We start from the raw sequence: 144,179 nt of genomic DNA, 5'->3' as shown, positions 1-144,179 counted from the left end.
CTTCTGGTTTCTTGTCTAACAGCACTGCATGAAAAACGTGAAACCCAAACAACCTTCTCCCCGTCAGTTTCCTTGACTTCGACCTCCCTCTTTTTTGCCCCAATCAAGCAGAAAATGTCCACAAACTTACTCTTCCAATTTTTTTTTTTAGTCTCTGTGAGACAAGTACAATTGATTTTCCAGGTTAGACAAAAAGGATTCTGATTACACAGTTTTTGTTGTAGTTGCTTTCTCTCCCTGCCTTTCCGGTTCTTTCTTGTAGAAATGAAGGCCCGTATTTATACTTTTTTTAGCGCCGCATTTGCGTCGTATTTTGACGCAAAAACGGCGCAAACTTGCAAAATACCATTGTATTTTGTAGGTTTGCGCCGTTAGCCGTCAAAAAGCGGCGCAAATGCGGCGCTAAAAAAAGTATAAATACGGGCCGAAGTCTCCTGGTCTGAGCGCCAGATGGGCCTACCTGGAGCGCTTTGTTACCTCTTTCCTGGCCACACCCTCCTTAGTCAAGTTGGGGGCATCAAGTGACAGTCGGACTCAAACTGGTGTTTGCTCAGTGCCTACAGGGACAGCGCGGCCTGTCCTTTAGGGCGGAGGGGCCACACCCTCCCACCTTTTGCCCCTCATGAAGAGAGCCTGTTAGGCTGAGCAAAGGTCAGCCTGACAGACACTCTTCATGTTCAGATCCGGCACCCAGGAGCAGACATACGTGATTTGCGCAGACTCCTGGCTGCATGAGCTGAACTTTGCTGGGCTGAAGAGGTCACAGCTCCTGTGGGCGTGACCTCCTCGGCTCAGCAAAGGTGCCTTGAGGCCGTTCCCCTTGACGAGGGGAAGCGTCACCCATTGACTCCGATCTGGGCGCTTCAGGTTTAAGCCCTGAAGCGCGCAGGGCGAGGGTCAATCAGTGACACCTTGTCACAGAGTGGGGAGGGGTCAGCAGTCTCACTGACCCCATCCCACTCTGTGACGAAATTGGGACTGCTGCCTTCCCTCATTGGCTGACCTAAGGTCAGCCAGCAGACCCAACCCTCCTGGGACCTCAGAGGCTGAAGGTAAGTGTGTGTGTGAAGTTAAGTATGTGTGTTTTTTAAATGAATGTTTGGTGTGTGTGTTTATGTTTGAATGTTGATGAGTATTGCGAATGGATGTGCGTGCGTGCGTGTGTGTGTGAATGCATGAGTGTGAGTGTGCTGCCCGCCCCCCCACCTAAAATTACTGGCCGCCACTGTACAGGGGTTATAGCTTTCAGGTGGCCAGGACCCAATTAGACACATGACAATACTCTGACTAATTGTAGTCTTGAGTTGTGAAGGTTTCAGCCAATTGTGTTAATAAATTGGCAGCTGTGTTCCACGCTGTAGACATGTTTACTGAAGACAATGACCTGCTACTCATGACCTGGATTATCGGGTGACCTCCGGACATTTCACTAATTTTATACCTCTGGCTCCCAATGTTGAGCTTGACTCAGTTGCCAGACTGGCTGAGTTAGTCAATCTGGATACATCCTTGCTGGCCTTGACGCTAAAGCCCCAGGGTGTGTAGAGATCGCCTATTAATTTACTGATTTTCTCCAATATTCTTGTTATGTGGCTTCCAGTAGTAGATGGCCAGCACAGAGAAAGATCCACTGCCAGGCTTACTGAGTTTCAGTCTCAGGCCCTGATGTTGGGAACTGGAAGGTTTATAGAACTGAGAGATGAGACATCTCAGACTAGTCTCATGTTCTGGTCCATGAACTATGCACTGTGATTTGAAGAAGATGCGATTCCAGTTTGGAAGCCAATGGAGAGCAGAGATAAATGTGCTTACAAGTGCGCATGGTGGAATATTAAGATGATGAACCACAGCACTGAGGGTCTGAAGGCTGAAGACATTAAGACAGGCTCATAAGGATGGCATTATTGTAGTCCAAGAGAGAAGATATAACAGTGTCGACCACCGTCCTTTTGCTCTCCAGTGAAAAATACATTAAAAAACCTGTTCATGGGACATGGAGCAAAGGAAATTGATACCCTCTGATTTACATTACAAATGATGAGCAGTAAACAATGACCTCTAAAAAGTTTATTTACCTTGGCCCAGAAGTAGGGTAGAAGACGACTACGCTGAGGACCAGATAGAGGGCTCATAGCCAAGCAGGGGGACCTTATCTTATAATTTATGATAATTGTTTATCTGTCCACAAGGCAATAGACTTCACACAGGCTTGAAAATGCAGATTGATTCTGGTGTTCTACCATCCAATATGATCAGAGGTTTATTGTCTATGTTATTGACGACGTCCGCAGGGAAAGATGATCAAGGCTGCCGGAGGAGCAGCAACTATTTTGAAGAAAGTTGTGCTCAAATGCAAATCTTCACGTACCCCAAACGTACAATGACTATTAGATGGCGAAGCTGTATCAACTCCGTGTAGGCACATGGGCACCGACTCACACCGAACAAAAACTTCCTGACGGGGAGAAGCTGGAGTATTATGTGCGCTAAACACTGATCTGAAAGGAATTAGGGAATGCCTGAAGCTTTTCTGCCAAAGAAGGATTTGAGCCAGTTAAGGGCTAGAAGTCTGATACCTAGGTCGCGGAGGCTTTAGTGAGAAACCCCCAGGGATCCATGGTGTGAAGGCCACTGAGGGATCCAGAGGGATCAAAGCAGAGTTGTCTTCTGGACAATTCTAACTAAGGTATTGATAAGGATGCAACTGCAGCCTGCACCATCCACTGTCCATGCCAGTGCAGCAAAATGACAGTGTGACTACAGGCCATTGGTACTAATATTACTATGTGTTAGTGCATATTGCAGTCATAAACTGAACTGCTCTGCCGAAAATAGGCAGACAGCGCCACCATGTGGTGGGCTGTCATAAAAAAGTACCAGTGTTAAGAATTGAGTGCAGGTGCTGGGCACAGGCAAACACTGGCTCAAATTAAGCACTGCTTTGGGATCAAAGATTGTTCTGACAAAATCTGATTTGAACTGGATCCAGGCTTGGAACCCTGCAGTACTAGGTCATCATCTCCCTACTGTTTTACTAGTGAGGGGAGAAAAATATTGTTTGGAAAAAAAAAAAAATACCTCATCAGAATGGAATGCATAACTTGAGTGGCAGGCAATTATCCCATAATAATGCCCCCTAGAATGGACATTACTGCTATACTCTATATCCTGCTTGCATGAGCTTCATAGTTTTCGTACACAAGATCTGGTTTAGGCAGATCAGAAGAGACTCCAAAGAGACTGCAGAAGTCGGGATCCATGCCCATCGGTCACAGGCCAGTTATAAACAAAAGACCACATTTGGACGCCTCTGACAAGAGACCGAAATTAGACAAACAAGCAGAGGCAGGAAAGTGAGCAAGCGTGGAAAATTGTACAATGACTTGGGCTTGATTTCTACGGAGTTGCGTTACTTGGCCACATGAATAGTGAATTCTTGGGGCATGACTATGCAGCGGAATAATCCCAATTTCCCATCAGAGGCGAATTCTTGTTGAAACTTTTTTTTTTTATACCGGTTGCAACTTCCTACCTCAGAAGAGAAGTCTCTAGAAGAAAAAAAAGAAAGATCCATTGTGCAAGAGGTGGGCGCCTTTACTAAAGCTGGTTGGGTATTTTTCAGTGGATAGCAGCGATACCGGAAGTGAGATTGAACCATTCCCAGCCCTACCGACACTTTCTAAGCACAAAGCACCTATAAATCCACCCATTTGCTGACTGGTCTTCCTGCTTGGCAGTTTTAGGTCTGGGGTTTGACAGGGCAGTGGGCAAACGCGTTGACAGCACAGCTGCCAACATTACCCACTGCTGGCAAGATACACAAGGCCCTGCCCCTTTAATCCACCAGCTGCAAGCTTCTACACAATAGACTTAGACTTGTTAGCTTAGCCAATGCTTGTTACACACTAGGGATGGAGAATTCATGTTTTTTTGTATTTGAACTGGCTATGGCTGAGCAGCCACTTTCCATATGTTAAATCATACATTAATTCATTTTAGCCATTATCAATTATTTCGTAAATGATTTCCATTTTCCGCTCATAATGAAGTACGCTGCATGTAAAAATAAAATGTGTTCAAAATTCACCAGATTTAATTGTCTTAAACAAAATCCACCCTGACCTTGCAGCCTCACCAGAGCCCACTACACGCAATATGAATCACCCAATCACCATGCACTTTTTTTGAGCAAGGAGAGATATTCCTGATGAGATCATCAACAGAAGATTCCAAAAACAATGAAATAAAAAATAAAAGTCACTGAAATGTTTTATGAGCTGAGATGTTCTAAGGATGTGGTCGTGCACAGGGTTGACTCTTCGACTATGCGCTGTTATGTGTAATGTTGTATTGCGTAACTTACTGTAAAGTGATTCCATTTATCTAGCGCTTCATATCCCATTGCGGGGGCAGCGAAGCACGATAGTGTATAGTATACAATGGCTTGTTTAAGTATCATTTGGGACCAGTTTCGCAGAGCTGTAATAAAAAGACAAAATGTTTTGGTTCACTATCCAACCCAACATGTACGTGCTGGCCCTCAAGCCGCTTTTTGTTTTTGTAACCCATCTCCTCTAATGGTATTGTCTTTCCTTTGTCCTGGTACATCCCTGCCTGCGTCTGTAAGTCTAACTACAGATAACTTTAGTTGTCAGCCATTTTGGTCCCAATTTTTTTTTTAAATGTTCATAGTGTGGGCTTTGGCTCCACCAAAAGGAGTATTTCTTCTTCACCGCATGCTACTGGCTGATTTGTATCATTCAGTCTCCTATGCAGTGCTTCCATTGCAATGTATGAGGAACTATTTTACATCCAAGAAGTACATTTACCCACCAGAACTTTTCTCACTTTCATCTCACACATGCAATGCCACTATCACCAATACCACCGCCACCACCAAAATAGTGCCACCAAATACTGATACCACATGACTAGCAACAACACCAACAATGCCACTATCACCAACAATTCCACCACCACCAAACTAGTACCACTAAGTACTGATACCGCATGACTAGGAACAATACCAACAATGCCAGTATCACCAACAATACCACCACCACCAAAATAGTGACCAACAATGCCACTATCACCAACAATACCACCACCACCAAAATAGTGCCACCAAATACTGATACCACATGACTAGCAACGACACCAACAATGCTACTATCACCAACAATACCACCACCACCAAAATAGTGATCAACAATGCCACTATCACCAACAATACCACCACCACCAAAATAGTGCCACCAAATACTGATACCACATGACAAGCAACAACACCAACAATGCCACTATCACCAACAATACCACCACCACCAAAATAGTACCACTAAGTACTGACACAACACCAACAATGCCACTATCACCAACAATACCACCACCACCAAAATAGTGCCACCACATATGACTAGCAACAACACCAACAATGCCACCACCACCAAAATAGTACCACTAAGTACTGATACCACATGACTAGGAACAAAACCAACAACGCCACTATCAGTAACACAGCTGATCAAACCATCACAATACCACCAGTGTCATCACCTAGCACGTCCAAGGCGGTAGGTCTGGCTTTAATTTGTTATCACACTGGAAATAGACGTCTCCATGCCATTGTTTGAACACGTTCTCATAATAAAACAAGACCTATGGCTTTGCCAATGCTTGTGTTTTAATAAGCACATTCAAGACAAAAGTATAATTTCAAATGAATGGTGCCGTAGATTATTCTCTTGCGTTTATGGCACACTAATTAATAAACAGTACCTCGTACTTATTCAATGTGTGTGTGTTTGTTTTTAAATATTGTGTTCTTTTTTAATCCCACTGATGGCGAAACAGGCTGGCCACGCATTTTCACATTATACTCCCACGATTACTGATCTAATAATCTACACAGGTTTTGTTTTAGGTACTATTTAGATTTCCCCAGGAAAAATGTGTAAATTAACACATGCATGAATTAGACTTTATTCAGACAGTTGTAGCTACAAGCCAATGTGTGCATGTGATTTCCTCATGTGTGCATCATATACACATGTGTACTCTGCATCCCAATCCGGGCCAGGGTTGACCAATTTATGAGGGCTGGGGTACAAGAGCAATCAGCGAGAGTTTACCCAAAGGGGGTGCACATGATCCCAGATGTAACTTAGGCCCATATTTATACTTTTTTAGTGCCGCATTTCCGTCATTTTTTTTACACAAAAACAGCGCAAACTTACAAAATGCTATTGTATTTTGTACGTTTGCGACAATTTTGCATAAAAAAATGACGTAAATGTGGCGCAAAAAAAGTATAAATATGGGCCTAAGTTTCCACTACCAAGTGCAACTGTAACACTCCCATGTTACAGTACGTGTAAGTTACAGCGGAGAAACACAGGTGCTAGTGAGTTGACTGTATGGCTGAGTTCACCAATGTCTGCCCCTGTTTAAAGGGGCGAGGGTAGGGGAGACACGTATGCAACGGAAAATAACCAGAATTGAAAAGAAAACCCATTAAAATAAGAAAAAAGTCACAATATCCTGAGAGTAAGCCAGTGACTTTTGTGTGCAGTTTGTAAAAATGTATCCATAGGTTTTGGAAATTAGTTTAAGTATTATTTATTCACTACGGCTACACATTTACTCCCATTTCCACAGACAGGAGTAAGTTATACCGGGTTGCGTAGGAAAGTTCCCTTGGCGACCCGGGAAGGTGAACAGTACACCAGGGTAATGAAATACAAAACTCCTGGAACATATAAGTTACACCTGTTTGCATAAATAGAACTAGGAGACGTCATGTCCAGACAGTTACGACCAGAATGACCGACAGTCGTACAGAGCGCGCCCCCCTCAGCAATTCCAAGGGGAACGTTTTTCCAGATGACCCACTTTCTTGGAAGTAATTTACCTGCTGCTTCTGCTGTACATCTTTGAGTGCACCATGTTTTATTTATATTCAAGTTAACTTAGAGTAGGAATATAAAAAAGGTAGCAGAGCGCTCTTAGTTGTAATCACACAAGTAACACAAAGAGTAATCCAGAGATATACAGATCAACAATATCATTAAAGATTTGTTTTTTCAATCAAAATAGCACATTTTACTTCATCTTAAGTCAAATCCTAATATAAGTCACAACACCTCAAGTTATATCCTTACTACAACAACAAAATATTATCATCCTTATAGTAATCAATTCTTATTGTGAGTCCAATAACGAAGAGTTTTTAATGTATTGATGATCTTGATCAGATGAGTTCAGCCGACACGTGTTTTGTCCCTAACTGGGAACTTTTTCAAGGCCTCATAGCATCTATACCGATTTGAATCACAAAATCTTCGATGGACAAAATGCCACTCATAGGTCCTTAACACCAACTCCATCTATGCTGGTGTGATCCAAAAAATTAGTATGAAAGAGTTCCTTAAACAGGTAGTTTCTTAATCCGTATGAGTATCCGTACAAGAAAAAAATATCCGTCCGGTATTCTGAATCAAGAAACCCAGATGTTGAGACTAATAATCAAGCGATGGTCATGGTCAAAATATAAATGGTCAAAGACTTTGATAAGTCTTCAGATGCACCATCTAAACTTTCTGCGTCTTATGTTCCCACCTGTATGAATCACCTTAACCATTTCCGTGATTCAGAGTAGGCCTTAGAAGGGACGGCATTTTACAATTATGAGCCCTATATATTATTCAATTTAGATTCAAATACTTATAGAATTTTGTAACTACACTGAGGCACTTCCTGTGCAAAATCAAATTAACAAGGTTAATATAACTAACAGGAGACAATCAGTAGTGTCACCTTGCAATACAACAACAAGCATTTGCAATGCAATAGGTCTCGCATTTTCTCAAGTTAGAGCTATTGGCATTGTAAATTCATGACTGGATTTTTCTAGCCACATAAATTAGTCAACCCTGCCTCATAATTTCACCTTTTCCTGTCATATAATTCCAGTGGCCCAGCATTTATCTGAAGCACTTCCATTTACCTTCTTCCTCTATCCTAAAACATATACAATTATCATATAAACCTTTATCAGAAATAAACTTTTGGCATTGGAGTGTAATGCTCAAAACACCATAACAAAAATATAATTTGAGATGGATTGGAGGGTGAAAGGAAAGAGGGAGTCGGGAGTAAAGATGGAGAGGACAAGTGACGCAGTAACGTGTCATGGGCCCTGGAGTTAGAAACAAAAATGTTGGTAGGAAAATAGAGCAGTAATTAGAGTTGAGTGATGTCCGTAGGTCTCTGGGCCCCGGTGCCACTGCACCTGTTGTTCCATTGATAACTAGGCCTCAGGAGAGCGGATGGGGCAGAAAAAGAAAAACTGAAAGGAATACAACAGACAAAAGGAGAAAGGGTTGCCACAAAATAAAAGAAAGACAGGAAAGAACGAGAAAATGAAAACACAACTAAGAGAAGAAATAGTGCAAATGTGTGAGAAAAGAAAAAGGGGAAGGAAGCTAGTGAACGAAAGATAAAGAAGAAAACAAAATGAAAGAAGTGTGATAAGAAAGAGAAAAATGGAGAGATGGTGAGAAAAACAAGCAGCAAAAGAATTAGGGCATATATGTACTTACATTTCCCACAGACATTGAATGGGAAAACTACTTTGACACAGACGGGAAAATTAGGGATTTACAGTAAAATGTGAATTGATAGATGAGGATAAGAAAACACCAGAGGAAGGAAGGAAGATTTTTAAAAAAAGCTAAAGGACGCGTACTGAGCCCAGGGAAATAGCAAACAAAAAGACAAAAAGAATTGAGGGAAGAGAAAAAAAAGAGTAAAAGAAGGAATACCTGGTGAAAAAAGGGAAGAACGAAACAAGGCAGCAAATAGCCAAGTTTTTGCAAATTTGATAGAGGAGAGAATATGAGGGAAATAAAAACAAGCATTTGCAATGCAGTAGGTCTCACATTTTCTTGAGTTAGAGCTATTGATTGTAAATTGATGACTGGACTTTTCTTGCCACATATTTGGTCAACCCTGCCTCATAATTTTGTCTTTTCCTGCCACATAATTCCAGTGGCCCAGAATTTAACTAAAGCACTTCCATTTACCTTCTTCCTCTATCTTGAAACATATACAATTATCATATAAACCTTTATAAGAAATAAACCTTTGGCATTAGAGTGTAATGCTCAGAACACCACAATAAAAATATCATTAGGGACGGATTGGAAGGTGAAAGGAAAGAGTGAGTTGGGAGTAAAGATGGGGAGGACAAGTGGCATAGTAACGGTGTCATGGGCCCTGGAGTAAGAAAGGAAAATGTTTGACTAATTTCAGAATGAAAATACAGCAGTAATTAGATTTCAGTGAGGTCAATAGGTCTCTGGGCCCCAGTGCCACTGCACCTGTTGCTCCATTGATAACTAGGCCTCAGGAGGGAAAGCGGATGGGGCAGACAAAGAGAAGCAAAAGGAATACAACAGACAAAAGGAAGAAAGAGAAGGGGTCGCAAGTAAATAAAAGTAAGGAAAGAAAGAACGAGAAAATGAAAACACAACTAAGAAGAAATAGAGCAAACATGTGAGAAAAAAGAAAAATGGGAAGTAAGCTAGCGAAAGATAAAGAGGAAAAAATAATGAAAGAAGTGTGAAAAGAAAGAGAAAACTCGCCATTAGAGAAAAAAGAGGGATGGTGAGAGAAACAAGCAGTGAAAGAATTAGGGCATGTATGTACAGATACATTTCCCACAGACACAGAATAGGAAAACCACTTTGACACTGAGTCCCAACAAGTAACTTGTGGCCACCACACACAGGCGAGAGAAAATGGATTTATAGTAAAACGTGAAATTACAGATAAAGATAAGAAAAACACCAGAGAAAGGAAGGAAGAAAGATGAAAAAAAACTGTGAAAGGATGCAAATAAAAAAGATCAAGAAAGAATGAAGTGAAGAAAATAAATAGTGAAAGAATGAACGCCTGATGAATTAAAAAGAGAGGAATGAAACAAGGAAAGTAATAACCAAGTTTTTGCGAGTTTAAAACAGGAGGTAGCAAGAGGGAAATAAAAAAAGGGAGAGGAGTAGAAATAAATAGTTGAAAGAAAGAGTGAAACTGTTAACGTGGATTTTAAGAGCTGGAAAGAGAAAAGTGGGGGAGAAAGAAAACATTTAATTGGCTCCCCCATGTCCTCAAACAGACGTCAGTGTGTGGAACAGCAGGGGGCACTGCAGAACAGCATGAGGTGCATTTACAGAGTTGTATGTGAACCCCAATACAGTAATATTGGGGCGCTTCAGATCAGGATTGGGGGTATAGACAGAGCTGTCTCAGCCCAGTGCTGGAATAACAGAAAGACAAATACAAGGGTGGTGTTTTTTTAGGGGAATTGGTGCTCACCAATACCCAAACCTCCAAGTCTCTCTTGATTCTAATCTCCAAAAGGTGGTGCACTTAAAGGGGGGAAAAAACACACCGCAACCCCCAAATTTGAACAATGAAAGACTGACATAAACAAGCAATCTACATTTAGAGCACACGCCTATAAGGAACTCCAAGACATTATTCACTCATATTGCGGATAGTCCATATATAAAGGAATGTTCATTCATCAGATGGCACTCAAAGCTTCAAATCCAAACTCCAATTGGCTTGATTCGATTTGTCCTGCCACAAATTAAAACTCCAGTCCTGCAGTGTAGTTCAGCCAGTTTTAATCGGTTTCAAATCAGCCTCAGATCAGCAAACACATGTTTGATCCTGAAAAATATCCCACCGGCTTCGCAAGGGCTGAAAATATCATTAAAACAACCTCCTCAGGAATATGATCAAACAAATTTATCATCCCATCACCAATCATCGTGAGCGTGAAAACCAAACACAATTCAGTTCTCCAAAAGCTCCCTTATCTAAAACAAATAAATGCATGCATCCATGCGCACTGTTTTAATCTGAAATCAATTAATACATATAAAAACTAATTGTGACCACCATGGTGACTGGTGAGTAACATTGTGTGCTACCACATAATACCAACTGATAAAAGACTGTGATGCAATATCAGACAAATCCTGCTAACTGATCAAAGGTAACCTAGAGACATTGTGCACACGCATGCGAAATGTATGGAGCTCATAAGCCAACCCTAGGGGCAATAAGAATGAGCATCAATTTAAGGCAAACTTCCCCACCACACCAACGGGCAATATCTGGTAATCAATAAAAACCCAATGGAGTACATGTGTCCAATATCTTCACATTCTGAGTCCTTCAACTCTTCAAAGGTTTAAAGTCACTATCACAAACAAAAAAAGAAAAAAGTACACCCTTACTCCTTCACGCAAAAAACTGAACTGGCACCACAATACAATCTACAGCACATTAGCCCCGAATATTCTGTATCAAGCAGGTAGACCATCACAAGATTACATGCCTACCTTAGTATTGACACTCCAGAGGGAAGTAAATCTCCATGCGCTGCTAGTACGCTGCCACACTATCTCTTCAAAGTCCCTCTTCCACTACTTCCTTAAATACAGGAAATAAACACAAACATAGGACTACCACCTCATTCCCTACTACATAATAGACACAAACAAGGGACTTCTCTAACCCATGATCACTGGATTAGGGCAGGCGCCATATTTGTGCAGTAATACTTCACCTGTTCCCCAGTATCGCTATCACACTGATAGCTCCTATATCACACAAAGGACATAACTCATATTTCCAGAACTCCCCCAGGTAACCAACCCTTGCCTATGGAATGATTGCAGTTCTGAAAAACATAATGATAAATGTACCAAAGTGCCATCATCGAACTACTGTATAAACAACCCCCTAGTAAACATAAACAAAGGATGCACTATTGAAGTTACAATTGTAAGCTCCATAGTCATTTCATCCGTGTGTGTGCACCTCTAATCATTAATTAAATTTATGAACATAGTTCCTGAATATATTTACTAATATATACATCCAAAACTATCAACTTACACCGATCTGGTACTCAGTGATCCTACTCTCCCTCAAAGTCATTCCAGTTTGATATCCAAATTCCATCCATCCCCACCCATTGTGAAATATTGTTAATTTCCCAAAAAATACTCAAATTCTTGATCTTTATTTAACCCATCCTCAGCTGCTCTCAGATGCATGACCCACAATCACTCCTTCCTCCTCAAAACGAGTTCCCTGTTCCCACCCCGGGGTTGTACTGGTACATGCTCAATTCCAAAAATCTGAAGACCTTCCTCCCACCTTGTTCCTCACATATTCTCATACGCTGTACCATTGGGTACCGTTCATCGTCATGTTTAAGTGCTCTCAGATGTTCACTAATCCTGACTCTCAGAGGGCGAATCATACTACCGACATACATGCGTCACACTTGCATGGTAAAGAATAAACTACAAAGGATGTATTACAATTGATGTTAGATTCAAGTTTGAAGACATGATTGCCAGCATTCCCAAACTCTTTCTTGCCATGGCATGACCACCTGCAAATTCCGCTTTGACTACACTTAAAACAATCTCTCTTATGTTCGGACAACCAATGATCCTTTGGCTGATATATTGGGTAGCTGGGGCTGAGAAGGCTCCTTAGGGATCTACCCCTCCGATACGTAATTTCAGGTCTATTTGAAATGAACCCTTTAAGGGTTACATCCCGAGACAAGATTCTTAAATTACTACTCATCACCCTCCTTAGAGCAGCAGAGGCCCCTGTATAATCAGTCACCATCCTCACTTTATCTTTCTTGTCATTAATCGCATTAGTGGGAAGGGGCTTCAATGTGTCTTGTCTCGGCATCTTAGTTGCTCTCCATTGTGCTTTTCCAATATCCTGAGCTTGTTACCCTCTTAATTGGAAACGCTGACCCATGTTCCCAATATATTGTTTGAATTCATGTTCTTTACTGCAATTTCTTCAGCCCTAACCATTTCACCAAATGGCATAGCCTGAATCTGGTGTTTGAGATGTGCACTTGAAGCATGTAAAATAGAATTACATGAGGTTGGTTTACAAAAAAGTCTACTCTGTATCTTGTCATCCTCAATGTACAGTTCAACATCCAGAACCCCAATCTTCTTCTGACTACATTGATAGGTGAATCTAACATTTGCATCCAAAATTCAAATAATTACAAAAATCTCCTAACTGTTCCATGTTACCAGTCCAAATCATCGGACAGTCGTCAATATAACAACCACAGTCCAGAATATATGTTTGCCAATGTATAGATCCTGGACCCCAGATCCACTTCTCCTTTAACCAACCCATAAAGAGGTTAGCATAGGAAGGGGAAAAGCTGGGGCCCATCGCCACTCCTTGTCTCTGTCTGAACCAGTCCTTATTAAACAGAAAATAATTATTATCCAAAATCCAATTTGTCATTTCCAACAACATTCCAGTATGTTCCCAAAGACTTGCAGATCTCCTGTTCAAGATAAGACGTAGTGCTTGTAATCCCACCTCATGTCCAATACCAGTGTATAGTGAAACTACATCAAGTGTCACCAAGAGCACACCCGCCTCCCATTGGACATCACTAAGCAAACCCAGTATGGGCTTTGTATCTTTGATATAAGAAGGAAGATTACTAACCAAAGGCTGTAAAAACATATCCACATATTCGGATAGCCTTTCCGTTGGTCCTGAAATTCCATATACAATTGGTCTCCCCTGAGGAAAGGGGGAAAGAGGAGCTCCTTATGTATCTTAGGAAGAGTGTATAGGCAAGGAAACATTGGGCGGTCAACTCTCAAATACAAATATTCATCATCATCAAGTAAGCATTGTTGATGCCAAATTTTCAGTCTATTGTTAATCTTATTTGTTAATTCTAGGATGGGGTTATATGTGATTTTCTCAGAACAATTCACATCACTCAATTGAGTACGAATCTCGCCTTCATAATCCACTCGATTCATGACCACAATGTTCCCCCCTTACCTGCCTGCCTGATTAAATACTATCATCTTCCCGCAGTGTTTGTAATGCTTGTTGCTCCCCATAGGTCAAATTGCTACTAGGTTTCCAGATCCTGCCCTTAGCCATGAGTATATCCAAATCCCTACAGACCATTTTGTGAAATACCCACATATTATTATTACTTTACATTTTCGGTATCCAGCATGACTTTCTTTTCAAGCCACTGGTTATATTCAAATCAGGTACTATATCTAAGTCATTCAGAACCTGCAATACCGCTGTATTAGTATCATCCTCATACGTCGCAATTGATAACAAAGCCACAGTATCATGTACATCCTGAATAGATAAATTACTAAGGTCTAACCTTGGCACTAAGGACTTAGCATCTTCATTCTCAATAGGATTCAATTGGGAGTATTTCTTCAATTTGAGGTGTCTAACAAATTTGTAGAGATCTATCTTGATTCTATATAAAAGTCACCAGCACTAGCTGGGCAGAAACTCAAACCTTTGCTTAAAAGCGATATCATATTAGACGATAGAACTCTGTCCAATAGATTGGCTACATTAATCAGCTCATCAGAAGAAATTCCTACACTTTCTTGTTCCAAGATCTTGTTTTCATCCCTCTTCTTTCTCCAGGAGTCTCCTCCCCTCTTCCCCCTTTGGGGTTTTCTGTATACTTCCTTCTTCTCTTCTTATCTCAGTTGTTCTGTTTGATCCTCAAAACTTCTTGTAAAAAAGTGCTCGAGTTTGTAGGTGGTCTTTGATAAGATGTGCCCTCCCCCCATCTGTATCACTATCACTTGTTGGAGGTGCACTCACAGAGGTCAAATCTGAACAGATCGATGCTGCTGAACCGGTTTGTGTAGCATTCATCTGAATAAGATGATCATACTTTTTAGAAAAAGTAAACACCCTACCACTCAAGTAATCTCTCTCATCCCTCTTCAATGTTCCTGTTTTCTCTGTGCTATCTCATCCTGATGGCTTGATAACACATCACTCAATTTCTTATCATTCTTATCTGTGGCTTCAGTCAGTTTTAACTCCTGTATTTCCTTCTCCAGTATGGCAATTTCTGCCTGGAATTTAGACACTTTTCTGTGTTTTCTATGAGAATGTCCATCAGTCTCATGGAACTAGAGGCAAGTTTGTTATCCCTTAATGTTACTAGATCTGTATCCAAAGCATCATTTGTTAGAAAGATTTGAGATCTCAAACCTCTAAGTATTCTTTTCAATTTTCTATACTGTTTTAACGTAGCTCCGTCCCACCATTTTGACGTCTCACTTTTTTACAGTTTTTTCAGTCTTATAAATGTATTCCTAAGACCCTCTTTTCGTGTTTGGTTTCTACTATTAATAGCCTCTCTCACTGTAGTACCTCTATCCAAATTACCAAATAATTCTTCAGCTATCCTAATCCTATCCATTGTATAAATAGACAGTATTGAAATAAAATAAAGGGGTTTTGAAGCTGCCTCCCCTATAACAAGGAAAGATACAAGGGTGGTGTTTTTTTAGGGGAATTGGTGCTCACCAATATCCAATCCTTGAAGTCTCTCTTGATCCTAATCTCCAAAAGGTGGTGCACTTAAAGGGGGGAAAACACACCTGCAACCCCAAAATTTGAACAATCAAAGACTGTCATAAACAAGAAATCTATATTTAAGGCACACGCCTATAAGCAATTCCAAGACATTATTCACTCATATTGTGGATAGTCCATGTCTAATTAAATGTTCATTCATCAAATGGCACTCAAGCTTCAAATCCAAACTCCAATTGGCTCGATTCAATTTGGCCTGTCACAAATTGAAACTCCAGTCCTGCAGTGCAGTTCAGCCAATTTTAATAGGTTTCAGATCAGCCAACAAGTGTTTCATCCTGGAAAATATCCCACCTACTTCGTCAGGGCTGAAAATATCATGAAAACAACCTCTTCAGGAATATGATCAAACAAATTTATCACCCGTCACCAATCATCGTGAACGTGAAAACCAAACATGTTGATTTCAGATTAAAATGGTGCGCATGGATGCATGCATTTATATGTTTTAGATAGTAAAACTTTTGGAGAACTGAATTGTGTTTGGTTTTCACGCTCAAGGTCAGAAGTGAGGTATGTTAATGGAGCTATGTATGGAACCTAGCAGTGGCGTAGCGTGGGGGGTGCAGGGGGGGCCGGCCGCACCGGGCGAAACATCTTGGAAGAGACTAAATCCACGGGTTAGGGGGCGCAAATTACTTGTCTTGCCCCGGGTTAGGGGGCGCAAATTACTTGCCTTGCCTCGGGTGCTGACAACCCATGCTACGCCACTGGAACCTAGTATTGGTGTGCCAGTGTTGCTGAGTGTTAGCCTGGAGGTGCCCTGGTGAAGCTGCGAGTGGGGCCCAGTAGAGGAGTGGCATTGCCTCTGAACCACAAAAGCGAGGAGTCCTGAAGGGCGTATGAGCCTTAGTACTGAGAAGAAATATGCACTGAATGTTAGAATTGATGGATTCTGGCGGAGCTGTTGTGGTTCCCATCAACAGTGGCATTTGATGTTAGACTTGAGGTGCACTGGCTGAGATGTATTTTGCTCTTTTGAGTCCAGTATTGGCTTGGCAGTAGGACTGAATATTAGAATTTAACTGCTGTAATGAAACGGTATGTGATTGGGGTCCCAGTATAGGAAAGGAAGTGACCTCGCCGGGGTAGAGCCGAGGTGCACTGATGGAGCTGCTAGTACTGGAACAGCATAGTGTACTGACTGTAAGAACTGAGGTGTTCTGGCAGACAGCATGTGTGGGGTTCTGGCAGGGGCACAGCTGAGGTGCTTGGAGTGTGTGAACAGAGGTGCACTGATCGAGCTGCGCCCGAGGTCCCAGTACTAGAACAGGAGTGTGAACTGACTGTAAGAACTGAGGTGATCTGGCAGACAGTGTGTGTGGGGTTCAGGCACGGCTGAGGGGCTTGGAGTCTGTGAACTGCAGTGCACTGATGGAGCTGCGCCCGAGGTCCCAGTCCTGGAGCAGCAGAGTGTTCTGGCTATAAGAACTGAGGTGCTCTGGCAGACAGCGTGTGTGGGGTTCCTGGCACAGCTGCAGGCTTGGGGCGTGCGAACTGAGGTGCACTGATAGAGCTGCAACTAGGATCCCAGTATGGAGCAGAAGTGGGCACAGTCTCTAAGGATTGGGGAGCCCTGGTAGAGCTGGGTGCCTAGGCTGTAAGCAATTACAAGGAATCCTCTGCCCTGGGGACCACAGGCAGGCACACTTGGTAAAGAAAACCCAAGCCAAGGAAGGGCGGGAGCCAGGCAGCTGAGAGAGCCCACAAAGACCAAATGTGACCAAGATAAAGAGCCTGATTTATTGCCTTGTTTACAGCTAAGCTCAGAGCAAGAATGTTCTGCAAATGAAAAGGGAAGCTTCCCAGGACAGGAGCTGGAAACTAAGTAAAAAAGTCCTGTACAGACCAGATATACAGGACAAAGTGTAATTATACAGTAGTTAGTCCCTGCTCCCACACAGAAGAAGGAGGGACAAAGAGGCATGACTGACCACTAGCAAGCAAGGATTTTTAAATGACACTGAAACTAACAAATGAAATAGCTGGAAGCCCACAGAAGAAGTACACTTAAAAGTATACAAGAGGCCATATGCTTACGGTCAACCGAAAAAAAGAGTACAAAGCCATTCAGTACTTAAAATGGCAAGTTTAAGAGGTTTAAGCTTCATGTAACACAGACATGCATGCGACAAGTTTGTCACAGCACGATCAAGGCACCCCTCAGGTCTCACGTACATTACCAAAAGTCTTTCCACAATAAACCAACACTCTGCCAGCCAAGCACAATGGACGGGGTAAAGTCATACTTGTCCCCTGAGTAGCACTTGGGTTTATCACAGGTACGAGGCACTACTAAACAAAATACAGTATCGCACATTGCTTGGGCAACTCACCAAGGGAAAGACTCATAGAAAGGAAGACATAGTAATGTTATTACTCACTTCAGTGTCAAAAGGACAAACAATTTGCATTATTCCACCAAATAGATAGATTTAGAACACACATTTTTTTTAGGATTGATTTTTTAGAAGTATTTCATGGCGCGAAAAAAAACAGCAGTTGCCGGTGCCTTACAGAGCACCAATTTTGCATTTTTCCTCTGCGCTGCCAGAAGGAACCTCCTGTTTCAATGGGGCAAACAAGCGAAACTCTGACTCCCGTTGAGTTTTTGTATCCAGTAGCACACAGGAGGCTGACCTGTACATAGCTTCCTTAATATATTAACAGTGATGCTCAAAGTGTGGCCCTCCTGGCCCTTACACACGCCCCCGGGTCAACAGCGGCACCGGGATGCGTTTTACTCACTCGCCACTAACATTCAAACACACGTTAAACAGGCTAGCGTTTATTTCTAGCTTAACTGAAGTTAAAGCAAGGGTGTAAGTAGGTTCGCTTGAACCACTCAACTTTAGGAACACCCTTCAGAATTCTGAAAGTGTATTTCATCAACATGCAGAACCTTTTCAACGTTGTAAATCAGATTATTTAAGTGTAGTTTTTTTGTTTTTTTTAAAGTGATACATTTTTTAAACATGAATTTAGAAACATTCATCCTCCCCCCCCCAGATTGTTAAAATGACGCTTAAAGTTTACATTTAATGAATCGAAATGGGACTCATTGACACCGTCTGATTACACTGAATCCAGCCCTCATTTGAAGAAGAAAAGGCCAAGTCTTTCTGTCTGCACAAGGGCCCTGCATCCGAGGCCAGCAGCTCAGGGCTCGGGATGTCTTCCCAGACACAACTGCAAGTAATGCTGGTTTATGTGCGGGGGCGCCCTGTGGCCGGAATCCCAGTTCATAGACCCTGCTAGGACTGTAGACCCCATCTTCCCAGGTTAAAACCCTCGCGGAATCCTCTGGGTGCCCTAGAAAGGACTCCGGCGGGACCCCAGGCTCGGTGGCACTTGCAGCCCAATCTCTTACCAACCACACCGACCCCAGCTTGCTTCCGGGGTCCAGGGCTCGGGGAGGCCAGTGATGGCTCGGAAGAGAGGCACCGCTGCCAGCGTCTCCATGACAACGTAACTTCCATCTTTCAGTCGTTCATTCTCATCCTCACGACGTGGACCAAACACCATCTTCACTGCACAAATGAAGCACCCACTGGACGCACCAGGCCTGGATGTGGGAGACCCCGTTGCGCTAAACTGAGCCATTCCTGCAGCCTCCACAGCAGGGCCGTGCGAACACCCACCCCCTTCCACCCCAGCGCACTCCGAGACTAGTAAAGCCGTGGAGAAGTGTACTACGGGACCACCTCTTTCACTGTCTCTGAAGGCACCTCCGCTTTCAATGCAGCAAACAAGCGAAACACTGTCCCCCGTTGAGCTTCTGTATCCGGTAGCACGCAGGAGGCTGACCTGCACCGAGGGTCCTCGAAGTGTGGCCCCTGGCCTTTACACACGCCCCGGGGGTGCGCTTTACTCCTCTAACATTCGCACACGTTAAAAAGGCCAGCGTTTACTTCCAGCTTAAGTGACGTTAAAGCAAGGGTGGAACTAGGTTCGCTTGCATCGCTCAACTTTAGGAACACTCATTTTTAAAGACTCAAATCATTCACTTAATTTACTTCTCTTTGTTACTAGGAAGATTCTCTCTTCCAATGTGGAAGCTTTAACTTTCAATATTTGCTGCTCCAATGTCCATGTTTTTACTTTTAATGTGTTTTTGCTCTCTATCTCCCCTTGCTCACATTTTGACAGCTCCTATTTTAACCTTTAGTGGAGGGTACTAAAGCCCTCCACCGCCCTTTTCATCCTACCGACCTCCTGTTTCTCCACTTTTGACTCTAAACACACGATTTTGTGTGTTCGGTTTCTTGTTAGGTGTTCGGTTTTGCTACTTTGGTGTTGGGATTTGTCTCAGTATGTTGAATCTGAAGTGACACTTCCTCTGGGCTGAGGTTACAGCCGCACCTGCCCCTTCCTACTGTACAAGCGCCTGGGGTTTGGACAGTGTCTCTCATTCAGTGCTTAATTTGTGCTTGTTGTTACCGGTGCTGAGCACGGGCACTTATTTTTGAGGGCCGGCGCTTAATTTTCTGCCTCAAGCATTTACTGCGAGCAAAAGACAAATATGGGAAAGATGGAGGAAGAGAAAAACGAAAAAGCGTCACAAAGAGAGAAAGCTGCAACAGTGAGCTGAAGGGGCAGGGAGTGGCTGTAAAATGGATTAAAAAGGCCCAAGATGGCTTCAGGATTACACTGCCTCAGTATTATGTGCTCGCACATTTAATTGCAGCAGCCGCGTAAGAGGAGGGCTTTGGGCACCAGCAGGTTTTTATTTACAAATTAAGCACTGCTGACATTAGACCTGGTGCTGTCCCGGGGTGAACTCCCCTAAGGTATGAGGCACCCAGGACTTATTTTTACTCTAAAAATAAAACAGCAACACTTGCTGTTGTACCAACTTTTTCCATGAAGCTCAAGACTCTAAAGTACCAAGGGCCGCCAGGAGGTAAGCTAATAGTTTCGCATCCATCCTACCCATAGACACCACGCCCCGGAAGTGACTGTCTAGTGGGATTGCAGAAAGCAGTTTGTAGCTGTGTTCAGCTGATCTTGGCTGGAATGGACTCTCCAGGATTGGAATTGACTGATTGGGTCTTTGGGAGGATACCTGGGTAATTAAATACTTCTTGGGTGTTAGTGAGGAGTGCTGTGGTGGTTACAAACAGTACAGTCACACTTGCTACGGTGATGGCAGAGTCTATCTAGGTTTTCACACATGCAACTGCGAGCACTGGTGAAGACTTGCGCAGAAGCGAGCCTAGCTTGGAGTAGCGAGAGACGCAAGCTCAGCGTTGAGTGTGACAAACTGGTAGTGCGTAGGTATTGTAGTGCTGTGCAGTTGTGGATCACACAGAGGACCCAGAGGGTGGATAGTATGTAGATGGATTAAGTAAAATGAAGGACAAGCACGGAAGCGGGTAGGGAATCCCAAGTAGAAAGCAGCATCATTGAATTGACAATAGTTCAAACCTCCATCGATGGTGCTTTTGTCCATCCCAGGAGCATGGGGCTTGCTCAGAGAAGTTTTGCGATGGAATACAAATGGGGCGGGATTGCACGGATTTGAGGTACAATGATACAGGGGTACAAGAGAACCCTGGAAGGTCTAAACGAGTTTCATTTGTTTGTTGTGGGTTAAATTTCGATAGCGTCTGCATTTTGCAGGAGGATCATATTTAGATCTATGTATTAAGTCTTTCAAAGCTCCCCACACAAATGTATGGTTCAGGCCCCACACAAATGTATAGTTCAGGCTACTGAGTCAACAAAAACAATTTGAATGAAGGACGCAAACACACAACAACGTTTGTACAACTAGTGCACTCGCAAAAGCAGACCATGTCCACCTAGATTATCATTCAAACAAATTTTAAAGCCAGAAATGTACTTTCCACACGGAGATGAACATACATCTGGATGCTGATATCTTCTGGCCCACGCAAATCTAAATGCGGGAAATGAGTAATATCAACTCGCACTTTTATCAGCAGCCAAGGAGTTGACAACCCCATTTAACAAGGTATGAGCACATAAAGTCCCCATTCCAACACCATCATTTAAACTATTCTAGGAAAATGGAGAGTCACGGGCCAATTTCGTCCAGTGTTGAAATAGCCAGGTGTGAAGATACAATGCCCTGACAAATAGAACCCTCAGTAATCAAAGTTCAACTGGGAAGCCTGCTCTTTTCTGAAGACAGTCACTTGTCCTCAGAGTTGACTTTTTCCAGGGCTGGAGTCTAACCTTGCATGCATGCTTGAGTAGCGCATCAGTCCACCTTTTTCTGGGCATTTGCCCCCTTCATGTACAGTATTGTAATAGATGCAAAAACAAAAGCACACATTTTAAAAATACAAAAATTGACACAGAAGGGCAAAGGATCACGCATCTGGACCACTCTCACAATTAAGGGATCTACAACTCTTTGCAATGAAGAGTTGCTAGAAGCTAAGCCAGACTAAAAAATGATCCACTATGACATGGCACCTTTCAACTGCTGCAGTATCTCTCCTGTAGGGTGCGAGTATATTTGCAGGCGAAGTTAATGATATTTAATGAACAGTTCCTGCTTTCTAGGGGTGAGCGCAAAGCGCTCCGTCCCCTGATGTAATCTCTCTTTGGGCTTCTAACCACGCCCATGTCACGTCAGTCCCTTACATTGGTTCGTGGGCTTGCCTTTTAAAATCTGCTTGTTTTCATTAGTGAAAGGCGGGCATACGTTATGCCTATTCCAGTGTTTAGCACTCCTCAAGCGCACCAACCAACTACTGGAAACATACTACGCTCCCTGTTTTCAGCATGGTTTCTGGACTACTTTTTCCTCTTTATCTCGCAGCGCGATGCGCTCGTTTTTTCTTTTCCCATTTAACGTGGCAAGAAGTCAGGTTAGGGGTTTACAACGCTAATGACTAACTCAACGAAATGAGAGACCTGTTGCATTGCAAATGCTTGTTTTATTTGCATCTTTTTGACTTTCCAACGTGCGGAATTAGATGCCACGCCAATAAACAAAAAGGCATTTAGAGATATACACAAGCCTCTTGCAAACTGCAGTTCAAAACACTTGAGTCAAAATTCAACTCACCACCAACCCCAAACAAAAAGAACCCAAGGCTGCAACTGAAGCTTCCTTGCTGGTTCTGAGGTTACTACCTTGAGGACTACCACCATTGCAGGAGGCCCTGCCACCGTCTCTTAAGGAATGCAGGATAGCTTTGGTTACAAAAATCCCTTGTTAATCAAAGTCCAAACGTTGAATTCCTGATTGGCAGCCGCCAGCCATAAAAATCAAGTCAACAGAGACCTCCAGAGAAGCACACAAACAAAAGATGCTCGAAACTCTCATCTCTTTCAAGTCCCAGGTCCAAGCAGCCTGAGGGATGCATTGGCCAGGTGGGATTAATGGAGGAAAGAAAATTCGGTACATTCGTTGCAAATGTATTCGAAATCTTTATAGGGATGAGTCTTCCTCAAGTTGCTAAATATCAAATTACAATGACTTAACCACCAGGTGACTGTAGGGGGAACAAGATGACAACGCAGCACGCCAGCTTGGTCCCCACATGAAAATGACAGATCTGCTAAGTACATCACCAAAAAAAAAAAAAAAAAAAAAAAATTCAGAACTTCTTTGGAAGATCATCCTAAACCAAACCTTAAAGGGAAGTGTCCACCAGGGCAGAAGGTGGTTTGTGAAAACCCCGAGCAGCAGCTGCCGTGAGGGCCAGTATCTCAAGTAGCGAGCAGGATGGCGGAAGTGGCGTTAGCAAGCAAGGGGACTCAAGTCAGAGAGCTTTCAAATGGACATCCAAGCCACAGAAGCTCAATCCAAACTCTGCAGCAGGTGAGGCTTAATGTTCTCTTCTGATGCAGGCAGCGCCAGTGGGATGATCCACGTCGCCTGTGCATTCAGACGCAGCAGAATGTTGTGTGTGTTGTCACCTGTGCATTCAGGAGCAGAACGTTGCATGTGTTGTCGCCTGTGCATTCAGAGGCAGCAGAATGTTGCATGTTGTCGCCTGTGCATTCAGGGGCAGCAGAATGTTGCGTGTGTTGTCACCTGTGCATTCAGAGGCAGCGGAATGTTGCATGTGTTGTCGTCTGTGCATTCAGGAGCAGAACGTTGTATGTGTTGTCGCCTGTGCATTCAGAGGCAGCAGAATGTTGCATGTTGTCGCCTGTGCATTCAGGGGCAGCAGAATGTTGCATGTGTTGTCACCTGTGCATTCAGGAGCAGAACGTTGCATGTGTTGTCGCCTGTGCATTCAGGAGCAGAATGTTGAGTACTGTTACCTGTGCATTCAGAGGCAGCAGAATGTTGCATGTTGTCGCCTGTGCATTCAGGGGCAGCAGAATGTTGCATGTAGTCGCCTGTGCATTCTGGAGCAGCAGAATGTTGCATGTTGTCGCCTGTGCATTCTGGAGCAGCAGAATGTTGCGTGTGTTGTCGCCTGTGCATTCAGGAGCAGAATGTTGAGTACTGTTACCTGTGCATTCAGAGGCAGCAGAATGTTGCATGTTGTCGCCTGTGCATTCAGGGGCAGCAGAATGTTGCATGTAGTCGCCTGTGCATTCTGGAGCAGCAGAATGTTGCATGTTGTCACCTGTGCATTCTGGAGCAGCAGAATGTTGCATGTGTTGTCGACTGTGCATTCTGGAGCAGCAGAATGTTGCATGTTGTCGCCTGTGCATTCTGGAGCAGCAGAATGTTGCGTGTGTTGTCGCCTGTGCATTCAGGGAAGCAGAATGTTGCGTGTGTTGTAGCCTGCGCATTCAGGGCAGCAGAATGTCACTAGTACTGTCACCTGTGCATTCAGGGAAGCAGAATGTCACGAGTAATGTCACCTGTGCATTCAGGAAAGCAAAATGTCGCGAGTACTGTCACCTGTGCATTCAGGGAAACAGAATGTCGCGAGTACTGTCACCTGTGCATTCAGGGAAGCAGAATGTCGCGAGTACTGTCGCCTGTGCATTCAGGGAAGCAGAATGTCGCGAGTACTGTCGCCTGTGCATTCAGGGCAGCAGAATGTCACGAGTACTGTCGCCTGTGCATTCAGGAGCAGCAGAATGTCACAAGTACTGTTGCCTGTGAATTCAGGGAAGCAGAATGGTGTGTGTGTTGTCGCCTGTGAATTCCCGGGCAGAAGAACGTCACAAATACTGTCGCCTGTGCATTCAGGGCAGCAGAATGTCACTAGTACTGTCGCCTGTGCATTCAGGGCAGCAGAATGTCGCGAGTACTGTCACCTGTGCATTCAGGGAAGCAGAATGTCACGAGTACTGTCACCTGTGCATTCAGGGCAGCAGAATGTCACGAGTACTGTTGCCTGTACATTCAGGGAAGCAGAATGTCACTAGTACTGTCGCCTGTGCATTCAGGGCAGTGGAATGTCGCGAGTACTGTCACCTGTGCATTCAGGGAAGCAGAATGTCGCGAGTACTGTCGCCTGTGCATTCTGGGCAGCAGAATGTTGCGAGTACTGTCGCCTGTGCTTTCAGGGAAGCAGAATGGTGTGTGTGTTGTCGCCTGTGAATTCAGGGGCAGCAGAACGTCACAAATACTGTCGCCTGTGCATTCAGGGCAGCAGAATGTCCTGAGTACCGTCGCCTGTGCATTCAGGGCAGCAGAATGTCACGAGTACCGTCGCCTGTGCATTCAGGGCAGCAGAATGTCACGAGTACTGTCGCCTGTGCATTCAGGGAAGCAGAATGTCATGAGTACTGTCGCCTGTGCATTCAGGAGTACCAGAATGTCACAACATTGCATTCAGGGGCAGCAGAATGTCACGACATTGCATTCGGGGGCAGCAGAATGTCACGACATTGCATTCGGGGGCAGCAGAATGTCACGACATTGCATTCGGGGGCAGCAGAATGTCACGACATTGCATTCGGGGGCAGCAGAATGTCACGACATTGCATTCGGGGGCAGCAGAATGTCACGACATTGCATTCGGGGGCAGCAGAATGTGGGGAGTACTGTCGCCTGTGCATTCAGGGGCAGAAGGTCACGACATTGCATTAAGGGCAGAAGAATGTCACGACATTGCATTCAGGGGCAGCAGAATGTCACGACATTGCATTCAGGGGCAGCAGAATGTCGCGAGTACTGTCGCCTGTGCATCGCTAAAAGAAACCATTAAGAATTGTAGAAGACACCTGGGGGTACCCTGAGCTGCACCCGATAAAGGTGCAAAGAATCTAACTCCTGTTGGCACGGGGTACTCTCGCTATCCCGGGTATGACAGGAACAGCCCCGCACAGTCTAGCAGCCGTGGGCCTGAAACTAACTCTCCTACAAGGGAGAACTTGCCCAACTTACTCAGTAATACAAAACAACGCTGTGGAGCATTTGTTGTGGTTGTATGAACGGCTCTGACGTCAGTGTTAACCGAACTTGACTTTCAGGTGCAAGTATAGGGATAAGTGAAGGTTTTAGTTTAGAAAAGTCATCACCGTAAGAGGCTGTACTAATTAGTTGCTCCCATAAATCTGCCTTGAACTAAACGCATTAAAAAGCACAAATACCAAAGCACATTTTGCCAGTCAGGTTTAAATTCTTACTTTATGCACACATTAACTACAATTTTTAATTTAAAAAAAAAAAAAAAAAGACTCCAGCACAAAAAAAGTTTCACTTGCTTTTAAATTATCTGATTCGACAGTTAAGTTCTCGCCCGCCCACTATCAGGTTGAGCTCGAGAGGTCCCTAAAAGACCAATAGGCTTTCAGTACCCTTTGCAGATGGACATAGACGTAAATGTCGAAGTTCTAGCTGCCTGAAGCTAACCCTTCTATGAGAAGTAAAGTCAAGAAAGAAAGCAATGACAAAGACAGTTCATAAAGTGTTTATATATTTGGCATTTCATTGGCCAACACCAACTCTTTCCATTGGCTGCCAACTTAAGAGCTCTGCTGGATGGAGCACTCCGCGCGGGATGGAGCCGTTCACCCGCACACAACTCTGCTTTCCCCCCCCCCCATCTGATAAACATTTCCATAACATATCAAAGATGGCAGCACAGAAACTCAACAAGGAATCCACAGCAGCTGCCTGCTTAGATCAACAATCATATAGGAGAACAGGCAGAAGGAAAAGCATGGGAAATCCAGCTCCCATCTTATATCATTAGAAAAAAGATTCGGACTTTGTCAAAGAATAAAGGGGATCGCCCCATGTAGTGAATCTCAAGATCCTACACTGGGGGCCTAGCACCCCAACTGCATGAAGAACTGGAATGGAACGTTCATCCTTCTCCGAGATCTCACTGGGATCTTTACCACTGACCTTCAACCAACACCTGGCTAGTACAAGCAACAATTGTAGGGCTGACTCCAAAGACCGACCTGGTCATCTCTGATGGGACATTGCACTGACTATACTGGACACGCAGCAAAACCCTCCAAATTCCTGGTCTGTATGCACCCACGCACAGGTGTGTGTAAAGATCGGACCTAGGAGACAGCAACAGGCCACTGCAGGACTCAAACATCACGATGAGGCAAGTCACGACACCAGCAACGTACCTTTGTTACTCCAACGGAAACAAAAAACGCCTAGCAAAGCGAAACAAAGTCAACCATCTATGAACCTTCCAGAAGGGGGCATGCCAGACTGATTTAGACAAACAGCAGTCATTGCAGCTCTACTCGGGGTAAGGACCTTTCGAGAAAGGCCACAGGCATCTCAAATGCCCTACTGTCCAATACATATGCCATCGTGAACGTCAGTCCCTCTCAAATATATCACTCATCATTCTTGGTACATCTGACCATTAAATATTCCCTCATCTCGACCTGCGCCCCTCCCTTCTACTATCACTCTACCTGCCACTTTTGCACAATTCTTTCTTGATTCCACACATCTCGACTGATAGCTTCAATCTTGAAACAAGCACCCGCCATGTCAAAACTTCAAACACATGCATGAGCACACACTGACTCGTACTGCCATCAAAGTAGCAAGATCTGTTGTTAGAGCTAGGCTCGCGTGCCCCTAAGGAAACCTTACAAGTAAATATTCTGGACTGATCTCCTCCTAAACCTAGATTTGGATGCCACCCAATTTTTCCCACTGCCCTAAACTCATCCACGTCAAGGCTTAGCCTCGACAGTGCTACGTTGGCACTAAGATTCTAACTTCGTACATTCGCTTTACGCATCCAAGCCACCCAGATCCACTAGGTGTGCATTCTGCATATAGGTACCTGAGTGATGAGAATCTGTCAATTCTCTACAAAAAAAACTAAACACAAGGGACTGTGAAGAACGGTGGTCCGGGTTGTTAAGTGCTTTGCAAAATGACGTGTACAAGTTAGAACAATTAAAGTGCAGAAAAGAATATCTAACAGAGGGCAAAGACCAGAGGTCTGGGATGCACAGCACCAAGGGAGGGTGGGCAGGCTACACAGCTGTGTGTTAGTCTAAGAGGAAGATGGGCAGCCGCCGGGTTTCTGAAAGAACAGCGCACTTAAAATCATTATCTGAATTTATTTTACAGGATATCATACAGAGAACATTAGTTCAGGTCCACGTTGTAAAAAAAGGCAGCGCCTGAGCCTGAGTGGAAGCAAAGGCCTTACCCATTAGGAACCAGTCGCGGAATGCAAAGATTGCCCACAGCAGTTCCAGAAATCACAATTCTAGACCTCATATGAGTGTTTATAGACTGAGAAATGGAAGAATATAAATCCAAGTTTGTGTTGGAGACCCCACTCTGCTCATCTCCGATAGCGGTACCGCTTGAAGTGGAACCAGAGCTGGAAAATGCCATTGGAAAACTGGCAGCGGAAGCCGTGCCGGTGCGAGTACTCCCACTCGCGGTTGACTATCTTGAACGCGATGTCCTCGTAGGGCGGGCCGGCGTGGAAGCGCAGGATGGCGAAGTCCTTGTTGTCGTGGCAGGCCTCGAGGAAGTACTCCGGCGTGGAGCGCTTGTTGATAAGGTCCGGGTAGAAGATGTTGAACTTGTAACCCTGCACAATCTTGGGTGGGGGGTTGTCAAAGTCATAATGAGTTTGGTTGTATTTGTTCCACTCGAATCCGGTGTGCACGCGGTTGAAGAAGCGAGGCTTGCGGGGACGATACTTGTCTGCCCAGAGATAGGCCTTGCTGGTGAGTGGCACCTCAACGCTGAACTGAGCCTCGTCTTGGCCCATGCCCTCCTTGGCCTTTCGAACGAAGATGTCCTCGGCTGTCTCAACCGCATCACCTGAAGTGTTAAAGACACAGTGAGTTAGAGCACACAAGGCAAGGCGAGAGGCTGGCAGGTCTGAGAACTTGTGGACACACAAACCAAGCTTAGACCGGTATAAAGAAGACATGAAAAGCTATTAAAGAACAGTCCTTGACAAAGCAAGTATTGAATGAACCATCCCGGATGAATAAGTAAGTGACCTGGACACTTAATGTTAATCCTTCTTCTTTTGAACTGAGAAGCTTAGACATCCAACAATTCAGATACAAACAAGTGTCTAACCTCTTGTCTACACACAAAAATGGACATAACAGACCACACATAGATTGTATTACAGCACAACCCTTTCTTTGGAGTTTGATTTGCCTTCCTCTGCTGTGTTGTTTAACTGGGTTTAAAGTAGGATTCTTAGCTTCTACTTTATTTTGAAAACTTTTAAGATGACTTACAAGGTTAAAAGAAAACTTTGGATGATAACCAGGGAAGCACATATATAGTAAAACTGTAGGTCTACAAACCATGGAGAAAACGGATTTGGTTCACAAATAACCTTCCTAAGGCGCCCACAACCGAACGCTGCTATTAGGCAACAACGCATGAACAGGAAAATAACTGAGCAGTTCAGGCAGGAACACAACACACTGCCCAGCCCCGTGTGCAGTAGGAGGCCACAGGCAGACGCCCTGGAAGTCCACACTCATAGGAAACCATGCGCAGGGGCCACTGCTTGTTATAAGGAGATCAGATCAGAATTTATCAGTTCGGACCATTCGCGAAGCACTTTAACAGAGCTCTCCTGCTATCAGGACTAGAGAATAAGCAGCTCCCGGAGGCGAATTCAGCAACTTTTGGATAAAACGTGACCGGCTGCTGCAATTGGTCATTGTGATCAGTTTAGCGCGTAATTCTGTACAGTCAGTACCCGTACACAACGTTCCCTCCATCCTGGGAGGCTAAAGAGTCGTAGCTAGGAGTAACTCTCGCGAGGGTGTGGATGTGGTGAAAACGCATTTAGGACAGCTAAACACACAAGCCGGCTTGGGAAGTGAAAATCGAAACAATAGTCTTGGCAAATACTGCAAGGTGCCAGGTAGGTGCCTTTCAGATTCCAGCAAGTAACCGGTGCGGGTACCGAATACCCAGTTACAAGAATACTAAGTGTATTGACTCTGGAAGTGAACGTGGGTTGACCTGCCAGGGATTTGCACTTGTGACGTATAGGGCAGAGCATTTGTCAGCGGCGAGTGCTTAACTCTCTGATCCATCTGGTAAACACCTGCTGCTTATATAGCGAAGATGCTCGCTGTTCCTTGCTCTGCTGTAGGCAGTCTAAGCAGCCCTGCTGCTGAACTGCACCGATGTTTTATAGTGTCTACTGCGGCACGACTTATGCATCTATATTGCTCTGTGAGGCACCTAAAGCGTCTGAACTTTAGAAGTGGAGAGAATAAAAGTAAACAAACTGACATTTGACTACATCCAAAGAAGTGACCCTCCTTGTCAGACTGTAATCCAACTTCCTCTAAAGGGAGCCTGATGATGCCACTCTGAGTATCAAAGAAACCTCCAAGTTATCCCAGCACTCGCCTCCAACCAGCGTGTGTGACATCTAGTGTCCATGGTTAGGTCCTACCTTGGAATATGGGTGGAATAGTTTCCTGACCAGGATTGAGGCCATCCATGGTAAATGCTGGACACAGCCACTGCACATTAGTCGCAGAGACTGGACCCTTCAGGTGTCTAGACATCTTTAATGACTGCCTTAACAAACGAGGCCACAATTTAAGGTGCCTTTCTGGTCGCACAGAGCTGCTCCCGTCTTACTAATTAGCCTGTCAAGTCCCCCCCCCCCCCCCCCCGCTAATGGAACCGATACAAAGGTTTTTAAACAGCCTCAAAGTTTAAAAAAACCTGAACCTTGTCAGAAGGTTACTCATGGCAAACAGATCAATCTGGGCAATTATCTACTAAATTAGGGAATATTCCAACCTTTGATCACGAAACACAACATTCCTTTGACTACTAATTTTGTGTATGTTTTTCAAGCTGTACAATTCCTATTTCATCTGCCTATATATTTTTTAAATGTTTGTATGTGTTTGCAGTGGTGTAAAGTTACAGTGTCAGTGAACAATGAGACCAAGAGACAGAAATACGCCTGGAGTTTACATGGAAGGGATGTGGCGTTGTAATGCCAATTAACAACTACCACATAATTGGGCTGAATTAAAAAAAGAAAATCCAATACTTCACTTAAAATAGGTAAATGCTATTTCACCAACATGCGTGAGTCTAACAGAAAGCAGAACTTTAGTGAACAACATATCTGAACATGGAAAGGTTCACATGGACTTGAATTTGAACGCTGCGATCTCACAATTCAAAATGTTATTAATTGTTATGCTGGTTAATTACTTAATGACGTAAAATGATTTTTAAAAAAGCCGGTGCAAACTCTAAAATCCGTCCTAGAGAGCAGAGGCAGAACCTGAAGTGGTCAAGGACTACATCCACAGGCCCCCCGCAGCCAAGGGAAAGTCACACTGACCCGTTAGTGGGGCTAGTATAAACACCCCCTCCCCCCAAAGCAGCAGTCCCTGGCCAGAGGAACAGGACTTCAAGTGAAGCCCTTCTAAAGAGCCCCCTGGCACGGGCATCAGGTCTAGTCTGGCAGAGTGCCATGTGCCCGCCTCACGAGCCAAGGAAGCAGGATGCAACAGTAAGTTTATTTTCCTACAGCAAGTTCTACTAACAAAAACTGCATCCTAAAAAACACACCGCCATGACACAGGGCAGATGCGCGGGCTTTGCCAATGGCTGTTTCCCAGTAACCTCTGGTCAAGCCACCAGTAAACAGAGATCCTGCAGCGACATCGTGTGGCCGATAGGAGGATTATGCTCATCCTCGGTGTCCATTAACTGAAACCGAGTTAAGAGTGCACTTCAATCTGCACGTGGATGGATTTCCATATCCGGGTTCTTCTAACAGTGCCCTTTACTAAGAACTTCAGTGACTGATTTCAAACTTCGGACATTCAAAAACTGCCACTGGAAAAGGGTAATAAACTATATCCTATGTTTACCAACATACTATTATACTGCTATCTAATACTCAGGAGAGGCACCGCCTAGCAGCCATAAATGAATTATACTCGCTTATCTGAACATCCTACCGTGTAAGAAACTTTAGGGTTGGAACAGCGAACTTTTGTCTGAAAAGTTTTGCCAAGTTTACAACCTTTGTGAAGCTAGATTTCTGCAGAGTTCCAAAACCTCTGATCCCATTTTGTTACAAAAACGAGGAATCAAGTGAGCGCTTGCTTCATTTTTGACAAAACACAGCCACAGTTTTATTTTCTCGTAACCCTCTCAAAGTTTCTGACGTTTGAAGAAAACTGTAAACTCTGCCGAGGGAAAAAGGTTTTTAAATCCCCAATATCAGGCTGAAGAAGAGAAATTTCACCGAAGACCCAATCTGTGTGACCCTGTAAGGCATATCACGAGGCAATGTCACGGCCATCGGCCGTCACCCCTCTTCTATTTATTGCTTACGGTTACAAAGGCTTCTGCAAACAGAACGTGCAAGGCACGGAGAAGTGTAGTAAAAAACTACACAAGGGATGCCTCAAAATTCACAGGAATCGAAAAAGGCAGAACCGTGAGGACTTGGAGACATCAAAGAAACATGTAATGTGACTGACCGCCGTTTCTCCCGGTAACCTGCTCAAATCCAGGCTCATGCTGTTTACGGGTGCAGGTGAAGCCCGGGGTAACAACCTTCGCTTTCATCTCCGGAGCCTGGATTGATAAATACTTGAGGGTCATCTTCGAACTCCCCGCCTTCCTCCTCACCGGACAGAACCTCAGCATTACTTACAGGTCCCTTCAGCAGAAGCCTCGGTTCAAGAATAACTATATATATATATATATATATATATATATATATATATATATATATACACACACACATACATACATACAGACGCCCCCCCCCCCCCTGTAAGCAAGTTACCAATCGCCTTCTTTATGGGACCCATATTTGGAGATATCCGTGTACATGCGGCAAAGTGCACCTTCAACAAAAATGGGGGCTGCACATTCAATTGAGACACTTCACTAAACCCTGCCCATTCTACACTACCAGGGATGTTCCAGACACCAAATGGTAATCACTAACAAAATTATAAATATATACATACATACATACACACACACATACATATATACACATTATTTTAGCAGAAAGATCTCGCTCACCATTCCTCTCGCAATGCTGGGCGCCACCTCCACTCTAGCCACCCCAGCAGCCTAGGTAAGGGCGTAGGTGTCATAAAGCCCATAGAGACTTCACTCAGGGCAAGCGAGGGAGGGAGGGGGGTTCATATGCAGGACCCAGGCCAGAGCCCTTGGCTTGGCGCTGGAAGCACTACCTTCTCCTACACACAATTCAGGATGCTCTCCTTGCTGTCCCAATACCCAGAGCAGCACAGGATGCTGACCTATGGTGCAGGAGCTTCTCACAGCCTCTCCTCACTGGTCCTCCAAGGCCTCCCTGGGGCGGGATTGGCTGGGATGCACCCAATGCATCCACAGTGTCTTGCACATACCAGCTGCCGCTCAGCCAGACAGGAAGCGGAAGCAAGAGGGCCAGCACAAGCACACTGCTGAAGTGACCTGGTCTTCAGCAGCAGTCCTCCAGAGAAATAAGGAATATGCTAACAACTCTGGACAAGAGCCAAAGGTCACCCACATAAAACACATCTCTCAGCCCGACCTTGCAAGCAAATACAACCACTAAGAGTGCAGTGATATTTAAGAGCTGCTTACAAAGCTAGTGAACAGCAATGCCAGAGCAAAACCAACACACTCATAGTGCACACAGAAGGAAAGGGTCAAAATACAAAGGCCGCCTTCAGCAAACTCAGACAGGAAACTATTGACAAACACAAACTAATCTCAAAAACTCAAAAGTGGTCTGGTCAGGTGTTCTGTCGGCCAAGGCAAACTACAAACCGCACAGTGCTGCATGACCAGAAGAGGAACAGGCTTTGCGCCACCACCGGAAGCCATACCTGTGACCTGGAACTGCTGCCGGAACACCAGGAGCCGCTGCAGGTCCTCCTCCATCTCCACCACGTGGGCATCGAAGGGCAGCTCGGAGGCGGTGAGCAGCTTGGGGCTGTACTTCCCTGCATCATAGTCATCCAGGCTCTGCTGGATGAGGTCCTCCTCCAGGAGCACAGCCTCTCCCCCCTCAGCCTTGCCCTCCTCGTCGGCCTCCTCAGTGGATGGGCCCGGCTGCTCCGCAGGGCTCTCCTCTGGTTCTGGCCTAAACAACAGAGCGAACGGGAAGAACACGAGAGTCAGTGAAGTCAGATAATGGGCATCCCACAGCAGAAGGACCGGTCACATAAGAACAAACAAAGCATCCCAAGGTCAGTGGACAACTGGGCTACTCTTAAACCACTGAAAAAGGGGCGCTATAGTGACAAGGCAGAAGCAAGAAGAAACTTTCATTAGTCAGTGAAAGGGTAACTCTCGAAAACAAGCATCAGAGAAGCCCCTGAGGGCTGAGTGAAATCCAAACTGACAATGCAAGATTATGGGGGCCTTTATCCGACAACAATGGTCAAGGAAACCCAGTTCGGGGGATAACAGATGGATTGTACTTCCTGTTGGCAGAAACCAACAATGCAAGAATAAGGGATTAAACTTAATGCTTATCTTTGCAGTTAAAGTTTTACACTTTGAAAGTTACTTCAACAATCGAATGCATAGAAATTGAAAGGATCCGACTGGGAACTGGGCATCAGGTTTTGTGACAGTGCCGAGCTACACTGGGAGAGGATGATATACGGAGTGATGCATGAAGGGGACAAAAGAAAGTTGCTGGGGAGAAGAGAATGAGGGGAGGATGCCACAGCCAGCGCGGGAAGAGTCCCTGTTTGGAAGACGCTAACAAGAGAGCAGACAAAGTGTACACACCTTTCATCTGGGGAAACAGGCTCCTTCTTTACGATGGGAAAGAGAGGTTCGCTCTCTACTCCCTGTTCTTGCTTCAGCTTATACAGCTTCTGTCGCAATACATCCTGATGCCTCTCTCGAAGCCTGGACAAAATAAAAACAATATTCAGAAAAAGCAATCAGAGGCCCATAAAGTTACCAAATGCGTATTCCATGAACGAGACTGCACCAAGAATCAAGCCACAATTCCAGCGATGGCGGCAGGCTGAAATTAACCTCAGTCCTGGGGACCACAGGTACCAGAAATGTACACTGACGTAAGTGAAATGTATACTCCTGCCTGGCCTGTGCTCAACAGCAGGGGACAGAAAATACTGTTCTTATAATATGTGATAAGAACACCAACACAAGGCCCAGTGTAACCACCCTTGCTTCACTGAAATGTGCATGAAGAGGACAGAGAATCGATGTGGATTGGTAAAGTTGGCTAAAGTCTGCAATTCACAAACAAAATCTGGAATACAAGTTAAAGTATATGTGCAAACTCTGTACTCTCAGAGGCCTCCAACGAAAGTGAACTATGTTTTCTAGCAATATTTCTTTTAGCACACAAATTCACAGACTAGTCCAGGTTTTTTGTTGTTGTCGTTACAAATTTAGATTTGATCTATTATCGCCCTTTTCTAGAGCACGAACCACAGAAGGCATGCAGTATAGAGGACAGAAACTCAGACTTTACTTTGGATCCCATTTCAAATATTACCACACCCAGTGTAAATCGATCACTCTGCAGCCGGTCACCAAACCTAATGTGTGCATCACGTGAGGATGTCTGATGAACCAGCAAGGTCGCTGCTGCTAATCTTTGTATTTAACATGAATTCACAAAATTACAATCTTGACATACCAGCAAGGAAAAAGGTTACTTATCTGTTTCAACATTTCTCCAGTAAAAGCACCCCCCCCCCGATTAATAAAATTAGATTAGTTCTCGACTGCCACATGGTACTTCACAGGCCTCAAAAAAATCATAAAAATGTTACTAGGCCTGCAGGTCGAGTAACTCGAATATTCTACTCGACCTAATTGAAATGTACTTGACCCGTAAACAGGTCTCAAATTGTGTATGCCTAGGCAAATATTTTATTTTACAGACACACCTTTTTCTTTATTCTCACGAGTGCACCTTCAAATATGTGAGTTCAGCATTTCTGCTGTACAAAATACTCTTTCTTGTTTAAATAGACTAAACGTTTGCTCCATGTATAATAAGAATCTAGCCCACATATAGGGTACACATGAGCCCCAACTTGCCTGTTAGTTTACTAATAACATTGCCATCAGGGCAGGGGCAGGAGTGTTTCTCAGTTCATGTTTAAACACTCACTTTTCATAAACACATTACTAAAGCAGGATGTGGTAGCATACTGTCATTTGCAGACAGCAAATTGCCCATTGAAGTGGCCAAATACTTTCCCACAAACTTGCAGCTTTACTGATAAAACCACATAGTGTATTAAAAATAATAAGTGAAAATTGGGTTTCAGAAAACATTCATCATTTGCACATCACTAAGTAAAGTGTTCTGATTTGTTTTTATCCTATTAAAATATTTTTTTAATTCCACAGAAGTACAAAAATGGGCTTTTATAACTACTGAAATATATATTTTTAAGTGTTTGTACAGTTGACTTATTAGCTATTTAAATGCTGTGGGTTAGGAAAAATCTGACACCCCGCAACCTTTCATTTTAAACTCTTTGTACAGCAGGGCAGACAGTTCACTTTACAAAATCCTGGAACTCTGCAGTCAGAGAAGTCAACTGACTACTGGCCCCTTTCTCTGAACGTAAAGCATGTGTGACAAGATAAAAATAAGATTTAAAGGCATTTTTTATTGCTTCTTCCCTCTCTGAGTGAGCAGAACACCTGTTCTTTGTCAACTTGCCAGAACGGGCAAGTAAGTTCTAAATTGAGTTCGACCTGATAAAATCTGACTCACCATAGCAAGTGGGCGAGTAGATTTTTCGAGGCCTGCCACAAGCAATCAATGAAAATTAACAATTTTAAACCTCATGTATTTTACAAAGTTGTTTTCCTGCCAATTTTTGTAACTTTCATTTTGAAATAAAAGTAAAAAATTTTAAAGTCTCGCATCAAGAGTAAATTTCCAAAGACAAATAATATTATGCAATACACACTATATCACAACAGTTGATTAGAAACTACAACCAAAATTTTTTAAGGATGAAGTAGGTAGGCTGGGAGAACTCAACACGAAAGACCGCACCATCAGAGAACATTCGCGAGGAAATGAGAGCGGTGGTTCGGTCCACTGAAACTCTCTGGAGAACTACTGATACTGGCACAGGAAGTACAGTCAGTCACTAAAACCCTACCTTCCGTCAACCCCAGAATCGGAGTAGCAACAATAATGAGCACAGAATGCGTGACCCACTCAGACGGCTTGTCTGCTACTGACCTCTCTACAGCAAAATTCGAACCAGTCACTTCAGAAGCAACACTTAAAGGAGCAGTAAATAGTTTGTCTTAATGCAGCATTTTAAGACCACTTTTCTATTTAGTTTCTGATTTTTAAACTATGTTTTTTAAAAGTGAAAGGTGAAAAAAAGTGTAAAAAATAGATTTTGTAATTACAAATCTGCGCATTTGTGAGGTCCAATTGACCACCAGGAACTATTTCAAGGTTGGGAACAGAGGGAGGATCCCTGGATAGCAAACGCCAGCTGTGTCTCACACTGATACCAGCAGTGCAGTTAGTAATTAGTCTCATCTGCAAACAGCGTAACTAGTCGGCGGTCTGGCATCGCCACGCACAGCTCGCGGATCCTCACCGTGCCCTGGCCATGTAGGCCCGGAGCTGCTGCAGCAGGCTCTCCCAGTAGCCGATGTCCAGGTTGGGGCCCCCTGCCCGGATCTTGTTCTCAATGCCTTGATAGATGACCTGCAGCTGGATGTAGCTCTTTCCCTTGAAGACCTGCTGCACGTCCGAGCTCACAGACGCGTTCACTCCTTCGCGCCGCTCGCCTGCCAGGGAACAGAAAATAGATCTGAAAATTCCAAAAACGTAACTGCACTTACCAGGGAATCAGATTCTTTAATTACTGCACTATTCAGGGACGCACAAGTTCTGCTCCATGCCAAAAAAAAAAAAAAGACCGGCGTTAAACAATCATTGACAAATACCATAGCCTTCTATCCACGCAACAGGGCCTTTGAACACTTTTGATACGTTCTCTATTTCAACCTATCCGAAACAAGATGGGCGGCCACACTAATATGACCAGGTGTGAAAGCCTAGTGAGTTCTGTATGTTACTTACAGTGCCAAAGAACACGTGAAACACAACCCACAATGAACAGGGCCACTTTGCAGAAGATCAAGCTGCTGAGTGCCTACAGAAGAGAGGGAACTCATTTATGACCAGAGCCCCGTTAGGCGCAGGAAGGGAGATTACTGCTTTCCATCAAATGGATAGGATTACGGTGATGGGGATGAGGCAGCCTTGTGCACTAGGCTGCTTCAGTATGTACCTTACCACGAGGACAGCCCTATTCGCTAAGAAGATGGGCCATATAGCGCTTATCTAGAACAGTGGTTATCAACCAATGTATATAGAATTGATAATAAGAGGCGCAATTGCGTTGATCACAAACTTATAGGATGACTATAAATAAAATAAAACACTTGATTGAAAAACTGCAATCTTTTTGATATTCAGGCAAAACTTTATTCATACGACCAAATAAGGACATCAAAACATTGAAGTGCAAAACAATTGTAATAAAATGGAACCCACAACACCATAGTTAGAAAGAAAAGAAAAAGCTGCACAATGGCAGAGAGAATGGCGGGCCAGACAACGCGGCCACTTTGCAAACACCCCCTGAGGGATTCTGCAGGTCCTTATCGGGTGATTCCCCCGCATTGGTAACGAATTGTGGGGCAACCAGTTGGGGGTGTCCCAACTACATTTTGTCCTGATGAGACTGCGCATCTTTCAAGAGGGTTGAAACGCCGTCCACTGTTACCAAGTCAACCTAACATTATGACTTTTTGTAATTAACTGGCTCGTATTTATGGATAACCGATTATTTTAGGTCACTTGCATCTTGAATATGGGAAACCGGTTTTTAAATGTGGTGAATGAGTTTTGATTTTTTTACAACTGTGGTGTTGTGGGTTCCATTTTGTTTTGGACACCTTCCTTTACAATTCTTCTGCACTTCAATATTTTGATGTCTTTATATTATACATACGTTGGTTGATAAGAACACTGTTCTAGAGAGATACTAGGCTGCTTCAAAGCACGTGCCTGAGTATCGAGGTTCCTCTAAGGACTAGGGTGCTAGACTCCGCGCCTGATTTTAAACTCCTTTTCACTGCCTGCTTTTGTTGAGCTTCCAATTTTACATGCGAGCAATGGAACGGGTGATTTTCTATTTCACAGCAAAGCAGTGTTCCCATTAAAGTCCTTGCACAGTTACTGTGTAGCCAAGGTCGCACATGAAAGTCTCTACAGACTCAGCTATGGAATGTATGGACCATCCAAGGCCACGCGGCTGGTGACCACAATTCAGAAACCTGTGCAGAACATTTGAATCTAAACCCCCTTACAAATGCCCCACCCCAAACCAAACCTGAGATTCTGGCCAGTCCCCTATTTGCTAGAAAGTGCTTACTAGGGAGAGACATGTCTATTCCTAGTCAATGGGTTACCTTTGGAAACTAACGAATACAGCGATAACTAAAGCAAAGATAACTTACTGCTTCCATGGCGGCATTGCTTGAAACTTAAAGTTGATGAGGAGTGAGATATACCCCAGAACAAGGGAAATAGCAGAACATATTTCTTCTAAAAAAAGACTTAAATATGGCTTCAAGTTTTCACAAATGAAACCTTGAAACATCCTTCTCAAACCTGAACACTTTAACGAGCTGCTTGATGAAACTCTGGAGTTTTCTGGTCAATTTGAGCCATTTCAAACTCTTTACTTCTTCGAGTTAGAGAAGAAAAACACTTGTACCACTACACGACCCAAGTACTGGGGCACAACAACCGACTTTTAATAGTTCATTACCTGGTCCTTTTCCAGAAGCCTCAAGTTTGCGGAGCTTGGAGATCTCATCCTCGGTAATGATGGTCATATCACGCCAGAAGTCCACATTTTTACCCTGCTCCAATTCCATGTAAACCTGAAAAAAACAAACACAGAAGTTAAGGAATGTTTAAAGGAGAAACTCTAGCTGAAGCAGCACAAAACAAGCACTGATGTAGTGAATAAGGAGTAAATAGCTTCTGACAGACAAAGAAATTGTGGGCAGAATGTAAAAGCTGATGAAAAGCCCAGCAGCAGATTAAGACTTGCAAATACACTCACTATATCCGAATGCAAACTCAAGGCTCCAAATTGGGTCATCATCCCCATGGACAGGGTAATGGAAGACAAAAAAGGAACAACATAAACCAAAGGCCATCACTGAGTTAGCTCTGGGGCCTAGCAGGTGAATCTGGCTTTAAAAATGCAGGCTCAATCTCAGGGCGTTGGATTTCTATCAAACAACAGAGAATCAGCGATGAAGGATTCCTTGGAAGATCAGCGACAGCGACCATCATCCCATGCCCATCAACACGGCTGCAAGTCACTTTTTCCAATATGAGCCACCCGGAGGCCATTTCTAACATTGTTTATGAAATTAACACCTCGCTGACACAGCAGCTCAAAGGGCTGAACCCCAGTAAGTCTTAATTCCTTCTGAGTTAGATAAGCTTAGAACCATCAATTTAGGGAATGGTCACACCCAGAATTTGAAGAGCAAATTCTAGAAAAAAAACTGCAAGCACTGAAATTTTTGTGTGGTCTCGATAGGCCATTAACACCACCTTATGATTACTGTATCATTCCTACTGGCAAGAACTCAACCCATGGACACAGGTGCATTTTACGTTCTAGAGGCATCATATTGTCATCCATCATATGAGGCATTTACTGGGCTGCTGCCTGATAACGACTCATGTGTTGCTGGGGGTGAAGTCAACAGCAAGCCATTGACCGGTCTAGGATTGAACTTTTGCTTAACAAAATCGAGAACAAAATAACTACCATGTTTTATGACTTGACTAAACTGTCTCTTACGGTGAAGCATAATAGGATGTTGTTTAAAAAAATCTTACTAGAAAGGGGCCTCTTTGTAAATAATTGGGGCAAAAGAAACGTATACTAAATTGATCAAGCTTATACCTTTTAGTACTTAATTCAAATTTATTTTTTTCTTCTTTGCATATGCTTACTTTTGAAGGATAAAGACATGTATTTTAAAGGACATGGTTAGGCAATGACCTCCACTATTCTTGGTTCTAGAACTGCAGGCTTAGGGTCCACGTTTTTGCTTCAAATTTGTTCTACATAAACACCTACCATGGAAGCACTGCCCCTGGTTAATTTCTCCTCTAAGTGAAAGATACAACGTTTATCAAATGTGGCTGTGCTACTTTATTCTGTCAGCTTAATATGAACCCACCCTCCGAGATCAGCATAGGTCACCCAATGTTTCCGATTCGGTACGAAGTGGCCACCAAGGTCTACAAAGAACTCAATGCAATAGGACGTCAATAGCCAGCTGTATTTTGTAACTGAACAACTCGTGAGTGCAGGAGACCCAAGTAGAAAAAATATTTTTGGAACAATTAGTGAATAAGCAGATGCCAGAACATACTTACAGATCGACGTTTGAGTATATGGAGTGGATACATTTGGGTGTCACACGTAAAGAAAAACTACCTTGACAAATTATCAAATCTCTAATTTTCTCCAGCACGAGTATCCGTGAACCTATTTCTGCCTTTGCCACACTGGTACAAACTGCAAGCAATACCTCGCCAGAAGACATTTGCTTTTTTAAAAGCAATTTGAAAGATAATAAACCGTAAAGTGGTGAGTAATTTACATACTTCTGAAGGCTGTGTGCGCTCGCTCTAGTTAAGGAACTACTCACAGGGAGTTGAAGATTTATAAACACTGCTCCTAGTTTTCCGTTTTTACAGATAAATACAGACAAGAAAAAAATGTGTTTCCTGTCGGTATTTATTTTTAAAAGTGGAAAAATACTGAAAATTGTGCTTCTTGTGAGACTCTACATGCTGTAGACATTGCCACTGAGCTGGAGGAAGTACTCAAAGGGTTGACTGCAACTACAAGTTTGAGATAGAATACATTAAAATGAGGAAGCACAATTATGGCTTTGAAACCGACTCACAAATTCAGTTTAATCTGCTAATGAAAGAGTTAGCCAAAGAAACTTAGAAACAGCAATCGTCAAACAGCCTGCCTTCCCTAATCCAGACCTGGATGTCCTCCAGAAGGTCTTCAAGGTCAGAGGCTGTGAGTCCATTCAGGAACGTGTAAGGTTCATGCATCTCCACAGCAAGGTCATCATCCTCGGCGCTGATGTACTTGGCCAGCAAGTCTATTGGTTTGGCCCGACCATCCCGGATACGGATTTTGGACCTGACCATAAAGAAGAAAAAAATATTAAAAAATGAACAAACCTTTGAGTCACCAATGCAATGCAAATGCACAGTTCTACAAACCGCAGCGTTGATCTGGCTCACTCTCTGCCAGAAGACTCACCGGAGCTTGGCTTGGTGCAGGTGGAAGTTGTCCTCCTGCTCCTCCCAGGTCTTGAAATGTTCTGCCTCTTTCTCCCTCTGAAGCATCTCCAATTCCTGTTCTCGCATAACTTTTTCTCGCTCACGCTCCAAGCGCAACTGCTTCACCTAGAAAGTCGATGGGCATAACAAACCAATATTAAACAACTGGATCCGAAGAGTTGGCTAGATGGACGAGGGGAGGCCTTAAGATCAATAAACGAGGGAGGCACCACATGGAAGCAGAGATAAAAAAAAAAACACTGCAGCTCAGATCTGGAGGGTACGTACATGTTTTACATTTTCATTCCACAATAAACATCACAGACGCCCCACCTGACCACCAGCAGGGAGGTTAAGTAAGATGTCCTAAAGCATCTGTTAACATTTGAATGTTTATTATTTAAATACTTGCAACAGCTTTGTGAATAATTATTCAGACAGGTCATCCTGATGCCAAATGGTGACCGAATGAGAAAATAAGAAAACTCGACCTTTTATCTTGTGTCCATCACCCTTCCCTAATACTACTGCCACAACATGCAGCGGCCTCGCGAAATGCAAAAACATGTGAAAGAAAAGACTGACCCTGCCATACAGAGCAATATGAGGATAACTTGGCAGTGAAGTGGAAATATTAGAATTGTGTTTGGAGGGAGGGAGACTAAAGATGGTACCTCTGCACAGGATTCACAGTGAGAACAGCAAGAAGACAATACATTTGCATCATGTCGTAAAACAGGAAAAGGAAAATCCCAACTGGCCAGAGAACAGCTTGTGGGTCTTCATACCTTCTGCAGCTCCAAGCGGTTGTCCTCCTGGATTTGCTTGTTCCTTTCCTTCAGGTCCTTCTCCCCAAGATGCGAAATACCCTTTTTTTCTAGAGCCTGAAAACCCACAAATTCACATGTTTAAAACATAAGGAATTTTCCTGCATAGCACTGCCACACAAACAAAAAGAATCCAAATAAAAGAACACAGCAATGGGCAGTTAACCCCCGATTATTTCTTCCAGCCACCCTTGTACACTAAACTTTGAATGCTAAACCATAATTGAGGTCTTACAAACATAAAGAAGGCGGGGCAGAACCTACTCTAGAACATACAAGCCTGTCTAGCTTCAGCTCTATCTACTCAGTGAGTTTTGGTCAATGACTAGGTGGCCTTTTAAAAAAACAAAATACAAACCTATCTCAAACCTTCACTTACACCATCATGATTCACTGTCCATTAGATGATGGTATTAGGGTGCTTATCTTAAATCACCAGTACTTCAAACAAACACATGGAAAGCTCATTATTAGCAGTGGTAGGTGAAGTGTTGTTCTGGTATTGTGTTGAACTGAGCAAAAACAGGTTAAAACTCAAAATTGGCCCAAATTTTCTTCTGCTATTCTAGATCTAGATAATACTGCATTTTGTTTCCCTTACTAAAACAGCCAACATATTAGCCTTAAAGTTCCAAAAATGTAGCACCGCTCCAACAGCTGAAAAAGGACCAAAGTATACATTTAAATTCATCATGTTTCTGGAGAATTAACTGTGCACTTCAAGTGAAATCGGGATATCCATTAAAAATGGTCTCAGTGGCCCACAAGATTGCTGGCTCCGAAAACATGGCATTTTCTTTTTGATCAACTAGATAATATTTACATACCCAGCCTAACTAAACTTGGGTATCTGGGGCAGAAGGCAAATTGTATCAAATGAAACCCTAACTTACATACATCAAACATATCTGAGTGAGCTCTAGCAAGCTCCTGCCAGTACAATTCAACACAGCGGAGACAACTTTGCGTGTGAAAGAGGGTTCACCCTTCACGTCAACTCTTCAGTGGTCAGATGGAACTCAAGTCATATATGCCATTTCATCCAAGTCATATATGCCATTTCATCTCTAGTTGCAGCAAGAGTTTCTGTATGAACTAGTGAAGTTACCCCTATTCCTCAGCTGTGCGTTTACGAAGAGGTTTGCTATCCAAACATCAATTCACTTTTCAGCCTCTCTTTATTCGGAAGAGCTCTGCATTGTGTGCAAAGGAAAACACCAAGGTAAGTAACTAATGTGCCAACAGACTCAACGCCTTTTACACTGGATTCCTTGGTTTGTTTGTTTCTTCGCTTCAGGGTAAGACAGGAGTTTATTCTGCTGGTGCATTCACTTTTTGGGCACTGTGTCTCTTCCTTGTCTCAAGAGAGGGAGGGGTGCCATTAGACCCCTCATTAGTCTTCCTTCTGAAACATTGCATCTAACGAGGGAAGACTGGTCCTGGAATGAACAGAACTGCAGAACCGCTCTCCTCTTCCAGTGCCCGGAAGCTCCTGAAACTTGGCTGCCAGTTTTCATACTCATTTAACTGAGCCATAAAGTTAACTTCTACGAGCAATTTATTTCAGATGCGCTTCACAGGGTGTGTCAACATGTCTTTACACAATATTTTCTTTTCAAAGCACCCTAAAATAAAAACAAGTGTCAACTTGCCCATGAGCTTCACACCACCACATTGTATTTTTTGTATTAAGAAGGCAAACGGATGGCCAGTTTAGGACATCATTTTGAAATACTATAAAATAGAAATTAAGTGAAAGAAATGCCGTTGACACAAGCTGTTGGTGTTTGGCGCACAGTCCTCCTGTCTATAATTCATTAGTACATTCATTCATAGGTCAATCACTGTCTTCCCTGATGGGTCTGTCGAGGAGCTCATTTTCTGTTTACCTTTACTTCTTGTGAACTCTATGTGCTCCCTTTAGGAATGAGGCACACTAGTTTAACGCCTTCTCTATGAGGTAAAGTGATTTTGTCGCTGGCTCAGTTCCTGTTGTCCAGCTAGCTCATTCATTCTTCAGTCCCTCTTGTACATTCTTTCTATGGGCTATATGGCTCAGTCACATCCTGGTCCTGAACTGCACATCCATTCCCCGGTCCCTCGGCTCGATCACATTCTGGTTCCAATAGGTCGTTCATTCAGAGGTCCTTCCAGCTCATTCACTTGATGGTTCAAATTGCTTATTCATTCCCTTCTCCCTCTTCTCATTCACGCTCTGTCTGGTTTCACTTGTTCATTCAATCCTAGATCCATCTGACTTATTAATTCCCTAGTCCCTAAGGTTAATTTGTTTCTGGCTCCCCAGGGCTCATTTGTTCCCTGGTTCATCTGCCTCATTTGTTCATTGATCAGTTTGGATCATCTGTTCCTTACTTACTGACGCATTTGCGCAGCCTGCTCTCTTCCGACTCATTTCTTCCCTGGCCCCCTCTGGCTCATTAATTCAACAGTCACTTTTGGGTCATTCATTCACCAGTCCCGCATTCAATGGTGTTTTGCATATTTATTCACTGGCCCCACAAGTACATTCATTGCATGATCTCCCCTGTCCCTTTGGCTTATACAGTGCCCAGTCACTTTTGCTCACTCCTTCCCTTGTCTATTTTACGCTTTCATACATATATTCTTTTGCACAATCATACCCTCATCTCTTCTGACCATTCAGTCCCTGTTCCCACTGTCGCGTTCATTCCCTTACCCATCCACATCGGACAAACCACCTCCCTCCCCAGCTTCACAAAGGAACTGAAGACATGGCTTTTTTAATCCACCTCCGGTACTCGCTACACCCCCAACCCGCGCCTTGAGACCCTAACGGGTGAGTAGCTGCGCTTTAATGAACTCTGATTGATTGATTGATTCCCTGATCTATTTTGGGCATTCAATTCATGGTCTATTTTGTACAGTCATTTTTTTGTCTCTTGCACATTAATTTCCTCATCTCTCATGTATTTGTTCCCTGATCCAACTGGCGCATTCATTTCAGAGTAACTCTGGAACATTACTTTCCATGATGTGCCTATAACTTCTCAATATAAGCTTCAGGCTCTTCACAATCTGCATATTAATTCCACGACCGGATTCACAAAGACTATTGATCACTTGATCTGTCATATACACTAAGTTAGAAGTTTATTTTTGTAAAATGCACCGAAGCCCTATTGTTTGCCAGTTGGCACTTTAGGTAGATTGCTGTCTGTGATTTTAAGTTCAACCAACAATGAATTATGCTCATGTCCAAGTATGAGTGAGATAATTTGTATCTGACCTACAACCGCTCTCTGGAGAAAGACGGGTGGGGTGGAATAATGCAACCATCCAACCCAAGAATTAAATGTTGATTCTCCAGGTTGTGAATTCTATTGCGGTCGGGGGCACCTCAAAGGACAAGTGGGTGCACCTCATTGGGGATGCTGCATTGCTGTTGGCCCCTAAGCAAAGTTCCAGTACAGCTAATGTTGTTCTAACTACTCGTTTATGGTCTCCATGTTATTGGGACAGAATTGTCAAATCTCCCCTTGTGGCTCCTTTTCTGGTCACTTCTACTAGAGTTTGGGATGGGGTTTCTCAATATAATTTTGCCACTGTGTCTGAGTTTCCTACCTCTATGATCCAACTTGACCATGTCTCTTTATTTCAAGGGCTGTTGCTGGTGGAACTTGTGGTATGTGTGGCGGAACCAACTTATGTAAGGCCATGAGCTGCGAAAAGAAACCAGCTTAGTATGTGTGTACTGTGTACCTCCTCATGCCTGCTTGGCTTTATAACTTCATATCAGATGTTTTTATAGCCAGACAGAAGAGATAAGTAGGATGTCCGCTCATGGCCACTATGACTTCACTGACTTAGTGTCCATTCAGGTCCCGTCCCAGTTGCAGTTCCTTCGCTTCCCATATTTCTTGGTCCTAAAAAGGGGGTTACATTCAACCCTAGTTGAATATTTAAATTTGCTCCAGAAAGCACAAACAAGACATACTGCCAGGTTCGACAAATTCAGGCTATAAAATAACAGCCCTTTGATACAGACTTTTGGTTGAGGCTTCACTCACCTTGTTCCAAATGAAAGACCCGAGCAAGTTGTTGTCCCCAAAAGGATTGTCTGTATTGGTGTAGCCCATGTACTCCTCACCCCACCCCATCTTCTCTCGCTTTTTCCTTTCCTTGGCCTCCTTTTTGGCGAGGCGTCGGGCCCTCTTTTCCTCAGGAGTCTCCATGGCCTTCAGCATCTCCTGCTGACGTTTTTTGTCCTCCTTGAGTCGAAGGCGCTCTTGAAGAGTCAGCTCGATCTCCAAGTCCCCCTTTGGGCTCTGAGAGCGAGCAGGCGATAGTGAGCTGACAGAGGACACAGAGCAATGAGACCTCTGCCTGCTACTCCTTTCCCGGCTGCCTCTGCCCCTTTTCTGGTCTTTGCGTCGCACAGTAGAGTCTGAACCAGAAGAGGAGTCCCTGGATGGAGAAGGCCTATGCTGTTGGCTTTGTTTATTGATGTCTGTACTTCGGATCGTCTGATCTTTTTGCTTCTTCTGCTCCTCTGACGAATCCGATCTTAAAAAAATATTGATATGATTTAACATGTAATAATAATAATGAGACACCGGTAACTAGAGAGATTATGCATTACCCGAAGCTGGCTATTCAGCAGTTTTCTGGACCAATGAGGACCATTCCAAACCAAAACTTGCAAACTGTCTTTCAACAGGGAAATATTTTTTTAGCAGAGAAATCATGAGGCCATGATAAAGTTGATGCTTGCACCAATAACAGAAAACTGGTTGAAGCCTCTGGGCAGGCGCAGAGTAAACAAGGGAGAGAAAAAAGAACAAGGAGTGTGAGGACAAGGGATAAGCACGTGAGAGAGAGATGCACACAAGAGAGAGCAAAACAAGTTTGGGGGCAGACACTAAAGGGGAAACATAATGAAGAAAGAAAAAATACATGCACTCTCCTGAGGCGCTTGACGAAAAAGAATAGAGGTTCCCTGAAAGTGAGGATTGGAAGTATACAAGTCAGCCAATCAACAAGATAGTAAAGAGACCATGCTTCAGAGGAGGAACAAAAACAAGAAGATGAACAACTGTCATTGAGTACAAAGAAAGCAAATGTGTGTGATAAAGTCAACCAACTTAAGCATTTGGTAGATACAAAACCTACAAGTTTTTGGTATGGCCCACAAAACATCTTTTGCCACCAGAGGGGGGCACTTAAAGGTGGCAGGGCTTAAGAGTCAAGTTCAGGTACCAACATCCACTCATACCTTGTCACAACTAAACACTAAAAGGTTTCTGACCGAGTCCCAGAAAGTTTAAAAATTGCTTAATGTCTGTCAGCAATACAGAGCCTCCTCAAACATGTTGAAACCCTCATACACAACTGATGTTGCCGCTCACTTAGCAAAGAAGACTTCAAGAAACTATCTGAATTCATGAATGCTGCAAGGTCATACTCATGGCAGAAAGCGTTGTACGGCCTAAATATTTTCTGGATTCACATGCTGTGCATTACTCTGTCATCTAGTGGTTGAGTTCGTTTTTCTGCAAAACTACTCCTACTGGTAACCACTGTGTTCATTTCAAATATTTTTGTTGCCACCATAACGCACAACAGTTATATTACCACTGGATATAACACAAAGGAAAGGTAGACATTTGAATTGTTGGATGGTAGGCCCAGGATTAGGAAAAAACAAACGGGTTTCTTGCTCACCTGCCACCGTGTTCCCTCTTCCCACTGTGCTGTTCTTCTTTCCTCCAGGAGCTATCCTCCTTTCTCTGTGGTCGAGAGTTCTGCTGAGAGTCCGAGCCATGCTTCCTCTTCTCTCTCCGTGCCCGTCTGTCCCTTGTACCAGAGGACCCGCTGCGTCTCCTGTGCTTACCTCCGTTCTCCACAGACCGGACCCTCTTGCCCCCAGCTGGGCTACCGTGGCTGGAGGTCGAGCTACTCTCGCTGCGAGGCCTGCGCTTCTTTCTCCCCTCTGAGGCACTAGACCCAGAAGATTCCGGTGACTTCCCTTTCCTCCTCTGGCGCTGCTTCTCCCTACCTCTTGATGGGGAGGCACCACGGACACCCTTCGTCCGATCTCTGGAGCCACTGCGGCTCTTCCCTCCGTGTTGGCCTGGTCGCCTGTCCCTGGAACCGGGTGGGGCCTTACCCCGGCCCGCCGAACTGCTGGATCCAGAGCGGCTTCTCCTGCGGGGCTTCTGCTTCCCACGTTCATTAGATTTACTGGAACCCGAGCTACTCCTGCCCCGGGGTTTCTGCCTCACCAGGCCCCGAGAACTGCTCCTGCCCAGGGGCTTCTGCTTCCCCCGATCACCAGAGCTGCTCCTGCCCCGGGGCTTCTGCTTCCCCCGATCACCAGAGCTGCTCCTGCCCCGGGGCTTCTGCCTCCCCCGATCCCTAGAGCTGCTCCTGCCCCGGGGCTTCTGCTTCCCACGGCTCCCAGAGCTGCTGGATCCAGACCGGCTCCCCCTGCGGTGCTTCTGCCTCCCCCGATCCCCAGAGCTGTTCCTGCCCCGGGGCTTCTGCCTCCCCCGATCCCCAGGGCTGTTCCTGCCCCGGGGCTTCTGCTTCCCACGGTCCCCGGAACTGCTGGATCCAGACCGGCTCCTTCCGAGGGCCTTCCCCCTGTCACCGGAGCTGCTGGACCCGGGGCGGCTGAGCTTGCCTTTCCTTCCCTCGGCTTCCCCTGAAGATGAGCTGCTGCTCCTGCGGGCCTTCCCCCGGTCTCGTCCCTTCGTCAAACGCTCTTTTTGCCGGGACGGAGAAGGGCTCCTCCTGCGGCCCTTCTCGCCGTCACTGGAGCTGCTGGGACTAGGCCGTCCTCTCCCCCGGCCCGCAGAGCTACCGGACGACGACCGGCTCTTCCTCCGGGCCTCCCCGTGGCTACCTGCCCCCAAGCATCTCAACTCCCTCCCGCGGCCTTCCTCCGGCTCCGTACGCCGCCTCTCCCTCCTCCAGCCCCGGTCACTGCCGCTTTCAGAGTCCGAGGACTGCGGCCTGCGTCGCCGCCTGCTCTCCCCGCCCGAGTCTGACTCCGAGCACCGCTTCCTCTTCCTCCGCTTCCCGGCCCGCTCCCGGGAGCCCATGGCAGGAGCCCGGCCAGGAACTAGTGCATTTGATGTGTTTTACTCCGTCAGGCGCCGCCGGAGTCACCTAAACCTGCGACGAGGGCGAGGAAAGACCCCCTGAGTGATCCCTACTGTCCATTGACACAAACGAAGGACTACAATATCCCGCTGATTGGAGAACGTTGGTGTCGAACTGTCGTCAGCCATATTGTAATGGTTTAACGACATGTTCATGTAAGTTTTGTTTTGCTCCTTAAATAGTGATAACCGATACTTTCTAACGCATAACAACGAATAAAGAAAATCCCCGTGAAAATTGAGAAGTATCCTGCTCTCGCTGATCCATAACCTACAACCGCTCCAATAAATAGAGAAATTATTCTGCAAAATATGCTAGACAAACGTCAAAACAAGGCATTGAGCCCAATACATTTTTTTATAGCTAAAGTATCAAGAATTTTCAATTGGACACAGTGGCAAGGATTATGCTTCTTCTTCTTCTTCTTGTCTGTTTATTAACGCACAGCAGCTAATGAAAAACAATGTAAAACTACATTTCCTAAACGTTCCATATTGACCACATATTATCTACACCCATGACGTGGAACTGCTGCCTCTATAAATAAAAAACTCAGCACCATGATAGTTCTCTTTCTTTGCCTGAAGGCTTGATTCTTCCCATGAACACCTTTGGCCACTGGATGTCTCTTTAAATGTAGAACAACCCCCACAAACTTCAGCAGAACAGATCAATCCAAGTTGTCAAAAGACCAGCCCGGCCCATATCTGGAAACAAAACCAGAGCTTCCAAATTCTGCTACCCATTCTTTTGTTCAGATCCTGAAGAAGACCGAGATAAAGGCAGGATAAAACCCAGAATTCTGGACTACCATTTCAATCCAACAATAATCAGTACTGATGGGAGAGAATAGACATCATCATCATTACAAATGCATATAACAACCTTGAACAGTAATTAATTCTATTGTATTGAGAGATGGAAGGGCAGGATAATCCTCACCTCCCTGTCCTTAACAGAATTAAAAATTCTTTATGCGTTAGCTAGAAAATGTTCTATTCTATGTCAGGACCGGAGGCTTCGGATTATGCTTGTTCAAAGCTGTTGGGGAACCAAAGCAGCCACATCAATAATCAGCTTGTAGTAGAAGGTTTGAAACGTAGAATCGGCAGACCAATCCGCTGCCCTCATGATAACTTAAAGGTGAGTTCCTAGGTTGAAAGACTTAGACACCATGGCTCTTCTAAAGGAGTGTACGCCAAACCTAGAAGTGTCTATGCCTGCCTCTGACAGAATCTGTTGCACCTAGTGAGCCACAGTGCCAGAAGACATGGGATGAAATGGCTTCTGGAGAGCAATTAGGAGTTGGCCCCCAATGGATTGGCGAAATTCTCTAGTGCGATCTTTATACTCTTTCATGCATCGAGCAATGCACAGTTTAGGATTCCCTGGGAAGCTAGGATAGGTAATTTGCTTAGAAAGGGTCTTGGTACATCTAGTCAAGGAAAAGATAACTCTATCTGGAGAATATTCGCTACCTGAAAGGTCTAAAGCCTTGACATTAGACACCCTTTTGCAGGAGACCAGGCATATTAAAATCATCAGTTTAGCTGATAACTGTTTCTGAGAAAAATCAGAATTAGCCGGTCATTGTTGGATGACTTTGAGGATGATATGAACATCTCACAGAGCAGAATATTTTGGAAGAGGAGGATTGGATAAGTGTATCCCTCATAACCCTACTGATCAGAGGGTGTTCCCCAATAGGCTTACCTTCAAGAAAGGTGTGACCTGCGGAAATAGCTGATCGATAATTATTGCTGGAGCTATAGCCATTACCATTGGATGCGATTTCAGCTAGGAAGTTGATGACTGAGGTAACGGATACCCCCAGGGAATCCAAACCCGGTGAGTTGCAGCAACCCAACCATTTTTGCCAGGTTGAGGTGTATCATTTATGGGTAGCCTCTGACCAGGATGCGGAGATGAATTTAACAGCCTGGTCAGAAAGGTCTGGCACGAACCAGTGAGTCTGGACATGCACCAAGCCATGAGCTGAAGGATGCCTTGAAGAAGCAGAAGGGGATGAGACTTCCCCATTGGGTCTGTCAGCAGATCCAGACATGACAGAATCTGGACTGGAGAGTCCAGAGACATATCCAACAGGATGGGAAGCCAAGGGTGAGGTCTCCACTGGGGAGTGACTAGAATCAGCTCCGCACTTTGTCGAAAAGGGCTTGAGCTGTGACCCTCAGGATCATCAGGAAAGATTGAAATGCATAATGAAAAAGGCCCTTCCAATGCTGAAGGCAGTGGCCAACAAATTTGGTCTTCAAGAGAAAAACTAGGGGACCTGGTGGGACAGATGTGAGGCAAATAGATCTATGTGGCAATGACCCCACGACAGTAGGGCTTGAAAGACTGAATGCTGGAGTTTCCACTCCCTGGCATCTTTGAGGAACTTCGAGTTCCAGTCCGCCACCACATTGCATTGACCCAGAAGGTACTCTGCTGTTACCTAAATGTGGTGCTGAAGGCAATACTGCCAAATTGTCTTTGCAATCTCTGCTAGAACCTGGGATTTTGTTCCCCCCAGTTTGTTTATATAGCAGACTGCTGAACTGTTGTCCAATCTCAGCAGGATGTAGCATTTGGAGTGTGGGGCCACAGCTTGAATAGCAAAGGAACCGGCTAAGAGTTCCTAGCAGTTTATGTGCAAACGAGACTCCTCTTGCAACCCCGGTGGACACGTTGCCACATCTGGCACCTCAGCCTATCGACTGGCGTCTGCTTCCAGCACAATGTCCGGCGGGGTTCCAAAAATGGCTCTGCCATTCCAGGCAGACATGTCGTTTAGCCACCATTCTAGTTCGGACCTGGTCTCGGGAGTAAGAGAAATGAGGTCCAAGTAACTCATGTCTCTTTGAAGATGTTGTATCTTCAAGCATTTGTAGTGCTTGATAGTGCAGAGGGGCTGGGAAGATCGCCTGGATCGAGGAGGCCAGGAGTCCCCCTATCCTGGCCAGAGCTCTGAGAGATAACTGGGTCTTGTGAAGGATGGAACTAAGCTCTTTCTGGACTGCCTTTAATTTTTGAGAGGGAAGTAACAACTGGGAGGTGGATGAGTTTACCTGGATTCCCATGAATTCCATGCAACAGGATAGGTAAAGAGCCGACTTCTTTGCACTGATGATGAAGGCTAGACTCTGTAAGAGTTGAATGGTCCAGTGTAGGTGACAAAATAGAGTCTGTGGGTCCTGGGCCACAATCAAGGTGCCATCTAGGTAAACAATCAGTTGAACACCTTTGGACAGTAGATTCTATACTATCTGGTGCATGACTGTAGGAAAGTACCATCTTGCCTGGTATGTTACCCCCATTTTCACTGTATGTATGTTTGTTTTAGCCCTTGTGTCACTGGAATCCTGCCAGGCAGGACCCCAGTGGTCATAGTATGTGCCCTGTATGTGTTCCCTGTGTGTTGCCTAACTGTATCACTAAGGCTCTGCTAACCAGAACCTCAGTGTTTATGCTCTCTCAGCTTTCTAAATTTGTCACTGCAGGCTAGTGACTAAATTGACCAATTCTCATTGGCACACTGGTACACCCATATAATTCCCTTGTATATGGTACTTAGGGACCCAGGGTATTGGGGTTCCAGGAGATCCCTATGGGCTGCAGCATTTCTTTTGCCACCCATAGGAAGCTCAGACAATTCGTACACAGGCCTGCCACTGCAGCCTGAGTGAAATAACATCCACGTTATTTCACAGCCATTTTTCACTGCACATAAGTAACTTATAAGTCACCTATATGTCCAAGCCTCACTTGGTGAAGGTTGGGTGCCAAGTTACTTAGTGTGCGGGCACCCTGGCACTAGCCAAGGTGCCCCCACATCGTTCAGGGCAAATTCCCCAAACTTTGTGAGTTAGGGGACACCATTATACGCGTGCACTATACATAGGTCACTGCCTATGTATAGCGTCACAATGGTAACTCCGAACATGGCCATGTAACATGTCTAAGATCATGGAATTATCACCCCAATACCATTCTGGTATTGGGGGTGACAATTCCATGATCCCCTGGGTCTCTAGCACAGAACCCGGGTGCTGCCAAACTGCCTTTCCGGGGTTTCCACTGCAGCAGCTGCTGCTGCTGCCAACCCCTCAGACAGGATTCTGCCCTCCTGGGGTCTGGGCAGCCCCAGCCCAGGAAGGCAGAACAAAGGATTTCCTCTGAGAGAGGGTGTTACACCCTCTCCCTTTAGAAATAGGTGTGAAGGGCTGGGGAGGAGTAGCCTCCCCCAGCCTCTGGAAATGCTTTGATGGGCACAGATGGTGCCCATCTCTGCATAAGCCAGTCTACACCGGTTCAGGGATCCCCCAGCCCTGCTCTGGCGCAAAACTGGACAAAGGAAAGGGGAGTGACCACTCCCCTGACCAGTACCTCCCAGGGGAGGTGCCCAGAGCTCCTCCAGTGGGTCCCAGACCTCTGCCATCTTGGATTCAGAGGTGTTGGGGGCACACTGGACTGCTCTGAGTGGCCAGTGCCAGCAGGTGACGTCAGAGACCCCCTCTGATAGGCTCTTACCTCTCTTGGTAGCCAATCCCCCTTTTTTGGTAGCCAAACCTCCTTTTCTGGCTATTTAGGGTCTCTCCTCTGGGGTATTCTGCAGGTAACAAATGCAAGAGCTCACCAGAGTTCCTCTGCACTTCCCTCTTCGACTTCTGCCAAGGATCGACCGCTGACTGCTCCAGGACACCTGCAAAACCGCAACAAAGTAGCAAGAAGACTACCAGCAACATTGTAGCGCCTCATCCTGCCGGCTTTCTTGACTGTTTCCTGGTGGTGCATGCTCTGGGGGCTGTCTGCCTTCACCCTGCACTGGAAGCCAAGAAGAAATCTCCCGTGGGTCGACGGAATCTTCCTCTTGCCAACGCAAGCACCAAAAGACTGCATCACCGGTCCTCTGGGTCCCCTCTCATCCTGACGAGCGTGGTCCCTGGAACACAGGAGGTATATCCAAGTGATCCTTCAGTCCAAGTTTGGTGGAGGTAAGTCCTTGCCTCCCCACGCTAGACTGCAAACCCTGTGTACTGCGTGATTTGCAGCTGCTCCAGCTTCTGTGCACTTCTCCAAGGATTCCTTTGTGCACAGCCTAGCCTGGGTCCCCAGCACCCCATCCTGCAGTGCTCAACCCTCTGAGTTAGACTCAGACGTCGTGGGACCCTCCTTTGCGACTCGGAGTCTTCTCCGGTTCACAAATCTTCTAAGTGCCTGCTCCGGTACTTCCGCGGGTGCTGCCTGCTTCTGTGGGGGCTCTCTGAGTTGCTGAGCGCCCCCTCTGTCTCCTCCTCCAAGGGGTGACATCCTGGTCCTTCCTGCTCCCCAGCAGCACCCAAAAACCTCTAACGCGACCCTTACAGCTAGCAAGGCTTGTTTGTGGTATTTCTGTGTGGAAACACTTCCGCAACCCCCAGCACGCCGTGGGACATCTTCCATCCAAAGGAGAAGTTCCTAGCTCTCTTCGTTGTTGCAGAATCCTAGGCTTCTTCCATCCAGAGGCAGCCTTCTTGCACCTTCATCTGGGGTTTCCTGGGCTCCTGCCGCCCCCCTCCCCCGGGACACTATCACGACTCTTGGACTTGGTCCCCTTGCCTTGCAGGTCCTCAGGTCCAGGAATCAGTCTTCAGTGCTTTGCTGGTGTTTGTGGTTCTTGCAGAATCCCCTTATCACGACTATTGTGTCCTTTTGGTGTAGTAGGGGTACCCTACTCCTACTTTTCAGGGTCTTGGGGTGGGGTATCTTGGACACCCTGACTGTTTTCTTACAGTCCCAGCGACCCTCTACAAGCTCCCATAGGTCTGGGGTCCATTAGTGATTCGCATTCCACTTTTGGAGTATTTGGTTTATGTTGCCCCTAGACCTATGTTCACCTATTGCATCCTATTGTGATTCTACACTGTTTGCATTACTTTTCTTACTATTACTTACCTGTTTTGGGTTTGTGTACATATGACTTGTGTATATTACTTACCTTCTAACTGAGGGTACTCACTGAGATACTTTTGGCATATTGTAATAAAAAGAAAGTACCTTTATTTTTAGTAACTCGGAGTGTTGTGTTTTCTTATGATATTGTGCTATATGATATAAGTGGTATAGTATGAGCTTTGCATGTCTCCTAGTTTAGCCTAAGCTGCTTTGCCATAGCTACCTTCTATCAGCCTAAGCTGCTAGAAACACCTCTATTCTACTAATAAGGGATAACTGGACCTGTCACAGGGTGTAAGTACCACAAGGTACCCACTATAAGCCAGGCCAGCCTCCTACAATGACCTTGGTAAAGCACTACAGAGTGGACGAGAGCCCAAAGGGAAGAACCTTGTAATTAAACCATTGGTCCTTCCATCTGAAGTGGTGAAATTCCCAATGCAGGTGCCAAATCGGGATTGAAAGGTAGGCGTCTTTCAGGTCGAGGCGGACCATCCAGTCACCCTCCCGAAGAATATTTCTGAGGAGATGGATCCCCTCCATCTTGAAATGATGGTAGAGGATCCAGCAGTTGAAGTCCTTCAAGTTGATTATCAAGCGGGAACCACTTCCCTTCTTGTTTACCACAAAGATATTGCTGCAGAAACTAGTGGGGTCAGGGGTGCAAGGACAGATTTGCTACCGTCAGCCACAGTTGATCTCATTCTTACTGAAGAAAGATCTGATCTTGTTGGGAGAAATGAAGAGGCGTTGGGAGAAAAGTCTGATGCGGTTCTTTAAAGAACTCCAGCCTGTACTCCATAATAGTCTCTAGCACCCATGTATCTGATGTCAGAGAAGACCAATTGGTCAAGAACATTCGAGTGCTGCCCCCCAACACCACAGAGATGAGAGAAATCAAACTTACCTTGAGTGTGAAATCTGGTGTTGTACCCTGATTGGTTGCGGAAGGAGCCTCTGTTGAAGCAAGGTTGGCCACCTCGCACTTTGGCTGGGTAGAAAGTGTCCCGGGGAGGGACAGTATTGCCACGGCCTCCGGTTGAGGTGGAAGGGTGGGGGCTGCGAGGGGGAACGCGGCCGGACGTTCACCCTCTATAACGTCCGGCCTTGGAAAAAAGGTATTGGTTAAGGACCTTTTGGATCGAGCTCCAGGCTTTGACCGAAGCTCTACATCAATCAATCAGTGATATGTAAAGTGCACTACTCACCCGTGAGGGTCTCAAGGCGCTGATGAGGGGAGGGGGAAAAGGTGTGGGGGCGGAGGGAGGGGGGGCTGCTACTGCTCTAACAGCCAGGTCTTGAGAAATTTCCTGAAGGTAAGGAGGTCTTTGGTCTGGCGCAGGTGGGTGGGAAGAGTGGAATTTGGTGGCCAGGTGTGAGAATGATCTACTGCCAGTTGTAGTTCTGCTGGCGCGTGGGACGGTTCCGAGAGCGAGGTCGGTGGAGCGGAGATGCCGGGACGGGTGTAGAAGGAGAGTCGTCTGTTGAGGTATTCTGGTCCGGTGTTGTGCAGTGCTTTGTGAGCGTGGGTGAGGAGTTTGAAGGTGATTCTCTTGTTGACTGGGAGCCAGTGCAGGTTTTTCAGGTGGTCTGTGATGTGGCAGGGGATGTCCAGGATGAGGCTTGCAGAGGCGTTCTGGATGCGTTGCAGCCTCTTCTGGAATTTGGTTGTGGTTCCTGCTCAGAGGGCATTGCCGTAGTCCAGCTTGTTGCTAATGAGGGCTTGGGTAACTGTTCTTCTGGTTTCGTGGGTATCCATTTGTAGATCTTTCGGAGGATGCGGAGGCTGTTGAAGCAGGTGGAGGAGATGGCGTTGACTTGCTAGGTTATGGAAGGTCCTTGATGAATTTCTTGCCAAATAACATACCATTCGCCAATGGGCCTGGCTCTGAGTTTACCAGTACAGTAAGCTTTGGGTCACTACTCATAAGCGCTCTACCAACAGCGCACAGTTGTCATTCCCCACAATGTGTAGGGCACGTTGAGCCCAGCCCGCCAGTGTGTTAGGGTCAATGGGGTTGTTGGTCTGTTTTGACGCTACAGCCACAAAAAATATCTTACACAAAGGTCCTGAATGGTCAAGGAGCTTGTCTTGTCAGGCCTTCCAGGATGTGTCAATCCCCTTCTTGGGATCCTTGGAGGATTTTTTGAGAAAGGTGGCGAGGTTGGCATCCAGTTCTGGGGTCTCCTCCACTTTGTGGGGTATGTCAGGCAGGGGCATTCAGATCGGAGTCGATTCCGTACCTCTGTGTCAAAGGATTTGCGTACTGTGTTGCGTGACTAGTCGGATAGCTGGGGTAGGCAATGTTGTTGGGGTCAAAGTCCAGGAATGGATCTGTAGTGGGTAAGGAACTAGAAAGGACAGAAGGTGGGGGTGTAGGAGGAGGGGAATTCACTGGTGAAAGGGGTAGGCGCTGAAAAGGCATGTTCTGAGGACAAGCTACAGGAGATACGGGCCATAGTTGCCGCACGCGGCCAGTCAGAGGTCTGTGGAGTGTCATCATCCCGTGTGTGTTGAGGGGGAAGGGTGGCTGGTAGTGGATTCAGGCCTGTAGGGGGGGTACAGACAAGGCATATCTATTTAACTGGCGGGCAAGGGGCTGGAGAGTGAGAGCTAGCGCTCTGTTTACTGACTAGGTGACAGAAGCATCTAAGACATGGACGAGGTCACCAGCCAGTATAAGATCTTCGTCCAGGTCAAGCGGCAGGTTGGTGGGCATATTTTGTTCTGCCATTTTGATGGGTGGGTAAAGGACAGCGCTTAGTGTGTTCCAAAAAATGGGTGGTGAGTGGGGGGGCAACGCAGAGCTACTGGCCGTAGTAGAAGAGGCAAAGCTAACCAACTACAGCTACCAGCTGTAGAATTACTGGCAAGTTAGCGTAAAATGATAATAATAATAAACTGCACCTCATGAAAAACCTGTATGGTCTGAACTTGCCCTGGCAGAGGGCGTAGGGGAGACATTCAGAGCTACCTGTGAGGCGATCTGGCAAATTATGTCCTCCTCAGTAGTGTGGTAGCAAGCTCAACTTGCCGAGCCATGAGGCGTGCACTTGCTGGTGTCCCGTTACAGACAAGGGAAAATGGCCCATCGCGTAAACAACACGCACACAGGCAGCGAGCTACAAACAGGACTGAACAGTCCTCGCGCTAGCGCACGGTGTCTCCTTGCCTCCCTGCTCCCGCGTCGGGCGCTGGTAATCAAAGCGGCACTCCGTAAAACGTGCACAACCTGTTTGAAAGAACGCAAACACTGTTTGGCATATAAAGCAAGAACGATAAAATACACGTGTCTGGAAACGCAGGCAGCAAAGAAAGAGGATAATCATGGCGCTGAGGAGTTTATATAGATGCGTCAGTTGGACGTTATGGGTGCAGATGATATGTCGTCAATATGGAACGTTTGGGAAATGTAGTTTTATATTGATTGTTTTTCATTTGCTGCTGTGTGATTTGTGTTAATAAACAGCGAAGAAGGAGAAGCATAATCCGAACCCTCCGGTCCTGACATAGAATTATCCAGGATGTGCTTGACGTGTTAGTTTGCAAGGATGCGGTTTCTGCTGAAACATTTCCACCTTTTGCTTACTATGGCACCTCATCGAGCATCAGCTGCATTACACAAGGTCACACTATTTAACCACAGGATCAACATGGATCCTCTTGAATGAGAGTGAGGCCAGATGGTTAAATGAGGGATCCCATTAACGTTAATGAAGAAAAACCCTGTACAGTAAGTTTTCAAAGAAGATTGCCTTAACTTAATAGGGTCATGTTGATTATTAGGGGGGTAACTGTTATTCAAACAAGCATTGGCACAGCCAATAGGTCTCGGCAGTAGGCGAGCTACAGGAGTTGACAATGTGAATGCATTTGTGTACAGCTCCGCAGCTGGTTTTATTGATTATCCCAGCAGTAGTATTAATTTACAGGCAGTGCCCCCACTCCCAGATGCCCACATCGCAACTTGTGTGATTTCATTTTCACAACTGCTTTCACTTGAATCTAAAACAATACTTTAAATACTAACAACAACATGGAGCTGTCCAAGTCATGTGTGGTGTATCTGCTACTTGATACTTGTGATTTTATGAGTAGTTTGCAGGGGTTAGGAGTGATGTGTACATCAAACACTGTTTATAATAGCAGTAAAACCTCTGTGGCAGGCCTCCATGGCGGGATAGTATAACCTATACGCCCTGCTGTTGCCACATACTGAAACATGCCCGGGGTGGATCGGCCTTAAATGCTCATCTTTCCAACCACACCACTAGCTAAATAACAAGGGCTAGTTTCTGCTGAGCCAAAGCCCTGTTGTGATCATGTACTGAAACAGACCAAGTGGTGCCTCTGTGCTATCTGCACATCTCTCCTGGGAAGGTTCCTAGGCAACTTCAATATGTGGCCAGCCGAGCACAGCACAAAATGTGCCAGGGGAAGCCTCTGAAAGAAACCTTGAATTTCATGATGCTAGATCATTGCATGCCATCACACAGCACCTTGAAGTACTATATGCGGAAATTAAATATTTGCACCATTTGAGATTCTTTGTTGCCATATAGGCATTACTATAGAACCTGTAGGGAGAGGGTGTGGCTTCACAGCCAGAGCTCTGATTTTGGAACTGGAGAACTAGGTTCCCATCTCGGCATCGGTCCATTGTACTATGGTTCTGGAAAAACGACGTCATCTCTCCATGCCTAAAAAAATAATAATGTGATATTGTGTAATGTAACTGGTGCTCATATAAAGCAATCCAAAGCATTTGGGCCAAGTTCACACTAAATTAAATTGCTGCAAACTTCAGTGCCTCGTCAAGGGGAAAGCACTGGCAGAGGACAACAAGAGATGAAACACTGAAAGGCATTAAATAAGCGTGTGGAGTGAGGAGGAGGGAGGAGGCCATCCACAGGCATCAAATACCCTTGAAGCAAGGGGATAGGAGACGAAACTGCTGCATGAGTTAGTCTGGAGTGGGGGTGTTTGAGGTGCATGGCTGCTGGGATCCAAGCGGAGCTGCTGAAAGCTCACAACAGAGACACCATGGTGGGCCTCCAGTAACACCGGTAGGGTATCTACTACCCTCCTATAAACCCAGCTTCGTTCCATCGTCTTACCCTTGATTTCCAAGTGACTAATGCAGTTTGGGGAGTTCAATCGCAAACCAATCCTTACACTAATTGAGGCCTCAAATGAGTAACTGGCCTATGTTACGCTCCTACATCAGTGCTCTGAGGTATCAAGTAGCATTTTAAGGGACTATCATGGCAAGTATCACTATGTGAGAAGATTCCCCTTAAGTCTAAATGTGCCACGTTCTAGGAAAGTCATTAAAAGTGCGTTGGGCCATGTTCGCATAACCATAAACAGTCGCAACGTGTGCCAAATTTATAAGCGGTGCCAGCACAAGTGAATAATACCACATTATGACACAGGACCTGGTGTACACCATTATGTGAGCAGTGCTCAAGCTCCTACACTATGGTTCCGATAGGCATCGCTGTGCGAAAAGCAGCAGCAAAAATGCACTATTCCAAGCTCAGATAATGTCCTTGGAAAATGCCGCTGTGCGAGCAAGAGTACCAATTGTGCAAACCGCGGACAGAGTGGCCCTGATGAGCGCGGTTATGTTCAGTGTCAGACTCCAGAACCACGGTCTTGAGTGAGCACCACACGTGTTCCCCCAGATGATCCTTCTGCGTTGTAGTGCCAGTTCTCTGGGATTTCTCATTGCGCGTGGAGACAAATCTTTAAGAAGAAAGATCAGATGCTAGAAATATTGCTATCAAGCAGCAGGAAAAGCCAGGAGAAAGCCTTCATGTAAGAGATGATGCGGGGTCAGATAATCACATAGTTTCAGCCCAGAAAACCATTACCTAGATAACACAGAGCTCAGATGGATCTTGGGGCTTTTAATCTCCTATGCAAGGGGAAGGGGAGGAAGAAAGCGCAGCAGCTGCTGCATGCCATGACCACCAAAATGCGATTAGTAAACATAGTCTAGGCGCTGGACTCAACAAGTCCTTTGCAAAGCTAGAGTGCTGTAAATGCAAAAACTCTTGGAAAGAAGACATACTTGAAGTCAGGCAGTAGGAATGGGGAACCACCTGGGATCCAAGCAGGGCTGCTTGCAGTGTGCGCTCAAGGATGCTGAGGCAGGAAAATAAATGCCGAAAAGAGAAACACAAACAAGGTAAGTGGGCAGTGTGAGGACGAAGGAAGCAGCCGTCCACCCGGGGACCAAACACTCTGGAAGCAAGTGGATAGGGGGCACAGATAATTACCGGTCAAACACATGCATTAGCAAGGTCCACAAAATAAATAAAAAGGTAGTCCCGAAACAATGTCATAAAATGGCCGCTGCATAGGTTTATGAGTAGCTGGTTGGCGCTCTTGCGGAGGGCTAAACCCTGAAAGAAACATAATGTATGCATGCCATGGACAAATGGGGAGAACGAATAATGGGGCAACGAGGGAGCCAGCAAATGACAAGCCTATGGGCGGGCTGAAGCACGCAAAGTAGATATAACAGGTCTCTTTTCGAGACAGCGTAAGTGTGCGGTCTAGAACCGAAACATAAAAAGAGGACAACACGAGGGTGGGTTGACAGTTATGACCCATTGCTTATTTAAGTGCACATTGTTAGTCCAGTAACACAGTGCCTCAGGTAAGTATGCATTTTAATGCCAGATGCACGTGAGTCCTTGTTTTTTGGAAGACTAAACTTTCACAAGGTTACTCATTACACGTGCCTCTGAAATCAGATGTGCTCCTGATTTCGATGGTGTGGGGCCCGTATGTGAGGTTTTCCCTTGAGCAGATTTCACCAAGTAAAGCTTGGCAAAATTTGAGCAAGTACAAGTCTGAAAGAGAAAAAAGATGTAGTAATTGGGTGGAACAATTCTGACTTTGCCAATTGTCGCACATTCTAACATCAATATCCTGGATTTTGGTGGTAAAATCCCAAGGTCCAGTATTATATTTACACTGACGCTAAACTGTCAAGTCCTGACAACTGAAAATTAGGAACTTAGTGTGAATGCAGTCTTTAAATGTTGAACTATGCAGTAGCCACTTACTGTGGGTCAATGGAGCAAAATGTTTTAATTACACACCAGAGGAATATCAGAACAAATGAAACAACGCAGTACTGGGCAAAAGCACTGCAGGAGCAATACAAAGTTCTCTCTCGAGTCGAGGGCCCAGATTTGCCATGTCATGCCGCCTTCCTACGTCTACCTGCACACACTGAAAGTGACAATGCCATGCCTTACCCAACCTTATTACATGACTTAGTGGATGGAGAGACAGTCTGCAAAATCTCTGAACTGAATGGAGGTCACAGTCCAGGTATACAAAAGGTGACACAAATCTGGTTTAGACTGGAATTACATTGGCAGACATAATGGGCTGCCATGACGGGGAAATGGCAGTATTCATCTGTGATCACAAGCAGGTGTTCTCCTGTCGTAATCTGCCCAAAGAGACCAATCATAACCTCTTTCCAAATACCTTGTGGCTACGTCCACGTTTGTAGACATACTGTTGTGCTGCTTTTGATCAGTCTGTGACAAAAATGAAAGGCGAGCATCATCCCAACAGGGTAGACGCCCTCAAGCTTGCAGCAACCAACATATTCTCCCTTCACTGTTCAATTATTTGCATCGTTCAGTGCTATTCTGACACATCTCATGTTGAGGACACAGCCATACTTTTAGCCAACAAATGTCAAACTGCATTTGACATCACCTGGTGTCACGCTGCTGAAGCAAGCTGCACCTCTGTCTTTGTCCCTACTCTGTTAACAGATTTCAGAGTCTCCTCACATGTATAATAATCACATTCAGGTGTTTCTTGCACACTTTGAGGCTAGTGATGAGCCTTCGTGGTCTCACCTCTATTGTGCCATGTGGAGCGAGGCATTATTCCAATTCTACTGGGGCAATAAACAGGGGAGCAGGCTACAATTTAATTTGCCCAGAGTGTTGGATTCGTCTTTTGAGAATTTATAGCTAAGGTCCCCGACAGCAAGACCGCAAGTGCCTCATGAACCCTTTCTTGAGTTCATCTTTGAGGCACATTGCCACCATGAAGATGTTGAATTTCTTGAACCGTGGACTCTATCTGGACCCAAGGCTTCTAGACTTAGAATGGTCAAAACTGGGGAACATTTAGCGCTGGGATATTACTAGATGTAATATATTGATGTGATTTCCAGTTTCGTAAGCAGTATAATCCTCTGCTGCTCATCAGGTCAAAACATACCTTGTAGTTCACAAACCATCAGCTTTACAGATCCTCATGCCATGGGAGTGGTGTCCTTTCATGAACTGTGTCACAGGCAGGTAACACCCGACTCATCACATTTGTAAAACTCTTAGAACCCACAAAACCCATATGAAATGCAGCAATAGATTTGAAGGAAAAGAATCATGAAAACCTTAACAAATAATGGAAAACAAGTGTCGGCAGCAGTTTAAAGGCAGCATAGGTCTGTCAGTATAGGTCTGCCAAGCAGGTCTCCTAATTTCCATCAGAGTGCACCAGAATAGACAGAGAAAAAGAAAAAAATGAAAAAAATACTACTGTCAAGCCCACTCTGAAAGGAGAAAGAGGTCAGGGAGACTTGAACCACTACAAGATTTTGATGGGCACAGACAGAAGCTCTATCTGTGGAAACTGAGGTGAACTGGGCTTTTGAGAAATGCAACTGGAGCTCAGGCTTTTTTTTTATCTTGAGCAAGTTACACCTTTGAAAGAAATGGAAGGGCATCTCTGGAGGGTATTTGGCTAGCCATGCTCACTAAGAATAAGCCACTCTACAAAAACATAAAACGCTACTAATTTAAACATGCCTATCAAATACTCTTCTGTATGAAAGAAATAGTTATTTTTATGAGGTTGCTCACAAATTAATCAGTAGCAACTCAATACATGCCAGTGTCTGCCCACATGCATCATTGTCCCGGTCCTCAATGATTATTTCTTTTATCTAAACTCAATAACAGGTTTCAATAATTCAATGAAATTTGATAACAAACAAACCAAACCTATTTTGCGTATTTTTTAGTTTCAACAGCAAATTATTTTGCTGCTGTCAGAAGGTCTACAACAGGCTCCTCCAGCGAGTAGCTCGTGAGCTACTGGTAGCTCTCCAGCTAACTGTGAATAGCTCTCCTGCTTGCAGCCCTGCCTAATACATTAGAAGCTTTTGCTTCACTGAACTAACATATGTATCCCAAAATTGGAAATTATGTATTTCAGATAAAAATATGTGTATTTTTTAGAACCCATAAGCTGATGTTTGAAGAAAAATGGCTGGATTTCCAAATTATAATTAAAGGTATTTGAGCGATAATTCATGAGGTGCTGGGGAAACTTATTATTATTAATATCATTTTCTTGCCTGGGCATTCCAACTATAGCAGTTATGTATTAACCATGCAGAGGTGGCACTGCAAATTAATAAAGCCTTCTTCACATTACTGCTAGCAACCCTGCCTGTTGCACTTAGGTGATCACTTCTGGTAGTTTTGCATGGAGTGGCTACTTTTGTAATCTTGCCAGATGTGTTTACTGTTTGCACACAAATAATATTAGTAGCTCATGATGATTCATTGAATAAAAGTACCTCTTAGGTTGGAGACCCCTGTTCTACAAGATCCATAATTGCTAATGTCAGTTAACTTAAGTCTTGGCAATGTATTGTACTTGCATATGTATAGCACATCGAGACAAAGTGAATTTTGGAGGATGGGCTGCATTGGCTGTGCTTGATTGGAAGATTGTGATTTATGTGGCCCAAGTAAGGAATGTTGTCATGCAGGGACAGGTGTGCCCTCATTGTCCTGGGTGGGAGCAGCACTTAAGATTTAAGTGGAGCAAAGAGGAGAGACATCTACCTATCATCTGGCATAAAACAGTGTAACATCACATGACACTGCACATTACCGACCACAATGCAACCAGTCGCAGATCCACACATGATAAACAGCGAGCAGTGGTGGGAGAGGAGCCAGATGTCTTATATATTTGAACAGACTTTCCAAAACACCTACTTCAGAGACATTCAGAAGAACGAGTTACTTACCTTCGGTAACGACTTTTCTGGTGGATACATAAGCTACCTGTGGATTCCTCACCTAATGAATACTCCCATGGCGCCAGCATTCGACGGAAATCTTCTTCCTAGTCTCTGCACGTCGACGAGGACGTCACTCTAGCCCACGCGACGCCGTCTGACGTCATACAGGCAATAAGAGGTCCTCGACAACGTGCCGACGTCAGTACCAACAATTTTTCACGTGCATGAGAACAACAACCCAGTGCAATGAAAGAGCAAGGTAAAATACCATAACATTGTAAAATACACAACAAAGCAATGAATAGCTGTAAATGTAATATAACTTTTTTTTTTTTTTTTTTTTAAACAACAAATATATGCAAATCATGTATATACACAAAGATATATACATACATATATATACATATATATATATATATATATATATATATATATATATATATATATACAGATAAATATACACAAATATCCATATATACAACATCTACTGCAGCCTTGAAGACCAAGAGGAGCGCACTCAAGGATTACTTGGTAAGACCGGAAAGGCAACGGGGAGGCGGGTGGGACCGTGAGGAATCCACAGGTAGCTTATGTATCCACCAGAAAAGTCGTTACCGAAGGTAAGTAACTCGTTCTTCTGATGGATACAACTACCTGTGGATTCCTCACCTAATGAATAGAGTCCCAAAGCAGTACCACGCCCGGTGGCGGGTGCCTAAATGGTCAAACCAAGAAATCCTGCAGCACTGACCGTGCAAAATGGCCGTCCCTTCTAACCTCAGAATCCAGACAGTAATGTTTCGCAAAAGTGTGAAGGGACGACCAAGTTGCGGCCTTGCAGATGTCGACCACAGGAACACCTCTGGCCAAGGCCGAAGTGGCTGACTTAGCTCTGGTGGAATGAGCTCTAATGCCCTCAGGAGGATCCTTCTTTGCCAAAGAGTAACAGATTTTAATGCAAAGAACAACCCACCTGGATAGAGTTCTCTTGTGGACTGCCTTTCCTCTCCTCTTGCCCACGTATCCAATGAACAGCTGATCCTCCAGCCTGAAATCCTTCGTTCTATCAATAAAGAAGCTTAACGCTCTCTTTGGGTCCAGCCGGTGCAGTCTTTCTTCCTCTTTAGAAGGATGAGGCGGAGGATAGAACGTGGACAAAGTAATTGTCTGTGCCAAATGGAAAGGTGAAACAACCTTCGGGAGGAAAGCAACCTTGGTCCTCAACACCACCTTATCCCCATAAAAAGTTGTATAAGGGGGCTTTACAACAATAGGGGATTTAAATAACGATGGTTGGTCTGGAAGACATATGAAGGCTGACAAGGCCGATAAATAACCCTTAATGGTAGCCACTGCACAGCCTTTCTGCGCTAGATACAGAGCAAAAGACAAAACATCCGATAGATGAGCTTGTAAGGGATTAATCTGCCTCTCTCCACACCACGCCACAAATTTAGACCACCTATTAGCGTAAATAGATTTAGTGGAGTGTCGCCTGGCCGCTAATATAACATCCACTACATCAGGCGGGAGAGAGAAGGAACTTAGGTTGCCCCGTTCAATCTCCAGGCATGTAGGTGCAGACTCTGGAGGTTGGGGTGTAAAACCTGCCCCTGCGACTGCGAGAGGAGGTCTGCCCTGATAGGGAGACGGAGCGGAGGGCACATTGAGAGTTGGAGAAGGTCGGAGTACCACACCCTCCTTGGCCAATCCGGAGCTATTAAGATTACTAGAGCCCGGTCTTGGCGAATCTTCCTCAATACTCGAGGAATCAAGGGTATGGGAGGAAACGCGTAAAGCAACTGGCCGCACCAGGTTATTTGAAACGCGTCCCCTAACGCTCCCTGCATCGGATACTGGAGGCTGCAGAATAACGGACAATGCGCGTTCTCCAGAGTGGCAAACAGATCTACCCGAGGAAACCCCCACCTTTGGAAGATTAAACGGACTTGATCTGGATGGAGACGCCACTCGTGGTCTGCCGAGAATTGGCGACTGAGACTGTCCGCACGTACATTCAAGACCCCGGCCAGATGATTTGCTACCAAGCAAATCTGATGGTCCTTTGCCCAGGACCATAGTCGAAGAGCTTCTTTGCAGAGAAGGTACGACCCTACTCCTCCCTGTTCGTTTATGTACCACATCGTGGTAGTATTGTCTGTTAGGACCTGTACCGACTGACCACGAAGGGAAGGGAGGAAGGCCTTGAGAGCCAGACGTACAGCCCGTAACTCCAACAGATTGATATGAAACATCTGTTCCTCTGGAGACCAAAGGCCTTTGATCTCCAGATCCCCCAGATGAGCTCCCCACCCTAGAGTGGAAGCATCCGTTATGACCGTGGCCACTGGTGGCGACTGTTCGAACGGCTTTCCTTGTGAAAGATTGTTGCTCGCAATCCACCACTTCAAGTCCACCGCAGCATCTCTGGAGATCTTGACAGCACCTTCGATATCCCCTTTGTGTTGAGACCACTGCCTTCGGAGGCACCACTGAAGAGCCCTCATGTGCCAGCGAGCATGCGTCACCAACAGAATGCAGGAGGCAAACAGACCGAGCAGACGAAGGACCTTGAGGACTGGAACTACCGCTCCATTTTGAAACATTGGAACCAATTCCTGAATATCTTGAATCCGCTGAGGCGGAGGAAAGGCTCGACCCAATGTTGTATCCAGTACTGCCCCTATGAACAGGAGGCGCTGAGAGGGCTCCAGGTGAGATTTGGGCTCGTTCACCGAAAAACCCAGGTCAAACAACAACTGAGTCGTTGACTGCAGATGATGCGACACAAGCTCCGGAGACTTGGCTTTGATCAACCAGTCGTCCAAGTAAGGGAATACTGCTATCCCCTTCCTTCTGAGCTCTGCCGCAACCACCGACATCACCTTCGTGAAGACTCGAGGTGCTGAAGTAAGACCAAACGGAAGGACCGCAAACTGATAGTGCTGCGATCCCACCATAAACCGGAGATACTTCCTGTGTGACTTGAGTATCGGGATATGAAAGTAAGCCTCCTGCAAGTCGACAGACACCATCCAATCTTCCTTGTTCAACGCCAAAAGCACCTGAGCTAGGGTCAGCATCTTGAACTTTTCCTGTTTGAGGAACCAATTCAAGATCCTCAGGTCCAGGATTGGTCTCAACCGACCATCCTTCTTGGGAATCAGGAAATACCTTGAGTAACAACCTCGACCCCTTTCCTGCTCTGGGACCAACTCTACCGCTCCCTTTGAAAGGAGGACTTGTACCTCCTGTTCTAGCAACAGGAGGTGTTCTTCTGAACAATAAGATGGGCGGGGCGGGATGAGGGGCGGGAACTCCCGAAAGGGAAGGGTGTAGCCTTTTCCCACAATACTGAGAACCCAAGTGTCCGTTGTAATAGTCTTCCACTTGCGGAGAAAATGCTGTAATCTTCCCCCTACAGGAGAGGAGTGAGTGGGAAATGGTGGAAGACTAAGGCTGCTTTCCCTGCTGCACCCCTCCAGAGGACGAGGAAGAGGCAGAGTGCTGCTGAGAGGCTCCTCTGGTGCGGGCCCTCCCTCTCTCTCTAAAAGATCTATAGGGATGGGAAGAGGCAGGTTGCTGGAATCTCCCCCGAAAGGAAGAGGAGGAAGAGCCACGCCCAAATCCCCGAAACCTCCTGAAAATCCTGGAAGAGGCAGAGGAAGAAGGAGCTTGGAGTCCTAACGATTTGGCTGTGGCCCTGCTCTCCTTAAAACGTTCCAAGGCCGAATCTGCCTTGGCGCCAAACAGCTTGTCCCCATCAAAAGGGAGATCCAATAGGGTTGACTGCACATCCGCAGAAAACCCCGAATTACGGAGCCAGGCCTGTCTCCTTGCCACCACAGTCGTGCCCATTGCTCTGGCCACCGAGTCGGTCGTGTCCAGCCCAGACTGAATAATCTGGGTCGCGGCAGCCTGGGCATCTGAAACAACATCCAAAAGACCCTGGGGAAGCTCCGTAAATGATGAGGAAATGTCATCCATAAGAGCATGAATATATCTCCCTAGGATACAAGTTGCGTTGGTGGCCTTCAACGCCAGACTGCAGGACGAAAAGATTTTCTTGGACTGCGCATCCAGTTTCTTCGAGTCCCTGTCCCCAGGCACCGTCGGGAAAGAACCAGGCGCTGATTTGGATGAACAGGAGGCCTGCACCACCAAGCTCTCCGGTGTAGGGTGCCTAGAAAGAAAGCCAGGGTCAGTTGGTGCAGCTCGATACCTCCTGGCTACGGCTCTATGAACCGCTGGGGAAGATACTGGTCTCTTCCACACCTCTAGCACCGGATCCAGCAAAGCGTCATTAAACGGCAATAGAGGCTCTGCCGCAGCTGAGGCCGGATGAAGCACCTCTGTCAGAAGGTTCTGTTTTGTCTCTGCCACCGGCAAAGGCAGGTCCAGAAAACTAGCTGCCTTCCGTACCACTGCGTGAAAGGAAGCAGCCTCCTCCGTGTATTCCCCTGGAGACGAAAGATCCCACTCAGGGGAAGTGTCCAGCCCACTGGCTGTATCTAGACCATGCAGTCCATCACCCGAGTCCTCTAGTTCTCCTTCTTCCAGGACTCGTTGGTACTCCTGCTCCTCTAATAAACGGAGAGCACGTCTCCTCGAATGAAGCCTCTGCTCGATACGCGGAGTCGACAATGCCTCCGCCGAAGCCGAAGATCGGCGCCGATCTTCAGAAGCCACCGACGCCGCGTCCGGCGCCACAGGTAACTTCGGCGCCGATGAAAGAGCACTCGGAGCGGATGGACCCACCGGAGTCACAGGACGAAATCCCGACGACGGAATGGAAATCTCCGGGACCAATCCCTCCGAAGTCACCGGAGTGGCCACCGGCACCGACACCGGCGCCGAGCCCACGTTCCCAAAAGGGAGAAAGGGCATAAAGGGTGCCGGCCGTAGAGGCGCAGGATCACCCAATGAAAAGGCCAAAGGGCCAGCCGGAGCACCCCCTGGAGCCATCTGTTGGAAGATGGTATACATCGCATTTAGGAATGCGGTACTATCGGCTCCAGGGGTGGGAAAAGCCGGATACTGGGGTGCCTGTATCGAAGGCGACCCCGACGCCGGCCTCGACGTCTGCGACGCCGGAGACAACACCAGAGGCTGCACCACTTCAATCACCGACGCCTGTCCAGGTGAAGTCGGTGACGCCGGAGAGGGCAATGGCGTCGATGGATGCGGCGTGACCGTGGGACTGACCTCCCAAGTCCTCCGGCGCCGATCCGAAGACCTGGAACGAGTCTCCTTGCTTGAATGGCGCCGTGATTCTCTACGGCGCCGGGAGTCTCGATCACGCCGATGCCTTGGCGAAGAAGATTTCTTATGATGTTTTTCTTTCTTCGACTTCGCCATAAACAACTTCGCCTCACGTTCCTTGAGGGCCTTTGGATTCATGTGCTGGCATGAATCGCAAGTCGAGACGTCGTGGTCGGAGCTTAAACACCAAAGGCAGTCGGAGTGAGGATCCGTAACTGACATCTTGCCCCCACACTCACGACAAGGCTTAAAACCCGACTTTCTCTGCGACATTATTACTGCAGCGAAGGACTACGCAGCAAAAAATACACTGTAACCACGAAAGTAACAGTTGCTCCCTCGAAGATAACCGTTTCGAATGCACGGAAAAAAGGGGACTGACGTCGGCACGTCATCGAGGACCTCTTATTGCCTGTATGACGTCAGACGGCGTCGCGTGGGCTAGAGTGACGTCCTCGTCGACGTGCAGAGACTAGGAAGAAGATTTCCGTTGAATGCTGGCGCCATGGGAGTATTCATTAGGTGAGGAATCCACAGGTAGTTGTATTCATCAGAAGGAGGGATGTCAGAAGTCATCCTTGAAATGTTCTTCAACAGAGGTGGAGGCTGAACTCATCCGCTTAAATACTGGGAGGCAAATCAACAAGCACAATCACCGTCACGTTACAAGATTAAGATTTTAGTTAAAAATAAGCCCATTTTGGGTGTAAGCTCCTATTTATCTCCAAAAAAGGTATTCCAGTGAGTGCATAGATCGTAGGTGTTTGCTTCCTTCCATTCACTGTGGAAGCACATAGCACACATCAGCTGTTTACAAATGTGGAATAAGGAATGACTGCACTTTTAGTGCATTATTTCTTTCCAATGCAATTGGATGGCAATTACACATTCCTAAATCTGAAAAGTATGCACAATTTGCACCTGTTTTTTTGCAGCCTGATTATTATTGTTCCCCAAGAACTAAACATTTCAGGAAAAATTACTTATAGAAACTGGTCTTATATTACTGTTAATTTATTTGAAAGGTCACAACATAGAGGCGCAAACTTCAAGAACCTGAAGGAGAGGAAATTACGGCAGTCGCTAACATGAACATCCATGGAAGCACATCACAGCTGGGCTCAGGTGGAAAGGTTTCTGTCACTTTTGTGGCGCTTGGTCTAGTTCAGTGGTGGTTGTCCCAAAGCGAGATTTGATGAAGTCTTCTTGAAGTGCTTCAAACAGTGCTTCGGATTCAACCAAAAACTGACAGAGCGCAGGATGTCACTGAGATGGTCCCTTCTTCACAGAACTGTGGCCTTAATATAACCAATTGAAGTTGTAAAAAAAACAAAAAAAGAAGTTTGCCTTTGATGGAAGATTTCTCCATCACAGCTAGATTAAGTGATCATATGAATAACTTTCACTCTAGCACCCAGTCCACTGGAATGCCTGCAACATAATAGCAGAACGAGACGACTAGCCCAACATCTGGCTCCCAATGCAGCCAGGGGAAGGGAACAAGAAAAGAAAATTTGACTTTTTGGTGCTTCCTCGTCAGCCACTTTCTAGACCAATTACAGCTTCCAGTACGTGAAGAAAATGCCTCTGCCACAGCGTTAACACGCCAAATTTCCCTCTTCGCGGGCTGCGCCTTGTGTTAGTTCTAAAGTGTCTAAAATGTCTGGTATGTGTCTCTGCTTCGCTGGTGCTCAATGTAACCTCTTTATAGGCAATTGTAAAATCAATACACCAGTACATATTGTAAAACTGCCTACAATGTGGTATGAAGGGAATATAAAGACTGTGAGTTCGGCTCAGCAATAGCAGCTCCTCCCAATCTGGTTTCACGATACACAACTTCTTAGGCAGGCCCCTGTGCACTGCGCCGGTGTAGAGTAAGCTTCACGAAGGACTGTTAAACCCAGCTCCTTTCTCCTGGATTTACGTTAGCCCAGAGCGCCTATCCAAAGGGTATTAAACATATGTCAAAGAGGGCTTCAGGACATCCACACAGGCTGTACTTTTATTTGGCAAACCTGCAAGAGTAATTTAAATACCAGGTTGCTCTAAAAATCTGCCATTAACTAACCCCCTTCTGGATCTACGGTGGATATTTAACGCCCATCACTCCACCCAGTGTCTTACATCATCAAAAAATCAAAAACCCAAAGCCGACCCAGAGATCCTCTCCAACTATCGCCCCATCTCCCTCCTCCCCTTCCCTGCCAAGGTCGCCGAGAAACTAGTCAACACCGGCCTATCCCACTACCTCGAAGAAAACAACACTCTTGACCCCTCACAATCCGGGTTCCGCAAGAACCACAGCACGGAAACCGCCCTCATCGCATGCACTGACGACATTAGGACCAAAGTCGACAAAGGCGAGACAGTCGCACTCATCCTTCTAGACCTCTCCGCAGCCTTGGACACTGTCTGCCACCACACACTCCGCACACGCCTCCACAACATAGGAATTCGCCACAAAGCCTTAGACTGGCTCACCTCCTTCCTCACTGACCGGATCCAGAGAGTCCGCCTCCCACCTTTCCACTCCACCACCACCAAGATCATCTGCGGAGTCCACCAAGGGTCCACTCTCAGCCCCACACTCTTCAACATTTACATGATCCCCCTAGCCAACATCCTCAGATCACACGGAATCGCTATCCTCTCCTATGCAGATGACACCCAACTCATCCTCTCCCTCACCCGCAACCCCACCACTGCCAAAACCAACCTACACGCAGCTCTCCTCGAGACTGCCAACTGGATGACAACTAACCACCTAAAGCTTAACTCCAACAAAACCGAGAACATCATCTTCGGCCCCAACAAAACCATATGGGACCACTCCTGGTGGCCCACCGCCCTATGACCCGCACCCACCCCTGCAAACCACGCACGTAACCTCAGCATCATCCTGGACCCGCTCCATGGCACAGCAAATCAATGCACTTACCTCCTCCCGCTTCCTCACACTCCGCACTCTAAAAAAAAATCCTTCAAATGGATTTCCCCCAGAGACCAGGAAGACAGTCACCCATGCACTCATCAGCAGCAGACTAGACTATGGTAACACCCTCTACACCGGCACCACACTCAAACTCACACGCAAACTCTAGAGAATCCAGAACACAGTCGCGCGCCTCGTCCTTGGCCTCCCCCGCCACGAAAGAATCTCACCACACCTCAAAACCCTTCACTGGCTCCCCATAAACAAGAGAATCACATTCAAGATCATCATCCACGCACACAAATCCCTCCACAACACCGGCCCGACATACCGCAATGAAACGGGGCTTAGTGCAGGTAGTGACCCAGGGAACTTTAGTATTACACACATGGCTGCACAATGGCCACGGGCTCTTATGAAATAAGGATCTCACAAGTGCAAGTTTTATGCCCAATTGATCTCAAGGAGGTGTTCCCTCATTTGCATGGGGCCTAGACCCTCCCAAGTGAGGGGAAGTCTTTGTTCCTGCACCCGTGCCATATTACGGAGAGGGCACAGCAGCAAGTAGGCCATCAGTAGGCTCACTGATGATGTTGCACCACATATGACATGACACAAAGTCTGTGGCAACATGAGAACCACCTTTGCTAGGGGAGCATAGGAGTCCCATCGACTCTGCAGATGAGTAGTCTCACGTCGCACATTCCATGCCCCTACCCTAAGTCATGTCTCCTTCCTTCTGTACAGAATGGCAAGACTGGTGGTTAGGAACCACTAACTTTTTTTTCAATTCTTCACCCTTGTCAGTGCAGGTGTGAAAATGCACCTCCGCTCCAGAGATCACATTTTTATGGGTGGCACAAAGAACAGCACATAGTTTTACAAAAGACAGCTCAAGGTAATGAAGAATCTTAAGAAATTACTAGGACTCAGGAAATAGTGTCCAAACCACAAAGAGCAACGTGGCAATTCTTGACTTCTAATTCCCTGGGACATTAAGCCTACCAGATTATAATAGGTTAAAATACAAACTGCTTTATAAGATATATTCGGCTCACTAGTTTGAGAAAGTATGTGGAGGAAACTTAGGACAAAATTAGTCCTCAAGGGGCAATTTTATACCCAGAAACAAAAAGGTTTTGGCTTTGGAAGGAGTACAGGACGCTAGAAGGTTTATGCCAGACAGACGGGGGAACAGAGATACCATGTGACAACTCTGGAACCCATCTTGGATTCACAAAGTGGAGTGTGACGGGAAGTGGCTAGACCACACAGGCACATAACACTGGAATTAGTATTCGCTTCAAACCTGCAGCAAGAATTAGCTCAGCCACAGGAAATTAGGAGGGACAGACAGGGACTAGGGAGTGGAACTAAGTTCAAACGATCCTCATTAAAAATATTTTTTATTGAAAAATATATCAACAAATGTTGTTTTTGGGCTCTGTGGCTGGCTAAGGGTGAAATAAGCTCTTGTTGGACAGACACCCCCACCTCTCTCTTAAAACCAGTTGCTCGATGTATAAGTGGAAGCACACAACTGTCAAAAAACAGCAGACCTGCTGGGGACGTGGGACCAAACAAAGACCAGAGATGTTGGGAGGAAAGCAGTGGAAGCAATGGGGAGAAATAAAGGCCACAACCTGGCAGCACCTAGGCACACTCAGTTATGGCCTCTGGATTGCCTTCACATGTTTGGCACTGCGGTAAATAAAAAACACAAACCTTCGACACCCAGACCTGCAGAATGGGCATTCCACACTTCTAGAGCAAGGGAGACTAAACAGAGAAGCAGTCTTGAACACATATGGTTGCCTGGCTGTTTGTTTTGGCCGCTAACCCAGCGAAAGTAATATTCCTTTACACACACCTTTCCAAAGATGCTATCCCTCCTCCATCTCCCACAGGCTGCACTACAGTAGCACTGGGACTTCAAGCAACACGAAGAAGTACTCGACCACAGAGTCTCAAACATTTTATCAAAGCTAGAAATAAACCATAACAAAATATACACCACCAGCAGTTGAAACACTTGGAAAACGTTAACAATTGTGACTGAAAAATGTTAGCAAGGAAATAGAGCTAGAAAGCTCCTGGAATATTTGAGATCAAAGACATTTAGCACCGTAATTTCACAAAATGATGGGTTTTACAAAAATGAGGCACTGGCACGTACAGCAGTATTCATCATCAATCAGTATATTATCAGTAACCATGGTTTCCTTATGGCTGTATTTCCTGCATTGGTAATAAAGTGCCATTTGTTTTAATAAAATGGCCACTGGTAAGGCACAAAATGGCGGAGACCACGGCACAATTATAAATGATGATTATTGGCATCCAACACGACTACTTGTAAAATGGCATGCAAGTCCCACTGATGTGCTCAAGGTTAGATAAAAAATGCATTTCAGTGTCATCAGATCTATCGCTCACAAAATTAGCAGCAGTTTTCTGGGCAAATTCACAAGACAAGGCCACAAATCTTAAATTACACACGCCGCAAAGCTTGTCACCAGCCACACTGGTACCATAAACGTGAATAATGATCGGTTTAAGTAAATCCGCCCAGCAGAAGGAAATGTGTTAGATTTGGCAGTAGTATCTACAATGTGGGAGGAAAATTAGAAACCACCACCCCACTGTCGAAAGATAAATACATCAAGAATTTCAAAGTAGAGGAGACATCTAGAGGTCTCAGTGTAAATAAAATTAGTTAACATCACCTGGCACAATCAAGGAGAGCTGAGCAGCTCGTTTGTCATAGGATGTGGTCAAGAAATATCAGTAGATTTTTTTGTGTAGGATTCAGCAGGTGTTAAGCCTGTGTGCACAATCAATATATTGTTCCTTCGTAGGTGAAGGTCTGGCATTACTTGGATTGGTCCGCTCCCTAAATCACAGATGATTGTCTTTGGTCAGCATGGAGTGTCTCAGTCATCCCTGCTCCAGGTTCTCGGACGTCTGCACCTCGGAGTAGGAAGCATTGCTGTGGGATGCCTGGCGGGAGAAGAAGGATGCTGCGCGCTTAGGCTTCACGCGCTTGATCTTCGTGCCTGACGGCGAAAGAGGGGAGAAATGCAGTTAATGAGAGAAAGGTGCGTGGACAGAAGGCGAGGAGGACCAGGGGAGGGTGGAGCAAATAGCAGACAGGGGAGCGGTGAGGTGGGTGGACAAGAGGAAAGGAGGGTGCCAACACCTGAGGAGCGCGGGTAGTAAAAATAGGCAAGGTGGGAGAAATGGGAATAATTAATGACCGGAGCAGACTGCAGGGGAGAAGGACCGCTTGCACATGAGGGCAGTAGATTGAAAATGGGGATGAGTAGTAGATCAAAAACGGGGGGAGAGTAGGAGATTAAAAAGGTGGAAGAATAGTACATTAAAAAGGGGAGAGAGTAGGGGATTAAAAAGGTGGAAGAATAGTAAATTAAAAGGGGGTGAGAGTAGGAGATTAAAAAGGTGGAAGACTAGTAAATTAAAAACGGGAGAGAGTAGGGGATTAAAAAGGTGGAAGAATAGTAAATTAAAAGGGGGAGAGAGTAGGAGATTAAAAAGGTGGAAGAACAGTAAATTAAAAGGGGGAGAGAGTAGGAGATTAAAAAGGTGGCAGACTAGTAAATTAAAAGGGGGAGAGAGTAGGAGATTAAAAAGGTGGCAGACTAGTAAATTAAAAGGGGGAGAGAGTAGGAGATTAAAAAGGTGGAAGAATAGTAAATTAAAAGGGGGGAGAGTAGGAGATTAAAAAGGGAGATGTATAGCAGATGAAAAAGTGAAAAGAAGGTGGTTAATAAGGGGAAGAGGAGGAGATTTAATAGGGGAGAGGAGGAAATTAAATAGGAAAAGAGTTGGAGATTAACATAGAAGAAGAACTGAGGATTAACAATGGAGAAAAGTTAAAGATTAAAAAGGGAGAAGAATATGGAATTAAAAAGTTAGAAGAGGAGGAGGTTGAAACATGGTGAAGACTTAGAAGAAGAGAAAATCTGCAACTATGTGTAGAAGCAGTGGGCAGTACAGAAAGGCAGGCAGTTGATGAGAGTAGAGAAATGGGAGAGGAGGGCAAAAGAAGCGAAGGAAAAAAGACACATGAAAAGAGGAAGCCGACTTCTCCTCTCCCAATGCTTCTCCTCCTCCACACATTTGCCTCCTCCCACCACACACTGCGCCCCTTCTCTCATCTCCAGCTACCCCTTTTAACTCATGGCCTATACTCTCCCTATATCCTGAGCCATCATATGAGGATTCTCCAGTGGTCGCCTCCATTGGCTCTGATGCCAACCGTGAAGAGGGGGCATCATCTGGGAACTCAGGCTGCAGCACGGTCAAGACGGCAGGGGGCTTGGTTCCCTTACCCTCTCTCTTTAGAGGCAAATCACTCACAAGCCTCAACTACCCAAATTGTGGGGCATCCTTAGAGAGGAGATTTGCTGCAATGTGTGCAGCTCAGGTAAGGGGATACTTGGGCTATACAGTCCACCTGCCAGCAGTTACTGAGCAAACCATTACCTCCTCTCCCACAGTGAGCAGGACCACCTTCAGAATTAGCGCTGCCTCACCAGCATAGGCGCAGTCATCGCCTGCATGGAGGCGCCTGCCTACAGCACTCTCTGAACAGCCTCCTTCACATACAACAGATGATGGGTCTACACCTACATGTGCCTGCGCGGCACACACCCTTCACCTCTGTTGACACCTGCACATAGTGTGACACCTATCGACATCCACTCTTACACCCAGTTGTGTCACTGCATCTGTAGAGATCCCATTTTAGGACAAAGTTATACCCGCATGAAGGCACAAATATGGGCCCACAAAGACTTGCACAATTAAAAATGTAGAAACAGACGAAGGGCCAGAAACACAAAACATAGTGGAACATAATTAACAATGGGTCAAAGAAACAAGGAAAAGGGTACCCTCAAACATGGGAACAAGGATCCTCAGGTATAGCAACACAAAGATGAAAAAATTGGGACAGAGCAACAGTAGCACTCAGAGTGAGAGACAGAAAGCGAGAACTGAACAGGGAGACATTTTGGCAGGAAGACATGGGGAGTGGATGAAGACAGGGGACAGTGGGACAAGAACTTAAGAAATCTGTGACACAAACATGCAGACACATACAAGAACAGGGAAAGAGAGTCTACCCAAACGTTTAAGACGTCAGTATGCGGACAGGGATACAAGTACCCTGAGATGGGGAGAAACAGAAACCAACTCAGGGATCTAAAGTGACGCACAGAGTAAGTACTGCAGACAGTGGGACATAGATTACACCACACATTACATACACACGACATACCTATAATTATGAGGTCCTGCAATTGGCCGTAATGAAGTGTGTATTTACTATTCTAACTCCATGCGCTCTTTGATAGTAGGGAAGGTTATAAGGCGGATCAAGAGAGTGTTTACCCACGCTATGGGGACCGGACAGACAGACACACACACATGACCTGAACGGAGACTGGGACAGGGCACACCCCACTAAGCCAATGACAATGTTGTTTTCTGATTCACCAGATTAATAGCACGTCCACCACATTCCACAACCACAGTATCCAACGCAGAACCAACCTCGAGTATAGAAACATTTTCTGTGACAACTTACAAAGCTGCAAAGTCATCCTAAAGGCAAGAGGCTCTTTATGTAAGCTAAGAAACCTTATGGTATCCAAGACCGAGTCGCAGAACAAAACCTTGCCCTACTGTGAGGTCAGCTGAGTCAAGTGCACATATAACTCATTTAAGGGCCAAAGAGTGAGTCACCTGTGTTCTATAGAGACGCCTGTTAGGACTGATGATTATCTTTGTAGGTACAGCCTTGTGTTCTACTGGGCTGAAGCTCCTGGGTTCCCACTCTTTATTGAGGAACAAAGCAGCGTACAGCAGTTCCTCAAGGACTGCCGCAAATTCCAAGCTCTCTTGGGCTTCCCCTATCCATGTGCCGAACGTTTTTCTCATTAGAATTGAAACACTTTGGTAATTAAAGTGATACACAAAGTAGCTCCTCCTGTTCAACAGAAAGCCAGTCAGTGCAGACCAAGGGCACATCATATACCGAAAACCTACTCTGGCACCCTTGACAAAAACTAAAGGGGTCCTCTCAGTCAGTTGTTCGCGGTGATTCACAAATGCAACTACATTTTACCCCTAAACAATCCACGTCATTAATGTGCTCTAACTGAACGGTTCTATTGGAGAGGCCCAACGTTGTCTTACAGCCTGCCCCTCCAATTTTCAGTCACCTTTGGGATAATCTAGGTGGCTATGTAAGAAGCGAATAGTCTCACATGATACCACACCCGACCGGCAGATGACAGGACATTAGACAGCATGGCTCAAGGTACCAAACCAAAAACAAAGAATGAGTAGTACTGCTACAACAGCACAACACCACGGAAAATGGGCAGAGGACACAAACACCGATACCAAACATGAACAAAAAATGAGTAGTTCTGCTACAACACCACAACGGAAAATGGGCAGAGGACACAAACACTCATTCCAGACATGAACAAATAATAATGCGTAGTACGCCTGCAATAGAATAACAGGACAGAAAATGGGCAGTGGGCAGAGGACACAAACACTCATACCAAACATGAACAAAAAATGAGTAGTTCTGCTACAACAACACAACGGAAAATGGGCAGAGGACACAAACACCCACATCAGACATGAACAAATAATAATGAGTAGTACGCCTGCAATAGCATAATACAGAAAAACAGAAAATGGGCAGTGGTCAGAGGACACAAACACTCATACCAAACATGAACAAAGAATGAGTAGTACTTCTACAACAACACAATGGAAAATGGGCAGAGGACAAAAGCACCCATAATAAACATGAACAAAGAATGCGTAGTACTGCTATAACACCACAACGGAAATTGGCAGAAGAGACAAACACTCATACCAAACATGAACAAAGAACGAGTAGTACTGCAACAGCACAACACAAAGGAGAATGGACAAAGAACAAAAACACTCACTGCGAAAAGCACTAAAGGGAGGAGGAATGTGAGGCATACTTGAGGAAAGGCATGCAAGAGTCATGTACACAAAGCTTCACAGTAAAGGGATCATCCCGTTCACATCATCTCAACCACGAGCAGGTGATGCTGTGGCGCTTCCGGTTGGAACGCCTAAGTTTGCACGGACCATGGCCCAAAGCTTACCGTCATCGACGTAGTCAATGGTGGAGAGGTGTTGAAGACGGCTGCAGACAACACTGCACTGACGCTGGAGTTTGGAGCGCTTCTCGGCTAGCTGGGACTGGGGCGTGGGGGACACAGTAGATGCATTAGCAGTTTCCGGGCCCGGCGCTTCCATGGCAGAGTTCAGTTCGATGCAGAATTCTATCAGTCCGCTCATCAGTGCAGCCTGTTGTGAAAGGAGGCACAAGTTTTCTACATCGTACATACAAGAAACGTTTTATTTCTGAAGAATTAGGCTCCTTGTAACTGAACAATTTCATGTACTTTGTTGAACTTGAAGTGTTTTGATTTCAAGTTAACTGAATTTGTGTAACAATGACGTATCACCGAGGAGAGAGCTTGACATGTAACAAGAATATGCACATATATATCTAACAGTCAGGTGCTTTAAGGGTTTTAAGGTTTAGCTTTGAGAACTGAATAGATGGGTGAACTTGTTCCTAGCGTTTCCCAATCTATCTGCCGCACAAGGTTTGTTATTCTGGTGACTGCAGACCGTGGTGTATAGTTTTGTGACCCATACGATTTTGATGTTAATTCTGGCTTCAAGTGGTCCAACTGGTCTCTCAGAATAGTCACTGTGATCTTATTTAGACGCTTAAAGAATAGCCTTCAGTAAAGAAAAGACATTTGAATGGCAATGATTGACACATGATCTCCAGAAAGATCTTTTCTTTATTTTGGTAGTTTTATGTAGCACAAACAAGGCCAAATGGATGTCAGAGCATTCCCATAAGGACAGTTTAGTTAGGTTACAAATAGCATAGAAGCAATTACAGATTACACATAAGCACGTTTTAGTTTGTTCCGAACAAGACATCCCCTGGGGATAATATAGTATACGACCTGCTTTGTTGTTGCATTATTCTGGTGTGTGAGAGAGGGTCTGGACCAGAGGTCTTAAAACTTGTTCGCTCTGAGTCCCCCTAATCAAAATGTTTTGATGCTGGCGCCCTCTCCAAAACTTTGATTCAATATTTTGCGTAGCGGGTGGGGCAGGGCTGATCAGATGGGCGGGGCTAATAAAGTCATTTTCTAGGGTATGTTTTCTTTAGCTCATAATCCACACTACATGCAAGATTTATAAAAGAACTAATACATCAAACAAAAACAGAAATTGACCAAAAAAGCACTACTCACAATAACTGGAGTATTGTGAGCCCCCCCCCACACACACTCCTGGGCCCCAAAGCAAATGCACCTGCTGCACTAATAACAGCTGCCCCTGAGTAGCAGGCTGTCTACTCTGCCTCGTTCAACCTGTAGCCACCATGTCTGACCATCACTCCGAGCCTGAAACAGACTTTCTGTCCCTTTCAGAAAGAAAGGAGCTTCCACACGCTGCCAGCCTCTTTGCAGCAATGGTGCCCTCAGGCCTGGAGCCAGCATAGAAAATGAGCCCCGTGCTTCTTTTGTAAAGTGAGAGTCGATTGTGAAGCAGAGTGCTCCTCACACTTCTGAGTCCCGGTGCCACTGCACATGCTTCATAAAAAGAGAAAGTGTCATTTTAATGGATTTACAATAATGTTTGCAGTAGGTACAGCCTGATTGTCTACCACTAAAATGTATACTTTGAAAGCACTTGTTTTTATCTTAAACACTTAGGGGGTCATTCTAATTCTGGCGGGCGGCGGAGGCCGCCCGCCAGAATTCCGCCCCCATAATACCGCTCCGCGGTCAGAAGACCGCGGAGGGTATTATGAGTTTTTCCCTGGGCTGGCGGGCGGTCTCCAAAAGACCGCCCGCCAGCCCAGGGAAAAACTCCCTTCCCACGAGGATGCCGGCTCGTAATCGAGCCGGCGGAGTGGGAAGGTGCGACGGGTGCAGTAGCACCCGTCGCGTATTTCAGTGTCTGCAAGGCAGACACTGAAATACCTTGCGGGGCCCTCTTACGGGGGCCCCTGCCGTGCCCATGCCATTGGCATGGGCACGGCAGGGGCTCCCAGGGGCCCCGCGACCCCCCCTACCGCCATCATGGCGGCTTTCCCGCCATGAACAGGATGGCGGTAGGGGGGGTCAGAATCCCCCATGGCGGCGCAGCAAGCTCCGCCGCCATGGGGGATTCTGAGGGCAGCGGTAAACCGGCGGGAGACCGCCGGTTTACCCTTTCTGACCGTGGCCAAAGCGCCGCGGTCAGAATGCCCTGCGGGGCACCGCCGGCCTGTCGGCGGTGCTCCCGCCGACCCTCGCCCCGGCGGTCGAAGACCGCCGGGGTTAGAATCAGGGCCTTAATCATTTTGTGTCAGCCTATCTTCTAAACAGGGCTACCGGAATTATTGGCTTCTGGGCTGCCCCGTTTTCCGCATTTACCACATGATCTAACATCTACTGCATAATCTGCAATAAAGTGTGTAATGACATTTTAAAATAATGACATATTCATAGTGCTTTCTGCTAACTGTTGGGACTTCATAGCACTAAATACACATAAGCCACTGTTCCGAACTGCACCAACCAGGATTAAATTTTGCGATTTTCTAGTCTCAGACAGACATCTGGAGTGATCACATTAACCAGCTGAGGTCTCATAACATGAAAGAGTGCTTCTCACACCGACAGCTTTAGAATATTTTGTTTGTACTAGCCACCTCTTTGACACTGCCACCATAGAGCTCTGGATTGCAGCTGCTATACTTTTTATGTGCTTGAAATGCTGTGTGTAAATGAAAATTGCCTGTAAACATGAAAAATAATCAAAGTCAGGCTTCGAGGCCATCTTCAGTTTACAAGTACTTACTGAGAGATTTGCGTCACCTGGGATCACACCCACAGACCCCCAGGAGGGTGCGCCCCACAGTTTGAGGACCTCTGGTCTAGACATTTCATCCCTCAACTGGATAGGCCGTAAGTTTGTGTTGCAGCGCCTTTGGGATGTGGGATCCTCTGGTTCAGTGAAGCGCAGCACACGTTGAGCACCACTGTTGATGACCCCGAATCCCTGCTATTCCTGTGCTAGGTGTCCTGAACATGCTTCACGATTTGAGAGAATCAGTCATTTGCGCTCATTAGAAGCTACCGTCATACAAGTGGTGTAACAGCATGCAGCATCACCTCCAGATATCCAGCTTCTTTAAGAGCAGTCTTGGTGTTTTAAACATATTTGTTTTATTTTCGTTCCACTGTCACCACCAAAAGAAATACTACTCAAGCAGATCTACGAGCTATTAGATTCTGCTTTCAAATAGTCGCAAAATTCAATTTCTCATGAATAGAGAAAGTGTGGTTGCCAATGTGGACAATAAAGGTTATTGAGGATAATAAGCCATTAAAAATATATCCGAACTGTGTTGGGGTCCACATACATACACTATTATTGATTTGGCAATCCCAGAACTAATCAGAACTGACTGTGTTGTTTGGACATTTTTCACCATCTCAGACGTAGGACAGAAGCTGGCAGCCCAGAGAAGTATGATGGTCCACACTCAATATGGTCACCGCCTTGCCGCACAAAGATTCAGATAAGCAGTGGGGTACAGTGGGGCACTTCCTGCACGTGGGTGAGCAGTCTAGCTACAGCATGCATGTTGCCTCTAATGAATGCCATCCCCAGGTGGTGGCACGGTATGATTTATGTCTTTGCTACCCATGTTAGACTCCAATCTGCTGGATGCCCATATATTGGGACACCTGTCTGTGTCGGCACTAAGTCCAGCCCCTGTGTTTCATGATCGGGGAAGCACGTCCACCACTTATTCATGGGAGGACCTTCAGACACCATGGTAATTTCTCTCCTGCATCCCGGGTGATTATTCCACCTCCCAGGTACAAGGAGGTCAGGGTGGGAGCTCTTCTACAGTCCATCACCAACATGCACTTCATAGACACAGTGAGATGTGAAAGCTACACAGTTTCAATAACTGCTAAGTCTACAGGGGATCTTGTTTATGGTTTCATCGGAGAAGCAGTAGAAGGGATGTCTTTTTTTGAGTTTGGACACCTGTGACAACACTGTCAGGTTTTGGTTAATGACGAAGCGCAATGATTTGGCGTAATGGGCCAGTATAGGTAAAGACAAAATGCCTAAGAATCAAAAGGACTCTAGCCCTTTTTGGGCGGTGCTTGCAATTCTTTCGAGCAGGGGACAAGAATTCACTCTTTGAAGGAGGAGCTTTAGTGAGAACAAGCTCATCCAGTTTATTCATTTTTTGAAGAATGTATTTTTTTTTTAAGGGTTTGATCTTTGACAAAGTTATTGTTATGACGTAGGTTGCCTCATAACATACTTCCACTTTGTTCCCAAGAAAGGTTCCTTGTGACAAAGGTACCCTAGCAAGCTCTAAAATAATGATCTAGGAAACATCGCCTACAGAGGCGCGTCCCTATCCCCCAAGTAAAAAGTTCTGCTTACATATTGGTGCCCAAGTCCTCTACTTATTGAGGGTTGTGTCTGGGGGCATGCTATCTTCATCCATCTTCAAAACTGCGACCAGAAAACTCGCCACAAAAGCAGCTTTTCTGAAAGACATATTTTTTAAATAGATAGTTACCTGTTTAGAATATATTTTAAGCAGCTTGTTAACTGGAGTTCCCTCGTTGTCTCCATCAAACTCCAGCCAAAGAATATGATCCTCCTCATCGGGGTAGGTGTGATCCCATGACAGCTCCTGGTACTGCAGGCCGAGCAGGACATGCTGAAAGCAAGACAGGACATTCAGATGTCATTAAGGCTAAGGTGGCAATTCCAGGCACTGTTTAAACAACTAAAGAGGCAAATACACACACTGACATACATTAAGTAACCTTTTGTTTTTTACCGTTACTACCTTCTTACAGGATCAATGGAGAGGTAGCTGTTGGTACATATTCCAAAACAGGCATGCATCACATGTTTACTAGCACTTTCTGTGCTGCCTCGACATGAAAACAGAGATGGTTAATGTGCCATCAAAATAAGCCCAAATGGAAGGACAACATTCCTGAACACTTTATAGTGGTGATCATCAAAGACGAAGCCAGGTGTGCATCTGGGGCACTGGGGCTTTAAATTTCTCTTTATTGCTTCTTAACCTGCCTGCCATGCCCTGCACCACTGATTAACTTAAGTATTTTACTAAGTGTTCTACTACTTCTACCTTTGCATCGTTTTACTTTGAGGCACATTTTCTTCTGTAAGCACAGGAATCTTAGTGTAAGTTTCAGATCACAGTTTATCAGCTTTACCCCATTATCATTAACCTTACCTAACTTTTTTCATTTTATCATCATATTTCTACAATCTACTCTGTATGTCAATTTACTTCTGTTTCCTATGCATTTTTATTTTAGCAAATTGTGCCTGGGCGAGTCAACTCTGTTAAGTTTCAACATGCATGCTTCACTGCCTGGCCATGGATTTGAGGTCCAAGTGGACATCAAGCACAGAGCGTGACAAGGGAAGTTGTGCAATACACAACAATCTTCCAGCTTATCTTTGGTGGTCACTGGCAGCGGTTTCAGCTTCTGGAGCTGTGATTATAGCAATAAGGCATATATGGATAGGATCTTGGCAGATGCACTGTTCATGAAGAGACCTTGTGAAGCTTCCCCCTTCCCTAGGGCCCAGCTTTGTGGCTGCGATTAGATGGAATGGAGAGTCTGAGGCAGAGGAGCAAGCGCTGAAGCCAGATACTGGGCCTGGAGTCAAGGTCTAGAAATGTTTCTCTTAGAAGGCAGTCTGCGATTCAACTACTCGACTAGGCTTCAATTGGAGGACAGGCTTGAAGTGGTGTCGCTTTGTCAGATAAAACCTTCCCCCTAGCAGCAGCTTTCAAACAGCTCTACGAGGTGTGACTACGCCAAGCCAGAGTGCTTCACGCATCCTTTCGAAGGCAGCCTTTGGAGCTTTGCATTCACGGCTTCAGTTCACTACATGTTGCCAACGGTGGTTGCATCAGCAAGAAGAGAGATCTTTTACTGGCTTAAAAGTGACAAGCGGCACACAGCAGTACTGGAGCTGGTCTTTCGCTCTCCTTGATGCCCTGGAGGGTCAGGGCAGGACAGCATGTAAATGGAGGCAGGACTGAAACAAGAAAGGCAAGCTGGTAATGGCACGCCTATCTAATACCATCTCTCTTTTTGTGCAGCGCTCCACTATGCAGTTTTACTGAGTCTATGCACCTCAAGTGATGGGAGTTATTACTCCTCAATTTGATGTTATTAAATTACAGGCTTTAAGATTCAGTAAGGCGGAGATGACCTTGTATAACTCGAATATATGACATAACAGATGGCAGGGGAGAGCGCCTGGCATGGGCGTCATCTTGCCAGCCTACACTGGTAACCACTGTCACTCTCAAGGTCAGTACGACAATGACGAGGAAGTGCTGGGCTAGGCCCCAGTGCTTGGAAGAAGGAATTAACACATTCATGCTCTTTTCAGAGCACTCCGCTTACAGGGTCTCTTATGGCGTTTCCCACTGAAGCACTGGTCACAATCAGGAAAAGTCACTGCTTCAAGGCCAGAGTCAAAGAGCTCGGGCACTTCTCGCAACTGACAGCCTCGAGGGCGTTTTCAGTAAGTGATTATCCACGTCTCGTCAACCATTGCTTCTACACAATATACTGTATTACGAACTGCAGATAGGAAGGGCGTGGGAGAGAGGGGTCCCTACCCAACTTGAGATTTGCAACAGAATCTATCAGCGGCTGGCGTCTCCAATTGTGGTTTCAAAACACCGATCAGATACTTACCACTTGGAAATCGTGCTGGCAGCCACAGGTTGAATAAGGTATTCTTTTCAAAAGGGAAACCTTTTTATATGTAGTAAGAAGACTATGCGCACATTCGCTGCCAATCACAAGGTGTTGCAAATTGCAACCTTCCTAATATTCACTAATCAGGTAATTTCCAGGTAATTTTGTGCCTCCCATGTAAATGTACATTTTTTTCATGTGTCCTATACACAGACCACACAGCAAAATGTATTCTCATTCACAAACCATTTGATGTCCTCTGCAAACCATGAGGTGCAATCAGCACAGTAGTACATCTAGCCACCAGATGCTTGGACTGTATTTTAAACCTGGCTGACTTCTAAGAGACGCTTCAGAGATTACCATCTCATTCATGTTGTTTTCTTGAAAAGCCGTCTAACGCCATGTTGCTGGTTTTCTTGAGGTGCCGCTTCAAAGTTTCGTGATGCTTCTGTATGACAACTAGTTTCCTTTCCCCATTCCCTATGGTACCATGTCATGGATCATTCAGGCATTCGTTAGGCCCCTCTCCATGAAGTCTGGCCGGTGGGATAAAAACGAATGCAAGAAGCCATGTTGCGCTCACTTTGGCTGGAAGCTCTCACAGTTAAACTTAAACTTCGTACTTGTATAGCGCACTACTCACCCGTTAGGGTCTGAAGGCGCTGTACGCATATCGCTGTGGAACCCCTCCTGGCTTTTCCCGGTGAGGTGCCCACTCCTGGGCAACCTCCAAGGTGAAGCCAGGCATCCCAGCGCTGTTGGGGCCGTTGTGGAGATTAAGCAAGCTATTGCCCAGAGTTACAGAGTGGGACCCATGAATTAGAGTTAGAATGCCAACATTTGAGTGCCAGTCTCTTCTGAGGGGAAGATTAAAAAAAAAAAACTCCACCATAGCACCCCTTTATTGATGCTGCAAAATGAGAGCTGGGTTGGCTCTTGCTAACAAAGTGTCTGAGAAAGTTGTCCAACTATGAGAGAGGGTTAAATACCTTATACCGACATAATTTACAGCTGCCCCTGATATGCAGTTAAACAAAGACTACTGGAAGCCCTCCAGGCTGTATAGCAGTACCTTCAACAGTAAACCCGAGTTTGACCGAGAATCTTTGTAACACCCAATGTGAGGGGCAAACTGAAATCCTAAAATAAGTAGGCACATTGTGAAGTAGACATGCCTATCTCTTCATTACATATTAGGCCTTCATAGAGAAAGCGCAGTAGATCTCCTTCCTACATCAAAGGAAGGGTCTGCTGCGATATGCAGTTAGGTTTCAGTCTCGATGAATCTGCAGCCAAATCTCTAATCAAGGAAAGATTTAAAGCATGTGGCCATGACCGTCTCCCAAGGAAAGACATATCTCCCATGAAAACGTCCACATCACAGATCTTCACACGGATCATCATTAAATGTTTTCACGTCAGAACTAAGATAGAAGTATAAAGCAGCGGATATGCAAAATTAATTTTAGGGATAATCACCTTTTGTTTAATGATACTGAATAAGAGAAAAGAATACTGTAAAGGTAGTCAAGCACCAAGAAATTAAAAATCACATAAGATGAAAGGCAGGCACTACAAAAAGCTGACTTTAGTGTGCTATTAGAGGACTGGATATGCTAAATTATTAAGACTTTAAGGGGTGACGCATTGTGTGCTGCTCCCTGTTACTGCCTCGCGGACCATGGCCGGGCCAACGCTGGTACAGTACCTTTTCTTTGCTGTCGATCACATACACCCCCTCCATGCTGATGGCCACAGACACTGGCCTGCGCCCAGCCCTCTGCAGGAAACCTTGTGCCGGCTTGTCAATGGAGCCCAGGAAGAAGGCGCACCTGAAGGACATGTCAGAGAGAATACTTTAGAACTCTAGCACAATACAAACTATAGATGTTTCTGCACTGAATGAGCGCAGTAACATATTATACGTCAAGCACTCTGAACAGAAACAGCACTGATACAGCAGACAGATAGGAATGCACTGAATATCAACAAAAAACAACTTTACTCATTCATTAAACTGTCGACAAACTGTACTGGTGAATAAAGTGTGCTATAAGAAAAGAAAAAGGAAATGTAATTGAGATGTGTCAGGACTTGGCCTTCCTTCCTTAGTTCTTGAAAGCATTCCCACATCACAGCGGAAGAGCAGCTGACCAGTGTGAGATAAAACATCTCTTCTGTACTAATGATATTTAATCTGGGAAAGAGTAAAAATAAAAGCTGAAAGAGTGTTTTGGGAGGCCACGGCTAACATCCAATGAACTTGGGCTACTCATTTTCTGAGGAGCACCATAGGGTTGGAGGAGGTCAGCACGTGGAAGGCCAGCATGCCTCACTACCACAAAAAGATGAAGTATTGAGAGCAGCTGTGGAGGCACCAGGGATTGCTAGAGGGTTCACAGTGAAAAGTTGAAAAAGGGAGATAGCGATACACTTTTGCACTCGGTTATTATTGCTGCAGCCGGAATATTGTTTCTAAACCCCGTGGTCAAATTTCGATTACTACATTTATCTCGATGTCACAATTTAAGACTGATAAATGTAGGGATTAAATGTAGGTCCTCGCCAGCCCAGATGGACTCTAACTGGATCAAACAGCAGGTCCAATTGCCTTGATTTAAAAGTAGCACCTTCTGCAGTTCCTGACATTGACGTGGTGGCTCGGGCAGTCCTGTCCCACACTGTAGGGATAAAAGGTTATTTGCCTGAAATAGTGAGCTAAGGGATCCCGACTTGAACAAAAGGAGCACAGGTCTTCTAAATGAACAGAGGGCAAAGAGAGAGACCTTCAATGGGCCAAGGAAACAAGGGTGGCTTTAGTAAAACTGCACCTCAAATTAACTAAAGAGTTAGGAAGCCTTTCTACAACTTAACACAAGGGAAGGAAGGGGTTCCTGTATAAATGAGGGGAACCCAACCCGGCTTCCACAAGAAGGAGATTCTTATAAATGCAGAGGAAGAGGGAATCTCAGAAAGAACTGTGACTGGTTCAAGTTTTAGGGAGGAAGGCACAGCTAAAAGTAGGAAATGGCATGCTGATGTGACGTAAAGCTTGACTTCAACTGGTGTCTTCAGCGCAGTCTTTTGAATACACCTGTTATCTCCACACTATTGGCGCCCATGCTCTCAGGTACCCCCAAAATGGCTGCTCAGAGTGCCCCAAAATCCGCCTTACCCATAGTATGGTAGCTCATGGCATCTCCGCAGGTATTCCCAGTAGTGTTTTTTCAGGGCCTCCGAGACTTCAGAGGCTTCACCTTCCTGGACCTGTCTGTAAGTTGCAAGTAACCGCTGCTCGTGGCTGGCTTGTTTGCTGCTCCGGGTCTTAAGAGCGGTTAGGAAACTACTCATTCTCTTCTTGCAAAGGTAATGCGGGAGGAATGAACCCAGCTTCCCTCTGAGAAGACAAAGCATGTTTGTAAGCAACAAAACACCCAATTCCAAAACGGACTTAAAATGACCCTTTTGTCATTTTTATACAAAGAACAGTGACAGTAAAAATATTTGGGGCATATTTCATATTTGAGTAAAGAGTGAAACACTGCTATATGTGTCCCCAGAATTATTATAACCTTTACCAAATTAGGAAATTATATAAAAGCCATTGCAAAGTTTAGAAAATCGCCATATAATGCCATAAATGATGACTCCTATTTCATTTTGCTTTATGTGTTTGCATGTAAAAAGCTACAATTGATAGAGATAGGCAGCCGTTCTAAAGCAGGAGGTGAAAAGTCGGATATAAATATTCAAGCACATCATTTTGAATAACGTTTCTGACACAAGGTGAAGGATGTGCAAATGGTTTTGTATGAAGGATGCTGCAGACAGCATAACACTACACCTCCCATCATCTCATTTTACTTAATCAAATTCAAACTTGACTTTATTGGGATGCACAAGATGTCCATGAGAGCAGCATACAATAAAAATAAAAATAATAAAACGAGAATGGACATGTAAACCGTTAAAATAGCATAAAAACAGCAAAAGCATATAAAATACAGCAATATTAGTAGCAGAGTTAAGACAACATAGTTCTACGAGCTCGTACGGCGTGCTTTAAAAACTCCCCAATGAAAAGCTGGTCTTCATTGTCTAATATTGAGACACCTCTTTTTCAAGAGTGGTAAGAGTCTGGTGCACCTTTCACTGAATTCTTTTGTAATTTCTAAGTGCAACACTGATTGGCTTGATATTTCATCACAGGGGCAAGGCCTCTCATCAATGTTCTTCTTAAAGCCCAACGGGAAACATAATAAATATTTTATTGTGTCAGATCTAAACTGGAATAATAGAGAACGCACTCAACGGCCCCGTGCGCTCTGAAGATAGTCAGTCGGGCAATTAAATTCAGTCAAACTTAAATATGCAGCAAAATTTGTTTTCTCTTCTGTTTCTCTTATTTCTCTGGAGAACTGAAAGTTATACAGTACCTGTTCAACCTTCCTTTTACTCAAACTGTTACAAAATGTGGGGTCGATAAAGGCAGACTGTACTCCATTCTTACAATATTTGGACATTACATAGACCAACCAGGGGATATGAAGTCCTCTGTCAAGAGAATGCGAATCCAATATAATATCTTCTGCTACAGCAGCCTCCTTGTTTGTCTAGATTGAACGCTACAGTAGCGCGTGCCGGGCTTTAATCCGATCCTCTATATAAGAAAGCCCAAGCTCTCTGTGACAGATAAAGTGTGAAGAAGATATAGGGGCAGAAAGGAATTTCCTTCAAGCTGGATAGCCTCGCATAGCGTAATGCCCCACACATGAGCCCCATATGTAGCAACAGGAATTCATTGAGATATATCTTTGGGGGACAAGAGAACTGCCTCCTGCTGGTTGCGGAAGGCTACATAGGGAACAAATAGCCTTAGACAATTTGGTTCTGTGCTGCACAGTATTAGGTGCCCACGATCCTCGAGCAGAGAAGGTAACCCCAACACATGGGAAGGTACAAGTGCTGCTCAGGGAATTAGCTCCAATTGACAGGGGTGGGAGTTGTTTGCACCTAGGGCCGCATGCCTTAATATGTGATTTAGTAAAAATTGTCTAAGTCCAATGCGGCCAAGAAATCCACAAAGGCAAACACCAACTGACGCAATGCCCTAAGGGTACGCGCCAAGAGCACTGCGTCGTCCGCATAAAGAAGTTTTGGTAACAGTTTGCCTCTAATTTTTTATACGTCTGCAGTAATACGGATTAGAAGGGGGGGAAGCTCATTGACATATATAATAAATACATAAATAAATAAGAGAGCCAGCATACACCCCTGTCTGACCCCCCAGTAAATCTCAATGCCTCCAGAGACCTCTCCCTGTGTACTGATGCAGATCCTAGCCTTCATACCTTTCTGCAGGTGTGCAAGAAAATGCACTAAAGTTGTGTCCAAGCCGCATGCAATTAGCATATTCCATCATTTGGACCTATTCATGCAAACAAATGCTGATGACAGGTCCATAAATGCAAACTAGAGAGGGGTCTGTTTGGCTATGGTACATTTGCCCAGAACCAAATTTAGATTTAAGCACTGCTCGACCTTCCCCACTTAATTCCTGAACCCATTTTGACCGGGGTATAGAATTGACTCTGCCCAAATGAACGAGTTACTTACCTTCGGTAACGACTTTTCTGGTGGATACATTAGCTACCTGTGGATTCCTCACCTAATGAATACTCCCATGGCGCCAGCATTCGACGGAAATCTTCTTCCTAGTCTCTGCACGTCGACGAGGACGTCACTCTAGCCCACGCGATGCCGTCTGACGTCATACAGGCAATAAGAGGTCCTCGACGATGTGCCGACGTCAGTACCAACATTTTTTACGTGCATGAGAACAACAACCCAATGCAATGAAAGAGCAAGGCAACGTCCCATAACCTTGTAAAATACACAATATTGCAATGAATAGCTGTAAATTTAATATAACTCTCTCTGTTTTTTTTTTTTTTTTTAAACGAACAAATATATGCAAATCATGTATATACACAAAGATATATACATATATATATATACAGATAAATATACACAAGTATCCATATATACAACATCTATTGCAACCCTGAAGACCAAGAGGAGCGCACTCAAGGATTACTTGGCAAGACCAGAAAGGCAACGGGGAGGCGGGTGGGACCGTGAGGAATCCACAGGTAGCTAATGTATCCACCAGAAAAGTCGTTACCGAAGGTAAGTAACTCGTTCTTCTGATGGATACAACTACCTGTGGATTCCTCACCTAATGAAGAGTCCCAAAGCAGTACCACGCCCGGTGGCGGGTGCCTAAATGGTCAAACCAAGAAATCCTGCAGCACTGACCGTGCAAAATGGCCGTCCCTTCTGACCTCAGAGTCCAAACAGTAATGTTTCGCAAAAGTGTGAAGGGACGACCAAGTTGCGGCCTTGCAGATGTCGACCACAGGAACACCTCTGGCCAAGGCCGAAGTGGCCGACTTAGCTCTGGTGGAATGAGTTCTAATGCCCTCAGGAGGATCCTTCTTTGCCAAAGAGTAACAGATTTTAATGCAAAGAACAACTCACCTGGAGAGTGTTCTCTTGTGGACTGCCTTTCCTCTCCTCTTGCCCACGTACCCGATGAACAGCTGATCCTCCAGCCTGAAATCCTTTGTTCTATCAATAAAGAAGCTCAACGCCCTCTTTGGGTCCAGACGGTGCAGTCTTTCTTCCTCTTTAGAAGGATGAGGCGGAGGATAGAACGTGGACAAAGTAATTGTTTGAGCCAAATGGAACGGTGAAACAACCTTCGGGAGGAAAGCAGCCTTGGTCCTCAACACCACCTTATCCCCATAAAAAGTTGTATAAGGGGGCTTTACCGATAAGGCCTGCAACTCACTCACTCTCCTTGCAGATGTTATAGCTACCAGGAAAACTGTTTTTATAACCAAATACCTTAAGGGGCAAGAATGCATAGGCTCAAAAGGGGACCCCATAAGGAAAGTCAGGACCAAGGACAAATCCCATTGCGGCATAACGAATTGTTTTGGAGGATATTTATTTAGAAGACCTTTCAAGAATCTGATAACAATAGGGGATTTAAATAACGATGGTTGGTCTGGAAGACAAATGAAGGCTGACAAGGCCGACAAATAACCCTTAATGGTAGCCACTGCACAACCTTTCTGCGCTAGAGACAGAGCAAAAGACAAAACGTCCGATAGATGAGCATGTAAGGGATCAATCTGCCTCTCTCCACACCACGCAACAAATTTAGACCACCTATTAGCGTAGATAGATTTAGTGGAGTGTCGCCTGGCCGCTAATATAACATCCACTACATCAGGCGGAAGAGAGAAGGAACTCAGGTTGCCCCGTTCAATCTCCAGGCATGTAGGTGCAGACTCTGGAGGTTGGGGTGTAAAACCTGCCCCTGCGACTGCGACTGCGAGAGGAGGTCTGCCCTGAAAGGGAGACGGAGCGGAGGGCACATTGAGAGTTGGAGAAGGTCGGAGTACCACACCCTCCTTGGCCAATCCGGAGCTATTAAGATGACTAGCGCCCGGTCTTGGCGAATCTTCCTCAATACTCGAGGAATCAAGGGTATGGGAGGAAACGCGTAAAGCAACTGGCCGCACCAGGTTATTTGAAACGCGTCCCCCAACGCTCCCTGCATCGGATACACTGGAGGCTGCAGAATAACGGACAATGCGCGTTCTCCAGAGTGGCAAACAGATCTACCCGAGGAAACCCCCACCTTTGGAAGATCAAACAGGCTTGATCTGGATGGAGACGCCACTCGTGGTCTGCCGAGAATTGGCGACTGAGACCGTCCGCACGTACATTCAAGACCCCGGCCAGATGATTTGCTACCAAGCAAATCTGATGGTCCTTTGCCCAGGACCATAGTCGAAGAGCTTCTCTGCAGAGAAGGTACGACCCTACTCCTCCCTGTTTGTTTATGTACCACATCGTGGTAGTATTGTCCGTCAGGACCTGTACCGACCGACCACGAAGGGAAGGGAGGAAGGCCTTGAGAGCCAGACGTACAGCCCGTAACTCTAACAGATTGATATGAAACATCTGTTCCTCTGGAGACCAAAGGCCTTTGATCTCCAGATCCCCCAGATGAGCTCCCCACCCTAGAGTGGAAGCATCCGTTATGACCGTGGCCACTGGTGGCGACTGCGCGAACTGCTTTCCTTGTGAAAGATTGTTGCTCGCAATCCACCACTTCAAGTCCACAGCAGCATCTCTGGAGATCTTGACAGCACCTTCTAGATCTCCTTTGTGTTGAGACCACTACCTTCGGAGGCACCACTGAAGAGCCCTCATGTGCCAGCGAGCATGCGTGACCAACAGAATGCAGGAGGCAAACAGACCGAGCAGACGAAGGACCTTGAGGACTGGAACTACCGCTCCACTTCGAAACATTGGAACCAATTCCTGAATATCTTGAATCCGCTGAGGCGGAGGAAAGGCTCGACTCAATGTTGTATCCAGTACTGCCCCTATGAACAGGAGGCGTTGAGAGGGCTCCAGGTGAGATTTGGGCTCGTTCACCGAAAAGCCCAGGTCGAACAACAACTGAGTCGTTGACTGCAGATGATGCAACACAAGCTCCGGAGACTTGGCTTTGATCAACCAGTCGTCCAAGTAACGGAATACTGCTATCCCCTTCCTTCTGAGCTCTGCCGCAACCACCGACATCACCTTCGTGAAGACTCGAGGTGCTGAAGTAAGACCAAACGGAAGGACCGCAAACTGATAGTGCTGCGATCCTACCACAAACCGGAGATACTTCCTGTGTGACTTGAGTATCGGGATATGAAAGTAAGCATCCTGCAAGTCGACAGACACCATCCAATCTTCCTTGTTCAACGCCAAAAGCACCTGAGCTAGGGTCAGCATCTTGAACTTTTCCTGTTTGAGGAACCAATTCAAGATCCTCAGATCCCGGATTGGTCTCAACCGACCATCCTTCTTGGGAATCAGGAAATACCTTGAGTAACAACCTCGACCCCTTTCCTGCTCTGGGACCAACTCCACCGCGCCCTTTGAAAGGAGGACTTGTACCCCCTGTTCTAGCAACAAGAGGTGTTCTTCTGAACAATAAGATGGGCGAGGCGGGATGGGGGGTGGGAACTCCCGAAAGGGAAGGGTGTAGCCTTTTCCCACAATACTGAGAACCCAAGTGTCCGTTGTAACAGTCTTCCACTTGCGGAGAAAATGCTGTAATCTTCCCCCTACAGGAGAGGAGTGAGTGGGAAATGGTGGAAGCCTAAGGCTGCTTTCCCTGCTGCACCCCTCCAGAGGACGAGGAAGAGGCAGAGTGCTGCTGAGAGGCTCCTCTGGTACGGGCCCTCCCTCTCCCTCTCCCTCTAAAAGATCTATAGGGATGGGAAGAGGCAGGTTGCTGGAATCTCCCCCGAAAGGAAGAGGAGGAAGAGCCACGCCCAAATCCACGAAACCTCCTGAAAAATCTGGAAGAGGCAGAGGAAGAAGGAGCTTGGAGCCCTAACGATTTGGCTGTGGCCCTGCCCTCCTTAAATCGCTCCAAGGCCGAATCTGCCTTGGCCCCAAACAGTTTGTCCCCATCAAACGGGAGGTCCAATAGGGTTGACTGCACATCCGCAGAAAACCCCGAATTACGGAGCCAGGCCTGTCTCCTTGCCACCACAGCCGTGCCCATTGCCCTAGCCACCGAGTCGGTCGTGTCCAGCCCAGACTGAATAATCTGGGTCGCAGCAGCTTGGGCGTCCGAAACAACATCCAAAAGACCCTGGGGAAGCTCCGTAAATGATGACGAAATGTCATCCATAAGAGCATGGATGTATCTCCCCAGAATGCAAGTTGCGTTGGTGGCCTTCAACGCCAGACTGCAGGATGACATTTTTTTCTTGGACTGCGCATCCAGCTTTTTCGAGTCCCTGTCTCCAGGCACCGTCGGGAAAGATCCAGACGCTGATTTTGATGAACAGAAGGCTTGCACCACCAAGCTCTCCGGTGTAGGGTGTCTAGAAAGAAAGCCAGGGTCAGATGGCGCAGCTCGATACCTCCTGGCCACAGCCCTATGAACCGCTGAGGAAGATACTGGCCTCTTCCACACCTCTAGCACCGGATCAAGCAAAGCCTCATTAAACGGCAAGAGAGGCTCCGCTGCAGCAGAGGCCGGATGTAGCACCTCCGTTAGAAGATTCTGCTTCGCCTCTGCCACCGGCAAAGGCAGGTCCAGAAAGTTAGCTGCCTTCCGTACTACAGCGTGAAAGGAAGCCGCCTCCTCCGTATATTCCCCTGGAGACGAAAGATCCCATTCAGGGGAAGTGTCCAGCCTACTGGCTGTATCCAGACCATGCAGCCCATCACCAGAGTCCTCCAGTTCTCCTTCCTCCAGGACTCGTTGGTACTCCTGCTCTTCCAATAGACGAAGAGCCCGTCTCCTCGAATGTAGCCTCTGCTCGATACGCGGAGTCGACATGGCCTCCGCCGAAGTCGAAGATCGGCGCCGATCCCCAGAAGCAACCGACGGCGCGTCCGGCGCCACAGGCAACTTCGACGCCGATGAAAGAGCAGGACGAAGAGAACTTGGAGCAGATGGACCCACCGGAGTCGAAATCCCGACGTCGACGGGATGGAAATCTCCGGGGCCAATCCCTCTGAAGCCACCGGAGCGGCCACCGGCGCCGAGCCCACGTTCCCAAAAGGGAGAAAGGGCATAAAGGGTGCCGGCCGTAGAGGCGCAGGATCACCCAATGAAAAGGCCAAAGGACCAGCCGGAGCACCCCCTGGAGCCATCTGTTGGAAGATGGTATACATCGCATTTAGGAATGCGGTACTATCGGCTCCAGGGGTGGGAAAAGCCAGATACTGGGGTGCCTTCGGAGAGGGCAACGGCGTCGACGGATGCGGCGTGACCGTGGGACTGATCTCCCAAGTCCTCCGGCGCCGATCCGAAGGCGACCTGGAACGAGTCTCCTTGCTTGAATGGCGCCGTGAATCTCTACGGCGCCGGGAGTCTCGATGACGCCGATGCTTTGGCGAAGAAGACTTCTTGTGATGCTTTTCTTTCTTCGACTTCGCCATAAACAACTTAGCCTCACGTTCCTTGAGGGCCTTCGGATTCATGTGCTGGCATGAATCGCAAGTTGAGACGTTGTGGTCGGAAGCTCAAACACCAAAGGCAGTCGGAGTGAGGATCTGTAATGGACATCTTGCCCCCACACTCTCGACAAGGCTTGAAACCCGACTTTCTCTGCGACATTATTACTGCAGAGAAGGACTACGCAGCAAAAAATACACTGTAACCACAAAAGTAACAGTTGCTCCCTCGAAGATAACCGTTTCGAATGCACGGAAAAAAGGGAACTGACATCGGCACGTCGTCGAGGACCTCTTATTGCCTGTATGACGTCAGACGGCGTCGCGTGGGCTAGAGTGACGTCCTCGTCGACGTGCAGAGACTAGGAAGAAGATTTCCGTCGAATGCTGGCACCATGGGAGTATTCATTAGGTGAGGAATCCACAGGTAGTTGTATCCATCAGAACCATTCTTTCTATTGTAGATTACTCGCCCAAGGATTTTAGTTGTTGTATCAATTAGCGAAATGGGCCTATAACATCCAGAGAGAGAAAGATTCCCTTTTTTAAATATGGGCACAATTATGGAAGTACCCCAGGAAACAGGTATCCTGGAACAGGCAAGATTTCTGAAAACATTAGTGAAGAGAGGTGCCCAAAAAAATGACAATACTTTTTATAAGATCAATTGGGACACCATCCAGGCCTGGTGCATTACCTCTGACACTTTGGCTGATGGCATTCTCAACTTCGGCAAGGGTCTACTGGAAACCGATCAGTTGGTTATCTATAGCAAAGATATCATCCAACAAAGGGGCAGCATATATTTTACCAAAGTGCTCCTCCCAGAACTTACTACTAATAAGACAAGTGATGTAATCCAATGGCTGATGTTTGCATTTCAACTCTAAAACAACAGCCCAGAAGGATTTACTATTTTTTAAGTGGGATGCCTGCACTAGTGAGTCCCATTGCGATGCAAGTACCTCCTGCTGACGTTTAGCCGTACCCTTTTTGTATTGCTTATGCAGAAGAGCCACTGATACAGAGTCCCTAGGTTTAGCAGCTAAGGCCCAGCATAGCGCACGGTTAGCCACTGAACATTTGTGGTTGAACCATCTAGGGGAATTCAGTGTGGGACGAAGGGGCTTTAAGAGAGCTTTTCTAATACTAGAACACAGGCCAGTAAGGCCTCCATCAACTGATGATCAACATCCTCCTCCAGTAAATACATCGCAACCAGCCATGCATTTTCTTTAACCAATTTGTTAAAGAACTGGACGGATCAGACATTCCCCACACCAGCCTTATGTTATCCGTGGAAGGTTACAAATTGCTAGCCCCTTTATCAATCCTAGGTCTTCCTTTTGGGCGTAATAGAAGAGTGATCTCTATAGGGTTATGATCACTACAAATAGAAGAGCCAAATATGCCGTACAAAAATATATCCATTAAGTTGCGATTAATAAAAACAGTTTATTATTGAGGAACTACCTCTGGCCCTAAAAGTGGGCACTTTAGGACCCTTAAAACCCACAACTTCCGAAGCATTTACTAAATCAAGTGGGGGGGAATGGAGAAAGGAAATCAACTCTTTGGGTCAGTATTTGGCGGTGGGCACATCACAACATTCAGAGTGTTAGGTCTGAGAGAAAGTCTCACGTTAAAGTCACCAGCCAGGCATAATTAAGCTGGATGCCCTTTCAACACTATGCCATCTACCAACTTGGTGAGCTGCATCAGCAGATAAATTAGTAGCTAGCAGGTATGAACCAGCAGTCGCTGAATGGGCGGTGGTATTTGTGTCTGTTAGCCTGGTAGTATCCACAGGCCTGATATTCACATTAGGTGGGGGTTCACAATTCCCCACAAGATTCACGGGGAGGCTATTGCCTAGGGCCTGAAAGTTATCCCCTCCACCCCCCGGAAGAAAACAGGGTCTGTTTTGATCCCCTGCAGGTGGCTCTTTTCCGATATCCCCTGTGCACTCCATGGATGGACAGTTAAGTGCACTGGTCAAAAGATTTTCCGTTCAGTCCAGGCGGTCAGTTAGTGTTTTTAATCTCCCTTTGAAGATGCTGCTAAATTTCTCACACAAACTAGTATATGGAAACAGGCATTGGCATAGCCAACAGGTCTCGCCTTTAGGCCCTTATAAGTGTTTAGACATGCAGTATATTATCCACAGCATAGCAGCTATTTTTTCTTTACGTGCCTTGAAACTGCAAATTATGTTATAAAATATTATACTGAAGTAGAAAACATTTACACCATGCTGGACGCAGGTACACACACAGATATGTAATATGGATAAGGAGTGGAGTCAGTGGGGTTATGCATTTAGTAAGTAGGAAGGAAAGGTAGTGATATAGAAGGCCTAGTGCTGGATATAAACATCATACCAATTTGTTATATGTGATTTGACGTAACCGCACACTATGCAAATGCTAGTTAGTTATAAGAGGGATGAAATGAAAACACAACAGAGAGAGAAAGAAGCACAAGTAAGGGAAAGAAAAATGTTAGAGGGAGCATAGATAGATAACAGATAGATGGATAATAGATAGACAATAGATAACAGATAGATAACAGCTAGAAACAGATAGATAATAGATAATACATATCTAGACTGATAGATTGATAAAAGATAGATGTTGCATCGACAGACAGATACACTAATAAATAGTTAACAGACAGCCAGATAGATAAGATAGCTAAGAGATAGATAACAGACAGATAGATCATTGTTTTATAGATTGATTTATATATTAAAAGATAAGAGATGGATAGATAGATAGATAGATAGATAGACAGTCAGATAGATAGACAGCTAGAACAGATTAGTAGATTTTCATAAACTCTAAAGAAGCTCCATGAATGTGAAAACACTGGAGCCTAGTGCAGGATTGCCTGGTCTGGCAGCCATAAATCATCCCCCTCTCCTCTTGGTGCATTGAAAGACGATTGGGTTCTGCCTACACAGTGTCATCATTGGTTTTACTAAACTACAATTGGACGCCCTCTACTTACAATGGGTGTGGGATGGATTGTTGCGTCATCAGCTACAATCATTGGTCTAACCCGCCTGCCTAGTACAGTGCCTGTTTTTTCCATGGGAGACACCCTGTCAAACAGGGGGAGGCTTCTAAGTCTCCTGTAGAAACAGAAGAACGGCTGCGCCCAGCGGGGTGATGTGATCTGTGCTGCTCTGTGTGATGTGATAGACGGGAATGGCAGCACAGGCGCGGCAGTGAGCCCGGCTGCTGCTTGGGACCAGTGGGAACGAGCAGGGGAGATGCAGCAGGCACTGAAGAGCTGCCGCCTGCCTTCTAACCACAGGGACACGGAGGTGGGTGGAATAGTGCTTGCTGGAAAGGACAACAGCAGGAACGGTGCACTCCTGTGGCAACACATCTCCTACACTGGAGCCTGGTCCACATAAAACAATGGGCGAATTAATACAAAAATTTTAAAAAAGACGTTGTATGTGTAAATCACAGCGGGTGGTGATGGGGGGCGGCGCCGCACAGGGAGATGAACTGAATTGCAACATGTGCAGACAAAATCATGGAGCGCAGTGAAGAGCAGGAGGTGGTGGGGAGAAGGCACCACGAGCCGAGTCAAACGCGTCCAAAGAAAAAAGTGGTGTGCCGAAACAAAGTAACTGACCAAAGGTGAACTGATACCTATATCAGGCTCAGTTTCCAAGGCGGGACAAATGTAAAGCATTTACCAAAGAAAGTAAAGCAATTTTAAAAGTCAGACCAAGCAACGAATGAAAGACAGGCGTGGCTGAAAGCCCACAGATGTAGATACAGCAGAGGTCTTCAAAATGCGGGAAGGCCCCCCCCTGGGGGGGCTATAGTGATCCAGGGAGAGAGGCGGGAGCAGGAGGGGGTGGCGCCAGGCTCTGGCTAAAAGAATCATTATTAGAATAACGGGGCTTTGTTTTAAGCTTAAAAAACGAGCAGCAGTAAACCGCTGTGTAATGGGCCATTACTAACACGTTTTGTCATTTACATCCAAGCTGGGAGTATGAGTCAAAAGGGAAGGGACTACGAATACTCTTCAAAACCCTCACCTTCACTTCTAATGGTCACACTGTGGATACTTTTACATGTTAATGAGGCCTCCCTGACCAGAATAATATGTTTGGCATCATGTATTTGACTGCATTTTAAAACAAGCATTTGAACTGCAATAGCTCTCGTGTTCGCTCGAGTTTCAGCTATTAGTGTTTTCTTGCCACAAACTGAAAATAAAAAGTAAAACAGTTGACATAAGCAGCCGGTTCAAAGCGCTGCTGAGAGCTCGCAGAGACAGACAAAAGGAACAAGCATTTGCAATGCAAGAACAGAAAATGTGCGAGGGAGCATCATAATGAATGGAATAAACAGTCACACATCACTGCAGATGAAAAGTAAGTAATAGACTAGAGCCCTGTTAACAGAAACAGACTGGGGCCACTGAAGCATCCAGCGCTCTGGTCAAATGCTATTAGCCTTTGAACAAAGTAATCCCTAAGCACATGCTTCATAGGCACAAGTGGAAGGGTACAAGTACTAGGGCCATGCCCCAGGGGAGTGTACAACTGTGGAAAAGGTGGGACAAAGAGCAAGGATTGACCACTAGCAAGCAAGGATTTTTTAAGGACACTGAAACAAACCAGTGAAAAAGCAGAGACCCCACAAAGAAGTATAGAAGTATATACTAAAGTATATACAAGAGGTCTCGAATGCTCGACCTAAAAAGTAACAGAACTTAACTGCAATGTTAAAATAAGCGTATACATATTTAAACACTGTAAATTTGATGCAATAAATGTGAAGAATTTGGAGGGGGGGCAGTGATTTCTTTTTTCACGTGGTGGGGGGGGGGGGTGCAAAATTAAAAAGTTTGAAGACCAGTGAGATAACAGCATGTTAAGCTGACGGCGCATGCGCGCTGCCTAGGCTCGGTCCAGCAGAAAGTCAAACACCTGGGTCTCGGATTAATGGGATTGCGATTGAGACGAACCCAAGAGAGGAGATAGCTTTTACTGCTTTGTTGTGAAGGTAGCTGGTTCTGGTTTGCTGCCATGCCCTTCCCTGGATGATTATTCCTTTTAACCGCTAAACTGGGGGTACCCTCAGCAGTTACTAAGGCACCTGTAACACAACCATCTTGTGCAATATCAATAGTATCATCACAGTTACTAATATCAGCATGTACTTAAGACCGGTGTGCCCCAGTCTCAGGAGACCGAGGTGTATCACTGCTGTTATGTGGAGATGTACTGTCTGAAGGTGTGGTTAACAAAGTGCCATAAACCAGAGAAAGTCTATGTCCTGTTAGCTCGATTTCATTGGCAGTGAGTCTGACTGCCATTTTCAGCATACTATTGATTGTCTCTGTGGGGCGTGTGGCAGAGGGTACCCCAGCAATTTTTCGCTTGTCTATGATTGTAATGCAACAAAATGCCTCACCTTTAATCACCCGTAGCCACGGGAAAGATCTTCACAAAGTCAGCAGAGTCCACTGGGGTAAGCCTTAAAGAGTTTAGGCCCAGCCTCATCCAGCTTGGCGCAGAGATGGGCCCACTTAACACCCAAGTACGATCAAGCTTTTAAGTACGTCAGCTCCTGTGTGCCTGGCCCCTGCCTTGCTTCAGGTAGTTGGGTATGAAGTCATACCCCAGACTGGTGCAGGCAAAGATTATGCAGTGGAACTGCGGCCAGAAATCACACCTGCGCTGAGGAACTCCAGTCGCACTTTTAAGAGCGTCAGCTCCTGTGCAACTGGGCCCGCCCTACTTCAGGGTGAGTCTGGGGGTGAAGTCCCACCCCAGGTTGGTGCAGGAGAAGTTCAGGCAGTGGAATTGGGGCCAGAAAACACACTTAATCAGAAGGCAGCACCTACCAACTCTGTTCCTCACTACTGCTTCTGGAAAAGGAAGGTAGTCAAGACAAAGGGGATTGGCAGGGAGTACCGTGTGGCAGAGCATGAGCAACTCAGGATAAAGAATGGAATTTGGAAAAGGCATAAATCATTAAAGGTTTAACATTTCTTGTAGACAATGCAGAGAAGGATCCCACTTCCAACCAAATGATTGCACAAGTCTGCTTTGCCAAAACCATCATTCAAAATGGTGTCACTACCAAAAGTGGAATTTGACTTTCCTGTTTCGAATACAGGAGTATTGTATGGGATCAAGCAGGTGTTTTCTTATCAGGTGTGAGAGATGGGATTCTGGCTCTTGGCATTTTTATTTTTGCAAATTTATTGGAAGGCAACATGTTGAATGTTCGCAATAGGAGGCCCTATCTGCCTGTGGCTGTCTGGATCGCCACTCGCGTGGTCACTTTGCCAGGCCTGGGGAAATCTCATTGGATCTCCCATATTCAGCAGTCGACTCTAAGCACTTCTTGGGCCCTCAATTCCCTAGACAGAGTCACCACTCCAGATGCATGAGAGGATGCCTCCTAACCCCCGCAAAATGTAATCTTTCTCCCCACACACTAATACATAGCAGACCTGCAGGAGGCTCATGACTATTTGAAACAATTCGGGGTACCTTTCTTTTGATTAGTTATTGATACACCAATGTCGAACCTGTGCGACTCATACGAACCTCTTAATAACCTGCTGCATATCCTTCTCATTTCATCTGAGAGTCAAGTTATGACATGTTACATTATCAATGCTTTATGGTCCTGCTTAGGACGCCATAAGTGTATATCAGTCTCCATTATTAGAGATACCCAAAACAAAACGTCTGCTGCACATGTATTTAAGGTTATGTCTTCGATTTTCTCTCTACTCTCGTCCTTACCAACCTTTTGGCTTAATCTGTATGGAATCCATTGAATAAGGCTATAGGGGACAGATGACTAGGTTTTCGTTATTCTACCCCAAATTCTAAGGAAGCTAGTTTTGTCCCTAGAAAGGTGGACTTGAAAGGAACACTACATGACATATTAACATACGAAAGAGAGACACTATTTTTTTTATTTAAGTGGGTTCCATGTGTTAACTGCTGCATCCATTTTTTTATTGGGAAACAATTTGCTGAAAATAAAGATTGCTGACACTTAACCGAAAGGTGTGTGCTTTTGCTTTACAAAAAAAAGAACAGAAATACAATTAAGTAATACAATATAGAGAGATGTACTCTAAATTAGAAACAAAACAAAATATACAATTTAAGGTCTATCCTATAAAGTTTTTTTTTTTAAACGAAAATGCGTGCACCATGTAGAGACTGCACCAAGGGAAGCAACAATCCTACCTTAAGGCAGAAACTGTGTGCTGCTCCTCGTCAAAAGGTCCAAGCTCCAACCTACAAGCCAGCCCACCCAGCTTCTCGCAGTCCTCAGTGTCGCACGGGTAGCGGCCCTCCAGTACATTGTATTTGGCCTCCTCGTACAGAAGTCTCAACGTTTGTTCATCTTCAATCTGCACATCAGAAAAGGACAGATCACTCTGCGGTTCAGTGATATGGGTGAAGCTCAATTCTCCCTCCCACACCGTGCAAAGCTGGGCTCAGTTCTACCTCGAGCACCTTGTGGGCTCTGGTTCTGTACCATGTGCAAGGCTCTGCTGTCCCTTCTCAGACAAGACCTGGGCAAGCCCTGTTTCTGGGTTACAGGCTGGGCTCTGCTGTCCCTTCTCAGACAAGACATTGGTTCTGCTGTCCCTTCTCAGACAAGACATGGGTTCTGCTGTCCCTTCTCAGACATGGTCAGGCCCTGTTTCTGGATTACAGGCTGGACTCTGCTGTCCCTTCTCAGACAAGGTCAGGCCCTGTTTCTGGATTACAGGCTGGGCTCTGCTGCCCCTTCTCGGACATGGGCAGGCCCTGTTTCTGGATTACAGGCTGGACTCTGCTGTCCCTTCTCAGACAAGGTCAGGCCCGGTTTCTGGATTACAGGCTGGGCTCTGCTGCCCCTTCTCGGACATGGGCAGGCCCTGTTTCTGGATTACAGGCTAGACTCTGCAGTCCCTTTTCAGACAAGACATTGTCAGGCCCTGATTCTTGATTACAGGCTGGACTCTGCTGTCCCTTCTCGGACATGAACAGGCCCTGTTTCTGAATTACAGGCTGGACTATGCTGTCCCTTCTCAGACAAGACATGGGCAGGCCCTGTTTCTGGGTTACAGGCTGGGCTCTGCTGTCCCTTCTCAGAAAAGACATGGGCAGGCCCTGTTTCTGGGTTACAGGCTGGGCTCTGCTGTCCCTTCTCGCACATGGTCAGGCCCTGTTGCTGGATTACAGGCTGGACTCTTCTGTCCCTTCTCAGACAAGACATGGTCAGGCCCTGTTTCTGGGTTACAGGCTGGGCTCTGCTGTCCCTTCTCGCACATGGTCAGGCCCTGTTTCTGGGTTACAGGCTGGGCTCTGCTGTCCCTTCTCAGAAAAGACATGGGCAGGCCCTGTTTCTGGGTTACAGGCTGGGCTCTTCTGTCCCTTCTCGCACATGGTCAGGCCCTGTTGCTGGATTACAGGCTGGACTCTGCTGTCCCTTCTCAGACAAGACATGGTCAGGCCCTGTTTCTGGATTACAGGCTGGTCTCTGCTGCCCCTTCTCGGACATGGGCAGGCCCTGTTTCTGGATTACAGGCTAGGCTTTACTGTCCCTTATCAGAAAGTGGGACCACCCCCCTTTCAAATGAGCTTTTCTCATTTGGACACACCACTATACCAACAGATTATTTATTTATTCTTCTTACCGCAACATTAACCTTCAAGCCCAAATCTTTTATTGAGTTGTAGCTACCAGGCATTGGACGGTTCCCCTGTGCTATAATGCTAAACCCAAAGACTGAAATAAAATGCTTTTCTGCATCCTCTAGCTCCTGCTATCCTTGCAAGACTTCCCTCCTAACATACTAACACCCTCTCACTCTGCCAAGAACTTTGCCTTGCAACCTGACTCGACATGAAGCCGTCTACTTTCACTGCAACTGCTGCAAAATCCAGCAAATGACATCCATAAACTGTGTTATAGAACACCCCTTTCAACTTGCTAAATCCCTACTATACACCATGGTCATAAGTAAGCTAGGTTACAGCAAAAGACTCATACTTCTTGTTGTTTTGCATTACATCTTCCCACCATCAATATTGCTACCCAAGTACCCTTCGAGAGGCACATATGCTAATACTGAGGCCCCTCCTGTCGAGCAACGCTGTAGAGACATCCTGGGACTCTGCAGCCTTACTTCATCAGGACTGGGGTGCCCCAAACATGGGCCATCTACTGCCCGAGCTGGATGTGCTGCTGCCTGCCAAGGTTAGAGCGGGTTACTTTGGGACGAATAGTAGTTCACTGCAGATCCTCTGGCAAGTATTCCCCTCCCAAACTGAAGTCAGTGGAAGTTGGTGGTTATTCCATTGTCACTAAAAGAGGTCTTCCACAGGCAGAAGCTGCAAGGCAAGAAGTCTATATGCGCCCTATCCCTCCCCCACACTAATGATCCCTCATGACTCCTACTAAGTTAAGCCATCAAAAAGACCACACAGCGGTGGAGTAATTCCATTGAATGGGATTCATGGGAGCACAAGACTAACCCCAATAAACAATAATAACCACTGCATCAACCCCTAATCTTGGGTTCCAGAGCAGCGTACATTCCAGAGTAAAGAAATTCAACGCCTCGTCAAGTAAGTGCTAAATAAATGCATTGTAAATGCAATACCTATCTTATCGAAGCCAACTGCCAACCAAACACACAGCTCTAACATTTGTTCCTGGCTGGTCTTGAGCAGTGCTTGGCACTTTGTCGCGAGCAGAACCCCTTGGGACCAATCCCATTGCAATCACCGAGCTACTGCCTCGCCCCCAGGCTCACCAGCTGTAGCACTAAAGCTTTCCATCTGCAGCTCCAGGACTCACCTGCAGTTCTCGCCTTTTGGGAAAAAACACATTTCTCCTGAACTGCAATGCGGGCTCATCTTAAAAAAAAAAAACACAGTTCAGTTTTTAAAGAAAGTTGTAAAAAGGAAAACATATATTAACATGTTACTTCAGAACCCACCACAGTACACCAAAGCATTACACATTTATACCTGCAAATCATAATAAAGTGTTCCCGATCAGAAGATATACCCATCATAAATCCTATGGCTGGAGAACTCAAATTTAACATTTCCGAATATTTTGTCAGAAGGTATAGTGGTCATCTCAATTTCTATGACTGCCAACAGAAACTTAAAATCCCTGTGACAGAAAATAAAATACCATCAGAAAATAATAGTTATAAAAACTCAGCATACACGTTACTATATGCAAGGGCGCTGTATATGTAAGGGTTTCTCAAGGTGCCAGCAGTACTGCTCAAAAATGCCAGCTGCTGAATATCGAAGTGTTCACAATACCGGTCAGGCTGGTAATATGCTATAGGGGTGCCCTGGATGCCAGGTTTATGGTTTAGGATTATAGGGCTGGTATAATTATTGCACTCAAATCAGGGGCGGCTCCTCCATGAGGGAGGAGCGTTGCCCCCCCCGCCAGCAGCGACAGCTGCAAAACTTTTACCAAACAACCATAATAAACTTTTTTTTATTAAGGTTGTTTGGTAAAAGGGGGGGGCCACGGGGGTGACGAGTGTGAGGGGGAGTGCTCAAGCACTCCCCCTCAAAGCGCATGTGTGTTTGGCCAGCTGTCTCAGGACAGTTTCACTATTTCCCAATGAGTAAAGCACGTACTATGATGGAGGTTTTCACACTGCCCTAGTATCCAAAGCCAACATAGACAAGTCAAGTTCCACACTGCACTGAACAACTGCACAGTGTCATACTGGCTTTCCTACTGCACCAGTTGAATAGGCTTATTTAAAAAATAAAGTGTTGGCCTCACAGGCAAAGAACACCAATCGTGTATACACCGGGTATTGCCATACCTGTCCAGGTGGGTCTCTGACATGCTACATCTAGGACCACGTTAGGGTCGGACTCACACTCCCCTGTGAATCCTAATTGGCAAAGGAAAACCACGGTTTACCAGCCATCTTCTTCTAGGCACAGTCTCATGTGCATGGCGGTTATATGCTAGGTGCAGGCTCATACACCCAGGCACGACTTCATGCAGACAAGAGCTACCATCCGATGCAAGGCGAGTCCTTTTATGCAATGCACACCTTCAAATGCACAGGGGCAGCTTCACACAGAAACAGTAGGGGTCTGCTGGTTACACCGCAGGCTAGCAAACTAGTAGCCTTGGTTTGTAAAGTTGGATTTGCTACTGGATCAATACTGTGATTTGAGGAAGGACAATCCCCCTGTACCTCAAACCATGAGCGTGCTCTCTTGGTGCCTTCATTAAATGTTCGCTCTTCTATTCCTCATCACAACCTGTTTTCTGAACTCTTGACCTTACAAACCGCACTGTTCTTTGAAGACCACCTCAAACTCAAGAAGGCACTTGTTGCCTCTGATGCCCAGTGGCTTCCGGAAAGCTTTCAGCTGGATGTGGAGGATAATCCTATGGAGCAGGAATGGAGTTACCCAACAAGAAGCCCACACTACAAAGATACTGTGTGGCGCTTCACTACTGCAGTTCAAACATCACATTACTGGGAGGCTCCCGCTGCTACCCACCTTGGGTGATGTCCTCCTCGGAGCACTCTGTGAAACGGAACAGCAGCTCCTGCCACTGCCGGCACACTTTGTATGGCTGGTGCTTTGGTTTTAGCTGGACCTCTGGAAAGAAAAAGAGAATGGAACAAACCCTTTAAGAAATGCCTAAAGTACCGTAGTATTACTTGGACTACAGACCAAGCGCAAGTTGTATTGTCATTGTACGAGCTCTCAGAACCACTTAAATCATGGTCAAAAGACATGCTACATTTATGAGATATTGGACTGGGATGCAGGGGAGAGGTGCAGAATGATCACTTCATCAAAATGAGAAATGTGTGCGAGTTTCTGTGTCTGTGAGAAAACGAGTGCAGATAACGAGCCCGACCTTTCTAAGGGTGCTTGCTGTCAAATACTGTCGAAATGATATTCCTCTGCAGCACAAAGCCCTGCGTACACCAATCGGAGACATTGCATTCTGACAGCATTAAAGTTCACAACAGATCCAAATCTGAGGCAAACTCGTGTCCACCATTAGCTTGCATCTTGTGGTCTTTGATCGTGGCAGGACTGTAGTGGCTGGCAAGGAATTATCAGCTGGGCTGTTAGCATCAACCAACCATAGGATACGGCCTGGTCTCCAACGTTATTTTGCTCCTGCGAGTCATTCTGGATTTGAGTGCTAGCAACCATCAACGTACAACGCCAGCCTCTCATTCGGCCGTTCCTCCCTTCCCCCTCTTGGAAGACAAACGCGTTCTTATGGTGTGCTGTGAAAAAAGTAAGGCTTCCCCTTTTTCAAACATTTGATGGCAGAAAAATCATGGGAGGCTCCTCCTTCAAGCTAAAGCCGAAGCTGGACTCAACAGATGTCCTTTAGATTGAGGACATGTGGCGCCTCCAGGTTTCACCCAACTTCAGTGTCAGAAGGTGGAGTCACACAATCAGCCAAATAACTTAGTGCTATAGACAGGACCATCACCATCCTCCATACAAATGAGGATAAAATGAAGTATTATTTTCTACCCTTAATGCTTCTTCACTATTGAAACCTATAAATAACAGTGACAAGCCACAAACAGGTGAACTGTGACAATGTTCGTACAAGATGTTTCTTTAGCTGATAATCACATTAAAATGGACTACGAGTTAGATTATGAAACTTTTCTGAGCTTCTACTTTGAATTACTGAAACCCATTAAGTGGGCTCTTTCACGAAAACGTTGCCTCAACAGTCTCTGGTTGCAGAAATTAAAAACTCAAGCAAGGTTTAAGAAATGGTTTCTAGTTTAGAGCCATTTATGATGACTGGCACTTATCTAATAAGCACTACAGTGTAATTGAATACTTTTCTCACCATTACAACAGTTTGATCAGTTAAAATAATAGTAGAATTCGGGACAAAATTAAAGGGACAAAATGCCAAAATATTCTGCTACACAGGGACAAAAGCAATGAAATTTCAAGAGAAACACATAAATTCACATCAATACACTGCAAAACTTTACAACATAAAGCAGCACATTTGGTTTAAAAACAAGTGAAGAAAGGTTTTGAAATTACGACGGATGGGTGCAACAGACTTATGCTCACAGCTTTGTAATGAGTTACAGGAGCCTGAATGATTGCAAGGTGGATGCCTACCGAGCAAAGGGGACACCAGCCAGAGCGAGAAGACATCCTGAGCGATCTCTGGAAGCTGAAGGGTTTCGCGCACAATGCTGTGCACCTCATGGGAGGTCATGGAGGCCAGGCCGTCCAAGGTGAGAGGCACTACGGTATCGTTGATCAGGTACACCAAGACATCGACGGCTGTGGAGATAAAATGGAAAGGGGAAGATGTGCTTACAGAAGAAAGACACATTGAATGTGCTTGAAGTACCATCCAACCAACATCTATCATAATAAAAATTAAAACTTCTAGACTTCAAGCCACGTCAAAGTTCAATGCAGGTCATCTTCCACGGATAGCCTAAACATAGCTTAATTTCCAAGAGCAATAGGGCTACTTCCCCCAGAATATTCTTTGAATCGATTGACTTTTCAAATTCCCAAATTTCTCAGTCTTCAATGGCACCATGTTGCTAATAGCACACCTATACTATTTTTGGCGTGTACTGCAGCATCCAAATCTAAGCACCACGAGTGGGACATGCATCAAAACACACTTACATGCAGTAGCATGAGCCGAAGGCAAATGGAAAGCAACAATTGACAACCATGCCCTCAATCGCCAGGATGGAGACTTATTCATCTCTCTCGCTCAAACCAAAGAAGACACGCTAGGGAGTCTGCGCTGATCAACTTTCTGGGATGATTTTCTGGTTCTGGCTAATTAGGGACAAAGGCCCAGTCGGAAAATGTGGCACCTTCAAATTAAAAGTCCGAGCCAACTGTGAATCTATGGCACAAAAATACAACCCAGCATTTTGCCATCTGCTAGAGGTACATTGTCTGACGCTGTTCCATTTCGGTGCATCCAAATGATGCAGTGGTACTTGCTAAGAAAAAGTGAGCAGCAATGGAGAGAAAGCATCAGTATGTCAGGAGTAAGAAACAGGGTATTGTGCTTGACTGTTTACAATTAATCCCACAGCCCTACTCTGTAAAAAGATGTATTTACCAGCTGCAACTACCATGCCACCCGCAACATTCTTGGTTTGTAGTGTTCCAACCATGCGTGGATTACCTTCTACTGGTTCCTCACTAGAACAATGCTTGATCGTAAAGACCAGCTGCTGCCCCACAAACCTTGGCATGGAAAGGCAAAGGATTACCTAAGACATTCCTCTCATCGATCAGAACCTACTATATGCCCAAGGCCCGCCTCCCTGAAACAACTCTTCATTCAATCGGCTGAACTCAAACTGCTCAGCAAGAGATTCCCTCCACTCACCCGGTTCAGCGTTCCATCCCTGCTTAACCCAAATACTTCTCAAAGTTCCAGAGGTCAAAAACCTGATCTGGTAGGATAAACACCAGAAGACACATCACATGCACTCTGCTACAGACCTGTACTACCCATGTTAATCACTTTGAGGCAGCCACAAGAACAACAAAGAATGCATACAAGAAATACAATATAACTAAATATTTTGCTGAATTTGTTTTGGTTGTTTTCTCTTACCAGGTGAACATCTGGATCAAGCACACAGCTCAGATCTCATTACCGTAGAGATACAGGGAGTACCTTTATGCTTGTGTCAGTAGCAGTTTGGAGTAGTTAAGGAAACAAGTCACTTCATTGCCTTTGCAATGACAGCCATCCAAAACAGAAAGCCATGTTCTGTATCCTATCTCTATCAGAGATCTCCGCCAGCAGTGGTTACAATCCATAACTACCCGCCACTCAGTGCACGGTGTGGTACCTGCCCATCTCTTCTGCGAGTTCACTACAGCCAGGTAGGTGTAAAATTAACAATGATGCAAATTTTATTTAGCATACATAGAAATCATATAAAGCTTGCTTACCACTTTATGAGCTTGAATAGTAGGGTAACATATTTGAAACCATTGGTTTCATTTTCCAACAGCAATGTTACAACTAATTAACAGAACATAAACTCGAACATGTTTGTACAGTGTTTACTACATTGCTGCACAAACACGGTTCTACTATTTTTAAGTGCATGATTGGAGGCTTGCTGGTGGGCATGGATGAGATTTACAGTAAATGTATTTTATTACTGATACGGAGATATTTCTGCCTGGGCAGTTACTGCTTGCATTACAGTGGTTTATTAAAGAGAAGTGTTATATACAGGCAGCTTCTAGTAATACAGTACATAAGCATGCATCTTACTGGTACTTTCAACTAATCCACTACCTAAAATTACTGTTTTTGTTTGTAACAGATACGTATTGAACTGCATTCTTTTGTGATGAGTCAAATGTGACGATATATCTGCTACATTATTTCTAAAATAAAAAGATTAGACAAGGATTGAAAATGCTGAAAAAAGAAATAGGAAACTAACAAACAATATAGAAAAGTACTGGGAAATGGTGTGAATTGTATATGTACGCAGATTCTCTTTCACTCCACTTCCTTAGTGGAATCACAGGATGACGCCTGCCTGCCCCCCCCCCTTTTACCTTTCAACTGCATCCATTTTGCTGCCAACAGTCTAGGGGAACAGCACTGGGAGGAAACTAGAGAAAGTAAACACGGTTCATCCACCTCAGTTTTCCTTCTGCTCCTTCTACCGTCTTTTTAACCACTGTAGTCTGGACTCGCAAGGGTGTTCGCAGCTTTACCGAAAGGAAATCTGGGGTAATAGCTTTTACGACCAGCAACAGCTCCTAAATAGCCATTGAACTGCGCCTTTCAATAGCGTGCTTTTATGGAAAGCAAGATTCATGTTTCCAATAATCATGGGTTACTCCACATTTGTGAAAGTTGAGACTACATTGCCACAAGGTTATAGAGGATACCTACATCGGGTCCCAATTGAAGAAACGCTGCTCCGCTGGGCATGCTCATGGAATCCCGGAGGAAACCCACCTTCACTCCCGTCCATCTAGAGAGGGGAGATACCACTGTAAGTTATGATCGAATATTTGTTACGCTATACAAATTCTAAATATGTAAACAGCATGACAAACCACAACACTTCAGCCATACCTTGTCAATTATTATTACCCAAAATGGACACGCATTTGGAAGTAGGTAAGGTAATGCTTGATTCCTAGATACTTGGGGGGGGAGGAATTCCTGGGACTCCTCGAGGTAATGACAGTTTGAATCACTAGGTACCGTCTTGATTACATCTAGTCCTGTCCTCACACAGTCCTATTAGTAGGTTTATCAGCATTCAGTACACATCCTACAAACAACACGAACAATAGCCATAAGAACCATTCTTAGAGTCTGGTTTTGTAGTGACATTGTGACTTGGCCATTAGCTGTGGTAAACCCCATCAGATTCCTTCACTGACCGAACAAGAGTTGGCTGAGTGTATCACAACCTGGATAGAATGGGCGCTCTGCATATCCTTTGGCTGACTATCATGCTCCTTAGTCTTAAGGCCTCTACACTGTCACGGGTATTAGGGGGCTTTCCTACCAGTGTACAATCCTCCACGCCATGCTAGCAATGCAACTCTTGTGGAAGAAGCAGCACATGCATTTGGCCATTACCTTGACCTCGTTTTCTCTGCGGAAAGAAGGTCAATAGGTAGGCTGCCTTCCTATCACGCAATTAACAGATTATTTATTCCGAATATATTTTTCACAAGTTATGGTACCACTGAGGGGGAGCTTCTAAGGAAGACCAGAAACCCTAGCGATTCTGCCGTAAGACAAATATGAAAGTGCACCTTATGCCTGACAAGAGGCTTACAGGCAGGTGGGCCTCAAGTCTGCCATCTTCCCTGACAGCACCAAAAAGACCTTCCATTCTTTTAGCCACAAAGAAAGAAATAGATGAATATATAAAGTACTGGGAATCAATGACTCACTGAAGATTTGTAGACAAGTACCTAACTCGAGGAAGTGAACTGAAATGGCAAACACAACATGTGGGGAAGATCTTGCAGGAAAAATAAAAATGTATTTCTAGAGTCGTAAAAACATTCACAAACGATGTTCCACCTAAAGCTAAAAAATAGGTATTTCAACATTTCAAAGAACTCTCTGCCCCTCAGGCAGATGCCGCTCCTTTATTCTTCTGGCAGAATAATACGATTATCCGGTCTAATATATTTCTAATAAAATTAGTTAATTTCTGAGACTCAATTAATAACCGGGTATTGGAAACCCTGATATCAGATTCCTCTGCCTCCAACCAAATTCCACAACCACCACTTGTGGCATTTGGATCTTTCACAGTGGCAGACACTAGTGTGCTAAGCAGCCCTAGACGAAGTTTAGGCTCACCTTGAAGTGCTTGTCTTGGAAAGATCCTTAAAGATATATATATATCATCTGCTGTTTAACACTAGCCGTCGTAAATTCTAAGTTGACACCTTGATAAAACATGTTATTTCTATTTCTTACTTTCTCCATGTGTTTACTCTGACACTTCGATAAAAGCATAACAAGCCTGAACAACAATTTAGTAATACAGATACATGATAATTCTGGTTATAAAGCGCTTCAAACCACACTGCTACCATTTCTTTTGTGCTGTAAATAAAGTGACGTGACTATAACCTAATTTGATGGTACTCCTGGGAAGGGTTCAGTTGGCCTGCCTAGACTCAAACCTGTGACTTGAAGATCACCGCATATCTAGGTGCACAGCATTTAACTTACTCAGCCATCCTGCTAACTGAGACATTTTCCCATCAGCCATCTAATGCTTTATTTGACATGGTCCCAAAATTGCAGTGGCACATGTGATGCTGTCACTACCTCCCAAATGCCAGTGCCACCTGCCTCTATATTAATTGCAAACAGAGAAACTGGCTTCAGTGCGCGTTCGTGCGAGGAGGCGTCTGCGTTAAGAACATACAAAGGAATTTCAAGATGAAAACGACCAAATGCTTCAATCTGACCTCAAAACTGGTCATTTAAAGTTTACCATCGCTCTGAAGGAAGTCCTCTCCCCTTTTTAAAAAACAAACACTAAAGCATACAAAGGAAGCGCTAAAAACCCTACTTTGTCTTCAAAATAAGCCAATCAAATTTAGGAAGCATAAACAAAGTTAGTCTGATAGCTCTAGAAAGAAGTGCTGGGAGCACATGGCGTTAAATTGTTTTATTCTTCTGCAAAAACAAATCCTGCGCAAAGCTCGCGCATTTCTTAACGAGCCCAGATTAAAAATGAGGTAACACACCTGTACACATGGCCACAGATTGTGAATGTTCTGCAACCAGCTGCGCCTTCTAGTTCTTCTATTTCACAAACATGACGTCTAGGCCTGCCACGCGCATTCCGTCATGCAGTGAGAATGTTAGCACCTTACTCTGTGGCCTCATTTGATAAAAATCAGTGCAGAGGCGCAATGGCAAAAGTCAGTTCTTTTCGTGAAACAAAAAACATATTGGATAAAGGAGAACATCCAGGTAGAGGGTATATGTTTAACTCAATTCATTAGTGTGAAGGAGGGTGCCGTTAAGGCAATCAAAACATCATACTTTGACGTTTGTTTGATTGGGGCGTGTCCCCCTCTTTAGTCGCCACTTTCATCCTGCATGGGTCGCTCTAGAAGTCCCTACCCCCCGCTTAGAACGCCCGAGTGCTACTGTCAAAAACCCCTGTAGGTAAAGACAGCCTGGGTAAATACCTCAGACCCTAAGTCCCAACCTTTCTCAATGTCAATCGAGAAAACACAAGTTGTCTTTCGCCAGCTTTCGGTTATTGGGCTATTGCCATTTTAAAAACGGAATGAAATGCGGCAGAGCACGGGTATATTCTGGACAGTGACAGTAGAAGCTGTGCAAGTAGACACACTGCGTGTGGCTCATGAGCTTGGGCACACCATCCGAGGACTCCCCAACCTAAATCACTGTGCGTCTGCCCAAGAAACAGGGTTTCACCCTGAAGCAGCGGAATTACCAGTGTTTCCACCATCAGAAACGTGTGAAAATCCTACTTCCCCACAAGATTGTCTGTGAAATTCATAAATGACTTAATATCTAAATGTAAAGGTCAAAGGAACACCTTTTGAAAAAAAAATGTGTTTCCAAACTGAAAATAAGAACAATAATCAAGTCACTACTATATGACCATCACTTCTTTAATACATAATCCAATTAGCCTAATCGGTCATGGTAAAGTATAAACTTGAGTGAAAAAGCTCCCTAGCAATGTCTTCAGTGCTCTAGTGTGCCCCAGCCCCTGTGCCAACAGGCCCAGCATGGTGCCGACAGGCCAGGCTCCAATGGTGTGCTCCAGCCCCACACCTGTACCCCGCAGTCTGCCCATCTGATACAGACTAAGGTAAAAAGCGACTGCCTGTGGGAGATACACTGAATAATGGTCTACCTTAAGTGTAGGCCTCACAGAAGAGACAGGCCTGCAGAATGAAGGAAAGAGTATCTCACTGCTTCTGGGCCAGGCATTAGCAATGACGTGCAAAAACACAGAACATGGGGGCGTGGCTGAGGCATCAAGAGGGCAATCGCACATTAGTAGTACTCCGGACCCCTACGTCATCCGCCTCAGGCAGCGCCCGTATCGCCCTTTTCCCGGGAGCTGGAGTGGTGTGGGGGGCATCTTGGAAGCCGGGGCAGCATCCGATCCGGTGAACGGTACCTGTGGGAGCTTGTGAGACGCCAGATGCCTGGGAGGCGGTTTGCGCCATAAAATGGCGGCCGGGTGCTGTTGAAGAGGCACTCGGCTGGTGGCTGCACCGGGGCCTCGGAGTGTCCCATCAATGTTGTGAGACGGGCGGACCACCCCCTTGCCTCGGGGACTGCGCCAGAGTGGCTCAACAGATGAGAAGACTGGGCTGAGGAAGAGTGGTGCTGAGGGCAGCGGCGCAGGTATGGAGGTGGCTTGAGGCCGGGCCGGGGCCTCCAGGGTCAGCTGCTGCAGACGCAGTGAGGTGGCAGGGCTGCGCCACGATACAAGCCTGAGAAGGGACCCGGCTGAGCTGTGTGCCCTGCATAGGCCCCCGGGGCTGGGGCTGAGTTTTGCTCTGGGTCCGTGGCCCTGCCCCCTGCTGCCGTACGCCTGAAGCCCGGACATGCAAGGGGGCAGCGCAGAGGCTGGAGGGAGGACTGGCCGGTGTTGAGGAGCGGGCCATGCTACAACATGGTGGCTGGGCACAACCGGGCGCGCCCAGCCAGTGAGAAGGCTGGGGTCCTGACAGGCCCTATTGGAAGAGTCGGGTGAGCTGGCCAGTCGGAGTACTGTGGTGCGCGTCCTGGGAATGGCGCCACTCTCAGACACCAGAGACTGGATTGGTGTTTGATTTGTTGACTAGATAGCGCAAAGGTGGCCACCTCAAGCTGGACAGAGGTAAAACGTGAGGTGTGTGCGCTCCGCCCTTGTTTTGTGTACCACTACCTCAAAAGCGAGAAGACTCGCAAGTACTGGGACTATATAGTCAGAATACCCTTTGCTAAAGGCTGTGTTGCGGAGCGGGACTTTGACCATGTCCTGTGGGTCTCGTGAGACCTAGGGTCCCATGCCAGAGGAAGCCAATCAACTCCAATAAGACGGACGTGGGTCACAGCATTGGCCTGGGCCAGTAAGCCGGGTCTCCTGAGAAGGCATCTTTAGCCTGGGCCGGATCTGCAGCTACCTCAGTAACCTTTCTTGATTGCTCTCTCCCAAACTGTGCGTTGCTTAAATCGCGTGGGGGCGGATAAGAAAGGAGCGTGATCCACAGCCCCTCGCGGCCGCAAGGGCTGTAGACATATGCCGCTAACGGGCTGCGGCAATCCAGAAAACGCTGCAGCAAGTGTAATCAGCCTACACCTTAGGCGGGGTGTCTGTGGCTCTTGCACAACACGACCACTTCAACTAAGTGATTACTTTGTACAGATCTGAACGAGTTCTCATCTGCAGCTGAGGTGACTACACACCGGGAGAGCTACAATGGGCAAGGACAAACTGGGTCTGTCCACCTCAGCACAAACACGCATGGAACAGTTTATTACAGGCCCAAGCTCGACTCATGAGGGTGACCTAGCGTCGGGTGGCCCTGGTGGGAAATCGTTGCCCACCGGAGACTTAGAAACCATTCTTCAAGCTATTCAGACCTCCCAAACAGCAGTGGTTACGAAAATTGGGGAGGTCAGAGTTGATGTGGCACTAGAGCGCCAAGATCTCCACAACGCAACTGCAAGGATCACAGAAGCGGAATCCAGAATATCCAATGTGGAAGACGAACTGACTGCCCTTAAATCTCAAGTGTCCACATTGTTAGTCCAGACATCAGAATTGCATCGCAGGGCGGCTGGCGCTGAAAATCGCTCAAGGCGTAAGAACATCTGTATCATAGGACTTCGAGAGAACAAGACAACCTCCTCCCTGGCATCCTTCTTGGAAGAGTGGTTTAAATCGTGGATACAGGGGGAAATCGCCTCACACCCTGGTTTGCCATAGAGCAAGCCCATCGGTCTCTGCAGGCCAGGCCTCCACCACGGCCGGTGATACTTCGGTTCTTTAATTTTAAAGACAGAGATGCGCAGACGCATACTTCGGCAGCATACAATACACAATCTAGAATTGACCTTGTTTTATTACTTGCCACAGATTGCTACCATCTCACACACATTGAGATTCTGCAGAAGGGTATATCAGACCACGCGCAACTCCGGTTTGTAATGGGACCTGCTCAAGCGGTGGTCCGCCCTATGTGGCGCATGAATGCATGGTACCTGCGGCACAAGCCCCAATTCCAACAACTGTGAGAAGCCCTTCAGGAATAATTTGTTCTTAATAAAGATTCGGTCTCCTCACCAGGTACTCTCTGGGGAGTGAGCAAAGCAGAGGTGCGGGCGTGGCCAAGAGCCTCATCCGCTCTTGGGAGCAGTCCCAAACCCTACACATTACCCAATTGGAGGCCCGGCCACCCAGCTGGAGACGGAACAATTCATACAGCCGAATGAAGCTGTGGCCAGGCAACTCTTGCTGATACGGCAAGAGATCCGTGATCACTCTCTAGAGGTGGCTAAGCACCTTTGGCGTGCGGTTAATGCCAGAGTGTAGGGGTGGGGAGGAAAAAAAAAATGGGAAGCTGCTTTTCTGGTTGGCTTCACACCATCAATCATCTAGAATTATCCCTGAAATTTTGGACACGCATGGAGAACCTGTTACTAAACTACAAGAAGTGGCAGATACATTTGCCTCCTATTATGAGGTACTGTACAGAGCCTCTTCGGCGACTGATTTGCATCATGCGTGCCAATTCTTAAGACATTCTCCTTCCTGAATTGCCCCCTACAGAGGCAGCCATCCTGGATGACCCCATAACGAACAAGGAAATCAATGATGCAATCTCACTGGGAGTTGGAAAGACTCCCAGACCTGATGGATTTCCATCAGAATACTATAAAGTGTTTCGAGATGCCCTAATGCCACATTTCAAAGCCTTTTATGAGGAGGCTGACTGACTGGGCTCCTTTCCGGAGGGATTTGACATGGCCACTATTGTGGTGCTTCCCTAAACTCAACCACCATCATGGATATGTGCTGACTACAGACCAATCTCCCTTATTAACAGTAAGGTGAAGATTTATGCCACAATTCTTGCCTCATGTCTTAAGAAGGCCCTGCCATTGCTGACTCACTCAGACCAATGTGGATTTATGCCTAATCGAAGCACGAGACATTGTGTACATCGTCATCACATGGCCTTACAACAGAGTCACCAGTTACCCCAGGACCTAGTCCTTTCTATTTGTTGATTTTGAGAAGGCCTTTGATACCGTGGACTGGGGGTTTCTCTTACTATTGTTGCAGCGTGCTCGCTTGGGGCCTAGATTCTGTCGACTGGTCTGTGCCTTATACATCAACCCCTTGGTTCGAGTGCAGGTCAATGGTATCTTATCTTCCACCTTCTCTATCTGCTGGGGAACGTGTCAGGGCTGTCCCCTGTCTCCTCTTCTTTTTGCCCTGGCCATTGAGCCTTTGGCACAACTGATTAGATATGACCCGCTGTATCGCGGTTGGAACTGGGGAAACGCATCTGAAGACCGTGTGGCTCTGTATGCTGATGATGTCTTGCTATACATGACGTAACCCAGCGAGTCTGGCCCGAGAAGCTTTCACCTTCTGAGCTGTTATGAGGAGGCATCGTGGCTCAAAATGAACCACGCCAAATCAGTGCTGGTACCCTTGGCATCATCGAAGGACTGCTACGATTGGCAGGGGGTAGTGCCTATTAGCAGGTTGAGCTTCAAATATTTAGGTATATGGGTTGCTCTCCAACCAGAGCTAACATGGTCCTTGAACCTGGCAACGTTGATGTCTCGAGCCAAGGCAGAACTGCAGCGATGGCAAGAGCTGCCATTAATCGTTTTGCCCCTTGTGGCCCTATATAAAATAATGTTATTGCTGCATATTTTATATGTGCTCCGAACCTTCCTGTTCCCGATTCCATGCTCCTGGTTCCATACATTAGAAAGAACCGCAACTTCATCCCTCTGGTATGGCTCGAGACACCGGATTGCGCTGCAGCACTGCCAGAGAGGGTTACACAATGGCAGGGGTAGGCATAGCTAACCCTTATTTGTACTACCTAGCGACGCAGCTCCTGGTTGTGCATGACTGGTTTAATGGGGGGTGGGCTGATCTGCCTTTCAGCTAGAATTAGCTACACTTAGGTTTCCACAAATTTTAGACTTCCTCTATGGATCACCACTTGCCCGCGAGATGGACCCAGTGACTAGAGCAGTACGTCTTTCATGGCATGCGGCCCTGCGTCACACTCAATAGAATAATGTCATTACCAAGCAGACCCCCTTGTCGCACGGTAACTGACTAAACGAATCGACTGAATTGAGTGGGTTTGAGAGATGTGACTTGGTGGGCATTTCACAGCTGGGCGATGTGTGGAGGGGGGACTCGATGTGATCCTTTCAGGATTTGCAGATCGACTTTCAACTCTCCCGCACATAATTCTTTAGGTACCTACAACTCCACCATGTCGTAAGCGTGTACTTATCCCACACTGACACACTACCTGAATATAGTCCACTCAAGGCCAAATTACTAGTGGGAGGACTGGGGGAAAAAAAGGGGTGTCCCAAATTTACAAGATGTTAATTAACCAAGCCCCTGGCAATCTAAATCATCTCAGTGATAAATGGGAGGGATGGCTGAGACCTCTTGAGGAGGCAGATTGGATTGATGCGCTGATGGCACCTAGACTACTGGTGGTGTTGGCAAGGTTACTATTGGTGCAAATATATTTTTGTATGGGTCATACCTTTCTCCCGTCCGACTGCACCGAGGGGGTCTCTGCCCGTCTGCTCACTGTCCTCGGTGCTCAGAGGAAGCGGCGGACTTCTTTCATATGGTCTGTAAACGCCCACACATAGATGTACATTGGGGTAAGATATTCCGTGAACTGAACCCAGTGATGGGGAGGGAGCAACAGATGTCCCCAAAACTCGTCCTGTTGGGTGCAATGGAGGAGCTGGAGGGCTCGAAGGCAGACCGCACATTCATGGGAACCGCTCTACTGGTGGCAAAAGCCACTTGGAACTCTGCCACTGGCCCATCCTTTGCGGAAATGGAGGCACAGAGTTGATTGGTGCGCCAGCCAAAAAAAAGCGATCTATGAGGCAACGGGTTGTCCCCATAAACACACAAAGGTATGGGGGAAATGGCTGGGTCTTCTCCCATGAACAATTAATGTTGTGTGCTCTATGCTGTACAATGGTACTGTAGAGACGCCATACTGTCAAATCATGCCGTCTTTAGGATGTTGATTTTATGCTGGCAACGCCAGAACCTACCTGTGCATTTCTATCTCTTTTTTTCTTTCCCTTTCTTTATATAAAACCAATAAAGGTTGTTTATTAAAAACAAAACAAAAATGAACATGAGGATGGAACTTATGTGCTGGATATATCAGCGAATGCCGAACACAGGTGAATCGCACAGGTAAAATTCTATACTGCAAAGGCTGCAGCTTCAACTCTACAACTGGGAGAATATTTAATTCTCCGGTTCATTGTACTGTTCTGTGTTCGCTTTTACGAACTACTCCTCGTCAGAAGCTGTCTGTGGCATCTATGAGGGAAACAGGTGGACATTTAATATTAAAAAAAATTCTATCTAGAGCGGGAAACCAGAATACCCTTATCTATAACAAAAAGATGAAGGCGACCCACCCTTCTATGTCAGAATCTAAAGGTTTACGGTTCAAAAAATAGGCGGCAAACTACCAGTTAATATACTTCACTACTTTGCTCCTGTAATCCACTGGCTAGGTGGTAAAGACACCTTTCGATCATACCCAGCCACTAAACGTTGATTTGCTTTTTCATATATCACGTTCTCTAATCTGACTAGTATTTTTTTAAGTCAATCTTAGTCGGTGCCAACACAAGAGTGCATTTGCCCCCAATTATTTAAATACACATCTAGGGAGAGAACCATCCACTTCACATCTGGTAATGCACTCATGTATTTATTGAAGACTATAGAATACGCTTGTTTACATCACCCACTATAATCAATGGCTTTATTTTGGGAAAATACAAATAAAAACAAATGAACAAGTCTTCTTATATAGGACTTCTCCAAAGTAGGACACCATTTACATGAATATAAGATCAAACATAATAATTAAGGACATATACTTTTTTTAATTTGCAGTTTTGTTTTGTGTTTTGATGCATTCCAATTATCTAGTCCGCTCCTATCATGAGGACCCAATTCAATCAAAACAGTGTCAGCGAGGCGAGTGACAGACTGGTGTAGAAAGGCTTCATGAGAGGTCTTTGAGGTGCATTAGATGTCATTCTAGAATTTCCACAGTAAGGCAAAACACACTAATCTGCAATCATCGGACACAAAAATGTGTGTGAAAGAACAGCAACAGAAAATGACCTACCTTAAGTAAAAAACTCTGATAGCTCTCTATGGTGTCTTAGGGGGTCTTTGATACGGTTTCTTCGTGGTTAACCCAGGCAGAACAATATTCTGGTTGCCGATTTTCATACACCACAACAATCGTTCTTTCTTCGTTCTCTGCCACTAGTAATGGGTTTAAATAGGAAATGTACATTTATTAGGGTCAGGCATATTCCTCTTTAAATCACGGACATGTGATGAATTGCACAAGTCGTCCCACTTCTGAGACGTCATAAACTTCCTGCCGTGGTACATAATGTTGCCCTTCTCACTACACGTTCTCTAGTTACAAACTTGACGTGATTGCAGCGATGTGTATCAGGTTTCACAAAGAGACAAGCAAGCAATACACTTAACTGCACCAGTTCGAAAGAGGTGAAAAGAAAGCAATGAAAACTTTGAGTTTCTCAGACTATATATGCACCATGTAAAAAACAGATTAAACTGACTCTTGGTCGTTACATAATGTGCATTGTAGCTACCGAACTCAGCATGTACTTATTTACCGTCAAATGAGTGACAATCTGAGGTGATCGTGAAGTTTTACAGCAGACTTAACACAGACCTTGCTGCATGTTTCAACATACTGAATTAATTGTGTGGTAAGACCACGGCGCCCAGTAAAAACTCAGGCCTTCATTACAGCAGGGCTATTATTTTGGTGCGATAATACTAGTCCCTGTAAATATGTATGATAGTGGTATTAACATGTAAGTCTTACTGAGCCACTCTGACTGCGGCGCCTTGCAATGCAGACAGAAGAATAATATTGCTTGTTTTCCTCTATGAAACTTGGAATGTTGCAATCCTCTCCTACAAAGACTTTACTTTGCAAAATTTGTGTTGGGGTGGCACAAGGTGCATTTATTAATGCACCAGCTGATGTGTCAGTTCAGACCTTAACTCGTATGTGGCAGAAGTGGGATGACATGCCTTCATGCAATGGGGGAGGCGGGAGGTGTCACCACTGGAGTAAGAAAATGAGTTAAAGGAACACTGGCATCCCCGCCCTTTCCAGAAGATAAACAGAGAACACCTACTGCACCCCCAACAAGCTTCACTGTAGTGGATGCAAAGCCCGGGACGTGGCGGACATGTCCTACAACTTAAGTCAGATGAAAAGAAAATTATATTAGTTTTTGCACCAACTTCATGAAAACTGGCCGCAGATATCCAGGCTGCCCAGCGGGGTAGCCTGCTTCTGTGCTTTGGGAATGGTGGATGCAGTCTGGACAGCATTACTAGGCGATGAGCTGCTTTCAGTCAGCCTAAATGTAGCAATTTGTCGGTTTTCTACGGTGCCTTTTAAAAGGGGGTGCCTGGAAGGAAGACAGCAATGCCACCGAGAGGGGCCTGTCCTAGAAAGCTAACGCCCGTCATAAAGCAAAACAGTAGTGTTGCTAGTTAGAACAAAATGTTATAAATAATGTTTACATTGTTTGGATCGAGGTATTTTATCTCAGGTTCATGGACATTTCATACAATACATACACGTTCCACTTAAATTCGGTAGGGCGGAAGAAACTTTGTGGTGAATTTGTATCGGTGACATACAATGCAGCCAGATATATCAAGGAATACAATGCAGCCCGGTAGATCAAGGAATACAATGCAGCTATATATGCCACATATATCAAGGCATGCAATGCAGCTATATATGCCAGAAATATCAAGGCATATAATGCAGCTAGATATGCCAGAAAGATCAAGGCATACAACGCAGCCAGATATGGCAGACAGATCAAGGCATACAATGCAGCTAGATATACCAGAAATATCAAGGCATACAATTCGGCTAGATATGGTAGAAATATCAAGGCATACAATGCGGCTAAATATGCCATAAATATCAAGGCATACAATGCGGCTAAATATGCCATAAATATCAAGGCATACAATGCGGCTAAATATGCCATAAATATCAAGGCATACAATCCGGCTACATATGCCATAAATATCAAGGCATACAATGCAGCTAAGTGTGCCAGATATATCATGGCATACAATGCAGCCAGATTTGCCAGAAATGTCAAGGCATACAATGAAGCCAGACATGCCAGAAATATCAAGACGCAGAGTGCAGCCAGAAAGATCAAGACGCAGAGTGCAGCCAGATATGTCAGATATAGCATTAGGCTAAAAGTCCTGGAAAGGAGAGGGTGGGAGTGTTTCAGCAACACCTGCCACTTTTCACTGCAGACTGTCATCCTGCTTCTCACGAGTGCACCCGAGACAGTGCCAACAACCAGACGTTGTGTCAGACCATAAGCCCCTACGCCCAAGACATGTCCAACTAGATTGGGCGCGGGGGGAGGGGGTCTCTATAGTGTGGGAAAGAATGGGGTTAGCGGGGGCAACTATCCTTACAGTGCAGGAAGGAGGGGGCAGCGGGAGGGGACAATCCCTACAGTGTAGGAAATAGAGGGGCAGCAGGGAGGGAGTGGGTGGGGGACAGTTCCTCTGACAGGCAGTCCCGGCGGGTAAGGCGACCTGTTTGTGCCCTCCACGTACAGATGTTGAGAGGCACAAAGGTTGGGGGGGGAGGGGGGGCGAGACCCAGGAGTCACGGGTCTATACCGCCGGAGGGAGCCCGAACCACCCTCGAAAAACCCCTGCACAAAGACAAAACGCCGTGCACGAGGCCACACTTTGTTTTATTACACAGCTCGGTGTCAACGGCATAAACCGCACAAAGACCGAGCTCCAACGGTCGCCGCGGAACACTCCCATCCACAACATTCCGAGGCGCGAGCCCCGCGGCTTCCGCATGCGGTACGGACCGGGTGGCTCTCGGGTGACAGGACGCGCTACCTAAGAAACTCCGCGACAGGGCTAAGGGTCTACTCACCAGCGCCGGCCCTCTCCGCCGTCACCGCAGTCTCCCGCGGACCTCAGACCCCGGCTCGCTCCGGCAGACACACAGCCGCCCTGAGGGCACAGGTTTCAGCGCAGAACACTCAGTTACTCGGCGGAGAGTCAGCATCTCGCTGAAGCCCGCCCACTGGTGGAAAAAGTTGGCAGGTCTGAAACCAAGAAACAAGCGCAACTCCCCGTGGAAAGAAGCCTAAATCAAAGTGCAAGAGCTACCAAAACAAGCCCAATAAAATCAGAAAAGCATAGGTGAAAAGTGATATGTTGAAGGTAAAACCCTTGCTAAGTCACTTTGCCTATTTGTGACATCTCCATGGCTTACTTGAGCCGCTAGGAGTGACACTTTTAAGCTAAGTTTGGCAATGTTTTGTAGCCATCCTGTATAGCAGAGCAGATGCTTTGCAGTGTGGCTAAAACTAATTTGATAAAGAGTTATGACGCAGCTAGGGCTAATGCACTTTTATTATTATTTTCAGCCAGGCTGCTGTACAACATGGCTACAAATCATTGCCAAAGTCGGCAATGGCCATGATGTACAGCATGAACAAAAGGCAATGATGGAAACTATAGTCTCAAAGGTGAGATCTATTGGCTTTGTGTTCTATGGGTTTAGAATGTATTCATGAGCGCGTGCTGTCACAAGCTCATGGGTACATTCGAATCTTTCAATAAGCGAGATTCCGAGCAACGGTGAATTGACAGTTGCTCTGAGAGTCTCACATGAGGAGATGTGTCTGGTGGGCTCTTTTACTTATATGTGAATAAATTCTTCTTTCAACTTACTGAAAGCAGTGGATTCATACTTTACATATTGGCGACGAGGACAAGCACTTGTTTAGGAGCCCATCAGTGGATTTTTGACGGCCGGTGTATTTCCTGTTGCTGCTTTGGTGTCAGACAACACAGGCTTCAAGGAGGTTTCATTGCTGGAGAGGAGTTTCTTGTCAGAGGGCGAGGAGTTTCCTGTTGGAGGGCGAGGAGTTTTGTGTCGGAAGGCGAGGTCTCCAGTGAGGTCCAGGTACCTTCGGACCTGTCAGCTGTGTTTTTTTGTGTGGATGTTTAATTTGCCGGATGGCTGATGTCAGCACAGGTCAGGCATAATTATTGTTCAAGGCCAGGCACGTCAGCACGCTATCCACGCTGCATGTTTGTCACGCCTCTGTAGCAGCCATCTTTAAGGTTCAACAGGTCAGGCATTACTGTTGAGCAATGCCAGGCGCTTCAGGACGCTATCCACGCTGCACGCTTTTGATTCCAGATCCTTTGACGTGTGAAAGCAGGTTTATTTTGAAGCGGGAGCTTTAATTAGAAAACAGAGTGCCCAAACTTGTAGTAGTGCTGTGAGGTTTCACGTTGATAACCATTTTTAAATAGACACATATTCTAAGCTGAATATTTGCATAGCTTAGTATAAAATAGTCAGAGAAGCTGTTTATTTATTTATTTTATTTTTATCGACAAACGGATTTTCACAAGGTTCTGTTTTGGGCACTTCTTTCAACATGGCTTCCAATCAGTATTTGATTCAAATTACACCTTTTCTGCAACACCCAGGGAAACCACCAATGAAATGGAAGAATTGGTTAAGATGTTTTGAAAACTATTTAGTTGCAGTAGTTGCAACGATATTTGAACCAAAGCGGAAGTTGGCTTTTCTTTTCAGTCATTTGGGACAAGAGAGGCAACAAATATTTGACAATTTACCAGAATTAGATGCTCCTCAGGATAACTTTGGTCAATGGGATGAGTACACGGAAGCCATTAACAGATTAGGTAGGACATTTTCGGAGGAACCCAGTGTTTTATTGGAAAGATTTAATTTTTTCAAAAGGAAACACATGGATTGTGAACTTATTGAAGAGTTTGTATCTGCTCTTAGGCAATTAGCCTCTTGTTGTAATTTTGGAGAAACGTTAGATATGTACATTAGAGATCAGTTAGTTTATGGTTGTAGCAAAAAAAAAAATACAAGAGCGATAATTGGCTTGCAGAGATCCAACATTAGGAGAAGTTGTAGACATAGCTAAAGGTATTGAGCGCTCTTTAATTTCAAGTAAACTCATTTCCCAGGAACAAATTTCATTTAAAAATAAAGACATAGACACCGTAGGTTTAGTGCAGGTGAAAGATAGAAAACAGAGTACTCCACAATTTTTTTAAAAATTATTTTGTTTTCATTGTGGTTCAAAGTCACATTTGGGAAACAATGATAAGTGTCCTGCGATTGGTAAACGATGTAACAAATGTAGGAAAATAGGACATTTTCAAGGTGTGTGTAAAGGAGGAAAGAAACAATTAAGAATTAATAATGTTGAAGTTGAGGTGAATGAACTAGATTTAGATAATGATTTTTCAAAAATATTACTAAATGTAACTGTAAACTAAAGTAAAGTTAAAGGTCCATAAAGTGACATACTTGTGGGGAATCTGTTGGTCCCTATGATGGCAGATTCTGGAGCTCCCATTACCATTATATCTGATGTTTTATTTTTTGACAAGTGGGGGCATAATAAGAAATTGCTACCTCCAGATATTAATCCAAAAGCTTTTGGAGAACAAGAAATTCATATGCTTGGTTAATTTGTTGATGATTTGATATGTTTAGGTCAACAAATTACCACAAAAATGTATGTGGCATTGAAAGGCCGGAATCTTGTCGGATGGCAGGATTTGGCCAAACGTGGACTAATGTTAATACCTGGAGCGAGTACACCAGTGAAAATAGCGCCAAAGCATATTTCCTATATTGAAAATTCTTCAGAAAATGAGGTTAATTCAATTATTAAAGAATTTCCAGAAGTATTTTCAAGTAAAATTGGTTTGATTAAGAAATTTGAACATCACCTCAGACTGAAACAGGATACTGTTCCAGTGGTTCATAAGGTGAGACCAGTTCCTTTAAGTGCCTGAGATGGTTTAAGAAAAATGTTGAAGAATTTGTGTGATGAAGGTATTATTGTTGAAACTGATTCTTCTGAGTGAGTTAGTCCAATTGTTCTTGTTAAAAAAAACCCAGAAGAGTTTCGTTTATGTGCAGATTTTCGTTTATTAAACAAGAATATCAAAATTGATTGTCATCCCCTTCCAACAATTCAGGAATTATTAGCGAATGTGGGACAAGCAAAATATTTCAGTATTCTAGATTTGAAGTCTGCTTATCATCAGATTCCCTTAGATTCAGATTCACAAGAATTAACAACATTTATTACACCTTTTGGAGCTTATACATTTTTGAGAATGCCTTTTGGGCTAGATTCAGCTGCCAGTGTTTTTCAGAAACTCATGGACACTGTACTTAAGGATATTGAAGGAGTTCAAGCTTTTCAAGATGATGTTCTAATATTTGCATGCAGCAAACAAGAAAACTTTAGTATATTACGTAAAGTTTTATCGGTTTTCAAAGCACATGTAATTACCTTAAGGTCTGATAAGTGTAAAATTTTAACGAATGAAATTGATTATTTAGGGCATAAAATACCTTCAGAAGGAATCAAACCTATTGGTAGCCTTATTAAAGCAATTAAAGAGGCACCTGTTCCTAAAGATAAGGATTCCCTTAGGTCCTTTTTAGGACTTAGTGAATATTACTCACAATTTGTGAAAGGTTATGATTAAAGACATGATAATCTCAGCACCTGCATTGGCACCTTGTAGTGCAGGAGAATAATGTTTACTTACGGTTGATGCAAGCCAAATAGGTCTTGGTACAGTATTATCTCAATGGATTGATGGAAAGGAAGTTACTGTAGCTTTTGCATCTAGATGTTTAAAAGGATCAGAGTGCAATTACAGTAGCATTGAGAGAGTAACTCTTGCTTGTGTTTGGGCTGTGGAGAAATTTAAAATGTTTTTGTGGGGTGATAGATTCACTTTATACACTGATCACAAACCACTAGTATATCTTCTCAGTGGTACTGGGACAGGTAAAGCTTCTACGCGTCTTGTAAGGTTGTTATGGTTACAGGAATTTAGTTTTGATGTTAAGTACATTTCTGGGGGGGAAATTGTATGTGCGGACTGTTTGTCAAGAATGTCAATTCTAGATAATGATGAAGAAGGATATGTTGAGGAGGATGAAAGTGTTATAGCTACGGTAGACGATTTAGTAGAAAGTAATAGTAGTGTGTCATACCAAATTGGGTGGAAGCTCTTAACAAGGATAAAATATTACAAGAGGTGGTAAATTTCCTAAATAGTGGATGGCCTAAGGACAAAAACTTAAGCAAAGAAGTCACAAAATATTCTCAAGTAGCACACGAGTTGTACATCATGAAATGAATACCAATGCGTAATGACAAATGCATTCCTCCATATAAAATCAGAAGCATATTAATTGAGTTAGCTCATAAAGATCATTTAGGAGTTAATAGTGCTGCTAAAAACTTGAAACAATTTTACTTTTAGATGCTTAAGTAGCTGAATGCATAAATACTTGTACTACATGCCTGCTTTCAGATAAGCATTGGAGAACTTCGGAAACATCTCTAAATGTTGTGCCAATGCCAGAAGCTGTCTGGGACAAAGTGGCACTTGATTTTGCTGGTCCGTTTGAGTGTTTAAACCTGGATAAGCGATACATGATTGTACTAGTAAATTACTTTACAAAATGGGTGTATATGGATTTTGTATCAACTGCAACCACTGACAATGTAATTAGATTTTGAAAGAAGCTATTTGAGATTGAGGGTCCACCTAAATTTGTGGTCACGGATAATGGCACACATTTTACATCTAAAAGTATAAAACTTTTTGTAAAATCCCTAGACATTAAGCTTCTTCAATTGGCTTTATATTCACCATCCTCAAATGGTTTAGTAGAAAGAGTTAATCAAGTTCTAAAAGAAGGGGTTCAAACGGCAGTAGCCAATAATTTAAATGTAGAACATTTTTTTAGGCAAAAATAATGGAACTATCTTACAACTCCTCATACCACCACAGGGGTTTCACCATTTGAACCAATCAGGTGCAGAACTCCTAAGTTGCTGGTAAATCCTGATTGGATGCAGGCGTTGAGGATGCAAAAGACAAAGTCTAAAAGAAAAATGAGTGAAATCTTGGATAGAGTTGAGAAATCTCAAAGTAAAACAAAAGTCTATTTTGATAAATAATTTAAAGTGAAGGATGTAATCTATAATATGGGTGATTGGGTTTTAATTAAAAAAACATATAGAGTTAAAAAAGGGGACTCAAAATGTATGGGTACTGCACAAATTGTGAGGGTATCTAAAAGTCCAGTGCTACTTTTTGAAAAGGGCTGGTGGAGTAAAAGGGATTTAATGAAATTGACGGATTTACAAGCAAAAAAAATTCTTGAAGTAAAAAAGAAGGATGATAATTATATGTGGGTTACTGATTCTGCATTCCACGATGAAGTAAGGCATGATTGTATTGCTACTCCAACTGCTTCAGTTGTTTCTTTTCTTCCAGGGTCATCTGTAAATGAGGAAACTACAAATGAAGACTCTACTGTTTTTGACACAGACTCATATTTGAGTTTAGATGCTTCTACAGGACATGTTAGTCCTAGGGTTGACAGACCTAGTCGCAATGTGTCAGCACCTTCAAAATTTAAAGACTTTTATTTGTATTGATCTTTTAGTTATATGAGTTCCTATGTATAAGAATGTTTATTGTTGTTGTTCAAAAAGAGGAAGATGTGTTATATGTGTTTAGAATGTATTCATGAGCGCGTGCTGTCACAAGCTCATGGGTACATTCGAATCTTTCAATAAGCGATATTCCGAGCAACGGTGAATTGACAGTTGCTCTGAGAGTCTCACATGAGATGTGTCTGGTGGGCTCTTTTACTTATATGTGAATAAATTCTTCTTTCAACTTACTGAAAGCAGTGGATTCATACTTTACACTTTGCCACTGTATGTTAGGTCTCTCCACACAACACTCGTGTGATTCTGAGCTAATCAGTTAATCTACCCGTGTGTGAAAAAGAAATAAAAATGACATATGGCAAAAAATCCTTTCACATAAAAAAATGTGTGCCCTTTGAAAGCAGATCACATCTGTTGTGTCAATAAAAGTAGATACAATCTGTTGTCACAATAAATATCTATTTAAAAAAAGAAAAGGACTTATTTGAAGTGTGTATGACACAGTAAAACATATCTACAAATGGCAAGAGGTTCAACAGGGAAGAAGAAAAAATAAAAGTAGTACCTCAATCACAAGGTGATCAGTGGACGGGAGGACAGCAATTAGGATTTGGTCCATGCCCAAGCCGAAAGAAGAGGCAGTGAAGCCAGCACATGCAGCCCAATTAGAAGACAGCAAATAGGTGTGAAAATAATGCTAAGGCGAGGGAAGACGTACATTAGAGAAACAGAAAGAGAAAAGTAACACCTGAAAAATGAGCAGTGAAAGGACACAAGTAATGCGTCTTTGCTCCAAAGGAGAGACAAACACAAGATGAGGAAGCAACACCTATTGAAGCCAACTTATTAGAAGCAAGTAAACGAGAGTGGCAATGAAGCTGGATTTCTTTTTTTTCTCATCTTCTTCGCTCACCACTCCTTTTATACCAGTGTTAGTTTCTCCTCCGCCATTCTATTTTTCACTCCTCTGTCTGTGCGTTTCCTTCTTACCCTGATTAGTATCTCTTCCTTTCTATTCCTCGCTCCAGTCTCTCACTCATTCTGCATCTCCTCCCTCTGGTGCCTGTCCCTTTATCTTCTACCCTCAACTGACTCCTTTCACACCACCTGCCTCGGTCTTTCTGCTGCTCCATCCAGTCTTCTTTTCTCTAATCTCTCTCCACGGTCTAACCCTTTATTGTCTTCTTTTCTCTGGTGTGTTACTCTCTTACTTCTCTGTATTCCTTCTTTCTACTGTAATGTGTAGGAAAGTACCATCTTGCCTGGCATGTTACCCCCATATTTCAATGTATGTATGTTGTTTTAGTCCTTGTGTCACTGGGACCCTGCCAGGCAGGGCCCCAGTGCTCATAGTGTGTGCCCTGTATGGTGCCTAACTGTATCACTGAGGCTCTGCTAACCAGAACCTCAGTGTTTATGCTCTCTCTGCTTTCCAAATTTGTCACTATAGGCTAGTGACTAAATTTACCAATTCACATTGGCATACTGGTACACCCATATAATTCCCTTGTATATGGTACTGAGGTACCCAGGGTATTGGGGTTCCAGGAGATCCCTATGGGCTGAAGCATTTCTTTTGCCACCCATAAGGAGCTCGGACAATTCTTACACAGGCCTGCCACTGCAGCCTGCGTGAAATAACGTCCACGTTATTTCACAGCCATTTACCACTGCACAGAAGTAACTTATAAGTCACCTATATGTCTAACCTTCACCTGGTGAAGGTTGGGTGCAAAGTTACTTAGTGTGTGGGCACCCTGGCACTAGCCAAGGTGCCCCACATTGTTCAGGGCAAATTCCCAGGACTTTGTGAGTGCGGGGACACCATTACACGCGTGCACTATACATAGGTCACTACCTATGTATGGCGTCACAATGGTAACTCCAAACATGGCCATGTAACATGTCTAAGATCATGGAATTGTCACCCCAATACCATTCTGGTATTGGGGGGACAGTTCCATGATCCCCCCCGGGTCTCTAGCACAGAACCAGGGTACTGCCAAACTGCCTTTCTGGGGTCTCCACTGCAGCTGCTACTGCTGCCAACCCCTCAGACAGGTTTCTGCCCTCCTGGGGTCCAGGCATCCCTGGCCCAGGAAGGCAGAACAAAGGATTTCCTATGAGAGAGGGTGTTACACCCTCTCCCCTTGGAAATAGGTGTGAAGGACTGGAGAGGAGTAGCCTCCCCCAGCCTCTGAAAATGCTTTGATGGGCACAAATTGTGCCCATCTCTGCATAAGCCAGTCTACACCGGTTCAGGGATCCCCCAGCCCTGCTCTGGCACGAAACTGGACAAAGGAAAGGGGAGTGACCACTCCCCTGACCAGTACCTCCCAGGGGAGGTGCCCAGAGCTCCTCCAGTGTGTCCCAGACCTCTGCCATCTTGGAAACAGAGGTGTTGGGGGAACACTGGACTGCTCTGAGTGGCCAGTGCCAGCAGGTGACGTCAGAGGATCCTTCTGATAGGCTCTTACCTCTCTTGGTAGCCAATCCTCCTTCCTTGGTAGCCAAACCTCCTTTTCTGGCTATTTAGGGTCTCTGCTTTGGGGAATTCTTCAGATAACAAATGCAAGAGCTCACCAGAGTTCCTCTGCATCTCCCTCTTTTCGACTTCTACCAAGGATCGACCGCTGACTGCTCCTGGACGCCTGCAAAACTGCAACAAAGTAGCAAGACGACTACCAGCATCATTGTAGCGCCTAATCCTGCCGGCTTTCTCGACTGTTTCCAGGTGGTGCATGCTCTGGGGGTAGCCTGCCTTCACCCTGCACCAGAAGCTCTGAGGAAATCTCCTGTGGGTCGACGGAATCTTCCCCCTGCTAACGCAGGCACCAAAAGACTGCATCACTGGTCCTCTGGGTCCCCTCTCACCCTGACGAGCGTGGTTCCTGAAACACAGCAACTCTGTCCAAGTGACTCCCACAGTCCAGTGACTCTTCAGTCCAAGTTTGGTGGAGGTAAGTCCTTGCCTCCCCACGCTAGACTGCAAAGCTGTGTACCACGTGATTTGCAGCTGCTCCGGCTCCTGTGCACTCTTCCAGGATTTCCTTCGTGCACAACCTATCCTGGGTCCCCAGCACTCCGTCCTGCAGTGCACAACCCTCTGAGTTGGCCACCGACTTCGTGGGACCCTCTTTTGTAACTTCGCGTGGACTCCTGTTCACTATTCTTCTAAGTGCCTTTTGGGGTAATTCTGCGGTTGCTGCCTGCTTCTGTGAGGGCTCTCTGATTTGCTGAGTGCCCCCTCTGTCTCCTCCTCCAAAAGGCGACATCCTGGTCCTTCCTGGTCCTCAGCAGCACCCAAAAACCTCTACCGCAACCCTTGCAGCTAGCAAGGCTTGTTTGCGGTATTTCTGCGTGGGAACACCTCTGCAAGCTTCATCGCGACGTGGGACATCTGTCTTCCAAAGGAGAAGTTCCCAGTCCTCTTCTTTCTTGCAGAATTCCAAGCTTCTTGCATCTGGAGGCAGCTTCCTTGCACCTTCATCTGGGGTTTCCTGGGCTCCTGCCTCCCCGGACACTGTCGCGACTATTGGACTTGGTCCCCTACCCTTGCAGGTCCTCAGGTCCAGAAATCCATTGTCAGTGCACTGCTGGTGGTTGTTGTTCTTGCAGAATCCCCCTATCACGACTATTGTGCTCTTTTGGGGTAGTAGGTGCACTTTACTCCTACTTTTCAGGGTCTTGGGGTGGGGTATCTTGGACACCCTAACTGTTTTCTTACAGTCCCAGCGACCCACTACAAGTTCCCATAGGTCTGGGGTCCAATCGTGATTCGCATTCCACTTTTGGAGTATATGGTTTTTGTTGCCCCTATACCTATGCTTGTCTATTGCAACCTATTGTAATTCTACACTGTTTGCATTACTTTCCTTACTCTTACTTACCTATTTTTGGTTTGTGTACATATAACTTGTGTATATTACTTACCTTCTTACTGAGGGTACTCACTGAGATACTTTTGGCATATTGTCATAAAAATAAAGTACCTTTATTTTTAGTACCTCTGTGTATTGTGTTTTCTTATGGTATTGTGCATATGACATAAGTGGTATAGTAGGAGCTTTACATGTCTCCTAGTTCAGCCTAAGCTGCTTTGCCATAGCTACCTTCTATCAGCCTAAGCTGCTAGAAACACCTCTATTCTACTAATACGTGATAACTGGACCTGGCACAAGGTGTAAGTACCGTTGGTACCCACTACAAGCCAGGCCAGCCTCCTACATTGGTGGTGCAGCGGTAGGATAAGTACTTGTACCTGCTTTACCACTTTGTCATTTTGTACTTTTCATAAGAGAATCATATACCGAACAGTTCAGTGTATGTACACTTACACCAAAAAGTTTGTTTTTCTTTTCTAAATCTTTTCACAAAGTTCTGAAAAGTTTCTTAAAACTTCTAAAAGTTTTCTAAAAGTTAGAAAAAGTTTTTTTCTCTGTGCTTTCAAAAAGTTCTTAAACTTTTTCTTTCTTCTCCCTATCTCTAAACCTTTTTGCTATCATGTCTTTGGTAGATTCCTCTCTCAAAACTGTCAATGCTACTTATGTCATTTTGAACTACAAGAGCTTAAGGAGTCTCTGCTTAGATAGAAGTTTAGTTATAGGAACGAACCCTACAAAAGAGTTTCTGTTTAACATGCTTATGGTGGATGACCAGAACCAGTCTGGCCCATCCAATGAGAGGTTATTAGAACATTGGAATGCTGGAGGCTCCATTGAAAACAATGGAGTGCTGCGGGCTTTTACTGGCTGGTAAAAGCCCACAGTGCCAACATTCCAATGTTCGCTTTGTTCACAGCAACAGCTGTGAACAAAGCCTCACGGAGCCCGAGGGGATTTTAATCCCCTCTGGCTCCGTGAACATTTTTTTTTTTAATAGAACATTCTGCCCTGAGTGGCAGAATGTTCTAATAGCCTTAGAACCTGCCGTAGCGGGCTCTACCGGCTATTAAAGTCCATCTCCCTTGTTAAATGCCCTCTCCTTCGGCTCGGGCATTTAACGCGGGAGTGGGCCTTTAATAGCCGGTAGAGCCCGCTACGGCGGGTTCTAAGGCTATTGTAGACGCTTCCCAGTCTGATTCAGAGGAACCCCCTGAGGAAGCTGGGGAGGGTTCTGATAAGGGTCTGTCCGCTAGCAGGGCACCTAGTAATGCTGGTAGTAATGGAGGTTCCCATCACAGTAGGGCATCCTTTATTCAGGCCAGGCCAGCTTACCAGGGTCCAGACAGTTAGGGACAGGTCCCCCTCTGAAGTTTTCAATGTGTCATCTGTGTCAAAGCATTCCCAACCCACCCACCCTGAGGATAACTTGTTAGAAAGGGAACTCAAAAAGTTGAGGGTTGAAGAGACCAGACTGAAGCTTAAACAGCAACAGCTGGCCTTAGATAGGGAATCCCTAGACATTGAGAAGGAAAGACAGAGGTTGGGGTTAGGACCCCATGGTGGCAGCAGCAGTATTCCTGATAGTAATCCTGTTAGAGAGCATGATTCCAGGAATCTGCACAAGATAGTCCCCCCTTACAAGGAGGGGAATGACATCAACAAGTGGTTTGCTGCACTTGAGAGGGCCTGTATGGTACAGTTAGTCCCTCAAAGGCAGTGGGCTGCTATTTTGTGGCTATCTTTCACTGGAAAGGGTGGGGGTAGGCTCCTCACTGTTAGAGAAAGTGAAGCTAACAACTACACAGTATTGAAGGATGCACTCTTGGATGGATTTGGCTTAACCACAGAACAATACAGGATTAAGTTAAGAGACACCAGAAAAGAGTCCTCTCAGGACTGGACAGATTTTGTGGACTGTTCAGTGAAGGCCTTGGTAGGGTGGTTACATGGCAGTAAGGTATCTGACGATGAAAGCCTGTATAATCTTATTCTGAGAGAGCATATTCTGAATAACTGTGTGTCTGACTTGTTGCACCAATACCTAGTGGACTCGGATCTGCCCTCTCCCCAAGAATTGGGAAAGAAGGCAGACAAGTGGGTCAGAACAAGGGTGAACAGAAAAGGTCATACAGGGGGTGACAAGGATGGCAAGAAGAAGGATGGTAAGTCTTCTGACAAGGGTGGGGACAAAAGTAAACATACTGAGTCTTCATCAGGCCCACAAAAATCCTCTGCGGGGGGGGTCCAAATCCTCTTCCAATAATCAACCTAAAAAGCCTTGGTGTTATTTGTGTAGAGTCAAAGGCCATTGGGCAACTGATTCTAGTTGTCCAAAGAAAAACACCAAACCTCCCACCACCACAACCCCTGCTGCAAATTCTAGTGCCCCTAGTAATAGCAGTGGTGGTGGGAAACATACTAATAGCCAATCCAAGGGTGTAGCTCGGCTCACTATTGGCAATGTAGTTGGGGTTGGTCTTGTTAGGGAGACCACAGAGGCTGTTTTAGTCTCTGAAGGTGCCATTGATTTGGCCACCTTGGTTGCTTGTCCCCTTAATATGGATAAGTACAAGCAACTTCCCCTAATAAATGGTGTTGAGATCCAGGCCTACAGAGACACAGGAGCCAGTGTGACTATGGTGATAGAAAAACTGGTCCACCCTGAACAACACCTACTTGGTCAGCAGTACCAAGTGACAGACGCTCATAACAACACTCTTAGCCACCCCATGGCTGTTGTGAATCTCAAATGGGGGGGGGTTACTGGTCCAAAGAAAGTTGTGGTTGCCTCAGATTTACCTGTAGACTGTCTACTAGGGAATGATTTAGAGACAGCAGCTTGGGCAGAAGTGGAGTTGGAGGCTCATGCAGCAATGCTGGGCATTCCTGGGCATATTTTTGCTTTAACCAGGGCTCAGGCCAAAAAGCAAAAAGGACAGGTAACTTGGATCCTGGAAGAATGGACCAAGTGCTCCCTAAAGCTAGGGGTAGCAAGGGTAAATCCCTACCCACTATCCCTCCCTCTACAGATGATTCCCCTTCTGAAGAAGAGGAATTTCCTCCCTGTGCAGAACCTTCACCAGATGAGCTGGCAGCAGACACTGCTGAGCTTTTGGGTGGAGGGGTCCTGCCAGGGAAGAGCTGAGCGTGGCAGAGCAAACCTGTCCCACATTAGAGGGTCTCAGACTGCAAGCTGTCGAACAGCAAAATTGGGATGTTAGTGACAGCCATAGAGTTTACTGGGAGGATAACCTCTTGTACACAGAGGCAAGGGACCCAAAACCTGGAGCAGCCAGGAGATTATTCATTCCCCTGCAATACAGAGAGTTTCTCCTAACTCTTGCACGTGACATTCCTTTGGCTGGGCATTTGGGCCAGATAAAAACTTGGGAAAGTCTTGTCCCCTTGTTTCACTGGCCTAGGATGTCAGAGGACACCAAAGATTTTTGCAAGTCTTGTGTGACCTGCCAAGCCAGTGGCAAGACTGGTGGCAATCCAAAGGCCCCTCTAATCCCACTTCCAGTGGTTGGGGTGCCCTTTGAAAGGGTAGGGGTTGACATAGTTGGCCCCCTTGACCCTCCTACTGCTTCAGGCAATAGGTTTATCTTGGTGGTTGTGGACCATGCCACAAGATATCCTGAAGCCATTCTTCTAAGGACCACTACAGCTCCTGCAGTGGCAAAGTCCCTCCTGGGAATCTTTTCCAGGGTGGGTTTTCCTATAGAGGTAGTATCAGACAGGGGTAGCAACTTCATGTCTGCATACTTGAAAGCAATGTGGAAGGAGTGTGGTGTTACCTACAAGTTCACCACTCCTTACCATCCACAAACTAATGGACTGGTAGAGAGGTTTAATAAAACTCTCAAAGGTATGATAATGGGACTCCCTGAAAAACTCAGGAGGAGATGGGATGTCCTGTTACCTTGCCTCCTTTTTGCTTACAGGGAGGTACCCCAGAAAGGAGTGGGGTTCAGCCCCTTTGAACTCCTCTTTGGACACCCTGTAGGAGGTCCACTCACTCTTGTAAAGGAGGGTTGGGAACAACCTTTAAAAGCTCCTAAACAGGACATAGTGGATTATGTACTTGGCCTAAGATCCAGAATGGCTGAGTACATGAAAAAGGCCAGTAAAAACCTTCAGGCCAGCCAGGAGCTACAAAAGAAATTGCATGACCAGAAGGCTGCTCTGATCCAGTACCAACCAGGGCAGAAGGTGTGGGTATTGGAGCCTGTGGCCCCAAGAGCACTCCAAGACAAATGGAGTGGACCCCATCTAATTGTTGAGAAAAAGGGTGAGGTTACCTATTTGGTAGACCTGGGCACTGCCAGGAGTCCCCTTAGGGTGATTCATGTCAACCGCCTGAAACCCTACTATGACACGGCTGATCTCACCCTGCTCATGGCAACAGATGAGGGACAGGAAGAAGAGAGTGACCCTCTCCCTGATCTCTTTTCCACCACTGAAGCAGATGCCTTAGTGGAGGGAGTAGTTTTGGCAGATTGTCTGACTGCAGAACAGAAAGACAACTGCATCAATCTCCTAGGACAATTTTCTGACCTCTTTTCAATTGTGCCAGGTACAACATCCTGGTGTGAACACACAATTAATACTGGAGACAGCCTGCCTGTCAAAAGTAAAATGTATAGGCAGCCTGACCATGTCAGAGACTGCATTAAACAAGAGGTGCAGAAAATGTTGGATCTGGGAGTGATTGAACCTTCTGAAAGCCCATGGGCTAGCCCAGTGGTGCTTGTACCAAAACCTCATACCAAAGATGGAAAGAGGGAGATGAGGTTTTGTGTAGACTACAGAGGTCTCAATCAGGTAACAAAAACTGATGCTCACCCTATACCCAGGGCAGATGAGCTCATTGATACACTGGCATCTGCCAAGTATCTAAGCACTTTTGATTTGACTGCAGCGTATTGGCAGAAGATGCTAAACCAAAGACTGCATTTTCAACTATAGGAGGGCATCACCAATTTACAGTGATGCCCTTTGGTTTGAAAAATGCACTTGCCACTTTTCCGAGGTTGGTGAACAAAGTCCTGCAAGGGTTGGAGGCTTTCAGTGCAGCATATCTAGATGATATTGCTGTCTTTAGCTCAACCTGGGATGAGCACCTGGTCCACCTTTGGAAAGTTTTGGAGGCCCTGCAAAAGGCAGGCCTCACTATCAAGGCCTCAAAGTGCCAGATAGGGCAGGGGAAAGTGGTTTATCTGGGCCACCTGATAGGCGGAGAACAGATTGCACCACTACAGGGGAAAATCCAGACAATCATGGATTGGGTTCCCCCTACAACTCAGACCCAGGTGAGAGCCTTTTTAGGCCTCACATGGTATTACAGGAGATTCATAAAAAATTATGGCTCCATAGCAGCCCCTCTTAATGATCTCACAAGTAAGAAAATGCCTAAAAAGGTGTTATGGACAGCTAGCTGTCAGAAAGCTTTTGAGGAGCTCAAACAGGCCATGTGCTCTGCACCTGTCCTAAAAAGCCCATGTTACTCCAAGAAATTCATTGTTCAAACTGATGCATCTTAATTAGGGGTAGGGGCAGTCTTATCACAACTGAATTCTGAGGGCCAGGATCAACCAGTTGCTTTTATCAGCAGACGGGTTGACCCCTAGAGAAAAGCATTGGTCTGCCATAGAGAGGGAGGCCTTTGCTGTGGTCTGGGCACTGAAAAAGTTGAGGCCATACCTGTTTGGCACTCACTTTATTGTTCAGACAGACCACAAACCTCTACTTTGGCTAAAACAAATGAAAGGTGAAAACCCTAAATTGTTGAGGTGGTCCATATCTCTACAGAGAATGGACTATACAGTGGAACATAGACCTGGGAGTATCCACTCCAATGCAGATGGACTCTCCAGATATTTCCACTTAGACAATGAAGACTCATCAGGTCATGGCTAGTCTTATTGTCCTTCGTTTGGGGCGGGGGGGGGTTGTGTAGGAAAGTACCATCTTGCCTGGCATGTTACCCCCATATGTCACTGTATGTATGTTGTTTTAGTCCTTGTGGCACTAGGACCCTGCCAGGCAGGGCCCCAGTGCTCATAGTATGTCCCCTGTATGTGTTCCCTGTTTGGTGCCTAACTGTATTACTGAGGCTCTGCTAACCAGAACCTCAGTGTTTGTGCTCTCTCTGCTTTCCAAATTTGTCACTACAGGCTAGTGACTAAATTTACCAATTCACATTGGCATACTGGTACACCCATATAATTCCCTTGTATATGGTACTGAGGTACCCAGGGTATTGGGGTTCCAGGAGATCCCTATGGGCTGCAGCATTTCTTTTGCCACCCATAGGGAGCTCTGACAATTCTTACAC

At 45.5% G+C, this 144,179-nt stretch overlaps 2 protein-coding genes across 4 annotated transcripts; both read right to left on the bottom strand.

Annotated features, from left to right (window-relative positions):
- Positions 1-27,952: 27,952 nt before the first annotated feature.
- On the bottom strand, positions 27,953-50,331 carry CACTIN (cactin, spliceosome C complex subunit). Its single transcript, XM_069216359.1, has 10 exons — positions 48,845-50,331; positions 47,191-47,686; positions 43,103-43,198; positions 42,295-42,440; positions 42,009-42,171; positions 39,745-39,859; positions 37,498-37,690; positions 34,664-34,786; positions 33,751-34,007; positions 27,953-28,693 (listed from the first exon to the last, which is right to left on the bottom strand). Exons 1-10 carry the CDS (start codon positions 50,224-50,226, stop codon positions 28,203-28,205), a joined length of 3,462 nt encoding a protein of 1,153 aa, XP_069072460.1. The 5' UTR covers positions 50,227-50,331; the 3' UTR covers positions 27,953-28,202.
- Positions 50,332-76,466: 26,135 nt separating this feature from the next.
- FRMD8 (FERM domain containing 8) lies at positions 76,467-129,406 on the bottom strand. 3 transcript variants are annotated; one of them, XM_069216466.1, is made up of 12 exons: positions 129,133-129,406; positions 125,459-125,601; positions 115,434-115,515; positions 112,640-112,807; positions 111,017-111,118; positions 109,314-109,372; positions 106,706-106,872; positions 91,583-91,804; positions 90,116-90,239; positions 86,220-86,363; positions 81,691-81,895; positions 76,467-77,562 (listed from the first exon to the last, which is right to left on the bottom strand). In XM_069216466.1, exons 3-12 carry the CDS (start codon positions 115,513-115,515, stop codon positions 77,444-77,446), a joined length of 1,392 nt encoding a protein of 463 aa, XP_069072567.1. In that variant the 5' UTR covers positions 125,459-125,601; positions 129,133-129,406; the 3' UTR covers positions 76,467-77,443. The 3 variants fall into 3 exon arrangements, with proteins under 3 accessions (XP_069072567.1, XP_069072566.1, XP_069072568.1); XM_069216465.1 differs by lacking the exon at positions 129,133-129,406 and adding an exon at positions 128,327-128,462; XM_069216467.1 differs by lacking the exon at positions 129,133-129,406 and adding an exon at positions 128,140-128,252.
- Between the last annotated feature and the right edge of the window lie 14,773 nt (positions 129,407-144,179).

Source organism: Pleurodeles waltl, chromosome 12, assembly GCF_031143425.1.
Source record: "Pleurodeles waltl isolate 20211129_DDA chromosome 12, aPleWal1.hap1.20221129, whole genome shotgun sequence".
Lineage (NCBI taxonomy): Eukaryota > Metazoa > Chordata > Amphibia > Caudata > Salamandridae > Pleurodeles > Pleurodeles waltl.
The sequence above is the reverse complement of the archived record's forward strand: the minus strand, read 5'-3'. Positions and strand labels throughout refer to the sequence as shown.

Excerpts from the sequence above, each read along its gene's own strand:
- FRMD8 (XM_069216466.1), bottom strand. The coding sequence starts at position 115,515 with ATGGACGGGAGTGAAGGTGGGTTTCCTCCGGGATTCCATGAGCATGCC. Across the intron at positions 109,373-111,016 it reads CGAGGAGGACATCACCCAAG|ATGAGCCCGCATTGCAGTTC; the intron begins GTGGGTAGCAGC and ends TTTTTTTTTAAG. Across the intron at positions 91,805-106,705 it reads CACACAGTTTCTGCCTTAAG|AGGGAAGCTGGGTTCATTCC; the intron begins GTAGGATTGTTG and ends TTGTCTTCTCAG.
- CACTIN (XM_069216359.1), bottom strand. The coding sequence starts at position 50,226 with ATGGGCTCCCGGGAGCGGGCCGGGAAGCGGAGGAAGAGGAAGCGGTGC. Across the intron at positions 43,199-47,190 it reads GGTCTTTCATTTGGAACAAG|GCTCTAGAAAAAAAGGGTAT; the intron begins GTGAGTGAAGCC and ends GTGGGTTTTCAG. Across the intron at positions 42,172-42,294 it reads CTGCACCAAGCCAAGCTCCG|GTCCAAAATCCGTATCCGGG; the intron begins GTGAGTCTTCTG and ends CTTTATGGTCAG.